The following is a 120,838-nucleotide window of genomic DNA, read 5'->3' on the forward strand; positions in this document are numbered from 1 at the left end:
AATATAATAATAATAAGTTTAGTTTGGTTTGGTTGGTTTTATTTGAAAATAAATATGTACAGAAAAGAAGACAGAAGAAGGAAATCACAAAGTTTAAACATTGTGCAGGGAGAGAAGTTAGATGCCAAAAATTGCATATGAAGATACCTCCCCTATTAAACAACTAAAAATCATTCAAAAAAACATAAAAATTTAGAAAAAAAAAGATTAAATAATTGATCTAAATTTCAAGATTGAGTAGAAGTACGAAACTGATAAAAAAGTGCAAGTAACCAAAAGTTTGGATTTATAAAGCAGAATGGATTAAAATGGATAAGAATCACGACAACAACAATGATGAGAATAAAAATAATATATTTTTCTTCTTCTGTTATTGATTGTTTTTAATATTTTTGTTTTTGTTTGTAAACAACAACAAAAAACAAAAATATTAAAATATTTGTTTTGTGTTTATGTAAACTGACTGCTTTAATACTGTATCTAGGTTAAGTCAAAATTATGATAAATATGACTTACAAAGACCTCATTCTGATTTAGTTGTCAAGATTTGTGACTTTTCTTTATTTAAACGTTTATTTGCCCCTGCTTATGGAGGTAAATTCCTTATAATAACTTAACTATTAAATAATTTATCAGAATTTCAAGACTAAGCAGTAATACAAAACTGATAAAAATGTACAAATGACCAAAAGTTTGTATTCTCGAAGTTAAATGCATTAAAAAATCGAATAATAACAATAAAATATATTACTTATAGGGGATTACCTGTTTTGTAGCCTATTTTTGTACTTACCTTTTGTTTTTGCAAATTTGCTGCTTTAACACTGTATCTATGTTAAGTCAAAAAAATAACAGAAAATATGACTTACAAAGACCTAATTTTGAATTAGTTGTCAAGATTTGTGTCCTTTGTTTATTCACCGCGAGTGTGAATTACGCTCAGTCTTCCACAGCTAGAGGGAGACAGTGCTTTCTTGCGGGACGCCTTGGCTGCTCAGAGGACCATCTTTGCAGACATGTCCTTGTTTGTGCGTTTTAATCAGCGATTGGAAAATAACAGGTAGCCTTGTCCGTCCGCCTCTCGCACCCATATACACCCAGGAGGGAAGAGAGGAAAAATAAAACAACAATAAACCCCGTTTGACGCCGCTGCTCGGCTCTTTTCCTGCGTGTTGTGTTTTTTTTGGGTGCCGACAGAAGAGGCAGTCCGCAGGAGACAACAGCCGGGCTGAACGCAACGTGTTTGTCAGTGAGTGTCACCGCAGTCGGGCTGTGTTTTTATGTGAAACAGGCTGATTTAATGGGGCTGCCGTCAGCCCGTCTCGCCGCCTGTGGACAGCTGGTCTCCGCCTGGATTTAGACCCTTTAAAGACGACATTGTGGATATGGAATGGTGCATGCCGCTGGGCCAAGTTTTCAGCCTCTGAAAAACACCGGAATCATGGACAGTCATCCGCTGTAAGTGCACAGAAAATTAGTGTGTGTGTGTGTGTGTGTGTGTGTGTGAGTGTGTGTGTGTGTGTTAGTGTGTGTTGACGTTTCCCTGTGGCTGCTTGACTGATGGTACCGCATTGACAGAGACAGCAGCCAGCCGGTGTGGCTGCTCACTGACCGGGGGGACCGGTCACTGAGACCCGGGGACTGATCCCGAGCCTGCCCGCTGCAGCAGCTGGAGGATCATCTGTGATTGTGTTATAATGTCATGATCTGATGGGAGGTGTGTGTTTGTGTTTATGTCACAGGGGATGTGTGTTAGCTGCTGTGTAGCCATGTGTGTGTGGGTGTGTTTGTGACAGAAAACAAGTGCCACGTGATTTTTTTTTGCCATGAGCAGCATGATTATATGTAAAAGTGTTGGATGTTTTGTCATGAAAATGAAAGGCCATTAGTGTGTGGAAAGTAGCGAATTACAATTCAATTTTAAAGCACATTACTTGAGTATTTTAGATATTTTGGTGTTTTGTATTTCTACTCCATCACATTTAAGCAGCAATTATTGTACTTTGTATTTCACTAAGCCTATTTGACACCAATTATTAGTAGTTAATGACACCAATAACAGATATTTGGGTTACAGATTTGCATTTACAATAAAAATGAAAACCTTTCTGTCAATATGCAGAATTTGGAATATAACAAACTCCAACACAAAACTTTGTTTAAATGCCTTTAGCATATGTTTAATCAAAACTGAAATGTTCAACATCATAAACAGCAAGTTCCTAGCAACTTTATTTTATAAAATCATTTAAATTAAAGATGAATAAATGAAAATAACTCTCTTGGGTTTTACAAAGTAAAAGTTCTTGTCATCATGACACTTTCTTTGTACTTTGTACTTTCATTGTTTATCATTAAAATAAAACGCTGATACAGATAATCAACAAAATGCCAAATACCGGCACCAAAAAATTGGTCAGGCCGATAATCTGTCAACCCCTACTTTTCACTCCACTAGGCCTATTTTTACGACAGTTATAGTTATTAGTTTTAGATTCAGATTTTACAGCCAAAACCCTTATAAAAAATATCATCAATAGCAGCCAATCTTCCTGCTGGTGAACGGTAATCTCTCAAAATCATTCACAAAATGTTGCTAAGATTAGGAAGAAAACAAAAAAACTGAGTAAATTTGTGTAATTTTGTTTTTACGTCCTCTTTAATTAGAAAAGCAGTGTGCGACATTCAGAGCATATCTATGAGTCAGAGTCTGAGCCGGTATTGTCTCCACTCGGCTCTCAACATGGAGGTGGCTGAGCTGGCAGGTAGCAGCTAACAGTGCTAACAATGGCTGGGACGCCCTGTGGCCCACCTGGTAAAGCAGGTGTCCCATGTACAAAGATTGCCACAGTGGCTGCAGGTTCAATTCCAGCCTATGGCCCTTTGCTCATGTCATTCACTTTCTCTCCTCCTTTCACGCTGTAGCTTTTCCTTTCAAAAAAAGGCTGAAAAAGTAGTCTTAACACTGCTTACAACGGCAACAATGCTGCGTGCCATTCAGAGTCGGAGGTCAGAATTTCCCTGTTGTGGTGGTGCACAACACCAAACTTAAAGAAAATACATGACAGTGATCAACTGGTGTTTGTGGGGCTAGTCCATGGACAAATGCACTGTCAGTGGGGCCGCTCCTTATATTGATTGTAATATATTAATATTTAATACTAATATTATAAATAAATATTACTATTATAATACAAAATAGTAATATTTTGACAACAATGTTCATGCAGAACAGGTTTTACTATATGATAGTAGATGTATAATTTTAATTAAATACGTGCAAATATGCTATACGTTGCCTTTTATTTGATTTCTTAATGTGCAGCCCATGTGCCTCGGCGGCCTCGATGGATGCTGCCATCGCTGTGTGACGTCAGACTGCTGAAGTCGGAGTACATGGATTTGCCTCGAGTTCACATGTAGGAACTCTGACTTTGAGTGGCGCTCCATTGCACATTTTCTAGTAGGAGGTCAGAATATGTCGACTTCTGACTTTGAATGGAACGCAGCATAATGACGTTAACGTGAGGGGTAACCAGATGGTTGCTGTCAAGCTTTTGTAACAACAACACTCTGTCACCATGGTTTGGGAACACAGTTCAGAGCAGCAGTGATTAGTTGGCCACATGGGGACTCACATGCACTAACACGCACGCACAACCAGACCAGGTCCCTAGGAACGCTTCTCAGTCTTGCGTCCAAGTTTTTTTTGTGTATACTGGTGCTATTTAAGCAAAAAAAAACAAAAAACAACCCTGCTACCCAAAAAGCAAGAGACTGTTGACAGCACACCTCAAACTGCAAACAAGGTCAATTATGAACCTTTCTATTCAGATTTTTTTTTAGCCCTGTTGGTGTTATATTTGTAAAACTTTCTTTGGGCCAAGAAAAGCGAATTAAAGATTTGTGACATCATCATGATATAAAGTCTGGAACCAGCAGGAAAAAGCACAACTGCACATATCCAGCAGGCCACATACAGCAGAAGTAAACCTGGAAGCTAGAAAGTTTTTGGTGTATGCACTAGGCGAGAAATTCCTTCGGATCAGTCAGATATGTAGTTATTATTATACATCTATGGGAACAGAGAAGCAGAAGATTGCAACACACAAAGGGAGCATGACCTCATTCTCTGCTCATTGCGCCACAATATCTTTACACAGCAAATATTTGTTTGATGTTGTATTAATACACTAAATGTTGTATACAGATCATTTCATTATCTTACGACTCCTCAGGTTTATCATGAAAGCCTTTAAAGCCTTTTTCTTGAGATGGAGTGTTTTTACATTTATGTATTAGTACTTGATCTGAGTACTTTTTCCATTGGGTACTACTGAATTAGTCAATGATGTTTGAGTATTTGTAGTTTGATGTGCTGAAATAGAGTCATTGGCCACTTCATCAGATAATGTGAATATTTAAATTGTGAATATTTAAATTACAATATGGATAATGTGCTAAGTCTGTAAAGTGTGTAAAATATAAAAAGCATGTAACATTTAAAATTGTGCCTTATGCTACAATACAGTGTATATAACTGGTTTGTAAGTTCTAAATATTAAAATATAAATGTGTGCAATGCTACACTGTACAACAGAAATGCACATAAGTAACAATACTATAAGAATATATACAATATTTACAATATATACAATATGCGTCACATGTTAAATACAGCCTACATCCAAGAGTTGGAAGAATACATTGCACATTTGAATAATTGCACACAGGATTGCTGTAGTTGTAATTTTGCACCAGATATTGCAGTTAAGGCAGTGATACAAAGAATTATTGCACCTTAAAAACCCTATTTCACATTTGAAGTATAATGAATAAATTATGGAATTTTATTGTAGATGTAGAAGTATTAAATTATTGCAGTTTATTGCAGCTGTAATAATAATAATGTTCAGTTTTAGTGTTACACTGAGTGATGATTTTTAATATTACTCTCACAGGGTTAAAAAGACATTTAAAACATACTACAGCAACATCTTTCTCCTCAACCAGTTGCTCAACTACTCTGCAGCATCCAAACAGCACGCTGTCCACAGCTTTCATGAGTCAACTGTCTGTTGCAGAAAGTATTCATCTTTGAAGCAAAACAAAATTTCAGAACCTCATAAAACAAAAGCCGGGGCCAAATGGCTCGAAACTTCTAGAGGCAAACAGGAAAGAGATGAATTTATTCTTTAATTCTGAATTAACTAAATCACAGTTGCACTCTTGTGCTACAGTGCTGCTGATTCATAAAAGGTTTCATGCCAGAGCAGCTTTTGTCACATACTAATCAATTATATCCACGTCAAACTCGTGTTTCTTTTTCTAAAAGGGGACCTATGAGGCTCATTTCAGGTTTATACTTTATTACTTAGTATTTGGGGTTTCTAATAGAATGTTTTTACATGCTTAATTGCTAAAAAAAAAAAAAAAATCCTCATACCTTCTGTGCTGGAAACGCCCATATTCACCCTCTGTCTGAGATGCTCCGTTTTAGCGACAGGGTTTCCAGGTCTTCCGTAAGGCTTTTAATTGAATAAAGGCTTGGTCATATCATGTCATTTGTTTGGGGTACAACACATGCGCAGTAAAGTCTGGTTTTCTGCACTTCCAGGAAATTTCTGGTGCTCTTTTATAGAACAGATGAATGAGTCATTTTGCTGAAGTGTCTGCAGGTGGCCTTGGGTTTGGAAAAGGTTTCATACCCAAAATAAAGATAAAGGGGAGAACTGTAATACTGCAATTAATGAAACGATCTTAATAAAGATCAAATGCTCTCTATAGGAAAACTTTCTAATGTATACAAGGGGTCGACACATTAGCGGCCTGGCTGATTATTGGGGTAGATTTTTGGGATTTTGCTGTTTATCTGTGCTGGCATTTTATCTTAATGATCGTCGTTAAAATAAATAATTTAACTCAGGGAGATATTTTTATTTATTCAGTTTTTATTTAAATTTCTACTTGACTTGTAAAAAAAAAGTTGCTAGGAACTTGTTGCATATGATGTTTCAGTTTCAGTTTTGATTAAACATTTGCTAAAGGCATTTAAACAGAGTTTTGTGTTTATTTTCAAAATTCTAAACATTGACAGAAAGGTTTTCATTCTTACTGTAAATGCATATTGGTTCCAAATATTGGATGTGTTTTTATTAATTACTAATACTCGGTATCAGCCCTGAAAAACCAATATCGGTTGATACGGCCATACATTCAAGAGTTCCCAAAAAGTTCTGTCAGGTCGAACAAGTGGAGGCTAAAACAAACAGCCATCTCAAATAAATTGGACTAAACACCTCTTGTTGTTGTGATGCCGTAAGCACTACAAAAAAAAATCTGTTCACCTCTTCTGTATAGCAACACAGTGGACGTCAAAACCTAATCTTAAAACTCGGACAAATAAACCCAAAACTATCTGCATGGCTAGATATTTGGGTGATGCATCCCTTCAAAATAAATGCACAATGTTAATAAACATAATTAATCTGATAGCACCAACAGCAACAGACCACATGTGCAAATTTAACCTTATAAAACAAGCTTTAGAGACAGATGACAATTTGAGCATTTTGCTTATTTTAATTGGCCATCATAAATGAAAAATAATGTACTCATAGATGTCCTGTTACAGAAAATAACAGCTACATGTACATCAGGTGACCTTGTTGTCTATTATCACAAACTGCTGACCTCCTGTGTGTAACAGAAATCATCGATTTGGTATTGGCCCTCTGTAGCAGTGTGTTGTGTGTCTTTTCTGTCCCTCTCAGATGCACCAGACTTTGTCCACACGCTCTGGACAAAGAAGATGGCGTCGAGAGGCAAGGTCCTGTCACTCTGAACCCTCGGCACATGAGGAAGGCGTTCAAAGTCATGAACGAGCTGCGCAGGTGATATACGCTGTCTCTCTTATCACTTCATTGTTCACCTCCAGCTAACAGCATGTAAACTTTATAACTGCAACCTCTCGCCTCTCAATCTCTTACACGCCCACACAGTCAGAGCTTGCTGTGTGATGTGACCATAGTGGCGGAGGATGTAGAGATCGCTGCTCACAGGGTCGTCCTGGCAGCTGGGAGCCCATACTTCCACGCTATGTTCACAGGTGAGCACACGCTTCCATTCATGCTGCTGTCATTCATTCTGTGTTTCAGGTTTTTTTTGTTTTTTGGTTGTTTTTTTTTTTTTTTAAAGTTATGTAGGCTTATGGTAATGTGTGTTCAACACTGTGTGTACCAACAGGTGAGATGGCAGAGAGCCGGGCGAAACGAGTGAGGATAAAGGAGATGGACGGTTGGACTCTGGGCCTGCTGGTCGACTACATATACACAGCAGAGATACAGGTCACAGAGGATAACGTGCAGGTAAACACACACACATTTATACTCTCATAAACGCATTATCCCAACACCTACATCCTGTGCATCCACCTACACTGCCACATTTACCTTAGTCAATAGAAACAAAGCCAGTTCTGTTTTATTTTTTAATATTTTCTGTTCCAAATTAAACAGTTATTGTATGGCAGTATTTGTTGGTCAGTTAGTTGGTTTTGCTGGTTTTAATCTGGTTGCATAAATACTATTTAATATCAGTGGCTATTTACATGCGCACGCACAAATCACATAACATTAAATTGAGGTGAAGGGATAAAACTGAACAACATATGAATCTGCATAGCATTATTCTGATCACCCTAAAACCCCAGTTGAGATGGATCTGGCCAGTAGGAAAAATTTCCAGCAGCTCATTGAAGTCTTTGGAAAAAAAAAAGTTTGCATTGTATGTTTTTGCAAGCCAATGTCCTTGCTGCAGCGGCCGTGGGTTTGATCCAACCTGCGGCCCTTTGCTGCATGTTTATCCCCTCTCTTTTACCTTTCACGCTTATGCTGCCCTATCAAATAAAGGCAAAAAGCCAAAATAAACCCAATTTCTTGGTTATGGTCAGGAAATGATCATGTTTTAGCTGAAAAAATAGCAAAGACTCGCTAAATCACAGCCGGTTTCGTAGTTTGTTTGTCTTGAACAGTGGTCCACAGTGGTGTGCAAAATCAGCTGATTTATTACATCATTTTAGAAACACTGACACGTTACATATGAAATGTGCAAAAGTAATGTTTTTGTGGTTTGCAGAAAACTACAATTACAAACAGAAACATCCAACCAAAGAAGTTATTGCTTTTCCGAGCCTTATCAAATTCACCTGCCTTTTGCCCCCAAAACTGATAATTAAATGCATCGGTCTGCACTTTCAGAATGATCCCTACTTCCTCTATGCCCATCCCAAACCACCTGTGCGAACAGATATTCCCTCCCATTAATGATATTAATGCAGAAGTTGCAGCACAAAGTGGGAAGAGTGCAAATATAAAAGACTAAGATAACAATAACAATAAGGTTCAAATCCAGAATATATACATATCATGACATGAGATCTTTTCTGTCGCGTCGTCGGGCAACAAAAATTAATTCCGCAAGAAACAGCGTGACAAGTTTTTATCTTTGGAGTGGCATTGTAATCATTTATTTATTCGGTTTTCAAAACACAGTTTGGTTATTAACCATACTCCTGTTTGCAAAAAGACAGAAAAATAACATAAAATAAACAACAAAAATTGAATTTAAAAAATAACGAAAGACATTAATCACCAAGAGACAATAAGACAGACAACACCAACATGAGTTGTGGTCACTAAGTCACATTTTGCACAGATTTGACAGAAAATCAATTCATGCACAACTGGTTAACCAAACATGTGATAATAGACTCCCAAGAATAGATTTAGAGAATTAGACCCATGATTTAATTTGTTTACCACAACCGATGAGTATCCCCAAGGAGGAGGTGGTATGTTACTTTCTAATGTGAAAAAAAACCCAAAAAAAACTGTCATGGTCAAGAAATGTATGTTTTTTTAGTGTTATAATTAACTAGGATAACCGTAAAATATGGCTGTGTATTCCTGATCACATTGATGCTGCTGACATCAGATTGCTGCTGAGATTATGGAATAATCAGATCACTACAAATAAACACTGCAGATTACAAGTGTCCATTTGTTTCACTTGGGCATGTGTTAAGTTCCTTTAAGCTAATTTTTAAACTCCTGCCTCGCCTACAGGGAAATCCACTCTGTTTCTAAAGTGTTGAGGATTAATGCTAAACTAAAAGGAATTTCTGAGTTCTCACATATTTGTTTTAGCAGAGAAATCTTCAGTGGAGAAGTTTAGTTTGTCACTCAGCTGACAAGCAGTTTATTTTGGGTGGCTGAACCTGTCATCATCTGCATTGTATAGCAGCAAAACGACCACTTTATGTATGATATTCTGTGTGTGTGTGTGTGTGTGTGTGTGTGTGTGTGTGTGTGTGTGTTTGACAGGCGTTGCTGCCCGCTGCCGGCCTGCTCCAGCTGAATGAGGTGAAAAAGGCTTGTTGTGAGTTCCTGAGCTCTCAGCTTCATCCGTCCAACTGTCTGGGAATACGAGCCTTCGCTGACCTGCACGCCTGCTCTCAGCTCCTCACACAGGCCAACAGCTACGCAGGTTTGTGTGTGCGCATCTCTGTTTTTGTGTTTGTGTGTGTGAACAGCTCTTTTTGCTCTACTGAAATGGGTTTGTGTGTATCCTGGAGGATGCGGGGCAGTGGATGAGACAGAATGAGAACAGGTTTAATTAATGACAAAAAGGGGGAAAAAAAGCATTGTTCCTCTGTCGTCACAGGGTGCTTTTTTTGGTCTGATGTTTTTGCCGACAGAGCAACATTTTACGGAGGTGGTCGGGAGTGAAGAGTTCCTCAATTTGGGCATGGAGCAAGTGTCCAGCCTGATCGCCAGTGACAAGCTCACCATCCCCACAGAGGAGAAGGTGCACACACACACTCACTCTGCTCGATACACACAGGCAGTGAAGCACGAACGAATGATCGATATGCATAAAGTCAAGTCAAACTTTATTTGTAGAGCACATTTAAAACAACCACAGTTGACCAAAGTGCTTAAATACAAAACAGATAAATACAGAGGCAAACAACAATAGTAACAGAGAATAAACATAAAAGAGCAAATTGCAGCACAGCAAAGAATAAGGCGCAACTAAAGACTTAATCAATTTAAACTGTCATCAGTCGTATGATGGTGGATCCTCAGTAGTGACTTAAAAAATTCTACATTTTTAGTTTGTAACATCTGATCAGTAATTCCTCTGGATAATCAATCAATCAGTCAATCAAATTTTATTTATATAGCACCTTCCAAACAAATCGAATGCCATTCAAAGTGCTTTACAGTATGATTGAAGAAAAAAAACAAGAACATATGAAAGAAGCAAAAATGGATCTTAAAAAAATAGAACAAGTAAGAACCATCAAATTTTGATAGTAAGACACTACATAAAAGCCAGACTAAAAAGATTTAGTTAAAAAGCTTTTTAGTTAACATTTAAAAATCAATATTTTCAGGCACCAGACCATTTAAAACCTGAAAAACAGCAATAAAATCCTAAATCAATCTTAAAATGGACTAGAAGCCAGTGGAGGGAGGCCAATAGTGGAGTTACATGATCCCATTTTCTTAAATGTTACTTTGAGTGGCAATAAAAAGTCTTAAAAAGTTATAAATCCAAGTCATCTTAAGCTGTAGGAACTCTGTGTCCTTCAAACATCGCAATCTCTGCCCTGTTTTCATTCAAATTAAGAAAGTTTCAATTCATCCAAGTCTTCACATCATATTAAAAGTTCAGCAAAGACTGTACAGAATCCTTGCTGACTGTTTGCAATGGTAAAGAGATCTGGACATCATCAGCAAAGCAATAAAAAGCAATGTTGTGTTTGCTGCAGCAGCCGCGAGTTCGAGTCCACCTCTCGGCCCTTTGCTGCATGTAGTCCTCCCTCTCTCCCCCTTTCACGCTATCATTCTGTCCTATCAAATAAAGGCAAAAATGCCAAAAAAAAATCAAATTTACAAAATAAAAACAAAAACAAAATTGACCCCAACTGCAGCATATACAATGAAAAAAAATTTGTCTAGTTAAAGTGTCTCTGTGTACCCTCTTGTGTAGGTGTTTGAGGCGGTGATCGCTTGGGTCAACCACGATAAAGACGTCCGTCAGGAGCACTTGGCTCACCTGATGGAACATGTTCGCCTGCCGCTTCTCTCCAGAGAATACCTGGTGCAGGTATGAGTTGCTGCCTCTGTGTTTTCTCATTATTATTATTAATAATAATTATTATTTTGTGTTAAGGCTTTTATTGTTTATATTGTATTTACTTTTGTTGGTACGTTTTTTATCGTTTTATTCTAACATGTTCTTCCATCTTATCTCTTGTTTAATTTGACCTTCATTTTATCTGGCTTTAGTTCGGCATAACTGTTTGGCTTCTGTTGTTATATTACTTCTGGGGTATCCCGCTTCTGCTTTGCATTATTTGTCATGGCACTTTGTAAACTCTAAGGTGCTATGCAAAAAAAGTTATTATTATTATTATTATCATTATTATTATTTACATTAATTTTATAATGCCATAAGGCTCTGGAATACTCTGTATTGCTTTAAATATTTAATCTCTTGGAGATCAGCTTTTTTCCATTTTATGTTATCTCTGCTGAGTCAACAAATGTAGATTTACTTTTCCATTTTCCTGTGTGTCGTTTGTTCTCTCATATCATATGACTATCATGAATCGTAATTTAATAAGTATAAAGTCATAAGGTTTGAAGACGAATAACTCATCCTGCCCTGTAGTCTGCTGTGCATTACTTTACTGCTGTGCTGGTTCGGTAGTTTCCCCCTCCGTCCGTCTGACAGACATAGAGCCCATGTTGGACTCTCTCTTGATGAAGCAAAGTTTAAGCGACTGTGTGCTGCTTTTCATTGGAGATGGAAAACTGAAACTAACACTTGTGATCACGTATAACAGTGGATCATCCCTTATTAAAAAATATAATAAGCTGCCACTTACTGAATTAATACAAGATGCGATTTCTCCCGTTTTTGTGCACAAAACTATTAAAATGAGGATAATGCCATTAAGTTTGCTCAAATATTTTGCTCCTAAAATATTGATAAGGACATGTTCCTACTGTCCATATGCAGGCTTACACCCTTGTTAATATTTATGTCAAATGTGCACAGCAGATTTGCTCCTTTGTGTCTGTCTCCTGCAGTATCAAGAATCTGTCAAACATACTGTATTAACTGTTGTGGGTCTGAAAACACGTTCATGGTTAATTGTTTCTTTGACTTGTACACTATTAGACCCAATTGTCAGATAATCAGTAACCCTGTTTCCGGCTTCAAAACTTGACCTTTGGTTGAAATAACACAAAGACAGAATTTTTTGAAGTGGGGTTGTATCAGGTACTTATCAGTTATGTTGGTCAGCATGTCCCCAGTTTGGAGAGGCAGGCAGGACACAGATGCTGAACACTGTGCCGCTGTGGAGGTGGGCAGCAGCAAAAGGTATTTTAGCCACCTAAAAAAATCCATAACAGTCGAAGAATATTTTGCTGTCAGACAGCCCTTCAACGAGGAAATGACGCTGTTAAATCGCTCTCTTCAAAGCCACCAGACTCTGATAACAAAAATATTATTTTACTTTGCAGAACACAGAAAGTAACTACCGCTGCCTTGATCACTTCATTTTTTTGTGCTGTTTATAGATGGATTACTGAATGATCCTACTAGGCACAGGCCCAGGGGCCATCAATGTATTGGGCCCTCGTGGCTTTAATCAGCAAAATGTCACAATTATTATAACAAGTCCTAACCAGGGAAAGACTCAAATGACAGCAAAGAGAAGCAAAGGAACTGTAAAGAGACGCACAACAACCAAAGAAGACACAAAATGACCTCAAAGAGGCATAAAAACCGCTTAAAGATGTATAGAGACTGTCTGTCTGTCTGTCTTACCCAGGGGCCCAGTGTCTCATAATGAGACAATGTCTTTTCTTCCAAAACTTTGCCAAAATAAAAAATGTATTATTATTATTATCATTTTTATCATCATTATCATTATTATTATTATTATTATTGTCGTTGTTTTTGTTGTTATTTGTATTTGTTATTAACGTTCAGGTCAGACAAACATGTTATATAAAACTTGATTTTCCTTTAGTTTTAGTTCCCTCTGTGTCTCAGCTGCTGTGTCCCTACAGACTGTAGCTCTCTGTAAATCCAGTCGGCTGATTGGCTCCTCTCTCTCTCACTGTGTGGTTGTTTTAGCGGGTGGAGGAGGAGTCTCTGATTAAGAATAGCAGTGCGTGTAAAGACTACCTGATTGAGGCCATGAAGTACCACCTGCTGCCAGCCGACCAGAGAGCTCTGATGAAAACTGCACGCACACGCATGAGGACTCCAGCCTGCTGCCCTAAGGTATTAACACATAGTGTCTCATCTCCTAATTAACAACAGAAAAAAAACACGATAAATGATGTATAATTCTTCACCTAATGACTCTGCTGGTTCTGTTCTGTGCAGGTGATGGTTGTGGTTGGAGGTCAGGCTCCCAAGGCCATCCGCAGTGTTGAATGTTTTGACTTTGAGGAGCAGCGGTGGTACCAGGTGGCTGAGCTCCCGACCAGGAGGTGCAGAGCAGGTTCGAAACCCTCAGTAACAACAACATAAACTGTGTCACAGTTAAGTGGCTGGAAGAACTTGGTTCCATCAAAGCACCTGAACACCAGACTAAACAGTCACCTTCTCCCAAAATCACCAAAGTAATATTGTATTAGTTCAGCTTTAAATATTTGGTTAAATATACACCCAAGCTGCGGTGTGCAGGCTGCAAGCAGATTGCAATCTTCAAGTTCTCACATTCATGGAAAACCTTGAAAAGTCATGGAATTCTGCAAACTTTTTTCCAGATACAGTAATCTTCTGGGTATAACAAAATGTAACATAACAGCAAATTTATTTTCAGTAAGTTAGCTGTTCCTTGAATCTCTGCACACCTGAATTTGTGAAAGGTGCCTCAGAGGAGGGAGCGATCTATAAACAAAGAGAGAAACTCCTGCACACTGTCCCGCTCGCTGCTGACATATTTATTGGGTGGAAAAAACAATGTTTCGGTCTAGCAAACCTTCATCAGATATGATAGCAGCATCAGGACATTTCTAAATATATACCAGAAGAGACTGCCTCAGTTTTTTCATTATTCATTCAGAGATGAGACAGATGATCACCTGAAGCTGAGTTTGTTTTTCCCAAAAATCACAACCTCGAATGGTTATAAGACATAAGCATGGAACACATAGAATGAGTATCAAATACATCATTTAGCATCCATGCAGTCATCAAAAAAGTAGTCATCTCCTCCAGGCTAGAGACAAAATACAGTTAAGTGACCTGTACCACTGGATTCCTGAGGTCTTCTTACTTATCCTTAGGTCTTACTTTCACATGATACAAGTATCATTACTCTAGCTTTAAAACTCAGCCAGTACACCCTCTTAAAAGCAGAAATGTCAGCTGGCAATTAATGTGATTTAAAAGAAAAAAGAAAAAGGTCATGTGCATAATGTAATGTTATGTAAGGACCTTAAATCGCATCACGTTTACTGTGTTAATGCTTATAGCCCTGATTGAGAGATTAAACTAATAAAATGAATTTTGCTGTAGGCCAAAAGAAATTTTTGAAATAATTGCAAAAACATATACTTAATTGTTACAGCGCCACCTTGAGGTCAATGCGTGTCATTTTAAATGCCTGAGTAGTGGGTGGAATTGTAACCCAACAGAAAAGTTTTCAAAATCCCGCACATCCAGATGATAAACACGAGCTGCTGGACAAGAGATTGTACAAGTGAGAAAATGGAATTTGCAACCCACCTGCCAATCTTTGTGACTTTTGGTCGCTCTGTTTTTGCTGCACGATCAGTTGTAGTGGAGAAAAATAATTAAAAGAAAGAAGATTACTGAGGAACAAAAACAATAGGCAGCAAACATCCCCGTTTGAGCCGCTAATAAAATCAAACTAATGTTGCACGCAGGTGATCCTATTCAACTTGTAAATATTAAGTTAATAACATCACCTGGACTTTGCACTCAAGCAGCCAATCAATCATAAATGCTGCTGTTAAACTGGACAGGTTGCATGATACATTACCACTGTTATTAGTGTACAGGATTAATATGTAATATACTGTATCTGTGTAACCTCAATAAATTGTGATTTATAACATATCTAGTTTGCTGATGAGAATTAAAAGTCAAGCCTTTTAACGGGTTGTCTGATTGTCTATTGGAAGCAAAATATTTTCCAGTGACTGATGACGAAACTCTCTCCTACTTTGTACTACAGCTGCTGCACAATGTTTTCTCCAGGATCAGTAAAGTTCTGTCTTTTTTGTTACCTTTTAGGTGTGGTGTACGTTGGTGGGTGCGTGTATGCAGTTGGCGGTTTCAATGGTTCTCTGCGTGTGCGGACGGTCGACTGTTACGACCCGATGATGGACCGCTGGACGAGTGTTAGCAGCATGCAAGACCGCCGATCAACGCTTGGGGCTGCTGTGCTCAATGGACTCCTGTACGCTGTGGGGGGCTTTGACGGCAGCACAGGTACAGTGTGACTTTAAAAAAAATGTTCACGTTGGCATCATCAGTGAGATGAAGAGAATTCAAGACACTGAATCCCTCCAGTTTTTTTTATTTGTGTAACAACAGGATTTTATATGATATGCTATTGTTCATGGTGTTTTTGTGTGTTTGCAGGTCTGTCGACAATCGAGGCGTACAACGCCAAAACAGATGAGTGGTTTCACGTGTTACCCATGAGTACCCGAAGAAGCAGTGTAGGAGTGGGTGTTGTCAATGGTGAATACTGTTCCTCATATTATTGTCAAAACTGAATAAAAACCTTTCAGCGTTTTCACTTTTATCTCCTGCATGGCTACCATTGGTACTTTCATGTGTTTCTATTTTTATTCTTCTATTTTGTCCATGATTGTTCCTCGCTCTTTGTTTTTTTTTTTTTTAATTGGATGTATATTTTGTGTGTGTTTTTCAGGGATCCTTTATGCAGTTGGAGGTTATGACGGTGCGACCAGACAGTGTCTGAGTACAGTAGAAGCTTACAACCCTAAGAGCAACACGTGGAGCTACATCGCAGAGATGGGAACGAGACGCAGTGGAGCAGGTCAGTCTGTGTGAGGAGTGCAGGTCATAGAAATATAATTCAACAGACGAATAAACCATTCTCACAGATTTATACATCAAAACAACAAGACAGATTCGATTCCAACCTCGGCCCTTTGCTGCATGTCACTCCCCTTCTCTACCTCTTTTACGCTACAACTGTCCTTTCAATGAAAGGCAAAAGGCCGCCCAAAAAAATCTTTAAAAAAGAAAAAAAAAAATAACAAAACTCAACAAGACGTAATTATTTTAGGGAAATTTGTAATAAGACAGAAGTGGTACCTCTGTGAATGCTTTCTCCTGGGTATCGACTGGCTTTTTTCTCTCTGCCTTGGCTGAGTATTCTCTGATATTATCTAATATAAAAATATCTAAGCTGGTGACACTTTAAGAAATATCCATGTAAGGTCCAATGTAGTATTGCAATGTGTATGTATATCATGTTGGTTTTTGTATTTTGTGTTTTCTTCATTATTATTATTATTATTTCATCCCATATGGTATATATGATTTGCTCATACTTTCTGTCTGTTCTAAAAACGTAATAAAATATTGTTTAAAAAAAAAAAAAAAAAGACAAGTGGTGACCAGATCTTGTGTCCGATGTCTTCCTCAGGTGTAGGTGTGTTAAAAGGTTTATTATATGCGGTTGGGGGTCATGACGGTCCGTTGGTGAGAAAGAGTTGTGAAGTTTATGATCCGGCCTCTAACAGCTGGCGACAAGTAGCTGACATGAACATGTGTCGACGCAACGCAGGTAATGCAGACAGTCTGTCCACCAGACGTCCTCAGGTGTGAGATGTGAGACGTCCATTAATCTTTATTGTGTGTGTTTCCAGGTGTATGTGCTGTAAATAACTTACTGTATGTGGTGGGAGGAGACGACGGCAGCTGCAATTTGGCCTCTGTGGAGTTCTACAATCCAAACTCAGACAAGTGGACGCTACTGCCGACCTGCATGAGCACAGGACGCAGTTATGCAGGTGTGTAGACAAACACATGTGAACATACAGGCTGAAAACTTTGCCAGTTTCAACTTAAAGGGTCAGTTTACCCCAAGATCTAAAATATATTTTTTCTCTTACCTTTAGTGCCATTTATGGAGAGGCTTGTGCTTAGTGGTTACCTCGCGGGGTAATGCTAAGTGGGCTAGCAGTGGATGCACACTTCCTTTAGTGCAGTGATGCTATTGGTGGGTTTAGTTTGTTAGACAGAAAATAGTTCCTACATGAAAGTACTAACAACAAGGTCTGTGGATTATCTTAAGATACCAGGTCATGATTTCTGGAAAGAGACATTGTGGTTGAGTTTCCCAAATATATTTTTTGGTGTTTCGAGCAAGACAGACACTTCTACAGCTGATTTCTCCTACTCTGCAACTCAAGCCAAAGCAATCCAGATTATTAAAAAGCACTACAGGTAAGAGGGTGATTTGAGGGTGAACTGTCCCTTTAATTTTTTTTTACCCAAACTGTGGTGAGAGGAAAGTTTTGAAAAAAGGTTCAACTTTGAAGTGCCTCTTTAAAGGACCACAATTCTTTTTTTATTTGCCTTTAAGAGAATCATGTGATAACAGTGTGTATTATTTTACTGAGTTTTGTTGTTAACATCCATAATTGTAAAGCAAAAAAAAAAAGAAGTTTTTGTATATGTCATTATACATAGATATACTGGTACCACACTTTTGTCACTTTAACTCCTGCTTTTTACTTTAGTTATTTTACTACATATCTCTTACACTTTTTATGTGTTTTCAAAAATGTAATATATTAAGGAAAAATTTCTAATACAAGTATTACAACTATTCCTCCATTTAAAGTTCAGTTGTGTAGGATTTAGTGGATTTAGTGCATGATTAAGACTATGGTGCCTGACACAAAAAAACAAAGGTCCCTATCTAGAGCCAGTGTTTGGTTTGTCCCTTCTGGGCTACTGTAGAACAACATGGCAGACTCCGCGAAGGAGACCTGCTCCAGATGTAGATATAAACGACTCCATCTAGAGTAACAAAAAAACTGTTGTTATTTGTAGGTGATTATAAACTAAAGGAAACATAGTTAAAAACATTAAATTTAATTTTGACCAATAGATAGCTGTAAATCATATACACTTAACTTTAATAGTACTAACAACAGTAACAATAGTGGACATATAAACCTTTTTGTTTTGATTTATCGCCATTATTTTTACATTTATCTTAAGGATTTACAACATGCATGACGCATGAAAATGACATCAGTGTGGTGATGTTAGTCATCCCAACATGTTGCTGTTTTGAACTACAGGTGTGACGGTGATCGACAAGCCCTTATGACTGCTCTTGACGCCTGCCACTGATTCGGAGCACAACGTATTCTCCTGCTGAATACTGATCTTGGATCTGTCTACGATGCCAATGCTTCGATGTTGGGCAGCATTAGCACAGGCACTGACGAGGATGAAGAAAATGACAAGATTGTTGTTGTTTTTGGGGATGACGATGAAGATTTTTTGCACTTACCTGAAAAGGGGAGCTGTAACAAACGAGGGGATCGTGTTTTAATCCCCCTCTGGCAGGACTGCCGCAAGCGACTGGACAAAACCAGTTTGAAGCACCACTGCAGTGTCATCGAAAACGCTACTGATATGAAGCTACTATAACTACAGAGTGACTCTAACATTAGTAATGTTAACATGAACCAGCTCTGAGCGAGACCACTGATCTCATCTGTGGGAAAGGACTGAAACATTTGTTCTCCTCCGTTTTTATCCTGAAACGTGTGTGTGTCTGAGTGAGTGTGTGTGTGTGTGTGTGCGCGCGCGTGCGCTTGCATTTAAAGGTGCTCCTCTGCTTGCACATGTGAGCATGTGTGTTTGTGTGCATCTGTGTGGTGACGCCTGGTCCGACGCCGCATGAACGCACTCTGTCTGACCTCTGACCTTTTACAGTGTTGCAGTGTGGCTGTTCAAGAGTGCCTGAATGTCAAATTACGCCCCGCCCTCCCTCGTCTTTCCCGTTGTTATGCCTCGAGTACTGTTACTGGTCAGAGCGCAGCTGGACTTGGCAGGATACATTCGAGAACTCACAGATCGGCGACGATGTGTCGGTTGCGTTAGCCCGCATGAATTCAGAACAGCGACGTGAGAAAATGTACATTTCTTCTATAAAAAAAAACACAACAGTGGAACACTTTTCTTCCAAAGGAGAAGGGTCATTCATGTTGCCAAAAACAGTGACAGACGGAGGGAGAAGCTGTTTGGGATGAAAAACAGTTGGATGTATCAGTGCTTTACTGTCACCCGGCAGCCATCTTTGCTGTGGTTGTAACCACTAATGACAACAACAGGCTGAACTCACTGCATGGTCCCTAAAACCTCCTTCCCTTTAACAGCACCCTCCTCCTCCTCCTCCTTTTGGTGTAGCAACCCTATAAACTACTGCACACCCTGACGTACTATGAATGTGCCAATTTTAATATGTCTCTTCATTTCTGTCTCTCTTTACTATTTTACTAATCTGTTCTCTCTCTTTCTGGAAAGTGACCAAACCTGCTCTTTGAGTTTCCGTTTCTTCAGTCTCTTTCTCTTCCCTCGCCTCCCATATTGGAAAAAAAAAAAAAGAAAATGCTATAATAGTAACTGGTATCGCTGTTTTCTTGTCAGTGTATTGAGGAATGTCATGTAGGCTAATGACTTTGAAAATGTTTCATTACTTGTTTTATATTATCATTAATAAATATGCTTCTTGTATTTAAAGCTGTGAAATGACATAATCTGTTTTTAAAACTTTGCCAAATCAGTAAAACGTTGAAATGGAACAAGCTGTGTGTCATATTTTAATCTTAATACAGTTAGAGTGCAGATAGCTCACCTGGTGGAGCGTGTAGACTGAGTAACTCGCAGTAGTTTGCGTTCAAGTCTAACCTGCTGTCATTTGATTGCCTGTTCAATTTCACCCTCTTCTAACTTCATCTTTTCTGCCATTTTTAAATTGATTTTCTTCACTTGAAGATCTAGTGTGTAGTGATAAGGGGAATCACACACACTTCACCTTTAAGGTTTTTGTAATTTTTTGTGCATTTAGACATATAATTATTAAGAACTTTGGCCGCCTATAACAAATATTGACGTACTTGTACTTTACTTTAAGTACTTACATCGTATGCTACTTTGCCTATACTTTATACTAAAGTCACATAGCAGATTACAATATTAGTAGATTTTTGAACACTATCTTTAAAAAAAAAAAGCTAGGAAAAATGTCCAAAAACACAACTATTTTTTTTTCCAGTTCATTTTATTTTTTTTAAATTTTTTTTTTTTTTTTTTTGGGGGGGGGGGGGGGTAGTGCTTATATTCAGAAAATTTTCTGAGAAATTATTAGAAAGAAATCAAGCACGTTTTTTTCAGGTTTCAAGGGGTTAAATTTGCTTGTTTTGTCTAACAGAATGTCCCAAAGCCTAAACTACTCCTCATACATTTTCATAGAGGAATTTGAAAATAGAAATGAGCTCCAACTCAATCAATTACAGTAAAATCCTGTTTGTTTTTTTTGTTTGTTGTTGTTTTTTAAATAACTGAATGTCATAACTTTTGAACTTTATAACACAGATTATTTGTCTCAGTGGCTTTGAACATTTCTAGTGTTGACTCTAGAGTCACAAACTGTAATAAAGTAAATTAAAGTGTGAATAAAACTCATGTGTGACTCAGGGACCACCCCATCTCTTCATCATACAGCCCGTTCAACACTGCGGAGGTTATGAAAGTCGAGCTCGCCTCTGATTGGCCGTTGCTGTAGAAACATTCAGTCTCACTATCATCACTCCATCCCGCCGACCAATCAGAGAGCCCGCTCGGCCCCCCGACGTCAGTCTCCTCTCCTCTCGGCCAATCAGATTGCTGTATATGACTGTACTTCACCCGGCCGACCGCCTCTCGCTCAGGTAGACTGGACGGACCGCGGAAAGGTGAGTTTACCGTCTTCGTGAGCCACAAATACGTTATTTAGCCGATTTACTTTTAGCAGCGATTGTTGAGGTAAGTCTGTTGTTTATGTGCATGACTGAAGAATAGAGGCCGATGTGGGCAGTCGTGATATTTAAGAACAATATGTCGGCGTGTTTTGTTACCAGAAACACACCAGATCATCAATAATCCATAAATAATATCAGTGTCCAAGTGTGAGTGATACTGGATGGATGTAACGAAATGTTTGGCAGCTGTGTGTTTGTCTGCTTGTTATACTGAGGTGTTTAAATTAGCTGTGTGGCTCTGCACGTTTCTGCTTACAGTGTATCGATTTTAATTGTACTGTAGTTTTAGGTAACAGTACTGTGTCATAGTGTACCACAAGTATTTTGCTTTAAAGCAGTCAAATAAAAACTAAACATTTACTCATGCACCTAATTTTGAGTCATTTGTACTTTACTTGAATTTTATTACTTACTTTTGAGAATTCACTTTCTGTTAATCATAGTACAGCAATGCAATGTATAGACTGTTAAATGGGCCGTTTTGCATGATGAGAACTTTTGGTTTTGGCACTTGAAGTAGCCTATATTTTTATGCTAACACTGCTGTTCTTTTACTTAACTAAGACTTGAATTGCATAATTTTTTACTTGTAACAGACTATTTTTTCCACACTTTAGTATTGCTATTTTTACTTAAGTAAAAGATCTACTTCTTCCACCACTGCATCTATAAATGGAGTAAACATTAACGTTGTGATGTCTTTTTTTGTTAATTTCTGTTTTGTAAAGCTGTCATCATTTGATGTATGTGCAGATTGTTAATATTAATATAAAATTATTTAAAGTTTTGTGAGTTTAGTAGCTGTTGTATAAATTTTATGATAGTGTTACATTTACTCAGGTACTGCATTCTAGTACAATTTTACCTGCACTTTCATTGAGTATTTCCATATTATGCCACTTTTTATTTATTTTGTTTACTTTTTTGTTGTTGTTTTCACCTTGACAAGCTGCAACACTCAAATTCTGCTTACATGTTAACGCAATGCAAGTAATTGATTAGTGTAATTTATTACACTGTCAGTTAGGCAATATCAATTTTACATTGTAACTACTTCTTATTTTAATTCTGTAAGAACATTTTGCTTGATGTTACATTTTGAATGCTGGACTTAAAACTACTTTTACTTAAATAAAGGAGCTCAGTGCATCTTATGTTACAATTGAAATGTACAGACTACAGCTCCAGAATGTTTGTTGTATTTATGATAAGTACACATTGTAAGCTTTTAATTTAGTTTTTAAAAATGCTGGATTTCTGCATTCGTAAAAGTTCATCATTGTGTTATAATGCTTTTAAATCCAGTCATATCATGGCAGTTCATCTACAGACTTTGATTTTTCATTTCATTTTTGACTCTTCTGCTGCATCTATTAAAATTGACGATTGAATTCATTTTTATCAATAAGACAAACTTGCAAAATCGTGGTCGATGTACACCTGTAACTTACGTCGAAAATAAATAAAAACAATTGGTCAAAATATAAAAATATGACAAACTAGCAGTGTGCTAACATGACTGAGAATACCATCCGTCCACCTGTAGCTGTAATGATACATCCTGTCTGAGGGTTGTTCATGTAACTCTGTGCTCCTGTTTGCAGTCTTCTCTCCAGACCTGCAGTCCACCTCGAGTCATGGCGGTGAACGGCACGGCGCACATCCTGAGCTCTGCCTACCTGGCAGCAGAGTATGTAGATGCGGTGCTGCCAGAAAACCCCTTCCAGCCCTCGCTGAAACACGCCTGGGGCTACATGCTGGACAACTACACCAAGTTCCAGATTGCCACCTGGGGGTCGCTCATTGTCCACGAGTTCATCTACTTCCTGTTCTGCCTGCCTGGTTTCCTCTTCCAGTTCATGCCCTTCATGCAGAAATACAAGATCCAGCAGGTTTGTAAGAGGTGTTGGATGTTGTGAGTTTATTTTCTGGAATCTAAGATGACGTTCCTACTAATAGACCTTCTCTCTCTCTCTCTGTGTGTGTGTGTGTGCAGGACAAGCCAGAGACCTGGGAGAAACAGTGGAGATGTTTCAAGATGCTGCTCTTTAACCACTTCTGTATCCAGCTGCCGTTGATCTGTGGGACTTACTACTTCACCGAATTCTTCAACATCCCCTACGACTGGGACTCCATGCCGCGCTGGTCAGTTGATTTGTCAAGTCAAGCACATCTGAATGCACCATATTTAAAGCACCCTGGATATAGAATAGAGTTGTAGTTGTATAACTGCCTTACATGCGTATTTGCAATAGTCAGAAACAAGACGTAAGTGCAGCACAGACTCAGCAATATTTTTGTTTTTATGCCTCTGCATTATGTTTAGGGTTGTCTGCTGTCTGTATGAAAATCTATCCCATCCTTATAAATGCAATATCTCAAGGTTTCCTTGAGTGAATTGCTGCAGCTTTGGCACAGTGATGGGCTGATTACAATTTGGTGTTTAACAGTTTAAAGGTACAGTGATTCACAAAACATGTTTTTAACCATAACTCAAGAATTCATACGATCACAGTTTCATATAAATGTCTAATAGAATAACATTATGAATTGATGACATTTTGTATCCAAAAAGGCAAAAAGGCCAACTTCAGTGTGACATCATAATGCAAAACCATTTTTCGGGCCATTACTCAGCATCGTATCTCAGGAACAGAAGGGGAGACATTTGTTGAATTGAATTGGTGACACTAATGTTGGCTGTCCACCTTGAAACTGCTGATTGTAAAGAGTGTCGGTGCCGCTGGGGTGACGATGTGTGTGAAGTATCAATATTTTAGAATATGTATCTTCTTTGTGGCAACATCCATATTTGAAACATTGTCAACTGTCAGGGCTTCATATGACTGTGGTCAGTTATGGATATAAACTCTAACTGCAACCTGCAGAGGCATACAAGTGCGAGCAGTAAATCTAGTTTTCTTATTATTTTGTGGTATTCTGGACGTTCCTAGGCAGATTGCACAAGGTGAGGTCAGGACTTTATTAAAAGGTCAACATCCAAGAGGAGGCTAAGAAAATGCAAACACAGCACAGAAAACCCACCCCGCAAATATAGCGAACAAAAGCGAATCAAGGGTTGGCTTTCACTTTAACTTTAGCTGGTGATAATTTTTACTATTTGACAATAACAGTGCAGAATGATCTTTCAATTTTAATGCCAAGAAGTTGGGTAACTTTGTTTTAAATTATTTGTAATTCATTTTTCCTACTCTGATTTCTTTTTCCAAATAATGGTAACCGTTTTATGGCTGGTCACATTATTTATACATGACACAATAACAATTTAAAAAATCTACTAAAATCAATGATAAATAAATAAAATCAATAATTACGTACATTTTTGTGGCAACTTTTATTCATGAAATGTAGCTTAAGTGCTTTATGAAAAAAGTAGACAGTTTAACTTATGCATCCCTTTATTTTTCTTTGCCTATACAATAGATGTATGGATGATCTCGTACATTTTTCTCTCATGTACTAAACTCACTTTGTATTATCTGGTCACAAATTGTCTGTTATGAGATGAAACAGATATTTTCATTTTAACTGATCATGAATTTTGGGTAGATTTTTTTTTTGTTACATATGCTGCCTTCAGTGGGTTCATCAGTCAAATCTGCTGGTTGGGATACCTCAGTGTGTCTTTCTAATGATGACCCACCTCGCTCTTCTCGTCTTCTCCTCCAGGCCGTACGTCCTGGCTCAGTGCTTCGGCTGTGCTGTTGTTGAAGACACATGGCACTACTTCCTCCATCGCCTGCTGCATCACCGCAGGATCTACAAGTACATCCACAAAGTCCACCATGAGTTCACCGTGAGTAAAACACACACACACACGATAAGATAAACAAACACAAACACACTAGTCTCTGGTTTATTTCTTTACAGTACAGTTACTTATTAATGATGATGTAGCTGTCACACATCAATAAGTGACTGCACACACAAACACAGTGTCCCTGCTGTCTCTCAGGCTCCGTTCGGCATGCAGGCAGAATACGCTCATCCCGCTGAGACTCTCATCCTGGGAGCTGGTTTCTTCATCGGCATCATGATCTTCTGTAACCATGTCTTCTTCCTGTGGGCCTGGGTGTCCTTCCGCCTGCTGGAGACCATCGATGTCCACAGGTAGGACACATTTTCTCTGTCATTTTATTTTCTACTGACTTTTTCTTCCCTCTCTACACGTAAAAAAAAAGAGCTAAATTAAACTGTTGTTGTTAAGACTCTGAAGAAATTAAACCTTAAGCACTGGAGAAACAGATCAGCAGTTATAGTGCTGATTATCATAAACAGTGAGACAATAGTTGGAAGAAAAGGCCTTTTATAATGTCAGAAACCTGTGAGGTCGACCACTAGAGGGCCACAGAGAACACCAGATGGTCCTTTCATAATATCAGGTCAGGTAGAGCATTTGAAATTTCTCCTGAAATCCTGAATGCCTTTTATTGAGATACTTAAATTAATTTTGGATTACATACATACATTTATATTAAGACCTCCTTGCACATACAAAAAAAGACCATGTGTTGGAATAAACAACATCACAAACTGTGCGTGAATCAATCAGGCAAGTTAGCTTTTATTTTAAATGTCTTTTGAAACTTGTTATTTTATATCTGCCTTTTTAAAAAATGTTTGTGTTTAAAAAAACACCAAAGATTCTGGGTGGAGGAGGAGCCTTTAAACTCAGGTAATCAGTCCAGGTGTACAGCATCAGCAGTCAGTGTTAGTCGGCAGCGCTGCAGCCCTGATTCACCTGCAGCCAACAGACAGTGCAGGCAGGAAAAAACACAACACAGTGATTGTTTAAAAAATGCTAAGAGGAATTAACATGATAACCAATAAAAACCATCAAGACTTTACATTAAAAGGAAGAATAAAAGGAAACAAACAACAAACACCTAAAGGGTTTAGAAAAGACCAAAAAGGTTAGACCATCTTTCTAGACTTTGCTTTAATTTGCAGATTTTGCAGTCCTTTTATTGCAACGAGGCACACTAAAATAAAACAATACTACACATCCTGAATGGATTTTATTTATTCAATTTTGGAAAATATTCAGAATTATTATTATTTTATTTTTTAATATTATTTTTAATAATATGAATTTTAGTAAACAGAGTAACAAAATGTAATACAGGAGGGCTCCTGGCTTTCTGTCTGCAGTATCACTACCAAAAAACACAATTTCTATCTTTTGAAATTCCTCATCTGAGAAGCATTTGTCTTGTTGGAGGGATACGTAACTCATAAAATCTGAGAACAAACCTCACGATTTCTTCAAATGACAGACTTAAATCCCTTGTTTTTTCTCTCAGTGGCTACGACATCCCTTTGAACCCGCTCCACCTGATCCCGTTCTACGCCGGCACACGTTTCCACGACTTCCACCACATGAACTTCGTCGGGAATTACGCCTCCACCTTCACCTGGTGGGACAAGCTGCTGAAGACGGACAGTCAGTACAACAAGTACATGCAGAAACAGGATGACAAGAAAGAGCAGTAAACCACTCTGAACCTCCATTCTCACCTGGTCTGTCAGGAGGAGGGACGAGGCAGCAAGCTGTACACACACACACACACACACACAGAACTGCTTTTCCTCACACACACACTAAAAGTGTGCTTTAAACAAATCAACGCTGCTGTGGGTTTTATTCTAAATCGGACTGCGTGTTGACTTCAGTCCACCTTCTGTGCCTTTCTGCAAAAGAGGTATTTTTGTCTGCTTCTGTCAACAGCTGCTGGCTAAATAAAAACCATCGACATCCTCATTTTGATCTGTTGCTTTGCTTCGTCACTGACTGAGAAAAAAAGTTTGTAACTTTCTTGTGAAATGCTTCCGTATACCTCTAAATGTCTGAGCACTTTAGCGCTTCCTCTTGAGTTAAACTGAGTCAGAGTGACGTTGTGTTTTAGCTGCAGTACAGTGGAAACTGTGCACGGCTGCATGTTTGATGAAAATCCATGTACATTTTTTTAATGAAAAAGGGGACCGGCTCATATGGCACTTTTAGGTTTTTAAAGCCTATTTTGTAACTGTACAAATAAATAAATGCTGTTTTGATTTCACAAAAAGAAATGTCGAAAATGTTTTTTCTGGGTTTTTTTTAAATCATAAATACACAAACAAATTTAAACAGGAGTTTGGTTGTGTTGAACATTTTTTTGACAGGATTTGATACCAAAAGAAACTACATGCTTATTAGATGATGATAGAGGTGCCGCTGTATTCATAATAAGACACATTTCTGCACAGATGGGGATCACTGACTGTTCACACTCAGATATTTCCAAGATTAATAACATCACAGATCTGAATCCTTCCTCTGAGTGCGTCTCTTGTTTCTCAGTGTTATGTGTGGGCTGATGGAGGAAGTGGGTGATTTCGCGAGTGTACATGCTGTAGGCTCTCTCCATCTCCTCTCTGCTGCACTGTGGACACACCCCTGCTGCTGCCCCATCCTGCACACTCAGCTGCGTCAAGTCAGCCAGCAGCAGCAGGGACGAAACAGGAAGTCAGGACCACAACTGAGTTAACATACACATGAGTAAATCAGATAACATGGTCAAACACACTCTCAAAATAAAGTTAGAAGAATACACAGTCAATCAGATTATTTCAATTCATGTTAGTCATGCTTGATTTTCTGTTGTAGGCTTTTCCATCAGACAAATTAATTTTGGAATACATTTTTCATAATCTGAATTTACTTTGGTCCCCTTTAAGATTAAATCACTTGCAAAATAATAAATGTTTTGATTTTCAGTACGTTTGCATTTTCATTATTGTTTACAGCATAGAAAATCCAACACATCTTAACATTTGCCCAAGATGAAACCAGCCTTTTTGTGCATAAGGGAACCCTCTTTACCAGATGAGCTACTGGGTTTCCCAATTAAATGTTATTTTGACAAGAGCAGGAGGGAAAATGCATAAAAAAATGCATGATAAAATGCATTTGAACAATTGATTATTTCACATGTATTGAATGGCTATAGAATTAATCCATAATGTCTAAAAATAATAATAATAAATAACAAAGTTACTATTTATTATTATTATTATTATTATTTATTATTATTATTATTTATTATATTATATCATCATTATTTTGTTGATATTAGTTTTTATTAGGTTTATGAGGTTATTTTTATAATAATTATTTTCATTAGGTTTTCATACAAACTGTTCTTTATTGTCCCAAACTCCAAAAATCCACGAGGTGTGTATATTTTGCATTTGCACCGAATTGATATTCCATATGTTATTTCTTTTTTTTTTTTTTTTTTTTTTTTTACTGTATTTCCAACTTTTCAGTCTTTCTCAACGTATCTTCACTTTATTACCTGTCATCTGAAGAATAAAACAAACTACTTCTGCTGTTCGTCTCTGGGACAGAAAGGAGTCTTTATTTTGACAGTTGTGACCGGATGTGTGCATATTGTGTCAGTCTTGACGGTGGTGGGATCGCGCGCTCAGGTACGGCAGCGCATCACACTCGGGTAGAGAGGGAGAGAGAGCAGCAGCAGTGCAGGGAGAGAGGTATTTATAGCCTAAAGCGAGGCTGCAGCACTGAGATAAGGCTTGGGACCAAGCCGCAGGCAGACAGACAGACAGACAGGGCTTAGGGAAAAGAGGACACGTCAAAATGAAGCCGTTCACCACGGTAGTTTTATTCGGGGCCGCGGTGGTCGCGCTGGTCAGCGCCGCCGGTACCGAGGGGGAGATCTCCTTCGAGTACCACCGCTATGAGGAGCTGCGGAAGGCGCTGGTGTCGGTGTGGCTGCAGTGTCCGACCATCACCCGCATCTACACCATCGGGGAGAGCTTCGAGGGCCGCGAGCTGCTGGTGCTGGAGATGTCCGACAACCCCGGGACGCACGAGCCTGGTCAGTTTTACGCATGCAGAAAGCTTCATAATGCGCTGAATGTGCACCCCATCCCTACTCCCTTTGTCCTCCACCGCACGCTGTGATCATAACACAAACACATCACGCACTATTGCGCAGAGCTGATGCTCTTATTTCATGTTCAGAAATGTGTGTGTGTGTGTGTGTGTGTGTGTGTGTGTGTGTGTGTGTGGCTGAAATGACCAGAGAAGTGTACAGAGGAGGAGCGCAGGTGTTTCGTATCCGTGTGCGTGAAAAGCGCGAGGGCCTGCTGCATCACTTCAGAGGAGTGTAGATGGTAGATTGTGGGATCAGCCACGCAAAGCCGCCATTTTGCTGGTTGATAAAGATCTCTTCGTGCTTATCCCGAGTCGTGATGCTGAGAGAAAACATCCCAAACGCGGTGAACACGCCACGGTTCACTGGGCTTTTCAATTAACGTCTCTGCCAATCAAAAACAGATGTATCAGCAGTGCTGGCTGCAACATCTCTGAGAAATAAGAGTTGATGCGCAGCCTTCAAAGAGGGAAGCTGAATATTAAATGAAGCTCTGTATGATGTTTCTTGGTGGAGCTAAATTATGCCATGACTTCACATCATCTTTCTCCAGCAGGCTGGAAGAAACCATAGACGAAGTGAGCAAACGGTTTGAGGGGAACACCAGCCACAGGAGGTGCAAATGTGGGCAACCACCTCTGCTATTTTTAGATGCTAAGCACCTTCTTTTTTTCTCCAAAGTCACACTAAAAGGAGTAAGAATCCACATTAGGTGTTTTTGTATGCATTATTACTTAAGATGTGCAAAATCTCCTTGAAATTCAACAGCAGGAGTTGAGTAAACACCTTAAAGGTCGGGAGAAAATTAAACACCAGCTTTCAATGAAGCCTGTTTTTTAAAGGCTTTTTGGAAATTGAAAGACAGGCCTGAATTATTTCAAGATGCCTCAGTGATGGAGATAAATAATAGCCAGATTCTTTTTATGTTCCTTTACGTCTTCCCTGATATGATTTATTTCAAGTTTGAAATAAATCACACTATATATCATTATGTTCTTGTTTTGCAGATAAAAATTGTCTTTCTCTCAGTATCATAAACTGAACGTTAAGTTGACTTGGATGTTTGTCTCCATCTCAAAAAGCTGTGCACAAAAAAAAGTCCAGGACTTTATCGTTTGATCCTAGACAAAATCTCTCATACTGCATTTTAAAAATATGCCACCAAATTGACCACTTTAACCCCTTAATCCCCAAAAATGACCAGCTGGAGGCTAGTTTAGCGTTTTCTTTAATACAGCATGATGTTTATTTTGTAGATTATGGTTCCATTTAAGGCCTAGAGGCACCATGCAAAAAACTAGTGGTGACGAAAGGATGGCTGTCGCGTCGCCTCATGTTGTCTGTGAGTCGCACGTAAAGATGGCATCTAACAGCCAACTAGCACGTACCGTCTGTGTCTGTGTGAGAGAAAATAACTCTCCCTACCAGCAGGTGGCGACGGTTCTACTCATCAAGCCTGACAGGATGGATTTAAGACGCTAGTTAGCCAGTTAACACATTAACACTGCAACCTGGTGTAGAAAGAACAAACGATATTTACTGTGCACGAGCGAACAATGACAAACTATCATAAACCGTTTCTGTTAAAGAGCTCAAAATGCTAAAAACATAATCTTGTCTAACAGCAAGTTTGTTTTGATCTCACACCCTCTTGACTTAAGTCATTTCTTTGCTTTCCTCACTTCTGTTTCTCCCCTCATGAGTGATTGCATTCACTGACAGGTTCCACAGCGTCTGACATCGATTCCACATGCTGAATCTAAAAAATAAAATAAAATTTTAAAAAAAAAGCTGAGTGACAATGCAGCTGGACAGGGCCTTTAGAGTAAAATAGACGATAAAGCAGGGTATGCTTTACGGCTGCCTTGTAATTGACAAGTTGCTACCATGACTTCTGAGGGTCGATTATTATTGTCCTGGCCGATTATCGGGGCAGATATTTGGCATTTTGACAATTATCTGTATCAGTGTTTTATTGTAACGATTGCCAATAAAATTAATTAAATGCAAAGAAAGTGTTAGCACTGGAGGAACTTTTACTTTATAAAACCTCAGGAATCTATTTTATTTATTTATTTTTTGTTTAAGTTTAAATTGTCTAAGTTTAAGTTGTCATGACTTTATAAAAAAGGTTGCTGGGAACGTGCTGTATATGATTTTGAAAGTTTCAGTTTTGATTAAACATTTGCTAAAGACATTTAAGCAAAGTTTTATGTTGAAGTTTGTTATATTACAAATTCTAAATATTGACAGAAAGATTTTATTTTTATTGTGAATGCATGTTGGTTACAAATATTGGTTATCTGTCTCATTAACTACTAATTATCGGTATCGATATCGACCCTGAAAAACCAATATTGGTTGACCCTAATGACTTCTACCTCGCGTTCTCAGTCAGATCCACCCCTCGTTCATCCACAGCTCCACCTTTTGCCCAAATATGATCACTTCTGGTTAAAAAAAAGATGGCAACAGCTGAAATGGCAAAACTTGAGGCTTCAAAACAGTAGTCCACAAACCAGTGGGTGACGTTATGGTGGCTATGGCCTCTTCTTTCATACAGTCTTTGGTCAGCACTGAGAGCAGTAATGTAACATGAATGGATTAACCTTCAGTCCATTTAACCTTAATGAACGTCTGGGTACGGGTCAGTGATTCCTGTCCTACTCGCTAAACATATACAGCAGGAAGCGATTAATTTCACACAAGTAATCCTGAAGCAGCGCTCTCAAAATAAAAAAAAGAGCTATTTGCCTGTAGTTATAGTATATGTGGTTACCAGTCGAGTCTGTGGCGTGTTAATCATATCTCGCATGTAGCATTTTGCGTAAAAGTGTATTTTCTTCTTTGTGTGGTCTTAATGGTGCACCACAGGTTGTGTGTGTTTAGCTGCCTGCGTGGTCACAGAGTCTAATGACCGTATGCACGTTCTAAATAAGCCCGTAATAGTCTGGTGGGCGTGCGCCGGCATGAGTCACAGTAGCGATGCAGAGACCTTATTACTACCAGATGAGTTTCCAAGCCGCTGCTTCACCAACAGGGGCAGCACCTCCCCCCTCCCCTCCTCTACTTCCACCTCTACTGAGCAAAACATCCAGAGCAAGACGGAGGGTGATGAAACAGAGAAGGAAACAGAGAAGAGGAGCTCCAGAGACAGACAGGGCAAAGGAGATGCTGAAAGATGCTGGTTTCAGGTCAGAGAAGAGAAATGAGTCAGGAGAATAAAATCTGCAAAGACAGGAAACCCTTTTAAGCTTCTTCTTGAAAGGGCCCAACCAATATTTTATCTGACCTCGCACTGTGTGTCCAAACTCTAAGGTGGAGCCGAAATAGCAGTTGCCGGGGCAACAGATCGGCTTAGTGCACTGAGCTGACTGGCAGCTCGTGGTTGGCTGGTTGGCTGGCTGGATGGCTCCGGAGGACGACGGGCCTGAGCTCGTGCATCTGTCAGTGAGCAGCCATCTGTCATACACTGCAGCACAGGAAGTGCCTATAGCCAAGAGTGTAAACACACTGGTTATATATTAATATACAGTATATTTGAGACACAGTGTAGGAACAGCAGTGGAAAGTGACTCGGTTACTCCAGCAGTCCATAGTCCATAGTCCAATGTTCTTAAATAATATATATCATTATTTTTATTTAACCCTTTGAAACCTGAGCAAATAAAAAGTTGCAAGAAAAATTACCTGAAATTAGCACAAAAAAAATAAAAGGACAGTGCTAAAATACTACTTTAACTCCTTTGCGCGGGCAGTAGCTCGCTCACCATTTTATGGTTGAGAATGATGGCCTCAGGCATGGAGGTACTGACTCTCATCCAGTTTAACATTCGGCTGCAAACCACTCCCGTGAGTGTTGGAGGTAACGTCTTCTGAAGCCAACAGAACCACATCATCTGCAAAGAACATGTTACAGACATGAGAGAGCTATATTGTATTGTGTATAGAGTATTTTTGTTTGGCCATATGACATCGTAATCAAATGCATTTTGACCCGGTCTTGTGTATATATATATATATATATATATATATATATATATATATATATATATATATATATATATATATATACAGTATGTGTGTGTGTGTGTATATATATATATAGTCATAATCTTGCCTTGGCACACTCTGGTTGTAGTCCATTTGCCAGCCTATAGAGCCCCATTGTAAACCCAGTAATGTTGAGTACCCCAAAGTTTTACATTATAAATGTATAGTAATGGTCCCCAGCATCAGGAAACTGCTGGATGCTAACTTGCATATGTTGGGCAATTTGCATAATATACCTGGACTCATTAATATGGTTTTGTATTTATCTAATGTCGCATAGTGTTTATGTTGAGAAACAATAGTGTTAATTGTTTCTCAACCCTCGAACTCAAACAATTATCTAATGGTCCAAAAATGTACTTAAACAATTAAATTGATATCATAAATGTGTCACGACTAGTCGGCAATGGTTTAAACCAAGGACAGCTAATAAGGGCAGTAATACCCCCTTCACATTTCTAGCTGTAAGAAAGATTGATTGAAGCAAAACAACATCTGAACAAAAAATACGCCCCTCAGTGATCCAAAAATGAAGCCTGGAAGGCCCCTAAGGTCCCGAATGGGGCTTTAGAGTTTTAGCTACTTTATTGTCATGATGTTTATATAATTTAAGGTAGTCTAAAGCACAAGAGTGTAATTTTAATTAGTCTCCATTTGGAATGACAGGTGTCATTTTTGTTAAATATAGACCTTAGTTTTACTTGTATATCAGCTCTTTGAGTGTGCATGATGATGACTCAGGCTCTTCTTTGGTGACTTGGACTCGAACACTGGTGATTCGAGACTTGCCTCGGACTCAAGAGTTGGTGACTCGACTACAAAACTGACATTAACACATGTATAATAAAATTCAACAGTATTTATTATAGTAATTCTGTACATTTACTTAGGTAAGTTTTTGATAGCGGGACTTTTGCCTTTAATGGAATAGTTTTATAGTGTGGAATTGCTACATTTACTTCTTCCGCCTCTAAACAGGGGCAACATGTTTTCTCATTAGAAGGAGGTGTTTACCTCTTGCAGCTGGGACATATTTGAGTGTGTACGAGCTGAAAAGAGGGGGCTTTTCTTCAGTGAAATGGGCTCTGGCTAAACTCTTCTGAATCTTCTGTCTGGAACTATTTATACAGCTTCTAGTATGAGGAGAAACCCTATCTTGTGATGGTTTCGGTTTTGTCTAAAGGTGAAAAAAAATCATGTCAGTATGAGGCTTCATCCAGTATGCTGTAGACCATCTCATGTGGGGGAGACGCTGGACTGTCGGAGGAAGTATGTAATCCCCAGTGAGCATGCATACAGTCAAAGTCTGCCAGAAACACTGCTGGATATGATTGTATCAAATGACATATATTGAATGTAAAGTTGTAGTCATCATGGATTTAATAGTGCACATTACTATAGAAGATATTAGTAATAAATCCAGTGCGTTGTTTGGACATTTTAGCCTTGAGGAGCCTCTTTTAGAAGAGATATCAAAAACAGCTGAGAGGAAAGAGGAGCCTATGAAAGATGGAGATGAAAAAAAGAAAGGAATGATGATTGAGAAAACGGAAAAACAGGAGTGTAAGGGTGACGAGGGAGCAGAAGAGTAATGGGTGAAAGAATGTAGAGGGAATAAGGGAGAGACAGAAGCGGAAGGAAGATGAGAGAAAGGCCAAGGCATCAGCCAGAGGTCATTTATTATACATCAGACACCGACATGCTTCCTCCTCCTCTCTGCCTTCACTGCGCTTCGACTTATTCTTCATGCTGGTTTGCTTCTTCTGCTGCCAAAGCTTCCTTTCTGTTTTTGTTTCCACCATTCCTTTTATGCTCTCAGTTTTATTTGATTTGGTATCTTGGTAGTTTATTTTTGTGTGGTTTGCGAGCTTCATATGCTGCACCTCAGCATGCTGTGACGTCAGTAATAAGTCCTAAAACCAGGAAATGAATTTGCATTTCAGCACCTCCGGTTCAAAGTCAATGGGTTTTTTGAATAGGTTTTTGGTTAGAAGCCTTAAATAAGGTCTGTGGTTAACACAAGCTTAAGAGACTGTCACGTTTTATTCTGCGACAAATATACGTCAGTAAATACCCCACACGCAAACTTTGAAGCTTTTATGTGTCATAAAAATAGAAGGTTACAACAAGTGGCTAAGACCTTCTTCCAGGGCCCAAAATATAGGTTGTGGGAGAGACGTAAAACTCAGGTTATCCCTGCATGAGAATGATGAATTTCTCCGTATTTATCAGAGACTGATATTTACGGAAGAAAGGAGACATATCTGCCTGCTGTGATTGGTTATTCCTCTTCACATGCGTGCTGCTGCGTTTCAAAGTTGAACCCTGTTAATCACAGGAAGCAGTCATCACACTTAAAAAAAATAGGCGTTTGGAAGCCCTTGCACATTGTAACGGCAACAGCGTAGCTTATGAGGGTGCCTGCTGCGCATCTCCTTTGAAAGAATTGAGCACGCAAAAAACACGCATGTGTACGGCCCCTAAGGCACCACTGCAAAGACGAAACATTCAGTTACTTGGGAAAATAATGTGCAAATTATTTTATCATAAAATTATAATTAGCAGCAGCCTTAGTAAATTTGAAAGTCCTCTATATAGAATGGACAACTCAGCAGTTCAGGGGGTTTTAAAAGTAAAATATAAAACAGAGAGAAATCTGGTTGAGTTACAGAAGCTTTGGCTCTCAGTAGATATATTATATGATCCAACATTTATCATTTATCTTTTTTTACTTTTGCAGTGCTCCATCTTCTCCGTATGTCTGTGTAATATCAGATGTCAGAGCTGGCAGTCGATCAAAGCTAACAAACTGCCCATATATAAATGTGTGTAGGAGCACGAGACGGGCAGACAGACGCAGAGTGAGAGTGTATTTACTCAGCCTCCCAGTTGATTTGTGTCCCTCAGCACCTGTCCCTATAAGGGTTGCCACGACGACTGAGAGCCCTCTAATGTGGTGCTTCCCTAATGACGTCGCAGTGGCAGTCATTATGACGTGGTCACCTAGGAGACCGTATTGATCACCTGCCAGACACTCCTGATAATCCCTGACGAAGTGTAAGATGATGCAGTGGGTTTTGTCAGCCTCAGATGTTATATCGACCTGTGGGGAGCCGAGCTGTGAGGATCAGACATTTACAAATATTCAGAAGATCTCCACCTCGTGGGGATGTTTAAGATCTGTCTTTAACTTTTCACATTTGTTTTCACATGTGAAATATATAAAAACCAAGGACAAACGAAGGTTGTCGACACACTGAATATCTAATACTTCCAAAAATGGGCAGCAGTGCAGCAGTCTTCTTTTTCAAGTAAAAATACATGTGAACAAAAGGGTCATCAATAGTTCTGAGTAGAAACAGTTGATTTTATGAGTTACAAAAACTTAAATAGCAAGATCCCAGTCACCAGACAAAAATGTTGGCATTGTACGTTTCTGTACATTTCTGTGTTTCATGCGTATCATATAATTGTTTCTGTCTCTGACTTTGCGGTGGATGACGTGACTCCTAGGCGAGATGCTTGCCAAGCTACAGACCACTCTTCAAGTCTCACAAAACCGTTTTTTTTTTCGGCAATTCATTGCTGTGTTTCCTGCATTTTTTAGCTGCCAAACATGGGTGTTTTTTAGCGACCCATCACTGTTTTTCCATGGGGATAGTGTCACAAAAAGCTGTTGTTTTTTACTGAGACATTCCTGCATTTCCAGCAAGGATAATGTCACCAGAACCGGGTTTTAAGCCAAAACGTACCTTTTCCTCACTATACCAGGTGGTTTTTTTCTTCCCAAACTTAAACACAGCTTTGTTGAAACACAGAAAAAAACATAAACTTTTAACGTATCGTATCGTATCTGCTACACGATAACACAGAAATGCAATGTATCTGTAATTTTTTGGAATGTACAATGCCAAGATTTATCCTGGTGATTGGGTTGCTGAGAAGCAGCAACCTCTGGGCTGAAAACATCAACATGGAAGTGCCAAAATAATGAAAAAGTTTACAAAAGCTGTTTACATTTTATTAAATTAAAGTTAAGCATAACTGAGAGCAGGCTGCTTTTAGTGAGAGGTTGTCTGCAGATTATGTCCCCTGCTTCTCAGTCAGATCCACCCCTCGCCCTTGCACAGCGCCAACCTCTCGCCCAAATATGGTCACTTCTGGTTCCAAAAAAAACAGATGGTAAAAGCCAAATTGCCGAATTCGAGGCGTCAAAACAGTAGACTATAATGCAGTAGATAGGTAGCTAAATCCATTTTTTTCTACAATGGTTGCCGCCTTGTTTGCAACTGTTTTTTGGTAATTGATAAAGCATTTCACTTATTTTTCAAACAATAATCATTCTCCAACTTCTGTAATGTGAAAATTTGCTACTTTCTGTTTTATATAATCGTTGACTGAATATAATTAGCTTCTGGACCGTTGGTCAGACAAAACAAGACATTTCAAGACATCTACTTTTGGAAAACATTGTAAACTGGTATTTCTGGTATTTTATGGACCGAACAATGAACTGTAATGAATTGTTAATTACAGCCAAAAATGTCACAATTCCACGTACAATTAGGAAAATGTGTGTCCCACCTACACAGTGATGCATCATGCTCGCCGTTGTATGTATTTGAGATTAAAAAGGAGCCCTCCTATTGCTTACCCTGCATCGTAAATTCATCAGTATGTACTACATGTGTTGGAGACAGGAAAGGTCTCCAGATACTGAGCATCTGTGTAATAGCTTGAATCGTAGTAACTCATTTTGGCAGAGTCCAACTTCAAAGTGTGCGCGCGAGTGTACGAACGTGTGAGTGCATGTGTTTGGCAGTTTTGTCGGGCCTCCAAAGCCTGTAAAAAACATTCACCAACGTCAGAACAGAAAGAGTTAATTGTAGTCTTGAAATCATTAGTAGCAACTCAGAGAGGAACCAGATTTGAGCGTTTAAAAATAACCCGACTACCAGATGTGTGCTGGGCGGTGTGTGTGTAGCCACTGGGATACATTAAACACTCAAAGAAATATGCTAAAATGGATAAAAAAAAAGATGCAAATGTGAAAATATTGACAGAAATTTACACTTGAAATGGTGAAAGTATTATTTTTATAACATATTAGCTTGCCACATTAATTTTAATGAAGTGAAAAGTGCAAATCGGTAAAAAAGAATCCCTAATAATGGCCAAATTAGAGTAAAAAAACATTAAAACACACACACAAGCCCCCAATAAAACCAGCCCCCTGCTGCAATTTGGTTTAAAACATACACACAAACAGGACACACACACACACTTCTCACCATCTGCCGCTCTCTGGCTACATTTCATAACTCATATCTGAACAAAAGACTTTTTTTTTTTTTTTATTCCTCAGCGTTTGGAGAAGTTCCTTTATTCTCGTCCAGCCACAGAAAGCCGCTAATCTTTGTTTTGTAGTTAATGTACACTTGTATACTGTAGCTCAGACTTTATCGTTCTCTTTATCGTTTTTTAAAAGAGCTTTATATAGCTCCTCAGTTGCACTTCCCTTGCGCTAATGTGTGTGTATATTTGCATTCCTTGAATAGACTCAGAGAAGAGAAGAAATAGACAGTTGTGTATTAGTGTATCAGTGTATTAAACAGATGGTTAAAGCATTAACACACGGCTTTATAGACAACGGCGATATAAATAGACATAAAGCCTATACTTACTATGATAAAGGAAAACAAAGCAAGTAAAGGGAAAGCTGTCTATTCATGTTTTATGGCTGTACACTGACATGGCAAACATCATTTGAACAGAGAAACACAGTTACATATCGTCATTGTCGGGTGTAAACCTTGCATCTTCACTTTTTTTTAGTGTCAAAACCCCAGCAAAATGATTTGTGTCATTATCTGGATTTGATTGATTAGGTCCGATAAATTCTAGAAGAGCCACAGAAATGATTTCATCCCCATTCAAGTTAGCGGAGGGCTAAACTGGAAGTAGTGCGCTTACTCTACAGTATGAAAACGAAAGCACTGCAGACATTAAATTAAAGTGCGGGTAAAACAAAAATAAATACGTGTAATGGGTCTGTCACCACTGAAACTGTGTTAATAACCCCCCAGCCAAATTTGAATCATCAAAAAAACTGCCAGGTATATAAATTTTGGTTTCGAAATCGTGAAAAAATGAGCAGTATTCTCTGATCTGAGACGCAGTTTAATGGTTCAATTCCACAGTGCAGTACTCCACAGTACCCAATGGTTTTTTTTTTACATTTTTAATATGTATTCTCCAAATTTATAGTGTGTTAAGAAGAAATCACTGATTTTGCTTTCTCAAACTTTACATTAAATGCATTATTAACATCAGTTAATGTTGCTGCTATGTTTAATGTTGTGCTAACAATCGGTTAGCACATGAAAGAAAGTTTCATTTCTTCAGCCTCACCACTACATACCGCTAAATACTACACATTAGACCTTTAATGACTGTTGGTTGGACATTTTAAGATTTTATTTGATAATCAAATGTGAAACACCTTTTTTTTCAGGAGAGAGACTCACATATCAGATAGAATTTTCACTTATTTATGGCATTTGAAACATCTTTTCAGTTGCCATTGCGCCTGTATACCTATTTTAAGCAAAGTTTCTTAAGCACTGCTGAAATACTGCACATTTCTCAGTGCTAATGTGAAAAGGGAAATTTTACATAGGCTTTTTTTGTAAGGGCAGTGAGAGCATGAAGGGTGGCTCACTGGTTACAAGTTAAAAACAGCATGAGGTTGCAAAAACCCCAGAGGATCCCTAAATTTGTCCTGAAGTCAACATCTCCTGTGATGTAGTCAAATGTGATCCCTGACCTGTCACTCCACCAAGATTGTCCGTGACAGCGTCACTCAATAATCCACCGTCTCTCGGTCATTATTGTCCAAATGGAGTTCTGGACTGAGTTCACTTGTGTTTAACCTTTCAGCTGATGAGTCAGTGTGTTTGCCACTGCTGGTGTGTGAGGACACAGTGTTACAGTGTAATGCTGTGTGTGTGTGTCCAGAGTAACCTCCCTAACAATGACAATGCTTTATCAGTGGGCTTGACTTGGTCCCAATAAATGTTTGTTTCCATGGTAACTGACTTGAATGGCTTGCTCTTACAAAGATTGTGACGTTATTGTGATATTGCTTTTTGTGATTACGTGGCCCAGTTGTGTTTTGTGACGTAAAGTGTGGCTAGTTTTAGCTGGTAAAAGGTGTGTTCATTGTCCACCTTGGTAAAATTCTCCTTCTTTCTAAAATGTTCCTGTTAGTCTTATTTTTATTCAGTTCAGCATCTCGCTCTGAGCCTTAAAGACGCTATCCAGATGAAGCTTGAATACATAATGCAGAATTATAGCTCTGTCTGTGTCGCAGTAACACAGCAAGTGGCTTCTTCTTCTTTCCTTCAGGGGAGCCTGAGTTTAAGTACATCGCCAACATGCACGGCAACGAGGCCGTGGGCAGAGAGCTGCTCATCTACCTGGCTCAGTACCTGTGCAACCAGTACCAGCAAGGCAACGAGACCATCATCGACCTCGTCCACAACACCCGCATCCACTTGATGCCCTCCATGAACCCAGACGGCTTCGAGAAGGCAGCATCACAGGTGATGACACAACACCACAAGAAACACACTGTGTATTCACAAACCTGATCCGAGGATTTACCACCAGACAGATTAAGCTTACGAGACAACAAATATCGACTCCACAACTGTTGGCTTTAAATCTGACACACACACACACGCACAGAGCAAGGATAGTTACTATTAAATCTCCCTTTACTCGCATCCCTTTACTCCTACATTTGTAAACAAAATCTCCTGTTTCCTGCTCAGCCTGGAGAGATCAAGGACTGGTTTGTCGGCCGCAGTAACGCGCAGGGCGTGGATCTGAACCGCAACTTCCCAGACCTGGACCGCATCATATACATCAATGAGCGTGAGGGCGGAGCCAACAACCACCTGCTGCAAAACATGAAGAAGGCTGTGGATGAAAACACCAAGGTACGAAAAGAGTCAGTAGAAGTGATTATTGGACGAGGTTGCAGTTATTTCTTATTGGCAACAAATCCCATGAAAAGAACAAAACAACATAACTTCACTCCAAACTTTACAACTTATTCATGCTCTTTTTCACACTCAGCCCCACACCCATTTATTCTCTCTGAACATATAAATATTCATTGATGGGTCACAAATATATAAGTATAATTTCATTTGTCTAAAAACAACAACTAAAAATCATTTTTTGAGTATGTTAATTCCTCATCCATGTGCCGGCTGAACAAATGAATTTAAAAAAAAAAAAAAATCTCATATAACTAGTCTTCAACTGTTAACCAGGTGCTCAAAGGTGAGTGGTCAATACAACTCAGACTACGAATGCAAACCAGAACATTTCTGATACCAAAATCTTCTGCAGAAATCTGTTTATAGAGATTAGTGTAGAATTGACTTAAAGTGGCTATAATTGATTTTCTTTATAATATTAATGTATTAAATGAACATATGTTAGAAAGGAAACATGCATCAACGGCCAGCTCTCCCAGTACCACTGATCTACTTAACTACTTGCTGAGCAGGACGCCATTAATGTTTACATCTTGCACTGTCATGAGTCTCTTGTCCACGAGTAGATGCATGCTTAGTTCTGCACAGTGATGTGGTTGGCGGGTGTAGTTCGGTAGAAAGAAAGTAGTTCTGACATGAAACTACTCACAACAAGGTCTGTGGATTATCTTGAGTCACCCTGTCCATGGTTTATGGACAGGGACATAGCTGTTGAGTTTTTTTTAACTCTAGCTCTGTTATATTGGAGAGAAGGTAGACATCTCTACAATAAATATCTCAAACACTTGGTAACTCACACCAAAACAAGCCAGATTGATAAATATCACTACAGGTAAAAGGACAAATGTGTATTTTTGATTTAGGAGTGAACTGTCTGTTAAACTGCTGGATGTGTAATAATGAACTGTCTGCTAACAAGTTTGTCAAAGGTTAAAAGGTGATGATGTCAGTGCTGCCTTGTTTCTGCCGCCCTCAAGTGGACAAAATATCTAGTATTTAAGGTTTAAAATAAACTTAACTATGAGCGAACATGACACTCAGTGCAGCAGTCTGATGCATTTTGATAGTTTTTGTGCAGTTTTTGGGAGCTCTGCAGCATAGAGTAATAAATAATATCAGTCTTTACTTCATTTTTGTTTTTTGGTTATTTCATGGGATTTGTTGCAAACAACAAAGTAAATACAATATTACCAGGCTTTTTTTTAATGCTCTCTAAGAAAATACAGAAATGTCTCTTTGACATGTTTGAAGGTGAGGTGTACGTTTTTAAGAATAAATAATTATTGTGTTTTTGTCATCGCAGCTGGCTCCAGAGACCAAGGCAGTGATCCACTGGATCATGGACATCCCCTTCGTGCTCTCAGCTAACCTGCATGGAGGAGACGTGGTGGCTAACTACCCATATGATGAGACTCGCACTGGTACATAAACACACATGTGGACATACAGTCCTGAACACACCCTGCTTTTACTGTTTGGGTTGTAAAACTGTGTATAAAATGCGACCCTGCTCTGTATGAGAAAGTTTCCGCTGATTTAATGAGACAAATATTTAACCTATAAATGAAACAACAAACGTTTTATTTCTTTTACTTCACAATGTCGTAACTTTAATTTAAATCAGATGAAAAATGCTTACCATTACGGCTTCCTGTGCATCGTTATTCAGCGTAAACAAAATGTACTCACGCAAGCTCTCTTAATGTGTTGCAGATGCAGGTGTTTAATAAGTCAATATTTCATCACAGTTGCACATTTTGTGTGTTCCCGTCCTGCTCATTCCTCCTGTAAGGCTCCACCCATGAGTACAGTGCCAGTCCTGATGACATGATGTTCAAGTCTCTGGCGAAGGCCTACTCCATTTACAACCCAGTCATGTCCAACTCTAACCGACCCCCCTGCCGTAAGAACGATGATGACTCCAGCTTCAAAGATGGCATCACTAACGGAGGGGCGTGGTACAGCGTGCCGGGGGGTAAGAGACAACAATGTGTGTGGTTTTGTGTTTTGCAAGTAAAGAGATGCCTTGGCTTATAGGTTAAAACTAAGGGTGGGCACCTCATGATTTGATTCGGATAGAGAGGGACAGAGACCATTATTAGAAGATAATAATTTTGAAAAATAGGGAAAAATGTCCAGAAAACTATATTTATAATAATTATTATTCTAACTATTATTAGCTATTTTATCTATGAATTATTATTATTTATTTGTTTTTTTACTTTTTGTTTAGCTTTGACATTTTTTCTTTGCTTTTCTTTTTTAAATTTTATTTGAAGTATTTTTTGTTGTTGCTCATAATTTATAATGTCTTGTGTGGGATTTTTTTTTTTTGTTTAGAGAAATTAAGACAATTAGTGGAGGTTTCAAAGGGTTAAAAATGACATGTACTGAAACATTTAGTTGTCAGTGCTCTGTAGTGTACAAATTTGTAATGGCGATGTATCAAAATTACCCAAAACATATCTTTTGCATATCTGTACTTCAAAATCTTGTTTTAATATGATTATAAATTAGCTTCTGATGTATTGAACTGGTTGGGCTCTATTTAAAATGTCATTGCAAAGGCAAGTAACTTGTCTGAAATACCCTAATAATTTTTCCATGACAACAGTTGAAGCCAAACTGTCCTCTGAAAATCACCAAAACCAGACTAACTGGGCTTTCATTTCTATGAAAAATGTCTAAATATGTATGTTCTCTACTGTCATGGACAACATCTCTACTTCCTGTCACTTTCATTAATGTCGCTCTGTGTCTCCCTTTTTAACTGACCCATAACAGGAATGCAGGATTTCAACTACCTCAGCAGCAACTGTTTTGAGATCACTCTGGAGCTCAGCTGTGACAAGTTCCCCAATGAGGACACACTCAAGACCTACTGGGAGCAGAACCGCAACTCACTGGTTAACTACATTGAGCAGGTAGGCAGCACCGCCAGGACTGTAAGTAAGGTTTTATCTAATGTTGTTGTAGTTTTGAATTTGGTTTAAATGAATCCAAAATGTCTTTGTGTCATTTCTAGTGTGTTCACCCCAAAGAGCATTGTACCATTTACATCCAAGCCCAAACAGATGTTTTCCCTTTAGATTTCTTTCTAGAACATGAGAAGAAGTAAAATCAACTTAACAAGGCGAAAAATAGAAAAAAAAAATAACAAAAAAAGACAAAAATAAGAAAAAAAAACTTAACTTAAAAACTTAAAATGTGCTGAAATGTGTGAGAATTATTTTATATATTGATTACATTTTTTCTGTAACATCTTTTTAAATCTAAAATTTATTATAATAATTATAGTTTTCTTTTTATCTGTATTTATTTTTTTCTCAAAATTTTCTAATAATTCTCCAATCTTATATAAAATTATTTTCACCTTTTACTAATTTCTTTCATTTTTTCTTGACAAGTTGGTCATTGCCTTTTTTCCTGATGTTTTCAAAGGAAATCAAAACAATTTGCTCAAGTTTCAAAGGATTAAAAAGCTTGTAAAAAATGCATCTGAATGCCGAACAAGAAAACTGCTGCTGATCTAGGTTTCAAAGTTGTAACCTGGCCTTGATTTTGCCACTTTTTGTGTTTGTGTGTGTGTTTATAGGTTCACCGTGGTGTAAAGGGCTTCGTACGTGACCTCCAGGGCAACCCTATTTCCAACGCCACTATTTCTGTGGAGGGCATCGACCATGACATCACCACAGGTATCAGCATCCAGTACAAACAAAATTTATAATAGATCCATGGTACAAACACACAATCCACAGAGACCACACTGACATGATGATGTGATGAGTGTGATGATGAGATGCTATAGTGGCATCTGGTGGTCAAAGCTGGTACTGCTCCAATTTTTCATCTGCAGATTTTTATGTGCACCTGCTCATCATATTACCATAACAAGACATCTTTTCTGATGATCCATCAGATGTTCTGTGTGTTGCTTACTTATGTGTGTTAATGAGATAATCTGTGCTCTGTAGCCAAAGACGGAGACTACTGGCGCCTTCTGGCTCCAGGAAACTACAAAGTGGCGGCCTCTGCCCCGGGATACCTGACCGTCATCAAAAAGGTGGCTGTTCCCTACAGCCCTGCAACCAGGGTAAGACTCACAAACACATGAACCAAAATCTTTCTCACATTTACTGTGTGCTCATGTCGTATTTCCAAGAGGGTAGCTTACTTGCTGTACCAACAGAATTTTTTGTTCAATTAAAATTGAAAATACTGAATGTGATTAAGAAATTGGTGTAACAGATGGAGGTCCCTGAAGAAAAATCTTATTAAATGAAGGTCTGTTACCTAATGTGTATCAATTTTGGGGTCCTTAACACAAGATAGACACTGACGAAAGTCTGAAAAAAAAATTAAGTCTTTGGTGGGACATTTAGAAATTTATCTTTATAAATAATATGTTTTAAAAAAACTGAAAAAACAATAAAAAAACAGACCCAGTTCTAGCATTATTTGGTGTGAAAGCAGCTACGAAAGAGCTGACAAATAGCTAATATAACATGATATGCTTTGTGAAATTGTTGGCACGAAGACTGATTTTGCTGAACTGGAAACAGAAAAACCCACCAGCCCAGCTAAATTTATTAAATGATGTGATGAAACATTAACATGTTGAAAAAAAACCAAAACATTTTCATTGAGAGGAAAGATGATTGTGTTCTACCTGAAGTGGCAACCCTTTATAGACCATTTCAATAAGACAATCCCATAACTTATTCTTGATAACACTGTAAAAACATCTCTGACATCCTTTTAAATTGTATTTATTTATTTTTCTTTTATCTTTCTTTTATTTTAATTTTTAATTTTTTCTATCTTTCTTTATTTTTATTTATCTTTTTTTAAAAATAATGCATTTTTGCTTACTTGCTTGTTGCAAAGTATATGTATGTGTACATGCTCTTTGCACGTAACAATGCACAGGCATTTTGTTCAGAAAATCTACTGCATCTTCAGCTTCTTCACCTCACATGTGTCTCCATGTTGCACGGTCTCAGGTGGACTTTGAGCTGGAGTCTCTGATGGAGAGGAAGGAGGAAGAGCGGGAGGAGCTGATGGACTGGTGGAAGATGATGTCAGAGACACTGAACTTCTAAGGCGTTTTGTGTGGCTGATGATCAGACCGTCCGCACATCGATGTAATATATTCAACATTCTGTGTGCCCGTCCACTCTGAAAAAGAATATACTGTCTCTTTATGTATTTTGTTCTCTTTCGATCATTATTTTAATTGATTATTACTGTTTATTAATGTAATAATTTGCCTCAAACTCCTGTAGAATATCCTGCAGACACATAATACTGATGGACACGGAGGGATTTTGCAGGTAGTTTGATGGCAGTGAGATCGGTGTGTGATTTCTGTGGTATTGTGTTCTTTATCGTACATGTGATTTGGTAACCATGGCACCCATCTATATAACCAACGAGTGACTGAGTAACAATATATGTAAAAAGAGCTGTTTACATCATTGCCACATGGCTCTGTCCAAAAATATTCATTTTTTTCTCTTGTTTTAAATGTCTCCGTTTCTCCTGGCTTTAGTAAAAATACACAAATATGATATATAAAGCAACACACACCTTTTGAGTCCAAGTACACACAAAACACACACACTGCTCCTCTCTCTGTAATATAAAACATTCAATGCTATGGTTTAGAGAAAATCTGGGACATTAAAAACACTGTAAACTCACTGTAAACATTATATTGTAAACAATCTATACAGGCAAGCTCGTGTCCCTGTATGTTATTGATGTTGAGGTTCTTTTTTTTAACTGACTGCAGCACAGCTTTGATTTTAGCACAAGATGAATGGTTATAATATATACTGTATTTATGAACTATAGGTATAGCAAGAAATGTGTGTTTTTTGTAACTAAAAAAAAGAAGAAGATAAGGTCATAACATGTATGAATCTGTCCACCTCAGTCTACCCAAAGCCATTCCTTAGTATGTACCCGACACAGGGAATACTGTGGTACAGAAAAAAACTGTGGTACATGTACACAGTGTTTTATTGAGGATAAATTAACACTAATCTTCTGCGTGGACACAGAACGTCTAGCTGACTGTATGAATGCAGTTCATCTGGTTTGAGAACACAGAAAGAATTTATTGAATGTATATCTATAGAAAAGGTTACAAATGTAAAGAATGAACTGATCAATAAAATCCCCTCTTTATGTTGTCAAACTGAAGTCATCTTGCATTTTGTTTCAGCTCGTCCAGGAGAGAGTAGCCCAGTCAGACACTGGGAATATCATGTGTTAACTGGTGTAATTCACTTTTTAATGAGGCCAAACGGTGCAAACTAGAAAGATAAGGTTAGACACGTTTAGTCCCTCAGAACTAATAAAACAGACTTTAAATTAGGCTTTAAAAATGTGACAGCGATTGTTGCAGTGAAATATATACATGATTAAAATTAGATGAGTTGGTGCCCCCTGCAGTTCATACTATACGTGGTATGAAGAAATATCCAGAATCCCTCCCATGTGAGGTTTATTGAAGTCTCATGTGGGAGTGAAATTATATTGAAATGACAAAAAAAAATAATCTTAAAATTAGCAGGAAGGGATTTTGAGATACTAAAAAAACCTTTAAAAACGAAACAAAAAAAACCTAAAAAATAAAAAGAAATAATAAATAAATAAAAAAACTAGGGGAAAATGTCCATAAAACTTAAATCATAATTACCTTAATTATATAGGCTATTTTAAATTAAGTAAAAATGATTTTTAAAGTGTTTTAGCACTTTCTGGAGGTCATTTTCATATTTTCTGGTTGTTGTTTTACTTTTTCGGGTGGGGGGCGGCGGGGTGTGTGTCTATTTTCAGGTAAGTTTTTTTTTTTTATATAACTTCATTTTTGGGCCATCTCTCACTGAGTTTCTCGCTGTTCTCTTCCCTTCCTGTGGTTTTGACAGGAAATCAAGCCAATTGGCTCAGGTTTCAAAGGGTTAATGTGTCCTGTAGGAGTTTGTGAAGGATTTTTTTTGTTTGTTTTTTTAATGTATTTATTTATTTATTTTTTACATGGCATTGATTATTTGTTTGGTGCATCTGTCTGAACAAAGCAGAGCATTGTTGTAATAGTTTAGTCTCGTGGCTATAATGAATAACATGACGGTGTTTACGTTTCCGGACGCGGGGTCACTAAACAACCTGTGAACGAGCTAACGGCTCAGACACAGGTCTGATCAAGCTGTCATGGCTATCGTTAACGTGTTAGCTAACAGTCGCCTACTGATTCACCCAACAGATGAAGAACAACATTATCGACCCCTGAAGTCGTGTTTTTGTTCACTCGACGGATGTAAGTTTAGTATTTTCCGTAATTTCAGCTCTGGTTTGGTTCTCACCAGCTCCTGCGTTAGCTTCACTTCACGTTAGCTTAATAGATGCTAAACCTTCGTCATTAGCCTAGCCGCTAGTTAGCTAGTTTCCAGCTTTGATGGTGTTTGGTACTAACTAATGACTAAACAGTAAAGTTTATGACTTTGTTTCCCTGGAAATGGTGATTTATTCATTAATTTGATTTAGTATGGGTATCATAAAAGACACAGATGCTAATTTAAGTGTTACCATTGTTTACTTGTGTCTATATCAAGTCAAGTCTGTATTTTTATTTGCAGCTCAGCCTCCTCCAACCTTTTAACTGTAAAAAAAAAAAAAAAAGTCATTTGAATGAACATTTCCTGAGCATTTACGCCATTTATTTACTTTAAACGTTTCATTGGATGGGCAATATCCACGTTGCCACAGTTTAATGTTTCTAGAAAGTAAAATAGTATGCAAAAGTTCCCCTAATTTATCAGTGAGAAATATTTCAGCAAAAAAAGTGTTTGCTGAATTTTTTTATTGCATACTGGTCAAAATGTATATTTTTGATATCATTTAAGGTCCCTTGAGGCAACTTTGTGATTTGTAATAATGGGCTATATGAATAAAACTGACGTGACTGTAGCTGTAGACTTTATATATATAAATTATGATTATATTTCTTCAGTAATTTAGGTTACAATTTCAGAATACATGAACATGGTGTTCATACTATAATGATGCACTGTCACTGAGTGTATCTTTTAGGCGACTCCTCTGCATCTGTGGTCCTCTCTACCTGCTGCCACAGTGATGGGACCTTTGATTTTGTTTTCACAAAACAAATTTCGTTTAAGTCCCATGTGTGTCATCATGACAAAATGTGGACCTGCTGACACCTATTGTGGTGGGAGTTACTACAATAGCAGTTTTGAGTATTTTGGTAGGTATTTAGATAGATAGATAGATAGATATACTTTATTGATCTCAAAACTGAGAAATTGGGGACGAGATTTTTTTTAACTTGAAAATGCCACAACTTTGTAAGTTGCAGTATCAAAATTTCACAGATGTGTAGTTGAAATCAAAATGAAAGAAGATGCGTGTGGTCTGAGCAACAGTGCTGGAAGTAGGGGGGTAGGAAGTAGGGAAGGGGACTTTGGCCCCCCTACTTTATGCCCCTGGCAGACATTTGCTTTAAGTCATGTATCACTTATTGTGGATGAAGTAATTCCAGGGTCTGTATATCTCTCAGAGTGGATTGCTTCCTGTATAAATACTTTTATATGTGAAGTAGCTCATTCTGTCAGGTACGAATGTCTATCAGAATGACCTACCACCTGTATACACAGAGTTGAATGTAGCGGAGGTCATTCTGTTAGGTACAAATGTCTCAGAATGGCCTGCCATATGTTTAAATAGAGTTAAACGATGAGTAGATCATATTGTTAGGAAAAAATATATATCAGAATAGTCGACCACCTTTATAAATATAGTTAAATGTAATGTAGGTCACTCTGTCAAGCACAAATGTCTGTCAGAAAGGCCTACCACCTGTCTAAATAGAGTTAAGTGTAGCATAAATAATATTGTCAGGTACAAAATCTGTCCGAATGGCATACCACCTGTATAAATAGTGTTAAATGATGAGTAGGTCTTCTTGTCAGGTTCAAAATTAGTGTACAGTGGTGAATTACGTACATTTGTTCTTGTTGTACAAGGTGTCTCTACTGCTGTGAAAGTGCGTACTACCACAATAAACACCATGAGACCATCTTGTGATGGGATCACTCTAGCCACGATATGGCGATCCACGACCTAAACAGAATGTCAGCCAGGGGTTTAACGTGGGAGGGGAGGTTATATCCATTTCCCTACTTCCTACCCCACTATTTCTTGTGCCTTTTGCTCTGACCACACCCATCTTTGTACTCAACCTACATTGTGATCTCAACTACACACCTGTAAAGTTTAGTGATTGTGTGTGTTTTGCAGGGTTGCGATGTTATCGTGTTGACAAAAAAAAAAAATCTGTTCACAGACAGAAAAATAAACACCAAAGTAGTCAAAAAAGCTTGTATAATAGTTCCTGCTACAATAGGTGTCTCCAGGACCATGATGCCATGATGAAACACACACAGGCGTGTTTAAACTCGTCGCAGCCAAAAGCGGTGATGGAAAACAGTTGAGGTCTACTGAATGTCTTTACTGTGTCCTCCTGCATAATCTGTGTGTATATTTGTATCCTTCAGCCTAAAGCAGGAATGCATTGTTACCCAAGTATTCTCTCCCTCTCTCTCTCTCTCACACACACACACACACACACACACACACACAAAGCAAGGGTGGCACTTTTAGTCCAACTATGCAGTCGAATCAGCTGTTTTAGCATTAGATGCTAACTCTGCAGATCAATGGTCCCCTCGGTCTATTAGTCATACCGGCCCTATTAGCATCTGCTATTAGCATCTCCTCATCAATCCCCCTGGATCCCTGTAAAGACTCGTTCATTCGGCTGAACATACAGTAGGCGCTGCGCTACTCAGCCAGATTTCTCAGTATGCACTGTATGTTTGAGTTAAAAACTCCTAAAACTTTGGTTTGTCGGTTGTTTTCTTTACTTTTTAAATCATATGACTTTACTGCATTTCATTAGATTGGATGATAGTTCAGTGTGGTGGGTTTTTGCCTCAAATTGTTCAGCATCATTGCAACAGTCTAACAGCACAGATGATCTCAGATAGCGTCTATAATTAAGTTTTTGATATATCAAATAAGTGTTTTGTTGCATAAGTGTTTTTTTTTCTTGGCTATCATTTGTATTTTTATACTCTGGTCTGATGGCTCAGGGGTCCAGTGTGACAGCAGTCCATCTTCCTTTGTCATTACTCTTGTTATCCTGCAGATGACAGTAGTGTGCTGATTTCCTGACTGTCACTGAGAGACGTTTAGTCCACTCAAAGAGCCGACTCAGTCAATATGCCCTCTCTGTGAGGATCCACCTCCTGGTCACAGATCATTATTTGTATGTGGATTTGAGCTCTTGCATCAGAGGAAGTGGCTGTTGTTAGTTGTGGTGAAGGTGGACTTTGAATGTTCTTCATTAAAGTGTGGTTTCCCCTTCAGAGCCCACCAACTCCCAGAAAAAGTGGCTGCAGGCCTATTTTTTAACAACCACATCTGACTGGAAAATTGTACTTATTTGTGCAAAAAGTACATATAATCTTTTTCATCTGATATATATCAGAAAAGGTGTACAAGGCGGAGTCGCTGACCTTGAGAACATTGAGAACTGTTGAGAACACAAAACAAAAGATCTCTTCATCGTCTGTGCTGTGTGTGTTGTTGTTGGTTGCTTTTACTTTCAGTTAAAGGGATATTTTGCCGATTTTTAACCAGCTTTGTATCAAAACAACATCAACCCATACACAGAAATAATAGTACTAATAATAGAATTAAACAAGATTGAGACATAATAAAAAAAAGTTAAATAAAGTTAAATAAAAAATAAAAGATAAATTAAAAGACTAAAATGGTTGAATTGAAATAGACATCACATAAAATCAAGTCTATAGAAATGGGTTTTAAGAAGTGATTTAAAAGAAGTCACTGATTCTGTCAGCCTTATCTCCTCGAGCAGGTTGTTTCAAAGCCGAGGGGCCCTGATGGCAAAAGACACGGTCACCTTGAGATTTTTAAATCTCAAGGTGACCTTGCCAGAGGGGCCCCACTCGAGGATCTAAGGCTGCAAACTGGCTCATTAGGGGGTCATCATATCTGTAATGTAGCTTGGGGCCAGACCCAAACGTGCTTCAAAAGTGATCAGTAAAATCCTATAATATAATATGAAGTGTGTCACAGACATACTCACCCATCATCTAAGTGGTTACAGACTCCAGTCTGATCTCGAGCACATAGCTGATAGGTACGTGGTTTGTTTAAATGGCATAACAGAAGTGCATATGTAACAGACGGCATCTGATGTTACATGATGCAATTTGATGTTCAGACATTCCTGAGCTGTTTCCCTGGACATTATGACGGGACAAATTAAAATACGTTGAACCTCAACAAATTTTTCTGAATATAACCAGATAATGGAAAGCCTAAGATCTGTATGTGTGAACGCACTGTAAGAGTCTAAACTGTTCCTGATGATACTTTCTTTTCTTATAGGTGGTGCAGGCTGACCCCCACCTTTCCACACCCTGACCCCCCTTGAAGAATCTGCTCAACACGACTGAGTGAGTTTTTGCCTCTGTTAGTGCTTTATAAGAATTGCTTGACTTTTTTTTTTAAACTGTAAAGGCTTTGAAGCTGAATCGGCTGTTGTACTACAACTTTGTACGAGCTGGAAAAAGACATCAATTTTTACAGTGTACCAAAGTTGTCTTCAAAGAAATTCAATTCTCTCTCTTCCTCTCTCTCACTTATATGGACACACACACACACACACACACACACACACACACACACACATATACAAGGAGTCTAAGGTCTTTGCTGCTTATTTCTACAGTCTTTCTGAAAGGAAGCATATCTGCAGGGAGCAGAGGCCGGGCGCGCACACACACACACACACACACACACACACACACACAATTCCAAGTTCCTGAAGAACTGATGTGTCAGCAAGGGACTGCTGTTTACATTTACACACACACACACACACACACACACACGCACACACACACACAGCATCTTGGGCTTTCAGAGCAGCGAGATGGTGTGAACAGGAGGATTTAGGCTGTTATTGCTCGCTCAGTGCACTTCTTTCTCTGTCACTGCTCAATTCACCAACATCTAACTCAGCATCATTAGTCTTTTATCCAATTGTCATCCGCCTTCTGCAGTTTGGAGAAAAAAAAAGTCCAGATCAACAAATAATTTCAGTATTTCGTCTTCAAATGTCCAACTAGAAAACCTGCATCTGGGGTGAGATTACTTCAGCATACAATACTTGTTTATAGGGCTTGAGAATTCTTTAACTGGGTCACAACACCTGTATTATCGTTCAGTATGGGCCAAACCGATCATTACAAACTCATGCTGTGTGCTGTTAAAATACACTACTGCACATTTTATTAAACACTTTATTATTATTAAGATTTTGTCATGTTCATTTCAAGGAAATCTGTTTTAAGTGAAGTTCGAATTTTTAATTTGAAGTAATGTTGTGGGCATAGAAGGCATCTTAGAAATTTCACTCAGTGCACATGTAATATACTGTAGCTCTGCTTTAATAAAAACCTTTGAAGAATAAGATGCATGTGATATTAAACGAAAAGCTCATGCATTTTTTTTTCCTGAGCTGTTCTCCTTGGTCATTATGCTAAGCTATGTCAATTACCTCCAAGTAGCAGCTCTGTTCAGACATAAGAAGTATTAATCTTCTCATCGATGTCTTGGAAAGACAGCATATAGTATAATTGCCAAAATGTTGAACTATATCTTTAAACTGAGTGAAAAATCTTTTTTTTTTTTTTTATTTAAATTTTTGAGGGTGTTTTCATATTAGTAAAACTGATTTGAGGCATGTCGAATACAATTGCATCCCCTCTCCTACACCCCCCATTTAGCTTTTGGTACACTTGCGTCATCACATTTTTGTTGTGCTGCAGTGTACAGTGTAGAAAGGTAGAGCTCTCCTCCTGGGCAGAGGAGACGCCGCTGCTGTCAGGCGCGGAGCTCTCTGCTTCCTGCTAGGCAACAACTGCGGGTCTGGGTCTGTCTGCGGCGGGCAGCGCTACCATCTGATATAGAGACATCAGTATTAAACTGAGACTGTTTCATAACTGGTTAAAACTCCTTGTAGTCGTGCTAAATAGCAGTCCTCTTCCTTGTCTTGGTGGTCACACCTGATGCATACAGTATAGGGATGCACAATATTGGATTTTATGCTGATATCCAATGTGCTGATATAAAACAACACATTTGGCCAATAACTGATACCGATATTGATATATCATCTTTTTTCCCCATATAATCTTAGGGATCAGGATGTCTTTTCTGTAGTGGAATTAACATCATATTATGCATACTCTTATTGTGATGGCCCACCAGCAGACGAAGACAAAAAACACAATGGTTTTCAGTGTATATAATAATTATTCATTGTGCAAAATAGGAAAAAGTACTTCAGCTAAAGGTTGATGTTTTGTACATGTTCACTTGTCAATAAAAAAATATCAGTTTGTGATATCGGCAAAAAACAGCATGTTGGCCGATTCTGGTATTTCATTTTAAAGCCAATATCAGCCAATATCATTAAAATGCCGATATTATCATGCATTCCTAGTACAGTAGTACAATGGACTACACATGAGTTGTACCTGAAAACACCTTTTCAAGTGGACCCGGGCACAGATTGACGTACCGTGCCCAGTTCAGTAAACAATTTTCACACTAATTAAATGACTTGGACTTAGGGGACAAGTGTACTCAAATCCAGGCCCTAGTCCCTGATGTGAAAGCCTGCTAGAGTCTTGTGTAATTTAAAGGGAATTTGTGGAACACAAGGGGGTGAAAAGTCAAAGGTCTCCTCTGTGTGCTGTCCTACAACATTTTATAATCAGACTTTTATCAAGCAGCTACTGGAAAAATCTTTACTCATCATCTCTATCTCCTTTTCCAGTATAAATGTTTTCCACGTTTTCCTCCCTATAGCTGCTGACAATTTTTTACTCCAAAAATGCATCCTGCATTCATTCTTCTTCTGCCCTGTTGTTTAAATCTGGTGGCACAAAGACAAAAGCGGTCTGCGTCATCTTTCCAAACGCACGACCCGGATCATGAATATGAGCCACAAGCTGGCACGTGCACACCCACACAGTCACGCCCACATGCGGGAAACGCACAGCGGAGGAGAGCAGAAGGTGGAGAATCTGAGCCCTGAGAGGTGCAGAAAAGAGGAAATAAGAACAGGAGAGAGAGAATGGCACGCACAGCTTGGCATTTAAACAGAGGATTTCCTCTGTACCTCGTCTTCCCTCCGCTTTCTCTGTTTACATAAGGAGAAACTACTTCACATAGCTCGTGAAAGGCCAGGAGTGTGAATGTGCGTGTGCGTGTGCGTGTGTGTGCTCTCCCTACTCACACAGGACAGTAACAGCCATCATTTATATTAAAAGTGAAAGTTGTATCTTCACTTGTGATATTCCCCTTTGAACTTTGTTTCTTTTTCTTATTGCTTCTTTTTCTACCCTCTTGTAGTTTTTTGTGTTTATTTGGCACCGATTAAATTTAAGAAATAAAGCGCTAAAGAAATTAAACTACTTAGACATTTTTGGAACTACTAAACACTATCTAAGCACTATCATCCTTTGTTGTGCTCTGCTGTGGTGTCAGCAGAGTGTCTTCCTGTGGCGTTTTAGCCAAAAGGTGATGGATGTCTCTGGCCACCTCTTTGCTTTCTCAGGGGGAATTTCATAAAACACTTAAGACACTATAAGAGTCAGCAGGCCTGAGAGAAAAGATAATATTTTCTTTTTTTCTTACCTCCTCTGGCTACACCTTTTATTGGCTGTCTAATGTTTAAGACAACATACCTTATTGAAAACAGCTTTGTCTACACCAAGCGCTGCAGCTTAAATACACGAGACAACTATTACTAGAAAATGAAAGGATCATATTCTGCCTTTTCATCTTTACTAATTACAGGGTTCCCATGGTCATAAAAAACCTGGAAAAATCATGGATTTTCACAATCACTTTTTCCAGGTCTGGAAAAGTCATGGAATTAGAAAAAAGAGAGTCTTGTTGTTTGTGATGAAATTGTTGCAGCAATCTTTCATGGATAGCTATTCATATAATCTAACATAACGGCATGTATACAGTATTGTCTGGAGCTGACGATGTAATGTAGCTCTAATGTGTCAGTTTGTGACTTTTTTTTTTTTTTTTTTAACCATCACTTGTGCATTCAATCTCTGTGAGACAAGTGAGACAAGAAAAAAAAATGTTATTAAGGTTCCTTGTAACTCGATATGATACCCAGAAAAATACTCCATACTTGATACCATTTTTGATACAATGCGAAAAATGACGAAAAGTTATGTGTAAATGTTAATCATTCCAAAACAGCTAACATTAATGTGTGCTGCGGGTCAGGTTAAAATTTTTGGTAAATGTTTAATGCCTCAATAATGTTAAAACGGGAACTTTACTAACTTCTCTGTATTTCTCATAAAGACCTGGTGTCAACTGGTGACACAGCCGAGCTGACAGTGTTGTGGACAAGAACTAATGTATTCATCTGCTAGTGAGGGGAGTGACTGTGGGCCTACTCTGTGTGTGTGTGTGTGTGTGTGTGTGTGTGTGTGTGTGTGTGTGTGTGTGTGCGTGTGTGTGTGAGAGAGTGTGTAGTTGTGTGTCACTGAGTAGGCAAAAAAGGCACTGCTGGTATAGATACTGTTGCAAACGAGTATCATATCCAATACTAATTTTTAGTATCGATTAGAATCTGAGTAGTATTTTTTTGTCAACCTTACTGTATTGTATGTGTAAAGCAATAGATTCATACAGTAGCATATTAAAAAAGAAATTAAAACACGTAAATTGCACACTACTTCAAAACCAAAAATGAAAAATTTATATTTTATGGTGAACTACAGTGGCACGAGGTGGCCCGACATGCTGCTGCACTCTGGGACTGGATCCCAATATGGAGAATGGACTGTTGCACAGGCTGGAGTGACACATCCACACAGGGTTTATTGCCATCCAGAGCCTGTAATGTTATTTTTGATACATTTTGTCAGGCATTTTTTTTACTGCCTAACTTCAACCTTGTTGAATGTAAGAAATTTGAGACAAGTCTGTGGATTAGTTTTCCTCCTGTCCTCCTCAGTTTTTTCAGTCACCATGCAGCCACCACTGATTTGGATGAGTACCAGAGAAGAGGACTATGCTGTGGTTGTGGTTCGAGAACTCTCTGTAAATGTTTTGATACAGTTTCTCTGCAGTGAAAATTGGTCACCACCTACTGATGTTAAGATAACCACAGCTGATTAATCTCAATCTTTGACAAACTATAAAATTGATGTTAGTGTTTTATATTCAAAATACATATTTGGGGGCCGAGTATGTTCCCTCAAAGTTAAACAAGTACAGTGCGAACCTTGTGGAGTTGAGCTACTGCATATAGTATTGATGGGAAAGTGTGTTTGAGGAAAACAAAGCTAATAATAGTGCTTCAATACCTGCAGACCACAGCACTTGGGGGAGTCTCGAGGGGCTGCTGCTCAGATTGAGGGTTCCTTCTAGTGTGAGTGTGTGTGTGTGTGTGTGTGTGTGTGTGTGTGTGTGTGTGTCTGTATGTGTATGTGTGTGTGTGTCTGTGTCTGTGTGTGTGTGCACACATACATCAGGGAGGGGTGGTGGTGGTCAGTGTGCTGGGTCAGAATGCTGGCGTGGTACTTTCACAGAGTTTCAGAGATGCACTGATCAATAAATGCTTTAAATAGGGACACAAATACCTGCACACAGCATTAATCTCAATAGCTGGATCCTATTTAAGAAGGAAGCATTTTGCTGAATAGATCGGTTGGATGGCAACCACACAGAGGTGCAGTAAGTGGTTGGAGGGGCCCAAACACCACTCAATGCCTGCCTTAGTGTTCATCTGCAATTACTCAGGAGGGAAATCCAGACCACAGACACACACAGAAACACACACACATAAAGTTGTATTGAGGTTTGTCCATGCGGTGGCCCAAGTTTTGGTAATTTAGTTAAGATAACTTTATTATGGAGAGGAGACATAAATTGGACATGCTACCACAAAAGTAGTTACACTGAAACACTACCTTACTGCAAGAAGTGTATCTCAGAATTACATTCTTATAGAAATGTCTTTTTTCTTTTTTTTCTTTTTTTTTACAGTTGATTAATTAATAGAGTTAATAGAGTAATAGAGTTAGATTGAGACAACTTTATTGATCCCACCAGGGGCAGTTTGTTTGAACAGCTTGCTATAAATAGAACAAAAGTTAAGTTTTATCATCAATAAAATAAATAAAACAATAAAATCAATTTAAAAAAAAAACATTTACAGAGAATTTAAAGTTGCAGGGGGTATAAAGGCTTTTGAACAGCAGTTAGTCAAAATGTTATGACGCCCTGATGGCAGTGGTATCAGGGAAGACGTCTGGATAATTCGACTCCTGTTTAAAACCTCCAGAATGTCCTAATCTGAATTTATAGAAAAATGTGAGCAAACGTGAACAGTATCAGATTCTGGGCTAGCAGTCTATCTTCAATGTGCTGGACAGTGTAGGACAAACACTGATTTGTAATGTAAAACTGCTTTATTTTGTGTTTTTTATTTTACATTTTATTCGCCTTGTCTGTTTGTTTTGGAGAGAAAAAAACTATGGGGATAATGACGCTCCTGGTAAAACCCTCCTGAACGATGAACACTGGAGGGATTCTAACCTGGGGAAGTTTCAGCTGGTTGAAATCTGCATACCTCTAGATGCCGCTAAATCACCCTGAATCTTCCACACTGGACCTTTTGAAACACTGCATTAACAGTTTTTGATTGAGTCGATTTCACATGTATTTAAGATCCCACATATTCTGATGCTTCATCCTGTTTTAAAGGTCAGTAATCAGCATCTGCCTTCTTTAATGTGAAGGCTCAAAGGCAGTGAGTGTTGCCCTACCAGAGGGCAAAAAACAGTATCAAAATAGAGTTTATGAAAAAGTGCTAGTGGAGGATCCCCCTGAGTCCCAGACACAGGTCCTAACTAAGTCCCTGATGTTCTAAAATCCTAGAAATGTCCTGACATCCTAGCATCATCATAAACTCCCAGAAACCTCCTAAAGTACTTGAAATGTGCAAAAATCCTAGAAATGTCCTTAAATCCTAGAATCATCGTAAAACTCGAACATTCTAAAATCCTAGAATTGTCCTAAAATCCGAAATGTCCTAAAATCCTAGAGATGTCCTAAAATCCTAGAATCATCCTAGAATCATCAAATGTCCCAAATCGTACTAAAATCCAAGAAATGTCCTAAAATCCTAGAAATGTCCAAAAATCCTAGAATCGTCCTAAAATCCTAGAATCATCCTAAAATCTTAGAAACATCTTAAAATCCTTGCAACATGTATGGGGCTGCTGCGACTGGCCCCTGGCTTCAGCTCATTTTGCAAAAGTGGCCCCCAAGCAAAGCAAACTGAGTATCCCTGATTTACACCAACTAAACTCTCTCTCTCTCCCTCTCTCCCTCTCTCTCTGTTGTGTGGTGTGTGTGTGTGTGTGTGTGTGTGTGTGTGTGTGTGTGTGTGTGTGTGTGTGTGTGTGTGTGTGTGTGTGCGCGCAGCCTTCAGGGGATTTGTGTCCATGCCTCGGGGCGTGTGTAGTGGACAGCTTGCGGCTGGATTGATAGAGTGACGTCAGCGCGTCGCTACCTCTCCCCGAGGGCAGGATTAGTCGGGAGCAGCAGAGACAGCGCTCCGGTAATCTCCCGGTAATAAATGGGGGGAGACGGGCACGTTCGGAACCGCCGGTACTGAGTGACACCGGAGGACCCTGAGACTCCTGAGACCTAACTCCTGCATTAGAAGCATGATGGGTCGCTTCGTGACGCCGCAGCAAACCGACGCGCCCCGAACAGGTAAACGCAGCAGCAGGTAAGCTGTGGAGACGCAGGGTGAACTCGTCTCAGGAGGATTTACCTTGGCAAGGTGTTCACAGGCTGCACTGTCTGTCAACAACTGCTGCTGTTTTATTTTTACTGCTTGTGTCTGCCGTGTGTGTGCGTGTATAGGTTGCACTGGGGAGATTATGGGATGGTTGTTGACAACTTTACAGTGCGTGCAAAATTGAGGGAAAAGAAGTTTAACTGGTGATAAATGTTATTTTTAAAGCATCTTTGGTTTCACACACACACAAACACAGAAAAAAGGGTCCTTTACTGCACTTGTTGTGGGTGTCAGTGATGCAGTGGAGGATCGTGAACCCACCTGAACTCGGTTCATCTGTTGTTGACCGACCTACTGCTGCAAGGTTAGTGTTTATGACCGATTAGAGGAGACATCAAAGCTGAATGACAGATTGACAGACACATCTATCTATAGGCTACGTGGTTTATTGTACTCCATGGCACAGATGGATCAAAACATTTTCCAATTTTGCAGGGTTTACAGTAAAAATATGGATAGACATGAAACGCAAAATAGTTAATAAAATTTTAAGTAGAAATTGTTTGTATTTTTCCGAGACTGAAAAACATTTCCCCATCACCAATATAATTAGCATTTTGCCTCTTAATGATCACTCGTGTATTTCAGGCTGTATTTCCTTACAAGTTTGCACTGTGTGTCATGCTACTGTACTCAGTAAATCGATCTTTTCTGCCAGACAGATGGTGTTCAACGTGCTGATGCGCGCCTCTTTTTAAGCGCAAGCCCTAATTGAGCTAAATTGTCTTTAATTGCAATTAATCTTACCTCTGATCTTTTTCCATTTGTCTCTTTCTAGGACAGAAAATGAGGAGAGGAAGTACACTTGTCATGATCATAAAGGCAGCCCAGACTATAGCCTATAGCTACCTCTGGGCATTTATGGTTTGGCTGTCACCTACTTGGCACCTGCCTCTAAATAACCAGATAACACCCACTATGCACCGGGTGATGGATACTAAAACCCACAGACCAATTTGTAGCCGCCTTGTTACTTTTACCGCTACCGGTTTTTTACAGTAAGCTCACTGTATTTTATGGATCTCTGTGAGTAAAGGTCAAATGACCTGTAAAGAGCAGTGCGCGCTTCCTGCACTGTCACCGCGCTAAGATGAGAAAGGAGTCCCTGAAGTTTATTTATTACAGTGAAATGTGTGCGCTTTTTCTGCTTTGAGTGCGTGTTTGTGAGCGGGAGATGGAGAGAGAGTCTTTGCATATGAAAACGGCAGCAAATGCCCAGTGAATAGGGACAAATGAGGACAAAGAAAGTTTTGGTTCTGCACCACTTGGGTCGAACAGCGCAGCGCGCGCGTGTGTGTTTGTGTATGTGTGTGTGGGCGGTGCGCTGACTCGGGTTGAGGGTGACAGCACCACTACCGGACACAGGAGAGAGAGAGAGAGAGAGGAGAGAGAGAGAGGGGGGGGAGAGAGGTTGCACTACGCGAGAGTGTGAGACAGTCAGTGCTGGTTGGAAATATGCGAAGCGGATGTTTCTTGTGTGAGCAGCAGCAGACACACCGCCGTGCGTCTTTGCGCTCAGAGATCATCCACTCCTGAGCCACTCACCGCGTCTTTCTCTCATTTTTCTCCCCACAGCAGCCTCACCTGCGAAGCCACAGCGGACAGCGGAGCTCCTCAGCGGACACTTTGCTGACTAACAGACGCACACCACAGTGTACTTTTACCATGGAGGAGAACCAGGCAGAGTAACTTACGGCAGCCTACAGTTCCCACAATCGGACTGTCAGAGAGAGGAGCGAGCTTCACAATGACCCGTTAAATTCCTGCCGTCGATGTTTTCTTTGGAGAGTGGATTGACCATCTCCTAACAGCAGAGCAGAAAGGCCTTTATCCGGTAATTTCAGTCTTCAGATGGACCGAGTGCCCTCGGCACTGGCCGCTAAGATGCGCTGGATCACGCTGATGCTTGCCGGCTTGACTTTCTGGGGCAAAGTGACTATTTGTAACTGTTTCGACTACGAGGAGCCAGACTATGATTATTATGAAGAGGAGAGAGCGGAGACCATTGACTATAAAGACCCGTGCAAAGCTGGTGAGTATTATTATTATTATTTTTTACTTTTTTTCCGATCTGTATTCGTAAAAAGAAAAAAAACCCACTAAAAATAAGTATTTGGTCGCGATGATCCGACCTCTTTGAACTCACTGGCTCTGAGGTGGCACGTGTGTATGTGTGTATGAGAGATGACAGCGGCTGTGTGTGCGTATGTGTGTATGCACCCTTGTCCAGATGCCCCCTTTTCCCAATGATACACAAGCGACAGTTGTGATCCCTCGGCGTTGATCCCGCGAGTGGATGCCACGTGCAGCCCGGTGACGGTCCTGCTCAGCCCGTGTTCTCCTGAAATGCACGCGCACACATTCAGTGCGCGCATCACCTGTGAGCAGAAGTTGGGCTCTGATTGTGGCCGTAAATGTAGGTGCATTATATATGGACAGGCTGTGGATGTGCATGCAAGTACGCGTCTGGGGGTGTTTGCGCGCGCATCCAGATGTTAAATCAACCATCAAGGAAGATGAGAAACAGCTGGATTTAACTGTACCAAAACAGGCGGTGATTCTCTCTCTCGCTTTCTCTTTCTTTCTCTCACACACACACACACACACACACACACACACACACACACACACACACACACACACACAGTGTGATAAAAATTTTGTTGGACCTTTAATGATCTGGGAGCTGCTGTGGAGCAACAGTGAAACCACATTGGGTCTCACAGACAGTAGACAATGCATATAATGAAAAATGGAACTTTTATACAAATTGATCATAAATGCATTTTTCAGTTGTATCAGCATTTTGTTGTCACAGATTTAAAGTGTGGTTTACACATTAAGTTTTCCCCCACTGAATATTATAGCTTTTATAGGTGTGTGTCATGCCTGGTGTCTTTATTATGTGTCTTGGTGTGCTCCACCCAAATGAACTCATGTTTAAGACACAAAGCTGGAGATTCACTTAAGATTTTATGCAGTCCCTTCTGTCTCTCCGTCTCTTATTATATGTCTCATATGGCAGTATTTAATGGCGTCTGGTCCATCCACTTATTGTCGTCTTAATAATTTAAGAAATTTGCGTTGCATATGATAACTGAGTTTAGTAATAATATTTGCATGGTACTTTTTTTTGGAACATCTTCCTTTAGTTTACATTTAACAGAGTGTGTTACAATAGGCAAGGAAAGGCCAGTGTATTTATATAGCACAATAACTCATAAAAGTGCTTCAAAAGTGCTTCAAAAATTAGTCAGGTTAAGTCAAAGTTAATTATAGCCCAATAACAAAGCATACCTCGAAGGGCTGTACCACTATTAACTTTTATTCTATAAAGCCCAATATCACAAATCACAATCTGCCTTAGAGGGCGTTACAGCAAACAACATCCCTCTGTCCTTGCACCCTCACAGCAGAAAATATCAAAATCAAAAATATTGATTTATTGATGGATATCGTTTCTGAATGTGTGAAACGATTTCAATAGTCATTTTACGTGATGTCGATACACTGGTACCAGCTGCGCTTTCTTCTGCTGTTCTCTGCTACCAACCAAGAAAATTGAAGGTGTCTTCATGCATTGTCATATTTATCTGTTAATAAAAAAAAATAACTTGTATGTCCTCACTGTCAAAAACGGTATCGAACAGGACTGGGCAATATAGCTAGAAATGTTATCACAATAAAAAATTTCATATTGGTCTATATCGATACCTATCTACCAAAAAAGCCAAATCATTATTTCTCTCAAGTTTAAAGGCCGGGTTTTTGCACTTGAGTGAAAGTTGAGGAAACGATACTGTTAACTGTAGTTTAAACTGTTTTCTATTATCAGTACATGACAATGTTTTCCCAACAGCAGAACATTTTACAAATCAGAGGTAGATAAAAACAATTATAATCAAAATAATGTTATTTAGTAATACAATGAAAATATAGACAGAAAACTTACTTCTGATCAGCAGCATGTCAGACTCTTTGGACAGATGGGTTTAAAACTTTTGTAAGTGTTTCAACTGTCAGTGGAAGACAAAGACAAAAGACAAAAATACCAACCATTATTAGTGTTTTCTGCACAAGTTTTGTGCCCACAGTCCGTAATTTCTGACATTTCTCAATCAAAAAATAGCAAAAGATGAACATCGAAGTAGCAATGAAAATGTCTGACATGAACAACACAGAAATCGGTATTACAGACGTGCTAATGTTTGAAAGTTTTATTCACGTTACCTTTAATCACATGGAATAACTAGTTAGTCATTCACATTGACTTGCTAACGCACCATTAGCATTAGATTAGAACATTATGTGGTGAATTCACGTCACGGTGTGACGTTATTCATGGTCAAAACAATCAGACTATAAATAACTTAATACACGTGCTAAAGATTGTTGTGAGATTAAAGGTGGCTGTTTAGCTGGTCCCACTGATGTGTGAAGAAGGTCAGTCCCCCGGGCTCGTTGTCTTCTTCCTCTCCTCCTGCTGCTGCTCAGTCTTCTTCTCCTGATTAATGGGAGGCCGTAACTGGCATTCAAGGTGCATTACTGCCCCCCTCTATGGGGTGGTGTGATATTGTGGAGCATTTTTGAATATTTGCTATATCACTATCGAGGGAAATTACACTGACATATTTATCGTTATCGTTTTATTGCCCATGCTTAGTATCGAATATGAAACTGCATCAAGATTAGAAAATGCTCTTTTACAATCACCACTCTTTATCCAGACCATGTAGTAAAGCTCAAAGAGCAGGATTACTGTTGTTTGTTAACCCTCCCTCAGTACCAGCATAAATCCTACAGAGCAGGTGGAGGAATCTGAGCCTCTCCCCTCTTGTTGCAAGAGAGATGTTGCATCGTCTTTGTCTTGAGTCTTGTTTTTGTTACACCCGTCTGACTGTGTGTGTATGCACAGATGTGCTTGTGTACACGTACACATGTTCATATGTGCTTTAATTGCACTTCTGCGGCCTTAATGTTGTCTGTGATGACATGTTGGACTGATAAGAGCTCCACCCAGAACACTGAGCGTCCACACGCTGACCAACACACATTCCTCACATACCAAATACACAAACCTGACAACCCTGGATACTGGCCAGTGTATGTTTGTGTGTGAGTGTGTTTTTATGTGCACGTTACACTGATCTCTGTGTGAGTGATTTTATGTTGATACTGCAATCACATGACTTTGTGGTTTTTAGTTATGCTGACACGGTGTGTGTGTGTGTGTGTGGGTGTGTGTGTGTGTGTGTATTTGGATTGAAGCCCGGCAGGTTACAGGGAGACAGTCAGTCTACATATGTTTGAGTAACTGAGCAACTCTTGCAGGTTAAAATAACTGAGTGAGAAAACACAGGCAATGTTTTTATTTGCTAGAAATATCAGTATACATAAAGAATTCATTCATACTTTCATGCTTTAATTTCTCACAGCAATCACATACACAAGCGTCACGTTTTCCCTAAAGGAGTTTCAGTTTCTATTTAGTGAAAATCATGTGCGCACGTTTTACTGAATTTTTATATTTTTATTTTAGTTTTTAAGGAATTTTTTTGCCTTTATTAGATATTTGACACTTGATAACTGAGAGCAACCAATAAGTTGGGAATAGAGATGGAAGGGGGGCAACATGCGGCAAATGTCCCTCTGGACTCACATTTACATGGTATGCATGTAGTGGAAGTGCAGTGTTTGTTTCTACAAACAACCAAAGAACAGCACTGACATTTCCTTTAGCTACCGAACAACATGTTATGTGACAGATTTCAAAACTCTAGTTTTAAAGCCTTAAATGTTTTATCTTACTTGTAGCATTTTCAAAACTAGGTGGATATGACAACACCACCTAGATCAAATCTTCATCTCTTCACCTCCTTCCATGAGCTTTATATGCATTCATGCAGTCTCTAATGTTCATTTCATCTCCGTCCTCCTCTTACATTCTCTTATATCTGACAAGCTTCTGAATGAGGTACTTTTATTGCATTTAGGGAGAGTTATTGATAAGAATTTAGTGATACCATTTTTTGTTATTGATTCTTCTTAGAGGTCTGATTCTTTATCAATTCTCTTATTGATTCCTCATCAGTTTTCTGTATAGGAAAAAAGTAGGCCTACATAGGTTTTCAGTGTCAATGCAACTTTTGTATTCTCTCTGAGTGAGTGACACAGTGTAGATGTTATTTAAAAACTCCTCTTCTTTTTAATCTTGTGTGCATTTCCCCTTTTTTCATTCTGTGGCCCCCACTCTAAATTTGGATGTCATTTTGGGTCTGTGAACGCAGCGCAGGTAAAACGCATCATGAGTTGTTTTTGTCACTCAGCAGCAGTTTGAGTTGTGGCGTGGATAATCGATCAGGTGATCCGGTTAGAGCTGATCAGATTGATGGATGAGAGGAGAAGCAGAGTGCAGAGTGAGTGAATGCAAACTGTTAGACCCAGCACAACAACCACAGTGTATATATATGTATATACATACATATGTATGTATGTATATATATATTTCAATAGCACTAGTAAATGATGAGTAGATGTTTTATTTTTTCATGAATGAATGTGTGGTAAACCCTGGAAGTAATCCTTCCCATTCATCACTTATGAGCCACTTTTAAAGAGGTGAATTTTTCTGAAGAGACTTTGCCATCTGCCTGTGTCTTTCTTTTTTTTCTTCTTCTTATTTTTGGAGTTTATTGGTATGTACCCTCACAGCCTTCAGGTGAGGTCGGGGCTTTATAACAAGGTAGCAACCAGGTGCCAAAACCATAAGCTGCAGGCATCCAAGAGGCACAGCACTGAACAATACTTCATAAATAGTGAGGTGAAACACCACACGAGAGTGAATGTGGGGTTGGCTTTAACTTTCACTTTTACTAGTGTGTTTACAAACAATCCTCCTTAGCATCTTACATTTACACAACTACATCTAGATCTCCAAAATGGACCCACTCCTTCCACCCAAAGGGGAAAAAATAATTACAGTAAAAATAGGATAAATCTGTGTGTATCTTCCCAACATCTACATACACATATTGATGCACATAAACCTCTCACATTTAAATATATACACAGATATGCACACATAAATGCACCAATTGGACTCTAAACGTGTACATACATGCACAAGTTTACAGTCTTTCTTTCATATCCATACATAAATTGATAAAATAATAAACAGATGAATCAATAAAGAAGAAAAATCTTATTAGCACCACTAACATGGACTGATTTTGTTGTCAGTGTGTAAAGAGTTGGTGACTGTGTGTTCCTGCGTGTGTGCGGCTTGTAAGAAGTGGAAGCGCGGCCCATTCCAGGCCTGACCCTGTGGCATCGGTCTGAGAGGTTGGTATTCCGCCTCCTGTTTTTGCTGTTAAAACACAAGGGGAATATTTGGCTGTCTGCTTATCTCCTCCGAGTCCCGCACTGGTAGACAGGAGAACACACACTTCCAGGCCTTTGTGAAGTGATTTCCCTGCGCGAACACACACATGTACACAGACGTACACACTCACTACGCACACACACACGCAGAGCTCCCTCCATTCACCCGCGCTTATCTCTTCCTGGTTGTCTGCATCCTGCTACTCAGCTGGAGATGACACACACACGCGCACGCACATAAACACTCGTAGGGACGTGCACGAGCTCGTACGCTCACTCAAGAGTCATTCATGCTTCCTTCCAAATCACTGTTCTCATAAAATGCTCACACAAACAGAGTGAAAGCTAAACAAACCACGATGTCCGAGTGAAGCTGTGGGTCATTTCTTCAGGAGTGACCCGGGAGACTAACTGCCTGTTCTTCAAATACAATAGTGGAGTGTCACAGGAGCATGCCGTATAGTACAATACATAATGTATGTGTTCACATGGGTGTACGTCCCTGAACACAGATAACAGGATTTACAGTAAGAGTTCATGCAGCAATAATTGTGGAAACAAAACAAAAAGATTAACATTATGATTTCAAAGCAACTTCAAAAATCGAGAGAAGTGTTTTTATTCTCATCTTGGACAATCTGAACCTCTCTGTCTATGATGTAGCTTGACTGCAGTAATTATTTTCTTGTCTCCACACGGGGGTCGGAGAGCCAAGTCAGGTAAAATAGTTGACAGTGATTTAGTGTCGAGTTTATGAGCACTTAAGTAACATGAATAGTTACATCACAGTTTCCATGTGGAGCTTGAACCAGGACCTTCCACTTCAGGGACGATCTCCACCCAGCTGCCTACATGAAGTAGTTTACGTTGACTGAAATTCATTCTGTCATACAGATTAATGCTGACTGCATATTACTGCACGTGTTTGAAATTTAGTTGTAGAGTGATCTGTATCCAAACATTTTCAGTCTAGTTGCTGTGCTTCCATTTGAGTGGTTTCAACCTTTGTAGGGTCTGAGGCACCTTGATGAACAAATTGGTACATTTTGCTGTTTGTGTGTCTGAAAACTTTAAATTGCACAGTGGTTTGTGTAGAAGTATGTTGTAAAGCATACATTTTAGGCTGTATTTTATGGCTTTCGAAATAGTTGTGATAACAATGCAATAACTCCAAAGTTTAAAATACCCTGAAAGCATCTTTTGACTAATTTAAGGGGAGCTTAAAAATATACAAATGTTTGGTACCTCTGTAGTGTTTTCCCTAGGATTTTTTTCAGCTGCAAGACATTTAGTGCGTCCACTGACACGAGAAGGGCTTTAGACATATATTTGTACACAGTGTAGGAGTTAAAATACATAGAATAAAATGTTTACCTTACCTGATAAGCTGTAACTAACACCTCAGTGACAGGCAGATGAGCTGGATGTCAGGTCACACTGTGCTCTAACTGGATCTGAGCGTCAGACTGTCGCGCCACATTGTACCACATCGTGTTACATCGAACGCTTTCTGTCCAAACTGCATCTGTTAAAATGGAACTCCGTCACATCATGTAAACGAACCACTTACCTATCAGCTGTGCACTTGTAACCACTGAAAAGATGCGTTAAAACTCATTATTCATATTCACAACAACACTATCACGGGTAACTTACAGATATCATTGTAGCTTTCACACCACAGCTTTTGTGTTGATAAGTGGCTGATGGATTGTAGCACGCTTGTCTGGGGGTGTTTCTGATTTCAACATTTTTTTCAGCACTGAATTGCCACTGTTGGACTATCAAGTGTTGAGCCCTGACAACTATCATTTACGTTTTCAAACTGTTTTTTAAAAAGGGAGGTTGCAAGCTATCAAGCGTGATATGACTATAATATTTTATTTCACCAGTCAGTTGAACAAACCATTAAACACAAAAACAATGGCTTGTACATAGCAGAGGGTAATATATAACAGTTTGGGTTTCCTCACCTCTCACCTCAGTAGCTTAGCCTGCAGACTTTTGAGACACATTTGTTGTTTAGACACCGTCACTCACAGAGAAGGCAACATGTTGCCACACTGCTGACGTAAGGGAAGAAGGAGTATTTTCTAGTTTTGTTTCTCAGTTGTCTTCAACTTCAGCAGTAACTATGGTGTCCAAAAATTGTACAGCTACAGACTAATGCTAGAGGTAAACTCTGCTGTGTTTTTTCTTCAAACACACGGAAATATGATCTTTTTAAAACAAAAAGTTTCCACACAGTAGACACATCTCCTCTCTTATGGCGCTCATCTGGTGCATCTTCGGTCTCTTTTTTTATCTGTCATCTCTCTTCTCTGATCTTGAATGCACTGAAGCAGCAGAGGCTCTCTCAGCTAATGAGAGGCTGTTACCCTAACTAGCTAGCTAGCAAGCTGCACCCAGCATGCCCTTCAGCAGAGTAATTTTGCAAATGTACAATTTCAGTCTAATGAGTTGTTCATGTGCCACATGATGTTGTGTGTCTGGCTGTTTGTGGGCTACTTGGAAAGTAAGTTGTGGGTTATTAATTTTTAGGTTACAAAGATAACCCTTAGTAAGAAGGGTATGCAGTTAATAACAATCCCGTCTCAGTATGCAGCCTTGCTTGTCACCACAGGCGCTCCCTGCGGTAATTTCCCTGCTTAAGTGTGGTAGCCAGAGTCTCAGCCATGTGTCGGTATGATGGTGTATGAAATATTCATATCATAAGCAGATTTAGAACCGGTATATAGAATAAACCGGTGCCGCCCAGCACTGTCTGAGCTCCAGATATGTGAGAAAAAAGAAATAACACTTTCCAAGTATTTTGGTCTTTTGGGATTCAGCTGGCATTGAAGTGACCGCGGGTGTTCAAACAGCTCTTTCTGATGTAAGTTTAACCAACGCTCTTGTATTCTATCAGCGCATCAGGTGTACCGTAAATGGCTAAATGTGTGTGTACCCATGTATACTGCATGTGGGTTTTTGAGTTTTTCAATCAGAGTGAAACCCACCATGTCGTGACAGTGAGCTGCAGCTACTGTTCACCCCTTCCCCCATCCCTCAGTAGGAAGGAAACTAGAGCAATGTGTGTATGTGTGTGTGTTTGACACAGTGGCTGTGTGTGAGCCAGAGGACGAGCGGTCTCACTCATATTATATTAAACAGGATTTTCCCGAGCAGAGTGCTCCTGCCACTGAGCTTCCGAAGTCGTCTTCAGGATTCCCGCCTCAGCACAAACTCTGCGGCCGCGCTGAGAGCCGACTGTTTGTTTTGGAGCATCATTGTTCCGGAGCTGCAGAAGCCATGAGTCAGCACCGCCATCACTCCACCCACCTGCCACGCATTGCTCAATTATTAAATGTCTGGCTGCTTTTATGTCACCTAGCTTTTCCTGATGGTATTTATAGCAGCAAAATGATTCGCATACACCCGTTATTGCCTGAGGAAAAACCTTCACAGTCAAACATTTTTTTTTTCAGCTGTCCCTAGTATTGTAGGAACCGAGCTTTGGTCAAAAAATAAAGCCACCTGACACCACATGATGCACAACCACATACTCCTAGCAACGTCCACTAGGTTGATATTTCAGCAAGAAGCAAGCCTTACTGTGTTTGTCGTGCAAATGTGCAGAGACGGTATTGCTTGTGCAGTTATCTAGAAGTGAACTTACCTTCACCTTTTATCCAAAATACCTCTTTACTTTACAGAGAATTATGGGGAGTCCCAGACATTTAGCCTCTGTAGGAACGGGGCATCGGCTGTATCAAGGTGTTATGGTGTACCAGGATATTTAGAAATCCTGAGTTTGATTATAAATACAGTCAAAATACAGACTCTCATCTTACTATTAACGTCATACCAGAGAGGCTTTACTGAGGATGTTGTACATAAAGTTTGCATCACGTGCCCTGGAGGTTATGCCCAGGCCACACTGCATGTGTGAGCACTGTCTGATACTGTCATATACCGTATACCCCGGTGAAATTCCAGGACGGTATGAAGGTATGAAAAAAGTAGATACTGCCCAAGCCCAGTAGGAACCTTTCAAGCTGTTGAGGTCATATGTGGGTCATTAGTCTACCTGGCTGTCACTTTTAGAGTCACATGATTCAAGGCAAAACATCTTTCAAGGAACCAAGCTATGTTTTGTGTCAGCACCTAAAGAAAATATGAATGCTATTAGAGCAGTGAGAATGAACTGCAAATTCACTCGTTTCCTTGTAGGAAATGCTTGCCTGTTATGGGAGCGTATTGCTGCCACTCAAGAATATAAAAGTACGGATCAGTATTACGTTATAACGTCATACGTTCATTGTTATAACATGATATTTTCACACTGTAACGTGATAATTTATAAGTATAAGTATCACGTTATAACATATGTTTATTGTTAGTTAGCAGAAATAGTCAGTGAAAATGGTGTTTTGAGGATTATATTGACTCTATACCACTTTTTACTGCAGTTTAAAAGTCTCCCAGTCACAGAGATGAGGAAATACAAATACGTCTGTATTAACGTCGGTAATTTCTTACTAAAACATTGGGGCAAAGGCAGTGAGCAGCTTGGTGAGAAATGTCCCACAAGTTGCAAGAAAGTAATAAAAGGTGACAAGAACATTACCAAAAAATAAGTTTTAAGAGAGAAGGGAGGATAACTAGACAGTTATCCAAAAATAAAAAACAGGGAACCTTTTCCTGAAAATTATATTCAGAGTTATAATAATTTTATATTTAAAATCCTTGGGGCGCCCAGTAGCTTAGTTGGTAGAACGGGCACCCCATGAACAGAGGCTTCATCCTTGCTGCAGTGGCTGTGGGTTTGAATCCAGCCTTTTATTGCATGTCATCCCCCTCTCTCCTCCCTTCACACTAAAGTTGTGTTATAAAATAAAGTGAAAAGCCTCAAAAATAATGTTAAAAAAATTGTGATGGAAAAATACGATTAAATATCTAAAATAAATTAGTTTTTAGCACTTGTTTTATGTAGTAGTTTTATTTATTTTGACCTTTTCTGGTGCATTTTCAAGTAATTTTCTTGTAACTATTTTACTAATTTCTTGCTCATTTTTAGGGCAGTTGCTCGTTGCCTTCTCCCTATGTTTTTGAAAGAAATAAAGCTAATTTGCTCAGGTTTCAAAAGGTTAAAGTGAAAGTTAAACAGTTCTCTAATGAGTGCGGCTATGCAGTTGAACCTGATGTACAGACTGGAGGATATTTAGAAAGCAGGACTGTCGGCCATCCTCACAACGTAATTGTTCTCTGGTATAAATCTCTCATTTGATCTGATTAATGTATGAGCCTGTTGCCCGCCAGCCCCCCCCCAGGTGCACACCCAGGACACACTGCACTGATGGTTAAATGGAGCCATGATCGCGTCGCGTCACAATGTCTGGCCAAAGCCATGACCTGCTGGAGAGGAATCTCAGTGTCACAGTAATGTGATTAGGAGGTTACACCAGCTCTCTCTCTATCTCTGTGTGTGCGTGTGTGTGTGTCATATGATATTGTTATTTCATCTCATACCAAACATTTCTTTGCCTGTTATCCCCTTCAGTTTATGTGGTAAAAGACTCATAGAGTGTGTGCTCTTGAAGTTAGAGATGATCTTTTCACTGAGTATTACAATTACGTCTGATATAAATTTCAAAGACAAACAAAGAGATTTCTTTTGTGTTTTGTAAAGTAACTTAATGACCTTTTTATTTTAAATAATCTTTTCACCTTTATTTTTGCTATTACTCAAAAAATTGTCATTTTAATTCAGAATTATATTTTGGGGTGCGCTCCTCAACGGGCCCCTCTGATGTGCTCTTGTCTACGACAGGACACAGTTTGATTAAAGGTGATTTATGTTTCATAAATATAAAGATAAATAGTTCTTTTTAGGAACTGACAGTATTACCCTGTTAGTTGGTTTTGTTTATGACCAGTCTGGGCTTTATTTACAGGTTGTTTCAGATGTCCAGTGGTTCTCCTTACTGCTCTGTCATTGGTAATTAGCTGTGTTCATGCTTGAAGAAACTTTGCCTGTCCGAATCTGTAAACACACACACATTGTATGCTCTTTTGTTTGCGATTGTTTCATCTTATGTCACAGAGGTCCCAAGGACCCCGTCTTCTTTCTCTCTCTCTCTCTCTCTTGCTGTAACACATACATGTGCAGGAGGTGGGGTGAACTTTAAGAACTTGGACTGAGCTTCAACATTTTTATTATTCTTTTGTGTAGAGAAAGTACATTTCTGACTAATTAAATGACTGACTCCTGCATCTCTTCACATTGCAACTTCTTACTTATGCCAAATGCCATCTTAAATACCCACAGAGAAAACCATAAATCAAGTACTACTTAAAGTGATGTGAGTTTTCAGATTCCTCCATTGGTAGATGTGGTTAACTTCTCCTCAAACTCCTCAAACCATTTGTAGCATGATTCAGCCCAGTATGACCAGGAATAAATGTTGGATGATTTCTTATGATATACTGTATATGTTTAATGCCATCGGCATAGCTTTAATTTACCAATTTTGTCTCCAATACTCATACCTACTTTAATTACTTACATTGCAGTGTCTTACATTCCTGTTTATAGTTGAGTTTAAAAGAAAAGTAGACCCACCAGTCACAACACAACAGAGTGAAACCACACAAATGTAAAATAATGCTTCCATACTTAATTAAAGAAATGATTCCTTCGAGAGTAAATAGTAGAATAGTAAGTATATATTGCCAACAAATTTAAAGCACCAAAAAATTTAAATAAATAAACCTGTGTGAACTTTTCAACATTCTGGTACATTACTGCCTCTCAGGTTTAAGACTGAATGCACCTTTGAACAAAAATGTACTTTACTTGTCAAACACTTCAGACTAACTGGGCAGATACCCAGTCATAATGGGGTGGCACCTGTGGCGGCCAGTCAGATTTCAGGAGTGGCCCAGGCCACTCCCAAGAGTCAGGGTGTAGAGAACTTTAAACACATACCACTGTCCAACTAAAGTTAGCGAGTGTGCGCTGGTTTTCTAAACACGGGTAAATCTGCTAAATATGAGCGATTGGCTGTATTCCCACTGCCACTGAACTCATCATGGGAGAGCGAGTCTGCCTCTGTCAGCTGGCCTGTATGTGTGTGCGTGTGTGTGCGTGCGTGTGTGATGTCTTATTGGTGTGTCTGTTCGATGTTACAGACAGGCAGGAGAACAGGTAAACAGTAGACAGCAGCAAGAACTGAGGTGTTTGAGTACTTTTCAGTGGTTTCTTTTTATTTATCTCTTACTTATTCAGTCTCTCTTTCAAACTCGGTGCAGACTAATTTTGAACAATATTTAAGCACAGCTTAAACTGCTTTAAGCACATTAATCAGTGACAGTGCATCATTGCATCTCACCAGTTAAGGAGCTGAAATTACCGCCTTCACCCGGGCGTTGCCCTCAAAGTTGATCAGAGCTGGAGGCGATAAAAACTGTCAACTGCAGAGTCATTTGACCCAGGTGTGAATGCTGATTGGACCCATTGTGGAGCATCACTGTAAAGGCTAACTCAGCTTGGTTGTATGTTATCCTTTTTGTTGTGCTGTACATCTTTGGGATGTGCATTTTTGTAACCATGCAGTGAGCCTAAACTGCACAAACCTGTAGTTGCTCACAAAGGGTTAATATGGATCAAGCAGCTTGCACAACAATTGCTTTTGGAGAAAATCCTCAAACAGGGCCAAGATAATCTCTTTTTAATATTACAGTACATTCACAGTCACAGTTATATACAATATAATAATATCACACGAGTGGAACAGCTCATACACATGCACATGTTCACACACACTTGCACACACACACACACACCTTCGCCCACCTACAGTGTGACCTTTTATTTGCTTAATGAGGAGCTTAGTGCGATGTGTGTGTGTGTGTGTGTGTGTGTGTGTGTGTGTGTGTGTGTTAGATACACCCCAGCGAGTACAGCATGAGTACAGAACTCAGCAGTGTATAATTCTCTGCACTGCATAGTTCTGTAGCAAGCAAATCCCTTACAGTAACAAATAATATGAGAAATATGTCCTAAAGAGTGTTGATCCTGCGGCTGGGTCAATATGCTTATCTCCTGAACTGATACTTTCAGAATACAACAATATCAAAACTGCCCTCCACTTACTGATCGTATTTTTTTTTGTAATTTAAAATAGGTAAAATTGATCCAACTTGATTCGCTCAGCCCCTTGTCCCGTTCTCTGTGTTTATCAGACCACCAATAAGACAAGAAGTAGCGAGCTAACGCTCATCGTGGACCTGCCACTCCACAACCTGTCACTGTGGACTGCAACACCAGTTGGGCAGAAGCTCCAGACAGGGACCTTCAGTCACAGCAGACTGGGTCTAATTTGTGTAACAGCAGCCACAGGAAGTTTTGGGAGATCTGGGATCAGACTACCGAGGCTGCGGTTTGCACTCGTTGAATTTGAGTTGGTATAGCCACTACCTCAGGTCTGTGTCCTCTGGCTGTCTATTTTTTCAACTTTTTAGCTTAGTTGTCCTTGAAACAAATTTGACACCATGTAACTCATAGACTACCACAATAAAAGCTGCAACTTCTCTGTGCACATTTAGAACAAATCTGAATATACTAAAACTTCTGTAGGCTATATATTTTCTCATTTTCCTCCAGCCGTGATCAATTCAGCCACTGCAGCACTCTCACTTGCAGCAATGGAAACAATATATTTTTCAACAGTGGAGTCTGGTACCGGACTTAGTTTGAGAGGAAACCACCAAAGTAGGTTCAGAAAGTTTTCTTTTAAAAAAAAAAACTCAAAACAGTTGGGATTGTTTCCAAGATTGTCTGTTTTTTTAAGTACTTAATTGCAGTGTTTCTTTTAACATCTCACGAATATTTTGCACAAGTCATTACATATTTTTATGCTTTTTGTGTAAATTAAAGCTTCATACATAAAGGCAAGCAACCATACAAAAATAAGAAAGGATAAAGTAGTTATCACCCTCATCTTTATTAATAATAACAAAAACAACAACATTAAAGCTCTAATAAAAAAGAAATACATTTTAAAAGTGGGAAAGTGTGTGTGTGTATGGCTGGATGGGGATGTGTTAATTCATACCTGTCTAATGCAGAGTGTCATTTCATGTACGCGGTTGTTTGGATATAATTTGTTCCATTTCTTAAACTGGCCTCTGATTGAGAAAGTTTTAGTTTTTTTTTCCATTTCAAGAATATGTTCTATTGTTGTTATCCATAAATTTAGTTTGGGTGTGATTGGAAAATGCCCTCTATTCCTGCGTCATCTGCAAATTATGTCTTAATGGGCAGTCGTGCATTTGGATGAAAATTTTTACAATTCAGCTGTTTTTCTCACACACACACACACACACACAGACACACTCAGTCATACAGAGTCACTTTTGTTAGCAGGCTGCCAAGTAAACTTGCAGAAAGCCGACATCAGTCCTGTTCGCCTGAGAAGTTGATCAATACAACACAAAAAATCTGTTTGCTCTCCAAACAGCCACTATGTTGGGAGGTGCCTGATGCATGTGAGGGAAATGAGCCTCTCAGTTTGTGTTTGGTGCATTATTCCTCTCTCTTTCTCTCTCTGTGTGTGTGTGTGTGTGCGTGTGTGTGTGTGTGTGGGTGTGTGTGTGTGTGTTTGCTGCAGTGCCCCTGCTGAAGGGCGAACAGTAAGGCCCTGGTCAGCATGATGTAGGTCTCCTGGGATGTCCTGGGGTTTTTGGATCAATACTTTTCCTCCTGCATCTCCCTGCCTCACTGTCCTCACCCCTCCTCACCCACTGGCTTGACTTTGGGCTATTTATGGTATCTCTATGGATTAACAAGACCCCAACAATCAATGGGCCAAACTTACTATCACTGTATTCTCCCTCTTTATCGCACTTTGTATCTCTGCTTGTGTCAGCTCCTTTTTCTCTGGAAAACTTTTAGTCTTTGTCGTTTCTCTTTTTGTCCTGAAATATCTGGAACTACTCGGTGTGTAATGTCACAAACACCCATCTCAGATAGAGACAAAAGCCAGGGGAATATCATTTCTAATGCAGGTGCACTATGACGCGGTCTATGTTTACACCAGAATTCAAACAGAAAATGACATTTTCTGGTGAAGTATGAGTCTCTTGAGGTGTTAAGTGGATTCTTTTTTTGCACCCAACTGGTAGTTTTTATGTGCTATGACAACACTTTGGCACAGTTTGCAGTAGACGGGGAGTATCTGTAGAAATTGTGTAGCCCACAGTGCAATATGTACCAACGCCTGTTCAGACCACATCTTAGCAGAAGTGCTGTTTTATTAGTATAAGTGTTATTTTTAAGGGTCTACATGACAAAGTCACACCAACATCAACCTCTACAGAGTCAAATAAAGCTCTTTTATAGATGTCGGGATGACTGCTTCACTTTTCGACCAGTGACTCACTGAATCCAGCCTTTTAAGTAAAAACAGGACACAAGGGAAAAACATTTTATCATGCTACAAAGTTTGTTACATCTGCACATTTCATCACTGTTTTTGACATTAAAAATCAAACAATAAATGACAATAACTGATGTTATTGGTTGTGATTGATGCCTACCTGGACATCACCAAATGATAACTGGTTTCTTCTGATCAAACCTATCTTAAACCTGCACTTGTGCCAGCTGTGTGATAGTATACCTGCTTATGAAATTACCAAAAACCTGTTGGTCATGTTCAAGTCTGTTTGCAGCATTTACCCATACCAGCATCTGTGTGCACTTGTACTGCTTGTACTTTATACATGCACTTTGATCCTTGCAAACATGCCACTGAAGATACAGTATAATTAATTATTCATGACAAAATAATCCTTTAATGGCATCAGCTGAATTGCAGAATGACAGAAAAGTAATGACGAACTGCTGCCATAATTTAATGCTTTGACTTGTCTTAAATGAAACTAAACTGAATATTTTTTTCAAGTGGTTATGTCTTACGCCTACAATCTCAGGCACACAGCTGGGCAGTACAGTGGTGTACATGATGTTACAGAAGTGCATCTTTAACTGATTCACTGTGGACAGAGAAACTTTTACAGTAGCACCACAGTGTTAAGCCTAAATATTGTAGAGGTAATATTTTAACTGGACATTATGACCGGAGAGATATAAATATGTCTGGACCTTAATAGATTATTCTGGTCCAAAGCAGAATCAAAAGTTGGAGCGCAGCAGGGCTGGTGAGAAAGCTGCTTGTTGTGTGACAGAGAGGAACGGAGAGACGGAGAGATAAGGTGTAAACTGGATAATTGCACAATGTTTCTTTAAAATATAACAACTTACTCACAACAGTGCTTTGTTACTTTATGACCTGAACTTCCTGAAACCGGCAATATTTTCAAGAAAACTTACCTGAACCGCCCGATCCGCGGGTCAACCTGCAGCCTGTGGGACCCACAGGCTGCAGGTTGACCTGCATCACGTCACTACATTAATGTGCTCTTTAGCAACATTTCAACGACAGCTCAGCAATAACGTAGCTGGTCACGGTGTTGCCATGTTCACACTTGTAGTGTGAACATGGCATAAGTCTTAGTATGGTCTTTAAAACAGATACATAATATATTGGTCTGATGTACTGCCAAATTAATAAAAACATGAATGGAGAAGGCCCATGGTAGTCAAATGAACATTCAGTTCAATGGCACGCGCCCCCAAAACTTGTGTTCACTGTGGCATTGTGTTGTGCACTAAAACTGTACATTTGATAGTGCCTTTTTATGACCATCGCAAGGTTAGCATGTTTACTAATTATGCTGTTTGATCAGCATCTTGATCAGCTGCACCTGTCAGGTGGATGGAATATCACTAACACGGATTTGCAAAAATTTGCTACCACATTTTGAGAGACATATCTATTGAGTGCATAAAGAAGTCTTAGATCTTTAACTTGATTCTTCAAAAAATTGAAGCAAGAACTAAAGTTTAAATTTGTATCCAGTGTATAACAGATAATAATAGATACTTGACAGCAGCTCTAACCTTTAGATCAGAGGTTATTCTCATATCCATCTGACCAATATATCATACACCACCATTTAACAGCACACACTCCCAGTCCGTATATGATATCATGATTTGTAAACCATCTGTGGTCATTGTGGTGTTCTCCTCACTGCAACAATAGCTCACAGTCGAGCACAATGGCACCCTGACCCCCCATTTCCTTTAGTGGCAATCCTGATTAGCTAAGTGACAAGCTTCTCCCATGCCATTGTTAATGTATTAGTGTCTTGAGTCCCTGTGGAGGGCAGTAACTCCACTCAGCTAATCATTTCGCGATGGTTATCAGTCAGTCATTCTTTGTTAGAGGCTGAGAGATGTACTGTAGATATGGAAGGAGATGGAGAAAAAAAGAAAGAAATTGGTTGTAAGGAGTCACAAAAGGATGAGAGAGGACGGGGATTGAAGCAGGAGCAACGGCGAAGGAAGATTTTAGAGTAAGAAAGATGAAAGATGAGGCATGCTGGAGGAGCAGGAGTGATTTTAAGTGTTTATTATGGGTGGCACATGTCAACACTACAGCAACAAACCTACTGAATATTGTTATTTAACTGTAAACAAGTGAAACATTGCATTACACACACTTTTTTGCATGCTCACTCTCATTTCAACCAAAATTTTAATCAAAACAGCCCAAAGTTCAGCTCTATTTGTCATTAGACAATACAGGATGGCATACTAAAATGCGCCTGTAGCTAAGGCCAGATATCGATACAAAAATGATGATAGCAGTATCAATACTAAAACCCTTCAAGTGATACTGATACTCCATAGATTCCTTCATTTGATACCTTTTTTCCTACTTAATTTAACAATCTTCATGTAAAAGTAAGCATTCAGTTACGTAAAATGCCAACAGACTCAGGGCAAGTTTATTATCAATAACTAATCTGTATGTGTGTGTGTGTGTGTGTGTGAGAGAGACCGTGTGTGTTGGTAAACGCAAGTGACTGTATGTGGAGGGATGCTGTCATGAAACTGTAGCAGAGCATCTCGGCACACATACTAAACTGCCAACTCCGTCAGGTACAATGCCTGGACTTAAGCTGCTGTGGTGGTGGGCCAGTCGCATGACACATTAACACTTGTGATTGGCTACGAACAAAAAATACAAATCGTCTCTTTTTTCTTGATCTGGGTGCCAAAAGGATTGAAAGCAGGCATCATTTGACTGGGAAAGTTTCAATAGCAAAGGGAAAGGAATGATTAAAGTGACTGGTAACTGTTTCAGTGTATAAATGGACACATGTGTATCCTTTTAACAGTGCTCATGAGGCATACTGAAACCTTTCACTGGATTCCATGGAAAGAGAGAGGATGTGAGGTTGCAGAGGAGAGGCTGGAGAGGTCTGAGTGGTTAGGGAGGGACGGGACAGTTGTTGGATTTTCCAAAAAACTTACACATGGCCTGATATCAGACCACTGATATCACCACCTCTTCGAGCTGGTGTGTGTGTGTGTGTGTGGGAGGGGCTATCTGGGCAGCTGATATCAAACACAAGTTCATAGGTATTTAAGTGTTATATCGTGTCTGTAATTGGAGTGAGTAAAACTATGATGACTGTGCAATGAAACATCTGTTGTGGAGAATCAACAACCAGCGAATTTGACTTATGTGATGACTTGCCCTCTGCAGATAAAGAAAGACCTGAGTTTCTTCCTGGCACTTGATTTGTACGAGGATTGTGCTTATGTGACAGCTACTGTTACCTTCTGCTCAGTGGAGAAGTGCACCTTGTATTAGCTGAATCAAAGGCTCTGAGAGATCATCACTGCAGGTCAGAGTGTGTCAGACTTTTTCTGCTTGAACTAAAATAAATTCTGTGAAAGCTCTAAAAGTCTTTAACTGGATCAGACTTTGTTCTGGTCAAGTTTATCCAACAGGTTTAAACAACAAAATCATTTCTCTGTCAGTTCTCTCTTTCTCTCTCGCTTATGTGACTCATGAGTCTCAGACCTTCCTACAAAATGAACAATGAATATATAAAAAGATAAATAAAATAATAATACCCTATAATCCAAGAACTCATGGTGTGAGTAGTATCAGAGCAAAACTGGAGCAGGATGGAGTCAGAGACTTTTTTTTAAAAAATCCGCTTTGCACCCCATCCAAAATCCTTCCGTTCGAGCTTTCCTCTGCTCCACTCACATGCTCCGGTTCACACTGACACAGTTATACTCACATTCATACCTGAAAGCTGCCATAGCACAACCACAGTCCAATTTGTTCCCATACAGTTGCTTCACTGGACCAAGTTAGAGCAGCCACACTGCCGGTGTGAGCGGCGCTTCTCAGCTTCCTCTCAGCAAGTGAAACTGAGTCTTGCCATTTTTTTCCGTGTGACGTGTGCAGTTGTCATCAGAAATAGACAGTGAAAATGATAATTATATTGACATTATACCACATTTAACTACAGTTTCATTTTCTCTGTCACATACATGAGAAAATACAAATGTATCTGTTTTACTCAACCATTTCTGTTTCTGTTTTAAAAATAAAAGCCCTCTGACAATGTTTCTATAGGGGGAATCCTTTCAGTTGTTGACACAGGGCATTTTATTGTGAAATATTTGCAGTACCGTGTTGTTGACCATGCAGTAGTTCATAAATGAGTGGAATATGTGCTTACTGGAAACACATACTCATTGCAGCAGGCAGCTCTTTAGCAGCGATGCAGAAACAACGCTGCCAGTATGAACACCACAAGTGTGCAAGACGCAGCATTTCGACAAGGTTACCGTCACACGCTGCTCATGCGTGTAGTTTGTCCTGGGCAATAGCCATTGTACAGATATGAGCGAGGAGCTACTGCTCTGTCACTTTATGCATTCAGATATACACTGAGTCATTTCTTTTTGTCTTCCTCTAAAACTTGGACCCAAACAAAACAGACGTTTTTAGTTTTAGTCTCTTATGTCACGGTGTGAGACATACCAATAATCTGTATAAAAGAAAATATAAGTTGTGAATTTACAAACAAAAAAAAAGGTGCATAATAATCTCCAGGTGGTTACATTGCATCCTGTTTTGTGGCTGTTGGCTGCAGCGGTCTCTCTCAATATTGGACCAATCCAGAAAAATGTTCCAATTTGTCACTTAGATGCAGGAACATGGGAAAATAGGGGCCAGGTTGAAAAATACCAACCTATTTCCAGTGACTTATCTTATGAAGAAGAATATTCCATTTTGATTTTAATAATGACAAACTATAGTAATCATATGTGATCATATGTATTTGATTATGCAGTTGATAGTGATTATAACAGAGGTTTATCCCTTAACTTCCAGCTGCATTCTGGGGCGACATCGCTTTAGACGAAGAGGACCTGCGCATGTTCCAGATCGACAGGACGATAGACCTCACACAGCACACACACATGCACACACACTCCCGGCAGGGCCACACGTCTGGTGAGTGGACTCCACATCTCACTCTCACTCAGTAATCATCATGTTCTGCTCTCTCTCATGTTTCCTCTGAAACCCTCGCTCTGATTACCTATCGACTGCAGAGTAAAGCAGTTTGAATGGGAAGGAAGCAGACAGAGGCCACTTGAGGATATCAGCATTTATTTTGCATTGTTTGTGCTTTGATTTTTGGCTCTTGTGTGTGTCAGGTGGCCTGGAGGAACATGACATTTCTAAAAAGAGAGGATCTTTATATCTACTGCTGGAGAGAATACGCAGGTTTGGCTTCGGTGAGGACTCTACACTTTATTACTATATTTTAACCAATAAATTACAAATCCTGTATTCTTTACCTTTATGCAAAAATATCACAGTAACATCCTGGATCGTTTGGGAATCCACAGGTTTCCATTTATTTCATGTACAATATGAAAACACCTTTTCTGCAGAGATTGGAGGCTTTGATTAGATTTCTAAAACCTGCTTGTCTGAGCAATTTTAAATTCTCTACCAATAAGATTTTTGATCTCTGCTTGTAAACATGCAAGCTTTGAAAAAATTTGTTGAAATGTTCACTGTGATAGACGATAATCTCAAGCATGTTTCAAGTGTCTGCAAATTGAGTTTCATGTCAGTGAGATGAAAGGAACTAAATGATTTGCTTGGAAAAGTACTGTGCAAAAAGTTGTTTCCTCTCTTGTGTTTCTGCTGTAATTAAATATTTAATTATTTTTGAATGTATAATTGCACATTTTATAGATGAAATATCAGCATTCAAATTTAGCCACCAGGTTTGTTGCAGAGGCTGTTTGAGACTCTTTAGTTGTCTGACTACGAGGGTTGGGTACCAAACTAAGTACTTTTAAGGGTACTGACCGAGTTACATCTGTAGCACAGTCTACAGTTTCACGTTAAATCCATCACTGACAAATGTCTGTACCTGGGAGAACATCTGACTGAGAGTACTGGGTTGAGACAAAAGGGGGAAGTGTCCCAAAGCCTGGAAACCAGTTGTGGAGCTCCGTGGCCAGTTCCTAGGCCGTGATTTTTTATGCCTCTGTGCCCACAATAGACGTGACCAGAGGTGTTATTTTTTAGGGTTGTCTGTCCGTCAGTCCATCTAGTTCAATCGGAAAATATACCTGAAGGGAATTTCTTCAAATTTGGCACAAACGTCCACTTTGACTCATCAATGAACTGATTCGATTTTAGTGGTCAAAGGTCACTGTGACCTCACAAAACTTGTTTTTGGCCATAACTTTGGCTGATAAATAAGAATTATTTTGCTGATTATGACAAAATTTTACATAAATACTGAATGTGTTAATTGGATATAATGATGAAGTGATGACATTTTATATCCATAATAATGCTATTGGAACAAATGCAGTTTGATAATAAGGTTGTCCTAATACTCCATTTGTTGCTAGAGCTTTGACAGTTCAACACTGCTTTCCTTCTTTATGCTCTTCTTAAATGAGCAAATTTTGTATCACGACTTGGACTCTACTGAAGCACAGTCAGATTGAGAATGTACGACTTACCTTTTATAGCACAACTTATTCAGTAAACATTATAAACTTCTTGAAATTAAATGTTTAATAAAGCCGTATATTGCACAGCCACAGCTATATCTGCCTGAGTTTAATTACCCTCTGATCTGAGAACAAACTCTGAAAGGTCACATATAATAAGAAATAGTGTGATCCAATAATCTCTCAGAGCACATTAATGACCTGATATTCATATAAATAGACCAGTAATACATTCTGTTTGAACATACATGAGAAAAACTTGTGGTAAAGGTGGATTTGACTGCATTTCTCTCCCCTTCTCGGATAGACTACCTCCCAAAGAACTCCAGCAAAGGAGCTGCCAATCCTAGAAGCCAAACTGGGAAAGGTGGAAAGACTGGTAACGTCATGAAGAGCCGTATCCCTCGAGCGGCCACGTCCCGAGCTGAGAGGATATGGCCTGGCGGAGTCATTCCCTACGTCATAGGAGGGAACTTCACTGGTAGGCAACTCTACTGGACTGCTGCCTGTACAGCTGAAGAGTGAGATACACGCCAGCGTGTGATTGTGTAAAAGTAGGATGTGAATTGTGTGTGTTTCAGGTAGTCAGCGGGCCATGTTTAAGCAGGCCATGCGTCACTGGGAAAAACAGACGTGCGTAACTTTCATTGAGAAGACAGACGAGGAAAGCTACATTGTGTTCACCTACAGACCCTGCGGGTGAGTTTGGTGAATCTCTCTCTCTCTGTGTGTGTGTGTGTGTGTGTGTGTGTGTGTGTGTGTGTGTGTGTGTGTGTGTGTGTGTGTGTGCAAGTTAGTTCCTTGAGCTCAGTAGTGACCTTGTCACAGCGAGAGACGATGCGGTCACTCAACAATGGCTTCACTTTCCTTCCTGTCCTGCTCCTGTTTCCCCATCCCACCAATCACGCTGCTCACTCCAAGTTTTGTATGTTTGTGCAGTTTTTTTGTTCATACGCTGCAGAAGTGCATTGTTCTGTTGAGTGGCAGCAACGTGGGGTCATAGTGTGTTTGTACAGTGGTCGCACTTCAACGACTGGTTGTGAGTTGTAAAGTGTCTGTTGAAATCACGACGTTTGTTGAGTTTAACTCTCTAGGCTGCTGTTGTGCGGATGGTTGAAAGAGTAGGACATGTAGGATTAGGGCTGCAAGATATTGGCAAAAAGTGACATTGTCATTTTTTTTTCTGCAAAATATATGTCAATATGAAAAAACAAGTTGGAATTTCCACCAGATGACTTTGATAGCTTTCTTATTTTGCTCTCATCCTGCCCCTCGCTCAGGGTGTGCTTTGTGGTTCATCAGACAGACTTCCCTTGTAGATTAATGTTAGTCTTAACTTGTAGTTCCAAGTCGTAACTGGGAAACCTCTGGTTTCTTTAGGCGAACTCATTTAGCTTTAGCCAGGCTCATAGCTGGTTATTAGCTTTTACAGTCCAGCAACTCTGCATGGAAGAATGGTTGGGAGATGTGGGGATAAAGTTGCAATAAACAGGTGCTTTATTCTTTCTGTGCAGCAAACACAAAACACAACCCCTTTTTACAGTCATTATACTGGATGTGCACATACAGCTTATGCTTCACTGTGGCACTTGCCGGCTTGGTCACTGACACACACACACAGGAATCTCACTTCCCATAACAAAAGCAGTTTGACTACGTCACATACACACATAACCTGTCTCATAGGAGAAGGCTTGGTCAGCAACATTAGTCACTGAAAATGAGAACTGTGCAGATTTTCCTTTTGTACCAAGCAAGACAAGAAAAGAAAAGTTGTAGCATGACGTGTTGAGTTTATTTGCCTCACTTGTCATGTGATGTGACTATTAGGCATGCACCGATTGCACTGCTGATGCTGAGCTCATATATCTAGCAGTGTGTATGTATGATAATGCTAAATTGATTAGCTGATCAACAGAAAATCAACCAACAGCAATTTGAATAATTGTTGAATGAAAGTCATTTATCAACCACCAACAAACCCAGTACTATCTTTTTTTATATCACTGTGAAGTGAATGTCAAGTCATGTGTTATGATTGCAACATTTTTATCAAATGTATTTTTGCATTCAGCAGCATTCAGGCACATTTGATATCTTGACTATAAGTTAACAAGATTGGTATCAAATCTTTATAGTGTTTTAGTACTTACTAAAATGTGTCCATTGCACCAAGTCTTGACAACTGTTAAGTGTCATTTGTAGTCTTGTTTACTTACCTTTTTAATGGAGAAAATTGATTTGTAATAAAACATTTTTCTGTGGACTGAACAAGCAAGACAAAGAATAGTCTGTAATAATCTGCGTGCTGTTTCTTTGCTCTGAAGATAGTATCTGATGCCTGATGAAGATCTTGAATGATAAAATTGTTGCACCATTACAGAGATTTTTTTTCAGAACCAACAAACCGTGCACTGTATGTTTTCCTTAATATTCCCGATTTGATAAAGCAAAGAATACTTTTTTAGACGTTCATGCTTCAATCTTTTAGTTGAAGAATGATCGTTATACAAGACACAAGTTCTAAATAAGGTCATTTTGAAATGTATCTGATTTTTTTATCTGCCATTTAGATGTGTGAAAGATCTGCGTGTTAACAGATGATGCCAGTTGTCTTATGCTCTGTGATTGGCTGGCTGCATCAGAGATTAGACACTTTAATCTGATGTATAAATACCCTGCTGCTTGGATGTGTGACAAACGGGGACATAGACAAAGAGGAATGCAAAAAAATAAGTCATGTTTTATAATGAAACCACAGTATGTGTGTGGCACCTGTTGTGGGTGAAGTGCTGATACTAGAGCTGCAAACGCTAGAAGAAAAGACTCTATCTACTCCAGTGACTCCTGATCCTTACCCTGCAATCAGCTCGCTGGGTAACTTTAATCAGATTTGTTAGCCTGGCACGGACGTCTCGGCTAACCAGAAAAAAAAGAATGAGTGTGTGTGCTTTGTGTGCGTGTGTGTAAGCAGCAATATGTGGATTCTCACAGCTTATTCTCATTGGGTTATGAAACTGCAGCGCTGTATGTAAATAAACCCTGACGCTTTCCCTCTGGTGGACGTAGTACAAGGCAGGAAATCCTGATAAGATTCTGTGTGTAAGTGTGTGTGTGTGTGAGAGAGAGAAAGAGTGTGTGTTTGTGTGTGTGTGTGTGTGTTTGTGTGTGTGTGTGTTCATGCAACATTGCTGATGCTTTATTTTCTCCACTGCCAAATGTGTGGTAAATATTGTCCGCCTATCTCCCTGCTATCAACTTCCTACTAATCCTTATTAGGTGTTGTTCCTATGTGGGTCGTCGTGGCAACGGGCCTCAGGCTATCTCCATAGGGAAGAACTGTGACAAGTTTGGCATCGTGGTGCATGAACTAGGCCATGTCATCGGCTTCTGGCACGAGCACACGCGGCCTGATCGTGACGATCACGTGACCATCATCCGTGATAACATCCAACCAGGTGAGACTCAGTCCCCAAGATGCACTTTGGTCACTGATACAATCATTGAGGGTCGTTTCAGCGAGTGAGGATCTTTATGGACAACGTGCACTGCAAAATCTGACAAGTTTTACTTGAAAACTGTAAAACTTTAAAATATTTAGAAAACCGATTGCCTTGAAAAACTTAATCAGATTTATAATTTATAAAAGTTGTTGCAACTTAAACATGAAAAGTTTAATTGAATTAATCTTTCTATGTTTTAGCAACTACAGTAAACTAAGTTTTCTGTGCTATGTATTCTGCTGGTTGCAAACTTGAAGAAGAAGAAAATGTTCTAGAAAATGTGTTTTCTCAAACATGTTAACAAAACAGAACAAACATGTTAACAAAACAGAACAAACATGTTAACAAAACAGAATACATCCTCTTTGTATGATCATGTTAAATCAGACTAACTTGGTTTACTTAAGTTGCAAACATTTAGAAAGAACAAAGTAATTTCACATTTTTCAAGTTGCAACAACTAAACATACTTAAGTAAATACAGATACATTTCGAGAACTTAACAATCAGATATACTGTAAATATAAATTAATATTAACAGTTATAATTTATTTGGTTTCCAATATTAAGTAAGATCAGCTTGTCAGATTTTACAGAGTGTGTGTGTGTGTGTGTGTGTGTGCGTGCGTGCTTTTAAAATTCCCCCTCCTCTCTGGTCCCTGTGTGAGTGTGAATGAGGCTTTTAATGACTGTGAAGTCAACTTGACCCCCCAGACTGCCTCTTTTCCTCCCACACACTCCTCTGCACCACAGCGCAATGTGACAGGTGTAAAATCAGATGACACCACAGTGAATCAGAGCTGACCCTAAGTTTTTATTTAGAAACATATCAGAGCTCTTCATTATTGAGAAAATGTCTCGATCTTTGCAGGCTAAATCATTAAATTATGTGTTATTAGTTCAGTGTTGTGTAAGGAATGTATTATGAAGAGCATATTTGTGATGGTGGTTACACTCTGTTTGTTTGTTTGTTGTATTAAAACCAAAACTTTCTAACACAGCTGTCCTTGTGTGTGTGCAAATGTGTGTGTGTATTTGCCTGTGTGGGTCCAGGCCAGGAGTATAACTTCCTCAAGATGGAGCCAGGGGAGGTGAACTCTCTCGGGGAGCCATATGATTTTGATAGCATCATGCACTACGCCAGGAACACCTTCTCACGGTAACCAGCAGCACAATCTCATCTTTGACTTGAATTTACAAAACAGATCAGATACACCATCTGCCAAAACAGATTTTTCTTCAGTTTAAAGTCTGCTCTGTAATCTTATGAAATACTGACCCTGATTTTATTTTTGAATGCTTGAATGTAGTTCTGTGGGGTGGAGCTGATACTAATTGCCCAGGGCAAGTAATGACTCTGTGCCGCATGTTAGAAATTTGTACAGAGAGACTACAAATGTTCCTTTTCCTTGGCACATAGTGAATCACAACCTACAAACACTTTAACATAAAGGGTTCTGTCTTACACCCTGTGCAAAGTGGTGCACAACAAAGTACAACTATCATTGCTAGTTTCCGACTGTTGCAGCAGTTTTTACAATAAACACCCATGTTGTGCAAGTAGCAAATGTACTTGGACCCATCTCTGCGCAGCTGCGCGTGTAGGTCCTAAACTGATGTTTAGTCAGGCACATTGTTGACCTAATGTTAGGCAGAAAAAAAAGCAATTGTGCCACTGACCATCATTAAAGGGAGCATTATTTAGATGGTGTGATGCACCTACATACGCAGGTTTACAGTGTGTATGCACTTGAAGTTTTCTGCATCTCCTGACATTATATCACTTTCGGCATTGTGTGGCTGTTCTAGGGATGTAAGAAAATGAAGACACGCTCAACGCTACCTCCTTCCACACCTGCTTCACCTCAGGGAGCACTGGTGGATTTCTGTTGGTCCTGTTGGTCTGCTCGCAAACTTTCATTTTGCACGCGAGCAGATTCACATGCTAGTGTGACTTGCTAATACTTAGGGGTCGACATTCCACATTTTAGGCCATACAGAATGTTTTATTATGTTAAAAACACACTATATATCAGCATTTGTACTGTGACTGTAATACAGGGGATTCTACAGATGCTAAGGTCTTAACTAAGTTAGCAGTGTTTAAATGTTAAAACAAACCAATATCTTTTTTTGACCCCATGCTAACTATTCTTTCTTTTCTGACCTGCTCAAAAACAAGGTTGTTTTTTTATCCTCTTTTATTTAAAGTGGCTATAAGTGATTTTTTGTATAACAATGACAAAGCAGTTTGAAATGGACCACTTGAAATGATAAACCCTGAATAACACCTGACTCTACAGCTTCCTGCTGCTTAAAGGAGCTTTTTAATGAGCTTCAGTTCATTGTTTAGCTGTCTATCCCCCAACTTTGTTTTGGTTCACTCTTACCACTCTCACAGTGTTGTTTTCGACCCCAGCAGGCAGCTTTTTTCTTGTGAAAAAGCTCTAAAAACCCCAATGTGCTTCACCTTCTCAGCACCAAACAGAAGACAGAGACAGCTGCTGAACACAGTGGAGCATTTACCACAACAATAGAGAGATATTTCCCACAGGAGTTGGCAGAGACAGCAAACAGAGCTAACAGAGAGTGAATATTAGACAGAAACACAACTTAAAATGAATGATAATGTCTCTCCATAACTACTGGATGTGTAAATAAGCAACTGATTGCTAAGAAGTTTGTTACATCAACTCAAAACCTGATGTCTAAATGAACACGTTTCTGTGCCACAGAGTTCTAGTCACTTGTGCTTTTGTGGATGTTTACAGTTCAAGCACGTTCACTTTGGGAGAAATTGGAAATAATCACTTTTCAGCACTAAACTAATCCTAACTTTTCAGCATCATGAAAACCCATGTTTTCTACTGAAATCAAAAGTTATTTTCTCAGTAAGAGCTGCCATGGGTTCAGTTTACATGCTTTTCATGTGAACATGCTTTTTAATCTCTGCAATACCTACTCTCATGACCCCTCCTATTCCCCACTCAGCTCAACTCACACATTAGAAGAACACTAAAACCACTAGCAGGGCGATTATATTTATATTTTTTGAAGATATATGTATGTATGTGTTGAAATCTCTTATTTGATGTCCTCGAAATCAGAGCATCATGTGTGTTAACCCTTTGACCCCTTACCAAACTGGCCTGATAATAACATAAGAAGGTAATGAGTAATTTTACAAGAAGCTTCGGCAAGAAATGAGTTCAAGTTAAAAGAAAATCACCTGTAAACTTGCTAAAAGAAGAGAAGTGAAGAACAAAAACAAACAAGTAAATGACCTGAAACAAAGCTCTACAGAAAAAAATTGCAAAATTCTACAGCACAATTCCAATAACATGATAATAATAATTATAATCTAATATTTTGTCTCTTTCTTTCTCTCTCTTTCTTTTCTTTTTTTTCAGGTATTTTTTCTTGTCACCTTTTACAAATTTCATGCAGTTTGCGGGACATTTCTTGCAAAGTTGCTCATTGCCGTTTTCAAAATAAAGAAAGCCAGTTTGCTCAGGTCCTATTGAAAGGCATCCGAATGCAGCACAAGAAAACTCATGTCGATCCAGGTTTCAAAGGGTTAAATCTCTCTTTTCCTCACTTCAGGGGGATGTTCCTCGACACCATCCTTCCATCCAGAGATGAAAACGGGGTCCGGCCTGCTATTGGCCAGCGCACCAGGCTCAGTAAAGGAGACATTGCACAGGCAAGAAAGCTGTATAGATGTCCAGGTACTGATATATTTACTATGAGACCACAGTGTGTGTGTGCATGTGTGTGTGTGTGCATGTGTGTGCGCGCGTGTGTGTATTGTCGTTATAGCCAGAAAACAAAAGATGACCCCTGTTTATCCGCTCGTATCTCTGGCGTAAAATATCTCCGCCCATCCATTCTCCGAGGCACAGAGGTGAAGCTGAGTACTTTGTTTTTCCGTGTGACGCTTCCCTCTCTGTTTTTGGGTCTCACACACATCACACGCACTCTTTGCGTCAGTTCTTGTGTACACCCCTGCTGCTCGGGGCGTCCCTCTGGACCCTGTTACACTGTCTCTCATGTGATCTGGATCTGCTCTCACGCCAAGCTGTGGGGTAATGTCGCAATGGTTTACGATTGCAAATGCTGCCATCCCTTTTTGGCCCACGCACTCACATCCCCAAGAGGAGTTCACACTTTAGGTCAACACATGATCTTAGACAAACGGATCAAATTATATTTGTCACCATTCTGGTCTGTGAAATTCACCACAAGTCTCTGTTTCATTGTGGTTTTGTGTCTGTATTCATTCTGTTCTCTGAAAATCCAATTTATCTAACGAAAAGGAAGTATTGCATTTATTTTATTCATTATTATCAAAAACTCCAAATACATTTCAGGATATATGTTATTCTATTAAAATCCATTTTGATACTGGAGCAAGAACAAGACTGTTTGCGTGTCCCAGCTGGAAATAGATATAATTTCAACCTTATAAGGTCATATTTGAGTGATACCATATTCACTGACAGATGAACAGAGCCCCAGGGCATTGTGGGAGGAAAACAGCATGCATGATGGGATAGGAGGGGCACATTTGGCTAACCTCCTTTTGAGAGGGAGCGACGGCGTAAAACTCAGAATGAAGGATGAGGAGAAAAATGTTGCTTGATAATTTTTCCACAAATTTGCATCCAGCTGTAACAGCTTTGTTGTCTTCATCGTTATAAATTTAAAGTCTGTCAGTCTCATTCACTTACAGTAAATGACTTTACTACAGGGGAATGTTTAATTCTGCTAAATGGTGATGACGCTTAATGACTGCGGTCAAGCCTGACATGTATACTGATACACACATGAATACAGACACACATACTGCCTCCGACATGCAAAACTAGCCAAAAACAACACGAAACATGAGTTTGTTTGGGAGGGTAGTTTTAATTCCTTCACTGTTTTTACGAATTAGAAATACACGTTTCCATCTGGACAGATCGGATATTAAAGAATGAGGTAATTGTTTTGACAGAATCGTCTGTAGTATGTTTATTTTGGTAAATTGGCAGTAAAAGATTAAGAAGAAAAATAGATATGAGGGCCACGTGTTCTTCAGCAATGTACCATAAGTATTGGTACACAGCTGAAAGGATTACACAGAACAGCAGGACTCACCACAAAAATGTAACTCCATCTGTGTGTGTCTGTGTCTGTGTCTGTGTCTGTGTGTGTGTGTGTGTGTGTATGTGTGTGTGTGTGTGCGTGTGTGCGTGTGTGCGTGTGTGTTGCAGCATGCGGAGAGACGCTCCAAGATTCAACAGGCAACTTCTCGTCTCCTGGTTACCCCAATGGATACCCCTCGTACACACACTGTGTCTGGAGAATATCTGTTACACCTGGAGAAAAGGTACACACACACACACACAAGCAGAGTAGCATCCTGCAGTGCAGTGAATGTGCATGCACTAACACTAAGATACTGCTGACTTTATATTGATCATGTCCTCACACTACAGGTACCACCCTCCTCCTCTTTTCTGCCTCGCCTTGTCGGTTCTCTGAGTTGCAAACCTGCTGGATTAAATACTTTAAATCTTTACTTTTGCTCCTCCAGATTGTTCTTAACTTTACCACCATGGATCTGTATAAAAGCAGTCTATGCTGGTACGACTACATCGAGGTTCGGGATGGATACTGGAGGAAAGCTCCGTTGCTCGGTAAGATCAAGGGACAGGTTACCCTTTAAAGGAATAGTAGGTCACCAAGAAACAATATACATTGCATATAGTACTCACCTCTCTAAACTGTCTGTGGTTCCAGAAAAAGCTTTATATTGAATGGCATTAAAGGTGTACTGCGCAGGATTGTCACTTACTGTTTGTAAACATGCTCACAAGCTAAAGTGAAATTCACTCTTGTTTAGTGTTTTCTTGCTAAATTTTCATGTTTTTGGGGCAGTGTCTGTCGGATGCATGCTGATTTCAGTCTGGTACCTGCTTGCTACCATTTTACAAAGTCCTGGCCTAACCTGAGCATTGTGGGGTACAAACCAATAAACATCCCAAACACAGAAAATAAGGGGAGAAAAAGAAAATACAGACAGAGGGCAGAGTCTCTGCAGAAAAATACATCACACCACACACTTTTAGCGGGTCATAAGCAGCGATTGAGAAGGATTGCTTCCATACGAATCTATACATATATCTATACATCTATACATTTTTAAGGAAAATCCTGCATAGTTTATCTTTAAGGAGAGTAAAGCACCAGATAAAAAAATCAATGCAAACAAACTTCAACAGAGAACAAACATAAGGTAGCAAGAAAGTTTCTAAAACAGTTTTTTTTAAATTAATATTACTGTGCATAATTCATGAGTCGTACCTCCATTTGCAAGCTCAGGAAAATCCAAGCACAACTATTTTCGCTAAATTATTGCTAAACAAAGCATTGCTGGATTATCCCCCTTTGAAGGAATTAGCTATGCATGTTTGTATGCATTTGCCTGAATGGACAAACTACCTACGACATGCAGACACAAATCCCTTCATGCACTCTGTTCTCATCAGTGCCTTTCAATAGAAAACTTTTTCTGGAACTACAGACAGCCTCCTGGTATTATACACAAGTCATGTTGTTTCTGAGTGACTCATTCCTTTGATTAACTGTTGGGACATTTGTTACTTTATTAGCTTTTTTTATTATGCTGAAAACACCGTCAATGACTGAGATTTCTGTCAATTTAAGACCATGTTCAGACTGACTTTAGCACTGTATCAAAAAATCGATTGGCCAATCCAATGTTTTACCAGATGACATTTCTTTGCATTTCAGCAAACAAATCAATCAAAAATACAGATTACGCAGTATTGTTAGTGTGTTTTTCTTAGATATTTCACATCACATTCATAAGCTATGACACAAACTATGTTTCTCACAGAGTTTGTTTTTTGTGTGTTTTTAACAGGCAGGTTTTGTGGGGATAAAGTTCCCGACGTGTTGATCTCCACTGACAGCAGGATGTGGATTGAGTTCCGCAGCAGCAGCAACTGGGTGGGAAAAGGCTTTGCTGCCATTTATGAAGGTGACTCCTTTACCTTAGGAAACAAATATTCAAATAAATACATAAATATATGATTGTAAATCCACTGCACATGATGAGGCAAAGGCTGGTCTCAAATTTGAGGAGTGACTGTAACTCTTGGGAGATGTTTTCTTGCGTGATTCTTGTATACACAGACGTGTTTCAGGGGTTTTTGGTCAGTGCAGTTAATGCTGATCTGTCCTGTCTGTGTCTCTGTCCATCTGTCTGTCCTGTACAGCGATCTGTGGAGGAGAAATCACCAAAGACTCGGGACAGATTCAGTCTCCCAACTATCCTGATGACTACAGACCATCCAAAGAGTGTGTGTGGAGGATCACTGTGTCTGAGGGATACAACGTCGGGCTCAGCTTCCAGGCCTTTGAGGTGAGTCACACGTGTGTGTGTGTGTGAATGTGTGCGTGGGTGTGTGTGTGTGTGTGTGTTTCTCTCTCTCTTCCTCCCCCTCTGTTTGTGTGTGTTCAGGAATGTCTGGGTCAAATTTCACGCTCGTATAGCTGCTAAGAAGTTAATAATGTTAGTGGTGCGTGTGTGTGGGTGTGTATGTGCTGATGCAGAGACACCGTGCAGTAGAGGATTAGTTTTGTGCTGTAAAAATGTCAGTGTGCTAAATGACTCAATCGGTCCCCAAACTCACTTCACTCTTCTAAGGTCAAAGTTCACCGTTACACAGAGGCAAAGATGAACCTCATTAAAAATCACTCCAGTTCAGGGCAGGGTATTGTTTAAAAAAATCATCATACCTTTGCTCTTAAACAGAGTACCTCATTCAATACCCATAATGTGAATAAAGTGGCATGTAGTAAAGCCAATCTTTTATACGGTTTGGTGGCAACGCTGAACTGCCAGCTCCATCAAAACACAGCGCCTAACCATGCCGCAGACTGTACGGGCTGTAGCTGCTGCTGCAGGAGTGTGAGCTCCGCCCTGGGACAGTTGTGAGAGTCTGCCCCCAAACACAGCGAGAGGGCTAACTGTTAGCATCGCATGGCTAATATTAGTTAACAGTTATTACCGGGTTAAACGAGAGTTGAGTCATTTTGATGTCATGTGACTAGGGTTGCAATGTTATGAGATTTTCACGGTACGATAACCATCTCAGAAAATATGGCAGTTGGATGGTATCACTGTATTACAGAATTATTGTTACTGTCAGTTACAGACACGGAGGTTTTTTGTTTTGTTGAACAATTGTTTTATTACTTTGATTGAAATTTGAAATCTTTTTTTTAAATGTAAGTATGTGTAAAAAGCCTTCCTTCTGAAAATAACTAAAATAAGACTGAGATTCTCCGTCAGATGCATTTTTTTTTCAATACTGTGCATAAGCAAATTTTCACAATATGATAACTGTTAATCTTCATAGGACAGTGGCACTGGTATACAGCTGCAACTCTACATGTGAGTGTGTTGGGAGCATTTAATGGCTCTGTGTCTGATGTTAGCCGCCGCTGCTGTTTTAGCTCATGTGAACTGGGCAGACGTGGATCTGACCCTTCACCAGGAGGAGTGTGACTTCTCAGCAACAGATGTTCGCTGATCAAGCGGGGAGACGGGACGGTCCTGAATCAGATCCCGGGCACAAAAAGGATTCAGTGCAGATATTGTTTGACTGGGGAAGTTTCTATACTACTTGGTAATGAATTATTTCGGTCAATACCATAAAAGTATTGAGCACCGATACACAGCCCTGCTCCAGTCACTTTTTTTGACTAAAACTACACAAATAAAATCCGACTTGTAAAAAGATGACGTTTTCTGTCACAGGTTTTGCTGAGATTGTTGCAGCTCACAGGACGGATGTGTATATTCACAGCGTTTTTGTGTGAATGTTTTCGTAGATTGAGAGGCACGACAGCTGTGCTTACGACTACCTGGAGGTCCGAGACGGCCCTCTGGAGACAAGCCCTCTGATTGGTCGATTCTGCGGCTACGACAAACCTGAGGATGTGCGCTCCACTTCACACACGCTGTGGATGAAGTTTGTCTCAGACGGGACGGTAAACAAGGCCGGCTTTGCTGCAAACTTTTTCAAAGGTGTGTGTGTCAGTTGATTGTTTTTTTTCTCACGTAGCTTTTTAACCAAAGCATTCTTTGTGTGTGTGAAAATAAATGTGCGCTGACGTGTGTGTTTTTCAGAGGAGGATGAGTGTGCCAAGCCAGACAATGGTGGATGTGAACAGAGGTGTGTAAACACTCTCGGCAGCTTCAAGTGTGCCTGTGACCCAGGCTACGAACTGGCTCCCGACAAGAAGAGCTGTGAAGGTAACTGTGTGTGTGTGTGGTGTGTGTGTGTGTGTGTGTGTGTGTGTGTAATGTAACTGTGTGTGTGTGTGTGTGTGTGTGTGTGTGTGTGTGTGTGTGTGTGTGTGTGTGTGTGTGTGTGTGTGTGCGTGTGTGCTGAGTTCATGTTTGTATGTGCATTCCTTTTGTTAGCCGTTGCGTGTTTCTGTAGGATATGAGTCTAACTCAGCAGAAAAAAAAACATCCGAGCAGCCTCCATCAACAGGAAAAAACATCTTTCTGACACAAAGCCACATGCCTCGGCTGCTCAAATGCCACAAATGCTGTGAAGGTCCTTTAATCCCATGAAATAGATTAACAACCCGCAGTGACCCGCATACTGAAACAACTGAAACCACTTCACAGGCAGAGGGAAGAAGCTATGCTGAGAGAAATACAATACAAATTGTGGTTTTGCTGTATTTCTTTGAAGAGCAATAGTTACTTTGGCATCCTTATTGAATTAATGTGTGGGAAAATCATGTAGACAGTTGATTTAAAGGGGAAATAGACAACTTTTTGCTTTAACTTATCATTATGAAGTAAATGTTGATTATACAATGTAATGGCTACAGAATAATCACACCATCAGTGTTTGGATTGGTTTCCTACAAGCCTCACTTTCACTGAGCAATTCTGTCTGCCACCGCGTCTTCTGGGAAAATGAAGGCTTGATTTAGAGCTCAAAGAGAGTGCATCAACCATTGCGCAAACAAAACAGGGAAAGGATAGAGCTTTTGTTTTCCAGGGAAGCTATTGGTATCTATCCACAGTTATCAAAGAGTATTAATGTACGGTAATAAGACCACATCACTGTGTATTAATTTTGCCTGCAAGTTTATTTGCTTTGTTCTGATAATGACGTGACGTTATCTGAGCTGCTTTTTTTGCTTTTATTGACTCACAAACAGAAAGACTGCAAAACGAAAGACAGAAAAACAAATTACACAGTTCATTGACATACATGTGAGTCCTGCTATTTATGACCCCCATTCTAACCAAAATTAAAATCAAGATTGAAACCAACTCCTCACCAATGCGCCCCTCAAATAATATAAGTTCCAAACATAATTAATCTCTCGATATTTTCGCTATACTGTTATCTCACAAAGATAACATGTAATGTTATAAAAACTGTTGTAAGCCTAACTGTGGGACTACATAGACAAAATATCTCAGCATTGCAGAATACCAGCCTGGTATTGAAACACAAACATCATGATGTTTGTGTGTCTTACATATTTGGAAAAATATGGATTTGACAGTTGGCTGTAGCCTGAAACACAATGATTTACACTTTTAAAAAACAGTGAATTTGAAACCTGAATAAAAACATCTGACTTACACATCGACCAGATTCACCACCGCCTTCTAATGTAAGCTGCGGTTTGGCACACTCAGGGTAGTCCGACTCTCACCACAATGTCAAATAAAACAGCTCAGACACTCCTCATTTTTCCGTGTAATTCTGTCCTTGTGGCCCGTAATACATGTAAACACATACAGTATATCATTTCCTGGGTGTGTGTGTGTGTCTGAATTGTTTCAGCGGCATGCGGCGGTCTCCTCTCGAAGTTGAACGGGACCATCAGCACTCCTGGTTGGCCTAAAGAGTATCCACCCAACAAGAACTGTGTGTGGCAGGTGGTCGCTCCCACTCAGTACCGCATCTCCATGCAGTTTGAGGCCTTCGAGCTGGAGGGGAATGAGGCGAGTCGTGTGTGTGTGTGTGTGTGTGTGTGTGTGTGTGTGTGTGTGTGTGTGTGTGTGTGTGTGTGTGTGTGTGTGTGTGTGTGTTAATAATAGAGAAATCAGCATAGTAGCCATTATTGATGTGTGATGATTACAAGAGCCTTATTTGTGTGTCTAGGTGTGTAAATACGACTATGTCGAGGTACGCAGTGGCCTTTCCTCCGACTCTAAGCTGCATGGTAAATACTGCGGCACTGAGGTCCCCGAGGTCATCACCTCTCAGTATAATAACATGAGGATTGAGTTCAAGTCTGACAACACCGTCTCCAAGAAAGGCTTCAAGGCTCACTTCTTCTCAGGTAAGACATGTGTGATACAACTCTGTGTGTGTCAGGAGTGGGCAGAGCAGTCTACTTTGTTTGGAACATTTAGACGGTCGATGAAGAAGTTTAAAATGCATACATACATTGATACAAATTTTTTTGCAAGAAACTGGTTTATGACTAGTTTGACATTGCCAGACCAAATTGCATCAAAACATATACATAAATATCTCATACAGCGGCACTTCAGAAATCCCGACCTATCACTTTAAGGTCAGTACCGATGTGGCCAAACTGTAGAACTAAATAGTCACGTAATGGGCCCAAAAGACTTTTTCCCATAGACTTACATTGTGAAAGAGACATCTGCAAATCAGTGGACACATTTTTTTGAGTGTCGCGAACCCTTCAGAACAACTTATTTCACTTTCAGGATTTGATCATTTGGTCCGAAAACATTTTGAAAGTCTAGAGGAGACACACAATTAAATAATTTCATTCCCCTCAAAGTTAACTGAGTGTGTCGTATGCCTGCGCTATGAGCCATACCGTACGGAGCAGTGCCGATTATCCAGGTAATTTTATACAAGGCAGTTGAACCAGTTTGGCTTCATGAGCAAATCTCATAGGAATGAACGGGGTCCCGCCTCCAATGCAGTATCCAGGTCTCTTTATACATCCACGGTCTGGACAGGAGTTTGACCAGGTGCATCTGCCAGAGCAAATAAAACATCACAGATTCACCTGCTTTCCAGGCTAGCTCACAACTGGAATTCATTGCAGTGAAATAAAATGTTATTGCTCACCAGCTGCTTCACTGGTGTCTAGCTAAAGTTTTTCACCTGCAGACTATTTTGATCTCCATAACAAATATATTAAAACCACCTGCAACACCCCAAAATTGTTTTTCAGTGTAAATTGCCTTTTTTTGTTGGTTTGTTTTAATTTATTGTTTATTTATTTTACCCATAATATCCATCCATAGCAACAACCGTGTTGTTAAATTGTTAAGTTTAAAACTTATATAAGGTTTGGGTAAGATCATTGAGATGCTTAAATATCATAATCAGTTAAAGTCAACTGCCAGTGGAAGATGTAATGCAAACCAGGGTCTTTACCCATTCAATAACCCTCCAACTACCTCCATATCTTTTCATTGTGCTACATGGATGTCACACTCCCTCCTGCATTTTGCATGTGGTTTTGGCCCTGAACATGTTGCATATAGATGTGTACTTTTTCCATTCCTGATTTGTGTCGTCTGCCCACCTTTGCTGCAAGTTAATTTGTGCATATGTCTGCTTGCATGGTTGCAGTATTTGTGGGAATATCCATATGTTATGTGTGCACACCCCTCTGTGTTTCTGCCTGTCTACATGTGTTGTGTCTGTCTGTCACGCTGTGTCTCCTGAGCGTCCACCAGCTCTCGGGCCTCCTGCAAACCCACCCTGCGCTCTGCCCTCTCTCCCTCAGACAGCCTGGCTCTGTGTCGTATGATTGTGTTTGAGTCATGCCAGGACATAAAACGCGACCGCCCCCCCTCCCGTGGCCACATCAACAACAAGCTGGCGACCTCATCAAAGGTCAGAGGTAACATGACCTCACAGTCGGAATCTCTGATTGGCTCTGGTCCACCGTGTGATGAGGGAATGGATGGATCCTGTTTTAATGACGTGGACCATTGTACAATCCATTCTCCTCCAGAGGGAAACATGTGCCTCGTCCCAAATCCATGCTACGCATTAACACTAGTGTCAGTGGTATTACATCAGTATCATTTGCACAATACAGTGTTAACATTTAATGACTTTTAGCAGAAAATTTTATCATTATACAACTTTTTGTGGTCCAAATTAAATATTCAATGCTTGCTGCTATAAGAATGAAAAAAATAATATTTTTTTAAGCTTATTTTTACCTTTCATACATTCATACATTTGATGTCCTATCATGGTCTCATAAAAACAGAAGAAGATATTTTATTGCTTTGAATATCAGTAAGATTTTTTTTATATGACCCTGCATAAATTTGCCATATTGTGATAAATGCAGTTATACTATGCAGGGATTTTGTGGCTTACTTCTGTCTGAGTCTATACATTGTCTTTGTTTTTAAGAAAATCCTGCATAGTGTATCATAAATGTAATGAACTGTTTTGTAGCAAAAGGAAATTATTTGACAATGGATGTCAAATTAGGAAACCTAAAATTTTTTGATGATATGTTCCTAAAACTTCCCAACTGCCCACTACTTATTTACATTTTGAATTATATAAAATTTGATTTCATTTTAAGACATTCAACTCTAAAAGGTCTGCACTGTGTCACGTGGCAAAATGTCCTCAACGCCACACTCAAAAATAAATAATAAATTAAACTTAGACACACTACATACTTGAAACCAGTTAGTATGAATATGGAATTGGGACACAGCTATGATTCCCCACTAAAAACACAACAAATATCCCCTTCTTGCTGTTGCAGGGATTCATTTGTTGGATGTTAACATTAAATAATAACATTTAGAGGAAGCTGTCCTGAAGACAAGTTCCATATTTCTCTTTTCTCACACTGTCGTTTACAGTAATTAAAAGAGAAATCATGAAACTGATCCAAAATGCAACTTTTCCTTGTCCTTCGGCGGTAGTAAAGCTGTCAACTGGATGTGCTCGTCACCATTAAACTACCTGCAGAGCACCTGGGAGATAAACCGCTCAGTGAAGCATGTCACAGAGAAATTACTTTCACTCAGATATGGATAATTTGTGTGCGTGTTGAACGTTTTTGTGAGAGTCACTCTTCTATTGTCAGGAGCTTTTGGTTGGCAAAGATCCAGCAGCTTTAGGAAGGTCCCTTCGGCCTCCCACACACTACTAATCCATGTGAGTGTGCACGTGTGCGTGTGTGCACGCATGTGTGTGTGCATGTGGATATTGTGTGCTTGACCTGAAGAAAGCTACAATGGACACTGTGCAGCATCAACCGTAAAGCTTCTTAGCCTGTGATAGGGTGAGACCGAGCCCACAATAGCACTGTAATACCACATCGGACACAGACAAACACACACACACACACACACACACACACACACACACACACACACACAGGGAGAGGAGGATTTAGTGGTTTCATTAAAAGCAGATCTAGTTTGATTCACAAGCTCTTGAGTTGAGGTGAGACTCTGCGTCTGTGTCTAATCTCACATCTCTTTATAGGAATCTGTCTCTCACTCACAGTCACAAACACACTCGGCCGTCTCCCACACTCTCCCCTCTGCATGCGCTTGTCTTCCTGTGCGGTCATCTCTAAATCCCCACCTCTTTGTTTCACTCTGACACCGTCATTGTTGATGTTAACGTGGCAGCCCCACACAGAGCCGGTCTTAGCTGCTCCGTCCACCTCCACCCTGTGATCCTCAGTGTTCAGCTTCACTCAAAAAGGCTTTGTCCTCACTCAGCCACCTCGAGAAGAAGCCGTGAGGTCAAAGACGCCATAAATTAAAGGACGATTGAGAGAAAATGAATGAGAAGTAGAAAACACTTCTGTTATGTTCTTTCAGTTTTTGTTTTTAAATCAACAAAATATCCAAACCTTTTAACCTTTTAGGACCTGGATCAATATCAGTTTTGTTGTGCTGCGTTCAGATGCCTTTCACAATCATTGAAACCAATGGTACCTGAAATTTGTTTGATTTCTTTTGAGGCAATAAGCAAATTAGCAAAAAAAAGCTGTGAGAAGATTATTATCCAAAAAAAAAAGAAAAATAAAGTCCAGGAAACTGTATTTATAATTATTATAATTATTTATTTAAAATTATGACACACACAAAAAATATTTTTCATACTTTCTTAAGGTCATTTTCTTGTCTCCTTTTGTTTTTTTTTTACTTTTCTTTTAGTTGGCCATTTTTTGGGCTATTTTCTTGGAACTTTTTACTGATGATTTTTTGCAAAAGTTTCAGCGCAGACAGATAAAACTGGGTTGTTATTGAGAGGCAGGTGAAGTTTCTGAAAAACGTCACTGGAGTGTCATAACAAGAGCCGTTTCGTTTGTTGTTAATAGATAACCACCAACAATTTGTGAAGGAACAAGAAAAAATGACTTTGAACACGTAGATTTCTGAGCCACATGTCCAACGGGGCAACTGAAAATAATCATTACAGTTGATCCCTGAATGTGGGATAACAATTAAAAAAATCTTCAAGCTACTTTAAAACAAAAGGGGGAATCTGTTTGTTAAAAGAGTTGTTTGACATTTTTGGGAATATGCTTATTTGCTTTCATACCGAATGTCCAAAAAGAGTTGAAAAGATACTCCAGAAAGCAGCCGATTAGCTTAGCTTAGCACCGAGACGGGAAGCAGAGAAAAACAGTCAGCCTGGCCAAATCCATGTACAAGCATCTCTAAAGCTCACTAATTAACACGTTATATATTTATTTTATTCATGCAAAAAACTAAGAGTAAGAACTAAATTATAAAGCATTTGCTATGCCTTGCTTTACATAATAAATACAGTATAACCAGTTGTGCTAAGAGGTAATTATTTGAGCCAAGAAAGATATTAATTAGCATAAAAGATGATAATAATAATGGAAATTTCATGTAATGCAACTGTTTTATAAACAGCAGTAAGGCATTATTGCTCTGTTAAGAAAATCACTTCTCCTTGTTTGTATGCAAATTTATGGAGCAAAGTGCCTCAAAATCTAATCAGTTTATTCATGGAGGGAATTTGTGGTCCACATTTAGGCGTCACCATGACAACTTAATGTCCCACATATACTATGTCCCACATAAACTATACCATGTACCATGGAGAGTACAAAATCACAGAGAAGTAGGTCTCTGGTATCTCTCCAGATTTAAGAGACGAGTCTCGTGAGATCCAGACGTGACGACAGAAGCTCTCGTCACATTTTATAGTTTCTCTTCAGCCGGCCGGCGGACACATCAGAGGAGAGCACAGCTGATCTGACAACAGCTGTTATAGTCAGAGACGCCTCAAAGCCAAGGTCAAGTCTGACCACAGAGCAGCCGTTAACCGTGAACCCCAAGAGCGGCACTGAGAAAGTTTTACCGGCCAACTGAACCTGACACACACTAACGAACTTAACCCTTTATAGAAGGCCACTCTGTTGTTGCTTTTATTAATGCTTTCTTTTATCGCCCCCTCCTTTCCGCAAACCTTTCTTTTGGAAACATGTAGGCTTTTCAAATAGGACAACATTTAACCCTTTGGAACCTGGAGTGACGTCATTTTTCTTATGTTGCTTTTAGCCACCTTTCACAAGTATTTAAGCCTTTGATGCTCAAGCAAATTGGTGCAATTTCTGTTAAAAAAAACTTGGTAAAAAAGGCAATGAGCAACTTGGTAATAAATGTTCCACAAGCTGCAAGAAATTAGTAGATTTAGAAACTATTTTTTTTTAAAAAAACAATGAAAACATGTCTCAGGTGACTGATCATAGCTACATATTTAAATGATGTAACAGAATTATTATTATTTTTAAGCGCTTTTCCAAGTCTTGCTTACCTTGTTTGTTTATTTGTGCTTCATTTTCCTTTTTATTTATTTATTTTTACTAATTTTCAGTTGACTTTTTGACTTTTTTCTACATGTTTCTTCATTTCTTCTTTTGTTGCTTATTGCCTTCTCCCCCTGTTTTGGAAAGAGCCAATTTGCTTAGATATCAAAGAGTTAAAGCTGTAATGGCTCCACTTAATTCACCCTTTGCCAAGCCTCGCCCTGCTTAGTTACTTATGCTACATCCTAGTATGGCACATATATGTAACAGTAGTATAGTTACCACTCTGTATTCTTAGTTAGTCTTGAAACGATGGGTCCCTCATTTCACACTGATGTAAAAAAAAAAATATCCAGCAACTGCTCATTTTGTCAGATGAAATCACAGCTGAATAGTTACAAGAACCCTGCAAGGGCTCTTCAACACGCACTTTAAGACTACACGTATAATATAATGCTGAAACTCTGAGGTTAAGCGTCAATCCTCACAGATTATGTAGAGGACAAAGACGTAGAGACTTGAGCATTGTTCTTTTATTGAAAGCTACACCACAGATTTATTCATTCTTTATTGTTGCTTGTAAAGGTATCTTTCACTTTTACAAGATAAACGGCTTTTGGGGATTTGGATTAACCGATGAGTTTGGCAAAAGAAACGCTAACTTGTGTAATAAGTAGAGTGTAAACTTCCCCAAATCCAATAAAGTGCAGGACAGAGCCGCTAACACTGTGATACGCAGTAGTTGCATCCAGGACCAGCTTTCACACATTGTGTGTTACATTAAACAATAGTTGTGTCGCTCATGAACAAGGCTTTTTAAAATGTGACTCAACAAATTAATGTAGTTGGATAATTAAATGGAAGTAATGCTCCATATGTAAATAGCTACAAATTGAACCAAAATTTGCTCAGGCTTCAAATGGTCAAGTAGCTTGAGAAAGTTGTCTGAACGCAGCAGAAGAAAACTGTTGTCGAATTAGGTTGCAAAGGGTTAAACTCTCAGCCCTGTAATAAAAACTTAAATTTGGCAGGTGAATAATGAACAGTATTGTGAGTATTGTGCAGTCTTACAGATGTTGTGGGTGATCATGTTTGCCAAGCATGATTGCTGGATATTTATGTTCATGTTTCTCTTTATTTTTTAATCTTCTTTTATTTTTACATTTTTTATTGAGCGAACTCTCCGAGTTTGTTTTTCTCTCTGGTCTTCTCTTTATATCACTTTGTTTCTCCAGCTTTCCCTGCCGTCTGTCCCTCACTCCTTTTCTTATCATCTCTATTTCTTTTTCAGAAACTCTCCTCCCCTTCCTGACGGTTTCATCTTTCCACTCCTCTCTCCTGCTTGACCTCTTGCTTCCCTCCACTTCATCTTTTTTCTTTTTTTTTTGTTGCTGTTTCCACATGAGTGATGTGTTGCATGTGTATCTCTCACAGACAAAGATGAGTGCAGCAAGGACAACGGCGGCTGCCAGCACGAGTGCATCAACACAGTGGGCTCGTACGTTTGTCAGTGTCGCCATGGCTTTGTACTGCATGAGAACAAACATGACTGTAAGGAAGGTGGGTTTCACATACATTCACATCAGCACACACACTGGCATAAAAGCATCGGGGTGCACATGCACGCGCCGCCACATTCACACAAGCATGTGCTCATTCACAAGAACAGTCATCGTCCATCATACGGCCCTTACTCTGTTTATCCACATCAGAGTCACCATGACAACAGACTGGTCCTGTCCATCTGAGCAGTGTTTCCTTTACATGCATACAATTCTACACCTGGTGCCTGCAGACAGAGCTGTGGACCTGAAGCCTAAGTTATGGGCACTTGGCATCTTAAAGATGCATTTCACCAATATAAAGAAGACCCTCACATAAAACAGGATGTCTCTATAGTAGAAAGACAAATACTTTTCAAATTTGTGCTACATGACCAGAGGAAACAGAGAAAAAGTACGCTTTTGCTTTAGAGGTAGAAAACCCGCAACTACCAAAATGTTAGGCTCCCACTGGTGGGTGACGTAATGCGGACTGGTCTATGAGAAACGATGGCGGCTGGCTGGATCTTTTATTACAGATAAACAGTAAGCTAAAACATGTTTCTGAAAACATTTGAGGCGAGAAATATCCGACTCAGGAACAGAATCTTGGTTTGTATTTGATCAGTGCTGCTTAGTTTTAACACTTAAAAATTCAACCACAACCACTTAATTTTGATGAGTAATTAACTTAAAGTGTGTGTTCATAAATATGGTAATTAAATAACACTTAAATTAAAATAAATAACACACTTTAATTTCTATAATGTGGAAAACTTAGTTGGGACAAATTAACTTGTATGGGTTGTCAACTTAAAAAGTTTTGTTCATAACCCTATTCATACATTTTATGTTGAAACATTGTAGGCGAGAATTAGGCAGTGCAGTAACATAATCTTGATTTACATTTCATCAGCGCTGCCTAGTTTTACCGTTTGAGATTATTTTGGTGCGAGTTTGAGAGAGAGAGAAGGGCGGGTGTGTCTCAAAAAGCCGTGTGAGACAGCGGCTGGTAGCAAGCAATCACGGACAATATGAAAATGCAGAAGTACAGCCTGTAGTTTGAGCAACAGCCCCAAAAGCTCCTCCAAATGACGTAAATCACATCATTTGGAGAAGCTGTGGGGGAGAAGGGATATCTATGAGGGAAGTTTCCCACAGTTTATCAGCACACACTACCCACATTGTTGTGACACAAAGCTGGTTGAAAATCAGTGCAGTATCCCTTTACGCCACAAAGGTGAAGACTAGAGACATAATTTTGACTTGAAAACGTTCAATTCCCAAGTTTGACCAAATTTTAAAATGCTGTGTCACTGTAATGCTCAGCATTCGGACATCTGAAAGATTTTCATCCGTGACTTTGGAATGTGCGTGTGATGACTTGTGACTTGCTCTGAAATACTTGAGACTTAACTTGGATTTGCCTGAAAGGTGCAAAGATGCAGCACAAACAGGCCACACTAAGTTCATGGTTATAACCAGAGAAATAACACATGTGGTTATAAATAATATTTGTCATAAAACTTTATTAAATCATTTGTCTTGATCCTTATCCTGAAAGACTTGAGACTTAACTCAAACTTGCTACAAAAGACTTAAGAAGAAACCCCAGCTCTGCCTGCAAATCACTGAGGCTGTGTTCGCTGTGATCTGTGTTTGTGTTTGTGTGTGAGAGAGGGGGAGAGGTTTCAGTCTGACCGAAAACGCTATTTATTAAAAGCAATTAGCACATTCCCGCACACACACACACACAAAACTGTTGAATTGACATATTATGCTCAGCTCTTTGAAGTTCAGCTCGTTGAACTTTTGAACGTGCGCGCACACACACACACACACCACACATCAACACACACATACTCACCTCACTAAAGGCTCCCTGTGCTGCTCATAAAAACACTCATGTTTCAAACATCTGGGAGCTTGAAAGCTTTGCATGTAGCGCTGTCTTCCTGTGTGTGTGTGTGTGTGTGTGTGTGCGTGCGTGCGTGCGTGCGTGCGTGCGTGCGTGCGTGCGTGCGTGCGTGTGTGTGTGTGTGTTTATGTGTGCATTAGGCCAGCTTGACCCAGTAACCTTGCAGTGTCATGTTAAACCATATTCCCAGCACACAGCTTGTGTCCGTGTGTGGTTATGTACATGCATATGGCATGTGCATGAGAGATTCTCCACATGTGGAGATGCATGTTTGGATAGCGTGACAGGTGCTGTTACATGTTGGATTGACACAAACATCACTTTTTTGTGATAGTAGGCACCTGCCAGAGGTGTGTGACACCATGAGACACCTGGAAGAAAACTTAAATTCAGTTTTCTTTATGGTCTCAGGGATCTTGTTTTATCTTTATCATGAAAGGAAGAAATTTGTTGAACTTGAGAGTGTTGGGTTTTTTACTTAATTACTGGTGTTATGATGCTGTAGCATTGTAAACTATCACCTGTGCTGTAAACGACAATAACGTGATAATGTAAAAAGGTAGTTTTCTGTGTCAGACAACACGATTTATTGTCAGCACTGAAATGATTGTATCATGTCAGTTGCTAGGTTTTTTAACGGCGTGAGAGTCTTCTGTAAGTATAGTGTGTGTGTGAAGTGACGTCTGTGTTTAATTCTTTGCCTGTGAGAAGACTCTCCTTTACATTTATACATTGTTGTTGTAAATCAGTTCATCTCATTCTGTATGTGGGTTCAGTTTGTCTGACTCTAAATAAAAACTGTCACTCTGGAATTCATCCTGTTGTCCTGTGCATGCCTCCCGTCTCCCTCCGCCTTCATTAAGCCGTTCATTTAACTCATTTAAATGCCGTGTGTGACTCAGGCTGCTGTGGGTAGCTCTCTGCTGCTTTTATTTTGACAGTTACAAACTCTCTGGGAGGAAAGCAGTCAGCAGAGAGAAATGGACTACCAATGGATAATAGAGTTTTGCACTTAAGTTTTTTTAACTTAAGTGCATTTACACCGATATCTAACAAAGTGAATACTCCCTATTGAATAGACTAATAATACATAAATAATACTGACTGCTGCAAAACTGTTTCTGTAACATTTTAGCTTAACAACGTGAGCAAAGCTGCAGGTTCCTGAGGTGTAGTTTCTTCCTTGACTTGGACTTGTCTTAAATAACTTTAGACTCGAAATAATTAGGACCAAAAAGATTGAACAGCACTGCAGTCATCTTCACTGAGACTTGACTTGGACCTGCTCTTTAGGACTGGAGATTCGTGCCTACTACTAAAAGACTTTAAAAATACTTTTACACCCTCTCACATTTAAATACAATGTGAGTTTGTAGTCACACGCTGTAAGAGTTTGCAAAGACTGGGGATCTTGCAGGATCACTATTTTCAAGACTACAACCAGATTCTTTTTGAGATTATTTCCAATCATGCTTCTGGTGGAAAACATTACACCAAACATATTAACAATTCCTTACATTTCCACAACAAAACATAACTTTAGAAACACAAGATCAAAGGCGTCATATGTCAACGTTTTCATGGCATGAGTACAAACTTTACATTTTGGATTTGTCGCCTCAACTTGTGACCAGCATCTGTTGGTCTCCTACCGTATTTTAGTGGGAGGTCACACAACACACAACAAGAGGTGAACTGTCTAAAATAAGTGCTGGTTGGTGGATCAGATACACGCCGAAATAAACGTTGATTGTTTTTCACTGCACAACACCAAATTCGCCTTTTTTTTCCACAGTAAAGGTGAACCGAAGCTTGTTCATGTTCTTGCGCCTCCTCAGACTCCCCTCTATCTTTATTGTCTAGCTGGTTTGCTGCCTTCTGTTTGGTGCTGGAGAGAGCTGTCGGTTGTTAGCAATGTTTACGTCAGTGAATTTCACTATATGTATGAACAAGGACTAAAAAATTAGATAATATAAACATGTTGAATTTTATTGGAACTTCAGTACGAGAAGAAGACAGACTTAGCTCGGTCTGAGTTTTATGACCAATTTACACCAAAAAATTGAGATTATAAGATTGGCCGCAACTGTAGCAAAACTTTCATGATTTAATTCCAAAACAGAAAATTTGAAAAGTTTGATGTAAGACCAACATTATTCAGTAAGACTTGAGACTTTGAATTGTCCCAAATGACCTGTGTGACTTTGACTTGCCTAAAAGATGCAGCACAATCAGAGGCTCATTTTTGTTGCTTTGGGAAAAAAAACAGCTAGAGGTGCAAATCAGTGCTGTTGCACACATGAGGTTGAGATGTGGTTACTGTAAAGGCCAAGGTATACGACTCGCATCGTTTTCATACTCATCAAACCATTCAGTAACCTCTCGTACAATCTATCGCAGCATTGGACTTTGTTATGATTGTCCATCTCCATCTCTATTGCTTTTATTTGTCACTTGACTGATTATACAGTATGTGTTCTATAATGTTAAATTATATAACATTAAAAGGGATTTGGATGAATTTGCTGTATGTATTTACAATCTCATAACTGCAGCCTACAATGGGAAAAGAATTTTAAGCTCCGTAATCAGATGTTTAGGAAACAATCCTACACGTCCTGTGTTTTGAGGATACATTTCCTAAACATCCAATCACCAAGGGCTTAGATTTTAGATACCAGTGTTGGCAGTGAGTGCTGTGTTTTATAGGAATGGTTCAAAATAGTCTCAATGTAACTAATAGTTGTTGTTTTTTTCACTGTTTTTGCATCTAAGGTTTAAATACCACTCAGAATAACAACACAAACTTCATCTTTAAATATATTTGGTAACCGATGACTTGTACTTTTACAAATAGAGATTTTTATATATGCTGTACTCAATCTGTGCAAAGTACAGAAGGCTCTCTGTAGCAGTGTGTTTGTTTAAAGCGTGCGTCCATGTGAAATTCACACTGAACTTGTCATCAGGATGTGTTTCTTTGAAATCTTTTCTCTCTCGTTTGGTTCTTTCGTTTCTCTCCTTCCTGTTCCCTTTCCATTTCCTCTGACCTTTTCCTGTGCAGCCTTGATTTTAACTTCCTCTCTATGTGTGTGTGCTTGTGTGTTTCTGTGTGTGTGTGTGTGTGTGTGTGTGTCCAGCTGAGTGTGAGCATAAGATCCACAGCCCCAGTGGGACCCTGAGCAGCCCTAACTGGCCAGACAAGTATCCGAGCCGTAAGGAGTGCACCTGGGACATCACAGCCACGCCGGGGCACCGAGTCAAGATAGTAAGTTTGTTGAAATCAAGCAGATTTTGGTTCTTTAAAACGTTGACGCAGCCATTATCTGCCTTCTTCCCTGTCTCATTTCAATGCATTATTCTGTCTGTGGGGTCATATCGGATGTTAAACCCTCAGACTACCCTCCCCCCGTCTTTCTCTGTGATCTATCTTTTCCATGTTCCACTTATGAAACCCAAATGTGAACGGGGGAGAAAGCGCACGTTTGTATATTCAGGCTAACTGCAAGCGTGTGCTCATGCGTTAGAAAGAGGCCTTGGGCAGTAGCCATCTGTGTCCTTGTGGCTTTCTGTGCGTGTGTGTGTGTGTGTGTATGAGTTCATTTAGCTGGCACGTACACACACATGCATTTGTGCATGTAAGCATTTATGTGTCACCACAAATAGTCATCTCCACATTTTTCGACTTACTGCAGATGTACTTGTTTAGGAATAAACTGCCATATTCTGCTCTGCCATGTGCATCATGGATAGAAGATGGTTGCTGCTGAAAAGTTTCAAGTCTGATTTATGTGGTTATTTGTCCAAAGGAGAGAGGAGATGATGAGAGCTGGCTCTTACAGATGGTGTTTGGCCAACAGTGTTAGCTTTGATGCAAATGGAGTTTCTCCCAACTCAGGTGGATTCACAGAAGATGCTTAACAGCGTTTGCATGAGGTGATCTAGACATAAACACAAACACACATGCTGTGCTTTTAGACCCACAGTGGCCTTAACCTTAATCATTACTGCAACATCCAATCCAATTTTATTTATAAAGCACATTTTGAAACAACTGAGTCAACCAAAGTACTGTACATCAATAAATAGTTTTGAAAAAATTGCATAAATATCATAAAACAGGACATAAAAATACCCAAACTGTTTACAAAAAGGCAATAAAACCACAAGGTAAAACCACAAAACTCAACTCTCATACTAGGTCTGAAAAAGCCAAAGAGAACAAATGAGTTTTTAAATGAGATTTAAAAACAAATCTAATCTTAACCTAGATCTGAGTCTATCTCTGACGCTAAAGTCTGTTGTTAACAATCAAACAGCCTTCTGAAGACTAGACAAAATAGTCGCACTTGTTAGTTCAAAATGTTTTGATACACTCTTCACAGACACATGCTATTGAGAACCAGCTAAGATGCAAGCTGCATTCGATAAGATAAAATTTGATTTATTCTGAGGAAAATTGCTGTGCAGCAGTTGCAGTGCAAAGCAGGAAGATTGCAAATATAAAAATGCTCTATTTGCATGGGACTAGTATTACCTTGGACCTCTATCTATTTTATTTTAATTTAATTTAATTTTATAAGCTGGAACAAGCTGACTTTGGCATTTGAGCTTGAAAATTCAAACTTTTTTCACCATCACTGATAAATTAATAAACTAATCTAAAATGCATGTATATTTCGATGCTGAAACTCAAACTGGTCCTCACGTCAATACAAGCACAGGAGCAGCGCATGTCCCACATTCACACCGCGCTTCAGATAATCCTCCTAAAGTCCACTCATGGTTCTAATGCAAATAGTGTCACACTTTACAATATGCACACACAGTCCTGGTCTAGACACACACACACACACACACACACACACACACACACAGAGAGACACACGGAGTTCAGTCTGTGGTCTTGCAAAGTATTATGATTTGGCTCGTCACCTCACTTCCTCTCTGCAGCTGCACGCTGAGCTCGCTGCATTTTATCAAAACTGTCATCAACCATCATTTAGTTTTGATAATCTCTTTTTAACGCTTACATAACTGAAAACACATTACATCATCAGCTATGGCAACACATTTAGCAGTTTTAGCACCTGTTTTGGACGTGTGATTACATGTGATTTACACACAAATACACACAAATTTGGGGAACTTGTGTGTATGTGTGAGTTTTGAGATTAGCAGCGGCGCTCGCCACATCCACTGTAATGACATCGCAGCGGGATATATTCAATACCAGAAATCTGATCATGGGCATGAAGGTCATTCTGTTATTGCTGTTTCACTCTTGGTCCGTATCACATGCACATACGCACGCACGCACACACACACACACACACACACACACACACACACACACACACACACACACACACACACACACACACACACATTCTCTTTGGAGTAGTAAACAGATCCAAAAACCTCTGTCTCACCCGAGCTACAGTCAGAAACATCTGGAAGCCATCACGGCCCCCAGTATCAAAAACTTCCCCTCTCCATAACGACACCAGCCCACCTTCCGCCCTGCTGGTAAAAATCGATGTGGTGTGGTGTTTGTGGTGGCGTGGTGGAGCGCGGCTCAGGAGACAATCAGAGAGGTGTGTGTGTGACTGTGTGTGGGAGAGAGGCCTGCAAGGTGTTATGACTCAGCTCTCGGTGACTTGATTAGATTATGAGTCGTGACATTGTGTACATGCATGTCAGTGTGTAAGCAATGTGTAGGCAAAGAGGGAGGGAGGGGAGCTCTCTGTTCTAGGATTTATATTAAAGAATATGAAATTAAAATATGTGTATTTTGGTTGAAAGAGTATTGAAGGTGTGTAACACAATATTATTATGGAAACAATTTTATGTTAACTATGGATCACAAGACCACTTCTTTATAGCAACTTTCATTGTTCATTGTTTTGAGTTTCAGGTCCATAACTTTACAGTTCTGGTTCAGTGCCGTTGTATTATTCTTGGCCACAACAGGCAGGCAGAGCTACTTACAGAGTGAATAACTGATCAGTCGCACCATTCACAGCTGAGCGGATCAGACCGATGGATGAGAGGAGCAGTTGCTGCGAGTGAATGCAAACTTTTAGACACGAAGCAAGCAGTTAGCATTGTGCTGCATCCACATGGACTGAGGCAGACCAGGTCTAACAGGCCTCCACCAAACAATGACCCAACTAACAATTAGTTTCCCCTTTAATAACTTGCCGAGGCTGAGGATGACGGTTTTAGTGGTGGCATCGGTCACTTTATCTTTTCCTGAATTCATGTATTTTATGTTTTTTGTTCAGTCTGTATGCCCGTGTCTCTGTTTGTTCAGTGTTTATTACGTGGCTGCAAGACAAATTTTAACAAAGTTGAATGTCGGAGTTGACCTACGTCCAGGGACAATCCAGGGTACCTCCACTTCAAACGTTTTCACTAGAACTACTCACAAATAACAAAAATAGTCCCTAAATAACCTGAAGACAGCCAGGCCAACAATTAATCTCTCCAAAACTACTCATGTCTTACTCAGCACCCTCTCCTCCTCTCTTTCTCTCTGCCTCTATATTTTCAGGCCTTTAATGAGTTTGAGATCGAGCAGCATCAGGAATGTGCATACGACCATCTGGAGGCCTTTGACGGGGACAGCGACACGGCAGCCATCTTGGGTCGATTGTGCGGCAGTAAGATCCCAGAGCAGCTTGTCTCCACTGGCAACAAGATGTACCTCCGCTTCATTTCTGACGCCTCAGTACAGAGAAAAGGCTTTCAGGCTACACACTCCACAGGTGTGTGTCTGTGCGGAAGCATGTTTATGTGTGGTGGTGGTGATAATGTCTCCTGTGAGTGAGTTTTTGTGTTTTTAAAGAGCATCACTCACAGTCACCAGACATTATTTCTCACCTCTGAATAGTTCTTCAAGAGCAATATCTCCCTCTACTGGATCACTGCAGCACATGCATGATGATATTCATTCATGAAATCTGACTTGAGTTTATTGACAACACAAAATCTAACACATTTTTCAGATTCAATTTCACTCTCTCCTGATGCTGTGTCTCTGCAGAGTGTGGAGGTCGTCTAAAAGCAGAAGCTCGTCAGAAGAACCTCTACTCTCACTCCCAGTTTGGAGACAATAATTACCCGGGTCACACCGACTGCGAGTGGCTGCTGACGGCTGAACAGGGCTACGGCATCGAGCTGAGCTTCATTACTTTTGAGGTAGAGGAGGAAGCTGACTGTGGTTATGACTACATCGAGCTGTACAACGGGTACGACGCCAACTCACATCGACTCGGCCGCTTCTGTGGTTCAGGGGTAAGTTATTGATGAGAAAACTTAGGGGAATGTTAAATCAAAGACCAAAACCAACAATGAATGTATTTAACAATAAGTATTGCTTGTACAACCAAAGCCTGAAATGTTATTCCTCTTTGCAGCGAGGCTCTATTCTTGTTCTTGTCTTCACTGGGTGATACAATGATCATTAGCAATGTAGTTTGAGTTAATCTTGCTTTCATTGTCCTGCTGCTGTGGATAATCGCTAAAGCAGTGGTTTTTAACTAGTCCAGCCATGGAGTCCACATTTCTCCTTATTCATTAATTCAAGGTCCACACATAAGATAAATTACAACATATATACAATTTTACTCCACAAAATGTAAGTATATGGGCTTATAACACAGTGAAATAAAACATATCGTGATAATTAAGAGCAATTATTTAATATTTTAGTAAATATATGTAGTGTTGCAAAGAAAAAAAGTGCATAATACTGTTTCAAGACCAGTGACATAAAAAACACTGAGAAGGCAAAACATGCTAATAGGCAAAATAATTCCAAGAATGGGAATAAAACAGTTGCTCTACTGGAAAAACAAACAGAAACGATATCTCCAACACTAAGCAACTCACACTGAAATAACCTAGATTTATAAATGCTTCTGCATCTTAATTTTATTCAAAAACATGGAAAAAGGCAATTTGCATCTTCACAAAAAATGACCCAAAGAAATTAGTAAAAAGTTACGAGAAAATGATCTGAAAAATGGAAAAAAAATTGAAAGGAAAAAAGAAGAGACAAGAACATGACCTGGGTGACAAGGTGAAAAAAAAGATATATATATATTTTTTCTTTAACATAATTTTAAATAAGAAATTATAGGAATTGGTACTAACGTTTTCTGGACATTTCCCCTAGTTCTTTAACAATGTTCTAATAATTCTCTCTCCCTCTTTTTCTTTTTTTTTTTTTTTTTTTTTTTACTGTTTACAAATTTATTGCATTTTTTGGGATATTTCTTTCCAAAGTGCTGATTGCCCTTTTCCCCATTTTTTTTAAAAAAAAAAATCAAACCAATATGCTTAAGTTTCCGGGGTTTAAATGCTTGTGAAAGGCGCAAGAAAACTGATGTTGCTCTAGGTTTCATAGGGTTAAAATATAAACAAAAAATTGCTCTGTAAAAAAATGGCCAATGAAGGTGACACAGCTCAAAAGTGTTTGCCAATTAATGCTGACACACACTTAAGGGAAACTTTACCTCAAAGTGGGAAAAAAAACAAAATCCAAAAAAAACATGCAAACAACACATCTAGGCTGTGATGTGCAGTACACTACATCTGTACTCAACCGAATTAATTATTCAAAACCTATAAATGTCCGTGACGCTGCTTCTTATGTCTCTCCTTCTTCCCTTCCTTAGCCACGGGAAGGCATCTACTCTCACGGAGGCGCTATGCTGATCCGTTTCCATAGCGACGACACAATCAGCAAGAAGGGCTTCCACATCCGCTACACGAGCACCAAGTTTCAGGAGAGCCTTCACACCAGGAAATGACCTCACACGCAGCCCGTGACCTCTGACCTCTGTGCAGCCCCCCCACCACTGTCACCCTGACCTTCACCATGGCCACGAGAAAAGTACAGCCTGTCCCCTCTTCTCGGACCCGACAGACAGATGTGGACGTTCGCCAGCCGCGGGAGGAAGACGACACTTTACGTGAACATTAGTCTCCCTCCGAGGCTCCACAAAGGTCACCGCAGCTCTGAGACAAGACAGGAAAAACACTGAGATATCTACATGATGTGGGGAAACGTGCCGACGACTGAGCGAGCTCTTCATTACTGCACATCCAGCTACCCTCAGTGTGGATCATAAACACACCATATACAGAAATATAAACTATGGATGCTTGAGGAACTGAGGAGCTTCTACCTAAAAGAAAAATGCATCCAACACGGGAGTTTGGGTCTTTTCTGACTCCCTTAACTGTGCGAATTACTGTGATCAGACGTGCTCACACCCACAGAAACTGAGAGGAAACTCGGAGACATTTTTATTGCCTTTGAAGCCTGGGAACTGCAACCCAGCTCAGAATGGCTGCAGATGATTTTATTTCATGTCTTATTGTAAAACTCATTGTGTTTACTGTATGTGTGTCTGTGTGTACAGAGAAAAAAAAGAACAAACAAAAGGCTGAAGTCCGACATTTGCCCTTTTTGCTTCAATCGTATGCAGACAACCATCGTGGAATGAGGGGTAAAAAATGGAGATTTTCCAAATGATTTGTGATGTTAATGTTAAGCCTTGCATTATGTTGTGTGTGTGTCCATGCTGTTTTTGAGTTTGCACCGTCCTGTAACAAACTTTCACGGACGTTTCCAGTTCCCACCTCAGCCCCGTCCCTCAGAAAAAAGTGGATATTGGAAGGGAATATTTTCACAGCTGTCTCTCGGAGTGACACAATTCTGATTGAAGGAGAGATTCCCATGGTGCTAACACATAAAAAAACTACACTGAATGACAGACGACTGCAGTTGGAAGTAAAGGTTTTCAATAGGAGACACAGTCAGCGTGCAAACAGCGCGTTGCATCAACAGCACTAGTCCTGTGGAACTACAATATTGCCTTAGAACCAAAATGTATGCTATCGATGCTCTTGTGTCAGCAGTGTTTTCAAGGTTTTTCGGCAGCGTATTTCATCTGTTTGGAGATCATGAATGGTTTGTTGTTAAAAAAACATGGGAAATGTAGTCTGTGTGTGAGATAGAGTGTCAATGGTGCATGTGTGTTTGGGTGTCATTTTTGTAGCTGCTCTCAGAGATACATAAACACACGCTTACACATCCACAAACACACAAAACTCAATTGTGTGCATTTTCCCAAACATATCTGAACACACACTTCCTCTTCTGTATATTTGGGGTGTGGAGTTTAAGGAGATATGCAGTTTGTTGTGTTAAATGCAAATGTGTAAGTGTGTGTTATAGGAGATTATAGAGAAATAATGTGTGTGTATGTCTGTAAACTGTTTATTTTTAAGTTGAATCATTCATTGCTGTACGTGCCAAGCTCCAGGTGACCCTGATCCGCTGTAGTTTTTGTTTTATCACTACACCTCTTGTGTCTGTAGTTCAGAGACACTGACATGACGTCCTCTGCATCAGTCATTAAAATACACACAGGTAAAAACTACATGCATCTGTGTGTGTGATGGATTATTGCTGTGTTTTGTGAGATAATTTATGGTTAGACAAGACGAGTGCCAATTATTGATCCATAAATCAAATCCTAATATTCTCCCTTTGACATGATAATTATATTATAAAGCACATGGTGTTTAATGGCTTAGATTTGGTCAATTGTATTGTATTACTCTGTTTCCAGCCATAGTCCCTGGCAAAGGTGCAGTAAAAGAAGCCACCCCCAAAAATCCTGAAGCCCATTTGAGTGTTTTTGTTAGACTAACTTTGCTTCTGTCTACAGTTGTTTCTATCACTTTTAAACTCACTTATTCTGCCTCAACAGCCATGTTTCATGTTTTCCATGGAGTCTAAAGTGTGCGCTTAGAGAAAGATGGACTTTACTTGTGTTCAACTGTAATGAAATTATAACTTAATACATTTTGGGAAATATGCATGTTCGCGTTCTTGACAAGTGTTTTTCCATTCACATGGAGTTGTTAGTCAGTGTGCGCTGCATTTTGTGGGGATGTTTTGGTCCCCAGATGTAACTGCAGGGTGAGCACTCCTGGCTCTTTGCGCTGCTCTCTGATACAGGAAGCTGCTCTCTGATACAGGTAGCTGCAGACACAGACCCAGGGTGAGTCTTAGAAAGAAAGACAGCTGCCTGAAGGAACAGAGACTTTGCCCAGTGAGGCTCCGAGATGTTTTCTGCTGCTTTCTGCTTAGAAGTGGTGAATTTACAGCTCACAGCAACTGAATGAAATATAGTCTCTGGCTTCTGGTTGATATCTAGTGTCTGCAAAAATGTTGCTGTCACCCTGAACATCCTGCTGAACTGCGTTCAAATACTCAAACTCTATAATATTCCATTTCATAATACATTTGCTTTCCTGTCAATGTAAAACCTCCTGTTGCTGCTCTGAACACTGAAAAAGATTATAATCACTGTGGCACTATTCATACTCCACATAAAGTACATATTGTTAGAGATGAAAGGTCATTTGTGATGATGCTCCACCTACTGGCAGCAGAGAAAAGGTGGCGGTTATCTAAGAAATTAATATAATTCTCAAGTATTGCAAGTTTCTGTTGGTGCTATTATTTATCATACTTTGACAGTTTATGGTCAGTAGCTGGACAGAATAAAGTTTACATTATGTTTTGAATTTCATTTATTTAGCATTTTGAAAATGTAAAGGAAAACAGAGAAATGATTATACAAACAAGCAGACAAACAAAAAAAGTAACTTACAATGATAACATGAAGCAAAAGAAATGGTCAAACACATGATCACTTTGTTTACATATTCAAAAAGGGTTTAGAAGAAGTACAAATTTATTTAAACCCACCCTTCCCCCTAAGCCATCTTAATAAACTGCTTCCTTATTGATTCAAACCTATACTCTGATCAATTAAACATATATGCATACACCCATATACCCAAAGTCAAATATAAAAAATTACATTATTATTAAAAGAGGAAGATAAATAAATATTAAAGCAACAATAAATATTAATCAATAAATATTAAGCAACCAAATAAATAAATACATAATAACCCCTGTAAACAGCTGGTCTCTCGTGAAAATCATATGTTTATACATAATTTGAAACAGGTTTATGTCTGGACATAAAAGGCGCTCCAGCGCTGAGGGACCGAGACAGCGCATGCTCAATGCGCATGCTCAGAGCCGCTGGCGATGAAGTCGTTATTTTGAAAATAGTAACTGTCGCGGCAGTTAGCACGGATGTCATCATCGTCTTTAAACCCCTCTCTTGAGTAAAATTGTTTAGATAAAAAACCTCGGTGGCCTCGGAACCGTCGGATAGTGTTATACACCAAAAACGCTGGTAAGAAAAGTGACATTTAAGGTGTAGTGGATATCCAAGAAAGAAATAGTAAACTGCTAGCTAGCGTTAG

General features: G+C 39.4%; 4 protein-coding genes across 4 annotated transcripts; all 4 read left to right on the forward strand.

The window, feature by feature from the left end:
* The first annotated feature begins 1,006 nt into the window (after positions 1 to 1,006).
* Positions 1,007 to 19,914, forward strand: klhl2 (kelch-like family member 2). Its single transcript, XM_042485129.1, has 15 exons — positions 1,007 to 1,458; positions 6,774 to 6,893; positions 7,002 to 7,108; positions 7,246 to 7,367; positions 9,384 to 9,546; positions 9,758 to 9,867; positions 11,059 to 11,175; positions 13,222 to 13,371; positions 13,477 to 13,594; positions 15,358 to 15,555; positions 15,709 to 15,810; positions 16,004 to 16,132; positions 16,748 to 16,888; positions 16,971 to 17,114; positions 18,417 to 19,914. Exons 1-15 carry the CDS (start codon positions 1,391 to 1,393, stop codon positions 18,443 to 18,445), a joined length of 1,818 nt encoding a protein of 605 aa, XP_042341063.1. The 5' UTR covers positions 1,007 to 1,390; the 3' UTR covers positions 18,446 to 19,914.
* Positions 19,915 to 21,048: 1,134 nt separating this feature from the next.
* Positions 21,049 to 27,236, forward strand: msmo1 (methylsterol monooxygenase 1). The gene is made up of 6 exons (XM_042485455.1): positions 21,049 to 21,080; positions 22,751 to 23,038; positions 23,143 to 23,291; positions 24,837 to 24,963; positions 25,123 to 25,277; positions 26,471 to 27,236. Exons 2-6 carry the CDS (start codon positions 22,784 to 22,786, stop codon positions 26,658 to 26,660), a joined length of 876 nt encoding a protein of 291 aa, XP_042341389.1. The 5' UTR covers positions 21,049 to 21,080; positions 22,751 to 22,783; the 3' UTR covers positions 26,661 to 27,236.
* A 1,437-nt stretch (positions 27,237 to 28,673) lies between these two features.
* On the forward strand, positions 28,674 to 46,593 carry cpe (carboxypeptidase E). The gene is made up of 9 exons (XM_042485282.1): positions 28,674 to 29,047; positions 40,565 to 40,761; positions 40,993 to 41,160; positions 42,530 to 42,647; positions 43,019 to 43,201; positions 44,011 to 44,150; positions 44,822 to 44,921; positions 45,201 to 45,319; positions 46,230 to 46,593. The coding sequence occupies exons 1-9, from the start codon at positions 28,807 to 28,809 to the stop codon at positions 46,326 to 46,328; spliced, it is 1,365 nt and encodes a 454-aa protein (XP_042341216.1). The 5' UTR covers positions 28,674 to 28,806; the 3' UTR covers positions 46,329 to 46,593.
* A 15,123-nt stretch (positions 46,594 to 61,716) lies between these two features.
* Positions 61,717 to 119,251, forward strand: tll1 (tolloid-like 1). The gene is made up of 22 exons (XM_042485480.1): positions 61,717 to 62,294; positions 82,960 to 83,082; positions 83,289 to 83,369; positions 84,922 to 85,095; positions 85,196 to 85,313; positions 87,894 to 88,072; positions 89,171 to 89,276; positions 91,721 to 91,845; positions 93,376 to 93,491; positions 93,699 to 93,801; positions 95,052 to 95,168; positions 95,407 to 95,552; positions 97,028 to 97,223; positions 97,326 to 97,451; positions 99,019 to 99,179; positions 99,340 to 99,520; positions 100,958 to 101,074; positions 106,445 to 106,570; positions 111,610 to 111,737; positions 115,026 to 115,239; positions 115,518 to 115,768; positions 117,154 to 119,251. Exons 1-22 carry the CDS (start codon positions 62,114 to 62,116, stop codon positions 117,286 to 117,288), a joined length of 3,204 nt encoding a protein of 1,067 aa, XP_042341414.1. The 5' UTR covers positions 61,717 to 62,113; the 3' UTR covers positions 117,289 to 119,251.
* The last annotated feature ends 1,587 nt before the right edge of the window (positions 119,252 to 120,838 follow it).

Source organism: Plectropomus leopardus, chromosome 4 (genome assembly GCF_008729295.1).
Source record: "Plectropomus leopardus isolate mb chromosome 4, YSFRI_Pleo_2.0, whole genome shotgun sequence".
NCBI lineage: Eukaryota > Metazoa > Chordata > Actinopteri > Perciformes > Serranidae > Plectropomus > Plectropomus leopardus.

Excerpts from the sequence above, each read along its gene's own strand:
- msmo1 (XM_042485455.1), top strand. The coding sequence starts at position 22,784 with ATGGCGGTGAACGGCACGGCGCACATCCTGAGCTCTGCCTACCTGGCA. Across the intron at positions 23,292-24,836 it reads TGGGACTCCATGCCGCGCTG|GCCGTACGTCCTGGCTCAGT; the intron begins GTCAGTTGATTT and ends CTTCTCCTCCAG. Across the intron at positions 24,964-25,122 it reads AAGTCCACCATGAGTTCACC|GCTCCGTTCGGCATGCAGGC; the intron begins GTGAGTAAAACA and ends GCTGTCTCTCAG.
- tll1 (XM_042485480.1), top strand. The coding sequence starts at position 62,114 with ATGGACCGAGTGCCCTCGGCACTGGCCGCTAAGATGCGCTGGATCACG. Across the intron at positions 88,073-89,170 it reads CCGTGATAACATCCAACCAG|GCCAGGAGTATAACTTCCTC; the intron begins GTGAGACTCAGT and ends GTGTGGGTCCAG. Across the intron at positions 89,277-91,720 it reads GCCAGGAACACCTTCTCACG|GGGGATGTTCCTCGACACCA; the intron begins GTAACCAGCAGC and ends TCCTCACTTCAG.
- klhl2 (XM_042485129.1), top strand. The coding sequence starts at position 1,391 with ATGGTGCATGCCGCTGGGCCAAGTTTTCAGCCTCTGAAAAACACCGGA. Across the intron at positions 15,556-15,708 it reads GGGCTTTGACGGCAGCACAG|GTCTGTCGACAATCGAGGCG; the intron begins GTACAGTGTGAC and ends GTGTGTTTGCAG. Across the intron at positions 16,133-16,747 it reads AACGAGACGCAGTGGAGCAG|GTGTAGGTGTGTTAAAAGGT; the intron begins GTCAGTCTGTGT and ends TGTCTTCCTCAG.
- cpe (XM_042485282.1), top strand. The coding sequence starts at position 28,807 with ATGAAGCCGTTCACCACGGTAGTTTTATTCGGGGCCGCGGTGGTCGCG. Across the intron at positions 40,762-40,992 it reads TCGAGAAGGCAGCATCACAG|CCTGGAGAGATCAAGGACTG; the intron begins GTGATGACACAA and ends TTTCCTGCTCAG. Across the intron at positions 44,151-44,821 it reads TGGTTAACTACATTGAGCAG|GTTCACCGTGGTGTAAAGGG; the intron begins GTAGGCAGCACC and ends GTGTGTTTATAG.